This window comes from Nesoenas mayeri (assembly GCF_963082525.1).
Source record: "Nesoenas mayeri genome assembly, chromosome: 6".
Classification (NCBI taxonomy): domain Eukaryota; kingdom Metazoa; phylum Chordata; class Aves; order Columbiformes; family Columbidae; genus Nesoenas; species Nesoenas mayeri.
The window spans coordinates 6121254-6245060 of record NC_137545.1 but is presented as its reverse complement, the minus strand read 5'-3'; the positions used below and the strand labels follow the sequence as shown (position 1 = coordinate 6245060).

Below are 123807 nucleotides of genomic sequence, written 5' to 3'. Positions count from 1 at the left end.
GGCATTGACATACCCTTTCAATTTATTTTACCCTTTCTATGGATTGGACCAAAAGCCCAATTTCTTACTTTTTCTGCATTAGGGGAGGGGTGAAGATAATTTTTTGTAGTGTCTGTCCATGTGAGACATGTTTGTGCATGTATTATAAGTGTAGGTATATAATATATTGTGATATATTTCATCGCAATTATAGAAGATAACCAGAATGTTTTTGCAGAACCCTATTTATTGTTTCAGTTACTATATTATCTGGAATCGGACTCTGGAACTAGTTAAATCTTACCATGAAGATGAAGATGTAGGGGGCACTTTAAAGAAAGGAAGAAAGGAAAAAAAGCAACACACAACACACCCACAAACGTCTCGGCAGTTTGCGGTGGGTGCATGGCGTAGAGCTGAGGTGTTCTGCTACTAACTGTACATTGTCCATTGATTAAAAAGTACAGGTGCAACATACCAAAACATTCTGGTCATAATACTACTGAAAATGAGTATGTTCTGAGGAAGAAAATAGATTTTATATATAGTGGGCTGGAGTAAAATATATTTATACTATAAAGAGCCTCCCCCTCCCTTCCAAATGGTTTAAAAATATGCACTGCTACAAATTCTTTCAAAGTTATTTGTCCATGCAGTAAGTAGGATAAATATATATTATTCCAATCCATTATGCATTCTAACTTTATAGTAGGCTTGATCATTTGTTTCTATGGCTCAAAATGAATATATTTGTGTTAACCCCTTCTGAAAGCTGCCAGGACTCCTGCAGTTGATGCTGTCCCCCGTGGCTGACCCACGCCGATACACCACTCGTACATGTAATTGTTTCCCTGAACGAACAGGTAGGTTTCTGTAGAGGGTGTTACGTTCTCGCACAAACATACACAGCGTACAGTCTCACCTTGTGCCTGATAAGATGTACTATCTTTACAAAAACAAGCATCTGGAAACAGTTAAAGAAGGTATTGTTTGTAATTCATTAGAAACTGTCAGGAAACTTTCCCTTCTAGAAAGAGAGAAGAGAGTGGTAATTTCAGGCCAAGTGCAGTGGGAATTCTCTCTGGTTTCTTTGACGGGCCAGAGACTGCAACCAATGCATAAACTCGGTAATTACAAAGTTGCACTTGTAGCAGTCAGGGTGGAAGACTGGAAAAAAACCCAACCTTGAGAGGCAATAACATTTGCTAATAATTTAATTTAAGGCTCCATACAAGTAGTAAGTAGAGTTGTATTTGCTTTGGGTTTCTTGTTTGCCACCAATTTGCAGTCAATCACTAGATGAAGTAATAGAGTCCCTTTGGGTGTACTTCAGTAGCAGGATTGTACAGTCTTACCTACATATTTGGACATTGTGATAAGGTAGTGTAGTTGGTCTAAGTGGTCTTACGACTCACGCATGTCCATGGTAGGGCGGTGGTGACAGCCTTTGGAAAGTGACTGAAACACTTGGGCTGTACCTACCCCTTCTTCAGTTGTTACAACTTCCCTCATCGCCCAGGGGATACTGTCAAGGCTCAGAGAGACAATGATATTATTGTTTACCTCTTCTCCAAAATCAAATTTGAAATGCTTTTCTTCCCCCAAAGAATGAAGCAGAAGAAGTAGCTTGACCTGACAGTATCCTCAAGCGTGTAAAAAAGATGTAAACTAATCTTTCATTAGAGTAATTCAGGCTGATAGATTTTAGAAATATTATTACAGTGTCCCCCATTCCTTTTTTTTATAAAGTGTTCTAAAAAATGCAAATAATAAATGTCTTTGTGAATAATTTATGAATAGGAAAAAAGCTTTGCTAATTAGAGGGTAAAAATGACACATCTATAACTATATAGTTTTAAATAAGTGCATCATGAAGAGAGAAAATTTACGGTGCTGTCTCTGCTGACCTGTTTCATATGGTTTTTTTAAAATGTTTCAGCACCTCTGGAAATTGTTTTAATATTTCAGACTATTTTTTTTGAGCAATAAGAGTATATACCATTGTGTGCATTTTTAAAGCACTGCTATGGAAAGGCACTTTTTTGTATCTTTCAAATTGTTCACAAAGTTTTGTTTCTACTATTTTTGTGCTTATAAAGTGTCCTTAAAAGCATTTGCATTGTTGATTTTAAGCAGGCTCAGTGTAGCTGGCAAATAACTTCCCCGGAAGGTTGTTTAGCTATACTGCAGTTCATGGGTGCTGTAATTTTCAACCTTGGTCCTCCTGCTGCTCTGTACTGTATGCAGCCCCTGGGGCTCATCCCCACCAGTGGAGCAAAAGGCGCAGATGCGGTCCTAACTCCCCAGCTGTTAGTGATGATTGGTAAGTGGACACGTTCTCCTACTCCCTGGCAAGATGCATCTGGGCTGATGCAGCGTGTGCTCCCTGATGGGAGCGCTCAGGGAATCATCCTGGCCCCATCTGGTTTTCTTTTCCCCCAAGCCAGCTCCACTGGTGTGTGTGGGTCTCAGCCCTTTTTCCTTTGTTCAGTCAGCGCGGGTACCTCTGGGCTTTGAACTCAACTGAGCAATGTTTTGAGTGCAATTTCTTCAGAGGCATTTGAGCTTTGTTCTCGTTTTCCTGTGCCCATTTACCCAGTATCTCTCCCTAGACAATGGTTCTGTGCTTACATACTGCAGGCTGCTGCACAGCTTGCTGGGAGACAGAAATTTAGCTCTTGAGTTTGCAGCAAAAAGAATGCGTGTCAGCACAGGTGGCACCCTGTATTCCTCCTTGTTAGAACTTAATAGCTAAACCAGTAGTGATACAGAAATACAGTGAGTGGCTGCAGCTTGCTCTCAGCTGAGCGCTGGAATCTGGCTACAGTGTGGTTCGGACAACCTGGTTGCCTTTTCAGCTTGTTAACTTGCTTTTTCAAGTGTATTTACTGTTTTAGTGACAGTAAATGTTTATGCCTTATTTGCAAGTAAGTTATTTTTCCCTGTGTGCACTGGTCTCATAATTGCTCCATAATATTTATTTAAATCAGAAAACAAAGGGGACGGATCTCAGGCACACAGCAAGAAGTTTCCTGCTACAAACATGGGTGTTAATCCTTTTGGCACCATTAAAATGAGCACATGAGAGCTGAACTTTCATACTCAGGACACAAAGATCGCAGATGCTTTGATCCTAAAACACTAAGAGAGTACAGCTGTGCTTGTGTTACATAGTAAGTGTACGGCCTGTGACACTTAAGGTGGGCGTTGGGAAAGCACTGCCGCTGCAGGGCAGCAGAGCAGACGGCTGCCTTGGGTAATCTATTCCACAATTGCAACAGGGAATCAAAGTACCTGCATCACTTTGCTTTCAGGTCTGATGAGAGAGGGAGCAGGTTTTTTTCAACAAGTGCATTTTAAGATCAACTGTTCTGGACTTTCACATTTAAAGGTTTCCTAATTACTTCTTTCTGTGCCCTTAGCCAACCAGATAACACAAATGAGCTCAGAGATTAAGTGTGGCCAGTTTTCCCACGTAAAAATTATTTTTTTCCACAGTTAAAGGAACCAAAAGTGCTGTTTCAACAGCAGAAGGGCAAAAGAGAAATTTTCTACTTATTACAGAACAATAAATTGTTGTACTTCAGAGGTACCTTTGCAGGTAAATTTTTCTTATTAACAATAAGAGTTTAAGTGGGTCTTACTATGAGTATTACTTCAAATACAGAGTCATGTTAAAACCAGTTGCACTCCAGGAAAGCGCTATGAATTCCTGACAGAAGGTAGTGAGGATGCAGCGAGAACGTGTGAGTTTGGGTTTTTTTCTTCTTTTGTTTTCCTCCTGTTGTCAAAGTGCAGATTTCATCTGACAGTGCTTCTCATTGGAGCTGAGGGGAGTCTCACTTCTCAGGGCAGGGGTAGATGTTTTTCCCATTTGTGGACCCTGCTGTTTAGCTTTGTATCCCCTTGCAGTCAGGGCATACTCCACACCAGAGAGGATTTAACACTACAGGAAATAGTTCTCTTAGATTATTTTGTATTGTGGTGGTGGGTTTTAAGCTTTTATTTTGGAATTATGTTTGTCTAAAGTTGAGTAATTTTCCTTTCTGAATCTCCTTCAATAAGCCCATGAAGACTGGCACCACCAGTGTTGTGTTGCAGGGGTCAGAACTCACTACTACGGTGATCCAACGAGTCACAGGCTTTGTCTAGTTTTGAGAAGTTGAAGACACTAAACTGTAAGTGAGGTGAGAACATGCTTATCTCTCAGAATATCAAAGTAATTGCCACTAACATAGGAAAAATAGCAATTTGGGTTGATAGCTATTTGGTGCTCTGAGGCACTCAGCGGGTAAGGATTCAGCGCTCTCTTCATCAGAAGTGCCTGTCTTTGGTGAGGAGAGCTAGAGAAACTGGAAAAGCAGGAAGGAGAGGAAGAAGTGCTACATGCACAGTCCCCCATGGCAGGGATTTAGTGAGGGAAAGGAGGAAGAAGGATATTGAGTAACAGATTTTGGATGGACACACACAACCCCTTATTTAGTGCTTAAAGGCAACTTGTGTTTTAGGAGACTTAGGAATTGGACTAACTGTGGAAAATGGTTTCCTCCCACCTTTCCCAAGATGCCAAAGATACATTCAGAGCTTAATTCCAGGTACACAGATGTGCCTGCACCAGCCTCTCCTGAGGCTCAGTTGCCAGAGCTGAAGTGCTGCCCATCTGCAGATGTGCATCTCTTGCCTTTAACCACCACTTGGTGACTGGGTACAGAGCTGCCAGGGCTGGGGGCAAAAGACAGTTTAGCCCAAGGCCCCCTGCTGCTGATTTGGTGCAGCACTATAAAACTTGTACTTCTAAAAGGAAAACTAAATACTTTGTCACAAGTTGTAATTGCAAATCTTAGGTCTCCTTCTAGTGGACTGCAGTGGACCAGAAATTAACTGGAGCAGCCGTTTGTTTTATGTCTTACACTAACTGTTAGCAGCCACTGGTGATATTCTGTATAATACTGGGGATGCAAATGTAAGAAAAAAAGTGTCATTGCAATGATGATTTGTCTGTGCAGCAAACTTGTGCTGAGTGCTGTAAATACATTCATGTTTACTGCTTTAAAAAGAAAATTGCACATTTTATCTTTCAATGGGATTGCCTCCCCTCTTCTTCCCTTTCCAAAAAGAAAATCAAAGCTCTTTTAGACTGATAACTTCAGGTTGGGGGGAGCTTTGCCATATTATAAATATATATAAATATATGTATAAATATACTTTTTTAAGCATGGGAGAGAACAAAAGAAATACTACATTATAGAGTACCCAATATAGATCATTATACAATGGAATATGCACAATTCAATAAAGATGTAGTTAAATTTAATAACCTGTTTTAATCCTCTGTCTTGCCATTTCCCTTTTTCATGAGTTCAGAACCCACATTCTGTTCTGAGGGCAGCAGTGGTTCCTGATGGCCTACAGGTTATCATTTATATGCTCACTCTCAATCAAACTGCTTTTTATTGTTGCTTTGCACAGTTCTTTCCAGCGGGTCAGAGCTCGCTGTGCCATTTAACATGGTGCGCAGCAGTTACAGGTGTGAAGGCTCACCTTTCCATCTGCCTCCTCCTGCAGGCATGCAGGGCTCTGCTCACGCAACAGCAGCTGATGGCTGGTAAGTGTTCTGCAACACCTCTGGGCTCCACTGTAGGGAATCCAGCTCTGTTCAGCCCCTGCTGGAGTATGCTCGCAGGCCGGCCCTACATCACTCACCAGCTTGTACAGCACTGCCTGCAGCTGCTACAGTCGTGGCGATTACAGCAAGGGCGTAGTGGTGCACAAGTGGTCAGAGGCGCTGCTGAAGGCAGCAGGCTAGATGACAAAGACCGCAGCTTTGCTGTGCGACGCACTGCGCTCAGAGCGCCTGCCACAGCTGCCCATCGCGAGAGACCGTCCCTGTCCTCGCCGTCTGGAAAAGCCTGTAGCCAAAGACAAGGAACATGACACAGCAGTGGCCCGCTCACAGAACACATGGTGTGTGCTTTGTTCTTTTTATTTAGGGCTTGTAACAAGAGGGTTTAGTACACAGCAACAGTTAATTCCAAGTACAATTAAAAAAATTTAAAAATTGGGTTTTGCACTCACTGGAAGGTGGTTCAAATGGCACACACAATAAAACGTTACTGGCGGCATACAGCTCCCCAGAGTCCTGCAAGCTTGGTCATTTACAGTGGGCTCTGCACTCATCCACTGCAGTAGCAGTGCCAAAAGCAAAAGCAGAGAGTGCTTCTCCACTGACTGCAAACCAAAGGGGGGGTATCTGCTTTCAGAAAGAAGTGCATGGACAAAATCCATGTTAGACACTGACATCTCCAGCAAATTCATAGAAACTACTTGTCCATGCAAGTTGCAGAAGACACTTTTTCAAATGTGAAAAGAAGCACTTGGTCTTTACAAAAAAAAAAAAAATCTCAGACATGTCAGCACTTAGCAAGGTGCTGTAATGGAAATGAATTTGTACACAGCTCTTCCTCATTAGTCAATAGTGGTAGGATTCTTAGGAGGTGTTAAGAGAAACAGGAACAAATGTACTGCAGACATTTCAGCAGTCACCACGCTGATGTTCAGCAGGATGCTAGATGTAGGCTTACCTCTGCACAACAGGCTGCTGCTGACTGTACTGGTTTGTAATACAGCTTGTAAAGGTGCTAATAAAATAATTAGTATGTTTAGAGTACCAAAGAAAAACACTTCCTGCATGGGCAGGAGATTGCACAAAACACAGGGGTGGGTTTTGTTTGAATGAAAGCAGCAGAAACACTATGGTCTGTGAAGTATTCTTTGTAACAGCAGTTGGCAAACCTTGGCCACATCAAGCTTTCAGTAACCATCCCATGGACATGAGCTGGGAGGCCCACTGTTCCTGCAGCTTCAAAATCGAAAGTACAGCAATGGGACTGTTACTACACACTGGCTGCAGCTACTGGGAGGAGGAGAAAAAACAAAACACAGAGCAAGAAACAACCATCACAAACTGTTCCCTTCTTGCACTGTTCTGGCCTCTGTGTAAATACCATTTTATCCACAAAATGTGCCAGTGCCTAATACTGAGAGACACCAAACAGTGGGAAAGGTTAATATATCTGAATGCTCACTAAATTCCTGAAAGTGATGCCCCATAAGCTATAGTCCATCATCTAACTGTTAGGGCTCAATTTATGCCACCGTCTTCTCTAGAGAGGAGAGTTGTAAATACTTGCCTTAGTGAATGCAAAAGCTCTGCACATTTCTCACTGCTACTGTTGTCAACAGAGGAGCAGGAGTCTCTGCGCAGGTTTGTAATGCTTCCTGATAGGCTGCAGTGCTCAGCCAGTGACTCCATGCTCAATGCAAGTAGGAGCCACAGTACCATGGTCTTTCCAACAAACAGAATTCTCTAGCAGCTTCCAGCAAGTTGCCCTGCAGAGAATACAGACACCACTTGTTGCACAAGATGCCCATCCCACCACTGGGAGGAGAAGCCCTGTGAATGGTCTCCAGTTTACCAATCTATGTAAAGTCTCTACCTTTCCAGAAAGGAAAAGATGATGCAAGTTTTGCTTTTGATTTATCCCTGAAGCCCAGACACATAACTAATCAAAAGAGAGCTCACTTCTAGCAGAGGCACATCTGCAGCACTTGCTAGAAGGCAGGAGAAGTTGCTGAGAAGAGCACAGCATTAAATCAACATCAGGCACAGGTGGGAGACACCACAGAAGCACAACGGGTTGCATCACTGCACAACCATCTTCCACGTCGAGTCAACTATGTGCACATACACACCAAGCCAGCAGCCTACCTTCTGCCAATAAAGGAGCTTTTGTCTTGCTGCTTCCTCGCTTGCATTTCATGACCCAGATAAATGTGCCACTTTTCAGAAGCTGCATCATGGCCAATGTCAACTTTGCCTGTTACCAAGAACTCTCAGCAGCAAAGAAAGAACATGCCCAGGAGCTGTGAAAGGAGAACAAACTGCTCTAGCAAGAAGTAGCTGGGTCTAAGCCTGTCTGGTAAGCCACAGAGCACTGGGACTAAGGCACTGTGGTTCAAATGAAGTGCAGCCTGTCAGGAAACAACTAACCACAGGGGCAAGCTGAGTCCTAGGAACAGAGTCAGCATCCTCAGCACACACAGGAAGTTCTGCCATCTAGCCCTGGAGCCATGCTGACCTCTTGTCCTTGCGAGAGCAGAATTTGCAGCTTGCCTCTCCTGCCCCTCTCAACCCTCTGCTGCAAAAGCCAGTGAGAAAAACAAAGAAGTTGAAGGCATGGTAGAAGAAGAAAAGAAAAAAAAAAAAGAAGGAGTTGGAAGGAAAACAAACAAGAACGATGCAACCGCAGCCATCCCTGTCAAGCTGGAATGAAGGCACCAAAATAACCTGCTCTGTACCTATAATAGATGGGGACAGAGTCAGCCAGCCCTCCTCTCATGCAGGCACATAGCAGAGACGCAGCTGTAGTTAACAGCTTTGTCCCTCGTGCCAAGAGCAAGGAAAACTTTCTGCTACAGCAAACCAAAGCAAAGAACAGTGTTAGAGGATGCTCACCACTTTCTGTGCACAATGAAAACAGCTGGCTGGGCTAAGGCAGCTCTCACAAAGTGAGAAACTTACTCATTTTGGCCATACAGCACTCATTGGCCTGTTCTGGAGTGTTTCCTTCCCCCATCTCTCACGCATCCACACCGCTGATTCAACAGCCTGTGATGCTGAACACCTTCAGCTGTGGCAGCAGAACTCAGTGATGTTGTGCGCCTATTAGAAATACTGAGGTGTTGCTTCCCACCTCTCCTTCTCCGCCCCCTTTTAAAGTAAACATGTAAATTAAAAAGAGGAGAAGGTGGTTTTGGAGAGAACAAGGGACAAAACTGGAAACACAACCCTCACTGACTTTACTAGCATGCAATCTATGTAACATTAATATACAGTGCCTGTTTACCTTGGCCTGGTCTATGACCATTACATCACATCATCCCCAAACAAGCCACAGAATTTAAATCTGTACAAAATAAAAAAATGCATAAAGCTCAACAAATTATTTTACATTAGTAGTACATAATAAAGCATAAAACCAGCAGAGCGTGACCCAGAAATTCCATCCTCAGCATCTCTTGCAGGATAAACAATTCTACATGCTATCAGCAGGAACCAAACTAACTCCATCAGACCAACACCAGTTCTTTACGGAGCTTCACACATGCCACTTTCAAGGTTTTGCTTCCAGGAAGAAAACAGCATCTTGGCTACACAGCTGTGAACCAAGCGGAGAGAAATGAACCTCTATCTTTGCACCAGCTGTACCTCCTGTAGGCTTCAACCAAACTCATTCTCTCTGCACCGTCACAGGAGTCAGTGCACTCTTCCACAAGCTCACAGCAGGAGATCATGTTCATCCATATCTCACAAACACACCTCACCTGTTTGTTTCCTTGTTCCTCCCCTCGGGCAGCTATGGTCCCTTCCTGCCCAGGTGTGCACCCAACTCACACCTCCATCCTGACACGGCACTAATTATCAAGCAAGGGGATTGGCGCCAATTACCTGTATCATTGCCAATACCATCGCAAACCCAGCTCCGGTAGCAGTCTCTTGTGCACTGCTCTGTTTTACACACAGGCCAGAGCAGACAGACAGCGTTCTCTCACCTTTGACAAGCTACTGTTGGTACAGGCTGGAACTTGGCCAGGAGACACTCCAGAGCTGTCCCAGAAGATGCCCTGGCCCAGGAGGCTCTCACAACACACAGGTCAGCTCCATTTGTGGGCTAACAGGACCGCAACAGGAAGTTTAATCAGTTCACTCTGTTAATACATCACATTTACCCAAATATAAGGTTTAGTCCTTCCTAAGGGCAGACTAGAACAGCCATCACCGAGCAGCGTTTTTAACTGAGTCTAGATTATTAATAAAAAGCAAATTATCAACACAAGGGGCTACAGAGCCTTCTTCACTTGGTATTACTCCACCCCAGATCCACCAGTACAGGTCAAAATATCTATTTCTTTATAATAATCAATGGAGAGGGCTGGGGGAAGAGCTAGGACAACTACTACTAGTTACTGCTTGGATTTCCATGGGAAACCAGTACACACCAACAGCCCTTTTTACTTCCACTGAAGAGACTTTGGCATCAGACATGAAGACGACAATTGCCGTTTGTCCTGCCTCTGCACAGGGCTCTCACAGTACATATGCAAATCTAGTCATCAAGTACAAAATAGCCAATTTACAATACCTGATTGGATCTTTTTAAGATTATATTGTGCATAAGACTAAAGTTGGGAGTAAGTTCCTCTAGTGCAAGCAGGAGTGAGTAGATTTGAACCTTAGATCACAGCCCCTAGAGTTTATGCTCAGACCCCAGGAGGACCTGTAAACTTTGTTTCGCGTTCACTGTCAACAGCATCTGTGAGTTCTGTTTCAACCAGCAGCACCCATGGCCAATAGCTCACTGTGGAGAGGAGCACATTTACATCAGTGCAGAACACAAAACAAATCAGTGGCATCAACAGATGAGGAAACGGGGGTAGGGGTCCCCTGGGCTGCAGCCATCTCAATTGTCTAAACCGAAAGGTGAGTGAATGAAAGCCAGCTCTGTGTGCCTGTGTCAGCCTACATATGCTGAGCAGCTGCAGAAGTGTTTATGCTAAAGATGTATCCAGCTCTCTGGAAGTCAGTTACAGGAACGGCTCTGTGTAGCAATCCCAGCATTTGCTAGCAAATGACTGTTCTTCCAGCTGCACAGGAGCGTAGTGTAGAAACAGGAGGGATGTGCACTGGCCAGTAACCCTTCACCGCAAGCATCCAGGACATCCCAAGCGCCAGGCACTGCTGCCAAGGGTGGTACCAGGAGGGTACAGAGGATTCCTGAGACAGATCTCAAAGCCTGTCAGAAGAAGTCAGAATTTGAGTGAAGTATCAGCTACTCAATGAGTTTGTTACATCTGAATGGGTCAGCTTAATTCAACATCAGATGGCTCAGGATAGCCTCTGCTGGCAGCCGGAAGAGCCGCTTGTTCAAACAACTCAAATCACTATTGTTCTATAATGAGGAAAAAAAAAAAAAAGAGTGGTTGTTACAATTATCCTTCATTCAGTTATACTGGATGGGGCCCCAAAGGCTGGTGGAGATCTGGGAAGCCCTGACAGCTCCTGCAGCAGGAGATGCAGCGTTCTGTCCTCTGGTCTTCACTCCGAGTAATGCATGATCGACTCCACATAGTTCCCTGGGAAGAGCCCTGTCACTCCATTCATGACACCCTCATACCAGCCATCATCGTTTTTCTTGATGACATAAATGATGGCACCTTCCTGAAACGAGAGCTCGTCTTCTTTGTCCTTTGTGTAGTCATAGATCGCCACCACTAGAAAAGAACAGAGCGTGACTGTTAGGAGAGGCACAGGGAGCATGAGGAAAATCAACCTGGTACAAAGTTGTGGACATTGGAGGCAGTCAGAGAACTTGCTGCCTCATCTGTACATGAGCAGAACGACCTGCTGAGAGGGGCAGCTTCCTCCCTTTTACAAGAGCTCGTGCCTTGAAGCACATGCACCAGGACTACTTTAACCCTTTTATAAATTGTATTATTTCCAGACCTACCAGAGGAAAAGTTTAATATTCCACACTTTTGGTGTGGAATGATAGAAGGAGGTGGATGTAACTCTCCATTTTTATGAACAATCAGACCTAGTCCAAGATTCATATATTAAATATATGTGCAAAACTAGATCTCTGCACAACTAACAGCAGGAAAACACAGAAGAGGGAGAGTAATAAGACCTCTCTTCAGATCACAGTGAGAATGAGCCAAGGTGGATGTCTCAGACTTCCATCAAGCTTGGCTGCCTCCACACTTCAATCTGCAAAATACGTATGTGCACTTCCAGAAGTCACTCCCAGGGTATAGAGTGCCAAGGTGGGTAAATCCCAGTTAGGAGCCTGGAAGGAATAAGGTGGTTCTTTGAAACAACATGTATGCCTGTTGTATCAGGGCATTTTTCTAACAGCTGCAGAATATTTTACTGAAGGCACAAAAGCTCTTAGGAAAGTCAAAGAAGTTGGACAAAGCACTGGTGAATATTAAAAGAGTATTGTCCTCAAGTGGCAGAAAATAGACATCAACTTGATATGTTTTTCCATTCTCAGTCCTATCATTATGTGTTCCATAGAAAAAATAAGCTATGCCAGACTCTGAGTACCTTAACAAATACACCAGTCACCACTTTGAGCACTTGGCAATGAAACAGGCAGTGCTGCCACTGAAACAAAATGAATGTTGGACAGGGATCCTAAAATCTTGTACTGCGGATAGAAGGGAAGATACTCTAAGCCAAAGCAAGGAGAAAAAAAATGAACAGGATGTGTTCATGAGCAGTGTCCAAGCATCCTATTAAACTCATCAATCTTTTCAAAAGAAAAGAGGTCATTTCCTTTTGAAGGAGCAAAAGAATCAATACAAATATTTACTAAGGAAACCAAGATCCTGAGGAGATTATGAAGTTAAATATATAAATCAGTCCTGGTGGAGAATCAGAATATGTACAGAGATTTTTTTTTTTAATTAATAAATCTACCAAACAGGAGATTTCTATAATTTGACCAGAGCATATTTAAAAAACACATGTTGCTGGTTCTGCACTTATGCCAGCACAGCTGTTGAGTAAGGAAACAGAACACAAATGGAGAAATTAGTAAATTTTTAGCTTAAAAAACAGAAGTTACTATATGAACACTTCATACTTTCTATTAAAGTCCTTCAAAATTCCTTTTTCACTGCCTTCTATTCCTGCTTATTTTAAAACATTTCTTTCTCGGGACACTGCACTGTTATTCTTCATTCTCCTGATAATTATAAACATCCAATTCCTTTCTTTCTCATTTTTGAGTATACTCTAGTTCTTTCTTATACTGAATGGATTCATTATTTCATGTTCACAAGTAGGCAACTCTTCCCTAAGTTTGTGATGAAAGTTCCCTTCTTGTTAAGCCTCTTAGAAAATTACCCAAAGCCTAGTTTTGTCTCTACATCACCAATGCTTCCTCTTGCACGTTACTTTTGTACTAGCAACGTTCCTCTCTCTAAAAGACTGTTGAGTCCTTCTGTCTGTAGCCCCACCAGTTCAAGCTGTGAGCTTGTCACAAACCACGAGTTACCAGGAGCCCAGGCCAGTATTGCAAAAAAAGTTCCAGATGGGCCAGGAAGCAGCAAGACTGACTCAGGAGGTGGCATCCTGCCTGCTGAGACTCAGCCAGGACCTCTTTTGCTTTCTATCTGAACACGTTTCAATAGAGATATGAAAAACAGAATTACTCATTTAGGTTGATATTCTTCCAATCAGTGATCTTTGTTTTTTCAACAGTTACACAGAGTTTGGCTGAACTCTGTTGCATCAAGCCGAGCACAAAAGCAGGGCAGACTTGATTATCCAACTGAAATCTGATAGCTGTGAGCACACACTTTCTCTATGTGGTTTGAGGGCAATTTTTCCCCCTGGACACCCATTTCTCTTCATCTGATTTGCAAACTGGGACAATTTCTTGCCTTGTTGTGCCACACACCCAGACACACAGCTCAACGGAAAACTCCAGTGTGCTTTCCTGGACATGGCTGGTTGGCTGGCACCATCACAGCCATGTGGCAGCATCCTCAGGTTCAACATCCCCAGTAACTGTATCCTACCTAAGAGTTTCTCCATCTGTTCAAAATGGAGCTGCTATTCGCTTCCTTCCTCAGCTGTAGGTTACAGCAGGTCTTGGTGTTACATGTACCTCCCACACCCCTTCACAGAGCAGGATCATTCTGAATCCCAGCTCCTATTTGACACCTCCTTGGTGCCCCAGCTTCTACATTCTCACTTTTGCAAAGGTTATCTAAACTAATCCTATTCAAAACGCTTTCATATGAACTTAAATAAGCGAACAGTCATACCAAAAGAACAAGCACAACTCCTAGGAACTGCTGCTCTACTTATTGGGGGTAATGGTGTCTGAACAGCCATTTCCTTCCATCAGGTTTGTCTGCTTTGAATCATGTGACATAGAATGCTGTTTATAGGAACTTAAGGAGTTGCCACAGGAATCGTTATTTTGCAGTGGATAAAGCATTATTAGTGCACAGCAGGATAAATATACGCATTCTTTGAGTATGACAGTTGTCTTGTAGCATAGGACTTTTCATTAACTTCAAAGCTTATTTGCTACAAAACTTCTCTCCCAACTCCAGCAAAGCAGTCAAATCTCAAGACATGGGCCGGATATAAGTAGAGCTCTTCATACAACTACAACTGAATCCACACCTGTGTCAATATCTCATTTTTTCTGCCATCCTAAAACTACTGTTTAACAGTTCCTCATACATTGTAAGCACTTTAATTTATTACTTTAATGAGTGTTTTTAAGAACAGACCAACCTTTAGATGTTTTAGTCATCTAGTTTTCAAAATACCATCTCTACTAACTCTAAACCTACCCTTTTCTAAGTAGGTCCTTGGTGCCCAAGGAGGGTCCTCCTCAGCATATGGATCACTGTACTCCACCACAGCTGCCTCCTCCTCCTCGTAATCCTCGGGAGGTGGGGGTGGAGGTGGAGATTCATCAAACACCGGCTCATCCACAGGCGGTGGTGGGGGAGGAGTATCTGTAACTGAAAATAAGCAACAGTGTGACCACGAAAATGTCTCTAGAACCACAGTAACAGGTTGAAGTAATAATCTATATCCCAATTAATTGCACTGGGACTAATAGAACTTAAAGAAATACACTAGAGACAATAAAATTCTGAGAAGGAAGAATCGGGTTTCTCCAATAACATTATTCCCTTTTTCCCTCTCTCCACAATTTCAGACAAACTTTCAGAGGTAGAAGAGAAGGCAGAATTCTGGCCATATACAGACAAATCTTTCATCCACTCAAAACAAAAGCCACATCCAGAAACAAATCATAGCACAAGGAAGCAGCAAACTTACTGTTTTCTTGAACTCTGGCCACAAATCCCATTAGCGGTAACTGTGGAGTTACCTGTAGGATGGAGGGGGGAGGAGGAGCAAGGGAGGCTGCCGTAGAAATTAAAAAGAGAGAGGCATTCAGTTAGAAACACAACAAAGCAGCAAATAGGAAAGCAGACAGCGTCACCACTCAGACAGGGCAGCAGGCTGCCAGGAAGCTGAGACGAAAACGCTGACATTCAAAGAAAAATGGCTCAGGTGGTTTAAGCATATTTGAATCCTTACTTCAAGGAGATTTCTCTATTTTTAAAATTTCCAGCCCAGCTCTTTTTCATAAGATTAAGAATCTATGCTGAAGTACTTTTCTGATCTATGAGATTTCCCTTAAGCTGAAGTTCGCATTATATGAACCGACCTCACAAATACATCAAGAGGATTCTCCCCCTATAATCCTCCACCTCTCAGATCAAATTTATATTTATAGAGGTGACTTCAGTAACAGCATCCACAAATCCTTAGGAATGAAAATGTACATAATGAGTTTTCTCCAAAACATAGGCCAAAAAAACCCCCATCAAATGAGGCAGTTATTTTAGGTGAAACAGAAACCTTTGAGAACTGGGTGTATATGGAAGACACAGGACTTTGGAGCTTATTGGTAGAACAAAGTGCACTGTGGTGCTGCAGAACAACAGGGCTTGTTCCAGATGTGCTGCCACATCTCCTTTCCACCTGATTTCACAGACCACTACACTGAACTATGAACAGCCCTTTTACTGGTACCACAACAACCGTCTTCATACAATACATATGAATTCAAATTTTAAAAATACACTATCAGCCAGTTGCAAATATTATAACACTGAACTGTGGTTTAAGGCAGGAATAAAAGTTTCAGTTATCTAGTTAAGTTAAAAATGTAGTTAACTGGTATTATCTAGTTTTAGTATTACTTTGCAAGAGTGATGCAATAGCATTCTTTAAGCAAGTTGCAAGTTTATTTTTCAGAAAGCACACCTCACAAAAAGCACAACTAAATAATCTTCTTGTTAGTAGTGGCACACAAGAACATTTAGTCATGTCCAAAAGAATGAGGGAAAAAGGTCTATACTTCATGTGCCAGTACATTTATTTAGATTGCAGAACAGAACTAAATTAACTTCAGACTAATTCCAGAGCCAGTAAGAAAGCTGCCAGGTATGATGTAGTATTTTTCTGACTTGATTCACATAATCATAGCAAATGAGAAGAACTCCAGGGTATTTAAAATTCATGTCTCAAAATTTGTTCTGTTTGCTTATTTCAGTAACGATTATCTGATGTGGTTTGAATGTCTTCTGTCAATCACATTCACATTCCTTTCACAACCACACACCCCAAACACAAAAAACACAACAGAGTAACCATCCTTTCTGTTGTATAAATATCCTTGTACCTACATATAAAGCAAGCTCCTTTATCTCACCATTTCATTTATATTTCTTGAGAAAAACTGAAACACATCTCTAATTACAGCTTCATTGACTTGAATAATGTGATCTCTAAGAGTATTTACTCCTCCAAGTGTAACCACAGTAGCTGGAAAAAGATTTGGTTTTGCATTTTTTCAGAGCAGGGAAAGGGAACTTGAATGTGAAGTCTTACTGAAATGCAGTAATCTTCATGAGTTCAGCATTCTTGTGCAACTATGAAGTCGCTGCCTTTTTAATTATGTATACTATAGAAGTGTTCGGTTTCAAATGTTTCCTCTATTCAACATCATATGGATTCATACAATTCCATATAAGGCCAGCTTCAGTTTCCTAGGTCCCTTCAGTGCCCTTTGTTCGTGTGTTACGTATACTTCCTTGAAAGAAATAATGAGGCTATCCATGTAGAAAAATAAACTTAGATACTGGTATCTAAGGCTGCAAAGTCAGAACACTTGTTAGGTGGCATGGCTGACAAGAGTTGCTTTGGGACAGACACATGCTGAGATCATTTAGGGTTTGCATTTCTTAATATTTTCTTTTCAGTCATTAAAAAGGTCTCACCATGAAGTGGCGAAATTATGTTATTTTAGAAGTGGCTTTCAAAAGAATAGGACAAGACAAGTCTTTCATTTTCCTGTGGACTGAATAAACAAAAAGCACGATGCCAACATACTAAAAAATGGAAGCGGAAAAAACAGTAGCACTGTTTTATTGCCAAACAGCCTGCAAAGAAGAACAAGCCATAGCTGGCACGCTCCTCTGCTGTTGTAAGGTCTCTTTTGCACCTCTTACTTCTCTCCCTCTCTTCAGGAATGCTGAGAAGCAATTGTGGCCCCTGTCCTGTCCCCACTAACCCTGACACAGCAGCCCCTCTGTTCTGAGGGTTTTCATCTATTATGCATTATGCTTGAGAATCCTCTTCTTTCAAAGTATGGGCCAAGAGAACTCCAGTATATCTGTAAAGCTAAGAAATTCTGTATTCTGCAGGTATATTAAAAAAGTCTCTTACTACAACTGCTTATTTATGCTGTATCAAGTATGCCAGTATAATTAAAGTATTGTGATTTACAGCTCAAGTGACTAATCACCATAATTACTATCTTCTTTTTGGCTACACAGACTGAATTGTGGTTATGTAAGATTTAAAGTCTATTTGGCATCTTCTGTGATTACCTATTAACGATGCAATGGCAGCTTGGAGCGAATTATCCCTTTGCTAAAGCAGAAATGCACAGAAGTTGTCAGAAACTCCCTGGATATCCTGAAAATCCTCTTTAAGGCACAGGTAATCCTGAAAGGTTTCTTTTATTACTATTACCCTTCCCTGCTTGTCTATTCCTCTTCAGTCTTCAATATACACATAATGTGCTTAACAAATACCACAACTAGGATGCAACTAGGATGCAATTTAGTCCTATAGCCTTCTCTGCCCCCTGTCCCCAGCAGCACCATTCGTTTCCTTCTCAAGGTAAACACACAGATCTCTGCACGGTAACTTGCAAGCAGTAATATTTTAACCCGATCAAATCCCTTCAATGCAGATTGCAGCATTTGACCTCATTGCAAGTTTAGTGCTCAACTAAAAAAAGAAAATAAAACACACCAAAAACCAACACCACACCAATAACGAAACACAAATGCACTGTAGAGCTTGCAAGCTGACATGCAATCTTGCCAGTAATAGGGCATTTCCTTGACAGGGAACCTTCAGTATGTCCCCTGTATCTTTCTGTAGCTTTGTCAAAAAAGAAAGCCTCCCCTACTCTGGTATCAAAACCTTCATGTCGCATCAGAAGCACAGGGAAAAGGACTCCCTCGATAAAAAGCTACTGCATTCTGCCTGACACATGAGACACGCCACTCCTTGTTAGCATCTCATCCTACTGCACATGGTGCAGTGAAAGACTAAGGCTTGTCTAAGAGGGACCGTGAGGTCAAAAGTAACTTAGATGGCAACAAAGCCAATACTGTTTTAAGCTGCTTGCCATGACAGAAGGTGAACGCTCTGTACTTGGACTGCAGCTTTGGCATGGGCACCAGCAGTATACTGGAAGTTGCCTGAGACTAACTGCAAGATCTGGAATGGGGACATAACATAAGATTTCAGAGATCTGAAGGACACCCCATTCAGCACTGTGTTGAATTGAAAAGAGCAGAGAAACTTTCTTACCTGGGTTCTGGTTATAAAACGGCCCTCCGTTCATCTGGTTCTGAAGGCTTGTCTGTGATGTGATCGAAGGAGGACGCCGATATGGCAAGGATCCCCCTATTGTTGGGGGGGTGTGTCGAGACGCAGGCCTGTTCATGCTGTAGAACTGAACTGGGTGACCTAGGTTAGAAAGAGAATTGTTTTAGCAAAGGGAAGAGTGATGCCTGTGATTTTTATATCTGCATTCAAGATTCAAAGGCTGTGAAAGGATTTTGGTTTTGTTTTTAAGACAGTCTGCATCCTAGGAGTGGTCAGCCCGTTCAGCTGCCAGACTGGCAGGATTCTGGATGTCCCAACAGCAACACAAACACAGCTCTCCCAACTGCCTCTACTCAACACTGCTCACAAAAGCCAGTAGGAAATACAAAAGTGTCTAAGCTACAAAGCTTTAAAATAAAATAAAGTAATTCCCAGTTAACCATTTTATAATGTATTATATTAACTTCTTGCAAATTTAGTTATTTATAAAACTGAAAAAAATAACACTTCACGGTCCAGCAATTCAGCAACATAGACGTAGAAACTAACTATGTGCCCTTTCCACAATTCAAAGTTATTGCCTTATACAACTGCAAACCACAATACTAACTTAGTGCTGCTTAGGAAATATGCAGAGGATTATCTGAGGAGAAGAGAATGTTAGAAACTGCTTGAAGGATGCGATAAATGAAATCATACTCCAAGACCCTTTTTCAGGAAGCTGCCAATTGAAACAACTCCTTAAAACTCGTTCTCCATTTTAATCACTTCCTGTATCACAGTAATTGACACTGGATCCAAGCAAGACCATTAAGTTATCTTCTGTGCTCACATAAAGTTTTCTGGCCTATATTCTGTATATAAGTCGACAGTAAACTGGATTTGTTATACCCATACGGGTTACCACCCTCCCTAACTATTCCTACTCCATCATTTGCACTAGAAGTAAATTTGAGCTTTGAAGAAAAGAAGGGAAGAAGGGAAGGGCACTGTGGTTGAAGAGACATGCATGCGGGGAAGTAAACAGTGAAAGAGAACAAATGAATGTGCAATTGTTTAAAAATCTGCATTGTTCTCCACTATGTTTTGACTGTTTTGCAAAACTTCACACTAGGTCAGTAAATAAAATTCAAGCTGCTTGCTGTGTTACATGCTTCTAAAAGCAAATGCATGAACTAGAGATTCACATTCATCCTGCTTCGTACAGATACGTACATCTCAAAAAATGCACTTTTACAGATGGGGAAGAAGAACAGTTAAGAAGCAATCCACTCCGTATTTTACATTTTCCCTGATGCATCTTTCCAATGTGTCTATCTCCCTGTTACTTCAAGCACCGGTAGAAATTAGTGGTTATTGGAGAGAAGGAAGGAGAGAAGAACTCAGATAAGAGATCCTTAAAGACCAAAAACTACAATCTCAGAAACTATCCAGTCTCTTCAAATATTTTATTTCAGAGAAGGCATGCTAGCAACCTCACTAATAGCACAGGGAAACAAAAGATGTTAAAAATATTAAGTAACTCAAAATTTCTCTTATGGAATTGTGAATACAAATTGTAGCCATTAAAATACTAATCTTTTCTTGATTTTGACTTGGCAAAAATAAAGAAGCAATATGGCTTAAGAACTGGAGTACTGACATCGCATTAAAAATGGAAAATTGATTGAGGCCCCATATAGCACAGCTCATCTTCTAAACAGGAAAGTAGTTTGGACATCAGGATCCTATTCTGATACCAACATTCATCACAGTTGAAGCTTCTAATCATAGTCATGGATTCTAGTGTAAGTATTTTCTAACTTTATACAAACCGCAGCACCTTAAATTAAACACGATTTCAAGAATGCTTCTGGCACGCAATGGAATTCTTACTGAGACACCAACACAAATAAACACATTAACCAATCCACACCATTGTGATCAGCCGCCATTATAATTAAAAGTAACGAGACATGTAGGTAACTGTGTATGAATGTGGCTGTCTACAGATCTTTACAATGCAGGTGCAACTCCTCAGCAAAAGCTGACACAGTGTCAGGGTTAATAAGCACTACATGCTGCAACTTCAGCATATGGGAAAAGGAAAAATGTAGGATGATTCTATAAGCATTAAAAAAAGCGAGTTGCAACATACATCATAAGTACCACCTAATAATACAAAATGCTTTAGTACTATTCCGCATAATAAAAACTTGTATTTTACCTGACACTGAACACACTAAAATCGCCCCTTTTATCAGTTCATTGAAAGGAGAATTGTCATTTGAAGGCATTGGTGAGACAAGTCACATAGAGTATACTTTGCTGGATGCAGTTTTTTTTACTCCGCTACTGAAAGGGAATAATCAGATTCAAAACTATCAGTGCTGGTTCCCCACAAACACAATTATTCTATGAGATCTCAGTATCCAAATCACAACAAAATTATTATATAATAAATAACTATATCAATGTAAAAAATATCAAATTAGAAAATTAAATTATTGCTGTTTGTGAAAGTAGCACACCTTGAATTGTCTACTATAACCATGACTGTATAGTTGGGTATTACCAGGTATTTCCTAGGTATATTTAAAATAAAGAAGCCCACTGCTCCTGACGTGCCTGTGCAAAGCCTTGGATGATGACTGCATCTGGGCTCACCTGCCCAGCAGCTGCAGCAGACACTCACCTGCCGAGGATGTGGAGGAAGCGGTGGGGGGAGTTGGAGAGGTGAAGCCATCAGCAAGGGGCTGCGCTCCCGCAGCAGCAGCCGCAGCGTCTGGGGCAGCGCAGGAAGGGGCAGGAGCAGGAGGAGTGGGGGCAGGAGCAGAGGTAGCAGGAAGGGGAGAAGTGCCAGCCGAGCCAGCTGGGGCTACATGAAGAGAGGAGGAAGAGGTGGAGTTAATAAGGAGATCTGTTAGCGAGGATCAGAGACAGCCTTTGAGTATTCAGTGTTAGCTATTTATTAGATGCATAGTATTTGACAATGCACGAGGAAATGAGAGAAAAATGGAGCTGTTAAAGAACGACATGTTCCTATGTAGACAGTAAATTAGGGTCAAGCAAATCCACTTCTTCTTTCCACGTCTGAAGGGAACAATCCAGAATTTTTCACTGAAATCCATTACTTGTCTTTAGCTTTTGTACACATTAGAAAATATACAGAAAAGCCAAAAAAATTCCAGTTCTTTGGTTCAGAAATATCATGTATTTCAGATTGCACTGCAAGCCAGCTATATGCTCTTCTTCACTGAAAGGGCTGAGCAAAGGAAAAAGGAGAAGTAATATCCCTTCTTGGCTCTGGCAAGACTGGGGCAATTACATCCAACAAGTGTCTTTTTGTGACAAATCAGGTTACGTTTGCATTAATGTACTAAAGATTTACTCTGTGCCTGCCTCTCATTTCATCTAATTTTCTAAAAGCATGCTTCTACATATCTGCATGAATAGCCCATGAAAAAAAAATGTATTTGCTTAAAAGGATAAGATGGAAGCTTCCCCAGCCTACTGAAAAAGGTGGCGTGTCCTGCCTAGTCACATGCAGCCAGCCAGGCAAAACATTCTGACAAACAAATTCTATAAAAGAAGCATTAGACCACATCAGACACTCTCCAAAAAGATACTACTTGATTCAAACTCATACTATCAATAGCAAGCAATTTTCGAGGCTTGCATGTTTCTGGATAATGAACTTTGAGACTTCTCTTGGGGTTTCTTCAGCACTGTGTTTAGGAGACTTGCAAATGCTTAAGGTTAACGCTGAGTCAGAAAGAGGAACAGCAAGTTTGCATTTACCTGGATAGACACTGGGAGGAGATGGTGTGGGAACTGCAATAGGAACACCCACACTTCCACTGCCACTGTTCTCTCGACTGCTGCTTCGACTGCTCGGGTGGCTCCCTCCGCTACTGCCACTGCTGCTGCAAGGAACCACAACAACCAGGCCATGAACACGCTGCTGTGCATGCTGAAATCTACGATCCCTCATACAGCATTTTACTAATTCAGAAAAGTAACAGGGAACAAGAGAAACGAAACAAGGATGGTGCAAACCTATATAAAGCTTCGTTTTCCTAAGACCCTTCACTTTGTCTACAACACAACAGGTTTTTCAGTTAGTCTTAGTGAACTTGACCAAAAATGAACCACTTCTGGAACCTTGTTCATGCATGTCACTCCAATACTGTTAACCCCCCACTGAGCAAATACTGACCTTTCTCCTATAATTTATAAAATGCATAGACTGTTTAGACTCTGATTTATATGCTTTCATATGAGATTACTGAAATCTAGAAATTGTAAGACAGTAAATTCAGATTTTCTTCTATTTTAAATCCATCTGTTTTAGCCTTCCCCAAGTAATTATGATGTCTAAAAAGTAAAGATTTCAGGGGAAGTATTGAAACCTGTCACATCACAAAATTCCTTTTATCCTAGAGAAAAGGCAAGCCTTTTGCAGAACCTTTGGTAATATACTTCAGCTGTACTGTTTGAAGTACCAGTATCCTCAAAATACTATGCTTTTTCAGCTACTCAATCTATAAATATCAAAGGCTGTTCAAACAAAAATGCAAAATATAAGCATACTAAGTAGTCCTTCAACATCTAGGAGTCAAGTTGTGTACAAAGTCTTTTCCCAGTTTTCTAAGCATTTCATAAAATAGTATCACAATCTACCTACTTGAAAGACGTAATTGTAGCAATTCATTAAGCACCGTAACCAAGTGATGGCACTGAAATTAAGATCACTAGAGGATTAAGTGCAGAATCTTAACATGATTCACTATTCGGGTTTGATTTGAGTTCATTCTCATGATGCCAAGTGATGTTCTCAGTCCATATAATGAATGAGCAAGCTTCACTGAGAGGTGCAGGTGGATTTGATATTTCTCATAGCACTATTTGTCCATATGCTCATCCAATACTAACCCCACTTTGTAGAGGACTACACTGAATACCTGTATGTGCGATTCCTCTGGTTCACAGAAGCAGTTCTAACAGGGCTCTGCTGAGACGGAGCCATATTGCGCGTTGGACTAGGCACGTAGTCGTTGGGGACCACCGGAGGACGTACCGGCTCCAACGTACGGTAGGGAGAGTGACGCCTACACGAGGACAAGAACATTTCAGAAGCAAATCAAGATAATACCACATCTTCCTAAGGTCAAAGTCAAGTTCATAGACTTAATAGGAAAGTCCTTTTATCACACACAGCACAAATAATGAATAGTGCCACATACTAATTTTCCAGTGTGTGTCAAAGCCACACAGTTAATGAGTTTTTACTCTAAAGCATGTCGTTCTAAGTGTTCTGCAATGACAGAAAGGTTCCTGTTGGGAAAGGCTGAGGATGTCCACTGACTTCCAGCAAAAACGTGCTAACTGATATATTAAAGACACGACCAGTAAAAGAGGATGTGGATATAACAACGCCTGACCGTTGCAAATGGTTAAAACAAAAACAAAAAAAAAAAAACACCAAAAAACTCCACACTACAGAAAAATAAAATCTTCTCTTTTTCCCCTTCTGTTCCCCAGCGCTGTTTACACATTCAGTAACTGCACGTACCCAATGGTTCCTTTTCCTGACATGGGTGGACTTGGTGGCTTCTGGGTGGGTGGTGTTGTACGAGGCAGCCCACCCATCTTCATATTCTGTGTGCTGACCTGCAGGACAGAACGGGGAGAAGAACAGCCTTTGCTCAGCCCAGCTGCTCGGGACAGATGCTGAGGTGCCTTCAGCAATTCACTCTTAAGGAGGGGAAGCTTTCAACAAACAAAAATTTGAGAGGCCATGCATTTTATAGGCAATTTCCACTCTGCTAGAAGTCAAGAGTTGCGCTCAAAGGACTCTTTATTACACAGGGGTTTTTGAAAATTGTATAAACAAAAAGTGAATTTGCCTTTCGGCCTTCACATAAAGATGAATCACTGACAATACAGACACTATGTCTAAGTTGGTTAAACCTCCCAGTCATCTCTGGAGATAAAGGCAGTTATTTCAGATTGCACTACAGTGCTAAATTTGCAAAAATATTTTTGAACACTTCAAAAATACTAAGGTTTCTCTAACAGGCCACAATTTAATATAATTCATATAAAAAATGGAGAAGTCAAAGTAATCTTTAAATATGATCCGTTAATGTTTTAATGTTTTCACAGTATGATAATATTTATTGTAAATATTATTTATGTATATTTAAATATAGTGAGAAAGCTACATGGAGAAAAATACAAATATGTACTTTTCCCCCCACCAAATCTGTAGCAATTTAATCTCTAGGAACTGATAAAGAAATGAAATGAAATTTAGCAGTGATGTAATGTAATTGCGGTTGTCCCCTCCTCCTCTTTCAGGTTAAAATATTAACAAGGTAACTGTAATATGATTTAACTTTTTTTAAAAAAGTCATCTGCATTCCTGACTGATCAGTCTAGGAATCATAAGCACTTGTTACCAATGTCGGCACTTTGCTTATCTGTACAGTCAGCCAAGCATAACTCTCTCCATGCAGTCACCTTACAGGAACCGTGACACCGTCTTCTGACAGGTCTCTGTTAAACAGCTTTGATTTATGAATGCTCAGACTACTGCTGAGACACACAGATATTCAACAACCCTCAATAAGTGTGCTTCTGTCCCCTTTTCTGTTCCCATCATCTTCTGTTTCAGCATTTCTGTAAGTTTTGCCTACTTTACCCACCTCTCATGTAAAGAAAGCACATTGATCAAGGCAGTAAGAGTATTTGCAAACATAATTAAAGGCAAATTACTCTTTTAAAATTTGACTATACGACTCACTTAAAAGCCTGGCAATGTTTAGATTTGTGAATTGAAAAACATAGAGAACAGCATAGAGAGTAATATATTCAGTATTCTAATCCACCGAAACTTGCTTCCCCGCCTCTAAATAATCCCAGTGCTATCACATTTTCGATCTGCTGGGAGGAAAAGAAAACCAGGTGTTGGAAGGGGTATTTTGTCAGATTCAAAACCAGATGTTTGGATTTAGGGATTTAGTTGTTCAAGAGTACCTTGTAAGGTCTATTTAAGACTCTTATTTTGCACAGCATTATGAAGTCCTTTAAGCCAACTCTAAGCAACAAGAAATCTAAAGTTAATTCAAGTGAGGGACGAGGTAAGCACTGAACTACAACTACTTGAAGGGAAGAGGGAAAGTGTAAAATGAAGTATATTTTATTCTATACACGGAATGTTAAGAAATAGCACAAAATCTGGGTTTTTTTTAAAGTTGCAGCACCCCTTCTATTTCCCCTTTCATTAAAGACGTGTTTCACTCACCAACCTACTTGACTTGTCTAAAAAACCACAAACAAAAACCACCACCTTACTTAATACTTGCTGCAGTGTCACCTGCTATATTTCAAACAGCCCACTAAGCCCAGTAGGGCAGGGGTCTGGGTGTCTTTAGATGAGCAAACTCACATCAACCTGCATGTCCCTGAACAGCCCATTTAGACGTTTTAACTGACTACACTATTGTTTCTTACCAGATGACGTAATCACTTTACAGTTAACATAAATTCCATCTATTTAACCATGAAAAAGCTTATTTTTCGTATACACTGCGAATAAACACACTCTTGACATCGGATGGGAAGAAAGCTTTACAAGATGTGTCCGAAGAAAAACTGATCCTTTCTTAGCCAACAAAACTTTTGTCACAAAGAAGCCATTCTTAAAAAAGCCTAAACTGAAAGATGGGGAAATGCACTGACAGTAAGCTGAGGTTCAGGCTCTTTGAAATGACTTTTCAACATTGAAATTGAAATATTGAAAGAGCAAGCAATAAAGTTTACAGGGCTGTCTTCAAATCTGACAGGATTGATGGTTTAAGATTAGCTACTCTAAGTGAAAAAACCCGATCTGAGTAACTTCCCCTTGGACTTACGGCTAAATAATCACAGAACATAAATGAAGAATATAAAATTATTCCAATAGTTCCCATCAAAATGGACAGATCTGTGGAAATAATACCATGAAAGACACTAAAAAAGGTTACAGACTGCATTCAGGGAAATAAAAATAAATTATAAGAATAATTTGAAACTAGACAAGTTGCAACTTCAGTTGAGACACAAACATCGTAACATTTCCAACTGTGCCTTTCTATGACAACTTCCACTAGGAAGAGAGGGGAAAAGAAAAAAAAGGAAGAAAAAAGGAAAGCCATTTATGTCTCCCCTTGCAAACCTTTATTGCCTTTTCCATTTCGCACGTATGGTTGTAAAGATAGTTTCCACACACAAATCCAAATCCTCATCCACACACACATCCCTCGTACAAACATGTACAATCCGAAGCAACCACTAGAACTCAAGGTCACATGTGCATTTGTTGTCAAGTTTCAAAAATCCATTTTCTGGAGTAAGTCGGAATTTGCCAGAAGTTGAACTGTTTAGATGACGTTTCCTCGATCTCCACACAGCTGGAACTATCCAGATGCGACTGGTTTTAATTAGAGGGTGAAAGCAGCATCTGGCTGCTGGTTTGACTGCAGGACCCCACGAGCTGGGCCTGGTTTGCAGTTCAGAGTTTGAAAATGCTTTTAGGAAAACAGAGCCTGCAACCAGAAACACAAAGGAGTATCTCTGCCTTTGCTCACAACTGCCAAAACAGCTAACCAAAAGAAAAAAACTAAGAGGGGCAGTAATGATTTGGGCACAAAGATCAGAAAAACCTCCAACAGCTGCCTGTTCTGAGAGCAGGAAGCCAACCCTGTGAAGAGCCCAGTTGTGCACAGGCTCGATGCAGAATGCATGCAGGGATTTTTCCAATTCTTTTATTTGCCTCTTCCCACAGAAGCGAAATAGCACAAAATATCACCAACTGAAATTACATGGTGGAACACCAAATAATTCTAGGGAGATCTTGGATTTTTTCTTTTTTTCCTTTTACTGGATGCCTTGCAGAAGCTTTTTATATGTGAATTAGCAAGCACCTGCACTATAGAAGAAGACATCTTCTCCCGAAGCTGTAACTTGGTCAGCACTCGAGCTGGAATTTGAAGTTTTGCTGAGAGAAACTACATAAACAGAATAAGCAGATTGAGCTTTTTTAGCACTCCACCGTATAAGCAATTTGTAATGTAATAAACTGGTTGAAACTGAGAAATCCTGCAGTTCACTCAATTCAATCCTTGGGAATGTTTTCATGACCAAATAATTCTCTGGATGACAAGTGCAGAAATACACAGTTGGTCAGATAAAGGAGCTGATCATCAAACGTGCAAACACTATTTGTACCAATGCACTGTGTATTTTTGCAGCTGTAAGACACTGTCCTGGTTTTGTTAAAAACAAGTTTCTCTTTTAGTGAATTTGCCTGTCAGCTAAAGCTTCATATCAGCTGCATTTTCCTGGAGAACCAGATACGTTTTGGTAAATATAGCAATGGAATGTGAAGTTATTGGTAAGCAGGGATGGACATCTCGTGAGAGAGGCAACGAGAAACTGGTGACCAAAAACTGACCAACTGTGTATAACATCCCATTCACATGGTAATTCATATAAAAGCGAGAGATCACGAGGATCTTGTCCCTTTTCCCTGTGGCCAACGTTAGGAGAGGACCTTGTGAGTCGTCCCTGCGAACTGAGGCCTAGTGACAGACTGAATCCAGCTCCAGTTGGCTGCATAGTCCAGTCCAGGACTTCGGGTGCCGGCTCTGCAGTTGCTGGGACTTTCAAGATTGGTTTTGTATATTTTGTATTATTTTCTCTATTCTTATTAGTAGCATTAGTAAAACATTTTTAATTTTTCCAACTCTCTTCTCTCTGTCCTTCTGTCCCTCCCAATCGCCTGTCCTGAGTGGGAAGTGGGGAGAGGGAGGGGTAAAAGGGGGAAGCAGGCGGGGAGAGGAGGTTAACAATACATCTGCCAGGGTTTTATTGTGTCCCCGCAATCTAAACCCTCGACAGACACCCACCTGCAACAAAGACTTCAATCCACATTTTCACTCTTCTGAAGAACATCTCATTGTCAGTTCAATTACCAAAAGAAAAATGGGATTTTTTTTTCCCCTAAAATTCTGAATCTCAGATGTTCCACACAATCACAGCTCAGGAGGAACTACTTTCTAAAGCCAAAGTTGGACTCAGCCCAGAAATTTTTATGTGGTGCTTTATAGTCAAACTGGATTTTCTAGAACTTTCAGGATATCAAAAGAATCCTATTTTGCCAAAACTCTAATAAGAAAAAAACATGGCCCATCAGTGACTGCAACAAAGAAAACTGAGTTTGCAAGTTATGCTTTTAAGGTCACTAATAAAAACATCATCCAACATGAACAGATGCCCAGAATAAGGCATACGTGTGTGCAGACAGAAAGTGTCAGGAAGGAGAAATATTTTGCAATTCTCAAATAAAAAGTATTTAAACACTATGTGACTTGAAATAATGTACATCACACAGTCATATAAAAATAAATTTCAAATGACATGTGAGAAATTTCCCACTTACGAAACATTCTCCATTGTGATCAGATGTGCTATATACGCTTAAATACTTTCATTAAAGTATCACCTGGCCAATGTCATAGGGACATCATTGGGACATCTACAGTAGTACCTGGGTTTAGAGGCAATCTTTTCAGGAATGTGCACAATTTTCTGTTAGATTTCTCCAGCCATAGAAAATACTTAGTCATTAAAAATATTTCACATCAACTTGGAACTTCATTTAATTAATATACCCATATTACATATTAGTATTCTATGTTCTAAGATACAGTTCCCTCTTTAAAACTGTGGTGGCTGCTACTAAAAAACTTTTGTAGCCTCTTTCCCCAAATCAGTTGCACTTCAGGAGGATGATTATCTCACAATACTCAACAAAGGCTATAACTAATGTGCTATGAACTCCAACATAGTATCATATAACTTCATTTAACTGCTTGTCTAATTTATTTTATGATTTATCTTGCTCCTTCTGCAGCCACTAAGGCTACTAACATTTAAACCTCTTCAAAATCCTTGAGAATTTGACCTGCTTCAGTCTGAGTTCTTTGATGCACTATTTATTTAATATTTGACTAAATAAACCACTTAGCTTGTTGTTTAAAGGTTAATATTTTACACAGCTATCAAATTTGTGACAATTTCCATACGAGTGCCTCTCAGTATTTAAATAGCACTAGCAGTTTCTGAAAAAAATCAAGGATACTGCAACTTTAAAAAATAACATACAGATTTGAATTTGTTACACACTTTTGGAGCCCATTATCTGAGCAATCTCACACTGAAACGTTCATCTCAATTAAATAACAACTTATACCGCATATAGGATAAAAAGACTATTACACAGGGGGAGGCTCATTCAGCCACTAGCTATTCACTGTATCTTTTTGTCTACACAAGGTTAGCACAACATTTTTCCCTTGTAAATGATCTGGTAGATGTGCTGAAGGCAGTCGATATTTTGCCACAAAACTTTTAAGATGCGCTGTTTCAGCTTTGTTACATAAATACATCAATTAATATCACAAAATGTTTATCTGCAATGAAATCATTCAATGGAAGGTCTGATACACAGGAGGGAGAACAGGCATTTTGTTAAACAATCAGTAACATTCCTATTCATCATCTCCCCGTGTGTAATAGTCTCAGAAGAATAAGAATGGAAATCCAGCCCTGGGGTTTCTTACCTTAAATCTAAGCAACCACTTAATGCATAAATGGAGCAAATAAAAGAGGTAAGGAAAAAAAGCATTGAAAGGTTAGTTGGAACTTCAGGATATGAAGAGAAAGGAAAAAGAAAGAAAAAAGTTAAGCTTTCAGCATTAACAAAATAATGTATCAGTAGATCATAGAAAGAGTGATTAAGGCAGAATGTGTCATGAACAAAAGATTTTCAAGCTGAAATTTTCAACATACATTGATCACAAAGCCTTTACATTAACACCTTTAAATTAATGCTTGTATAGTGTTTACTCAAGTTCTTAGAGTGCTAACAAAAAATCAGCTTATTTTAGAATGAAACATGAGATGTAGCTGGATTAACTTCAGAGATTAATTTATTTGAGCTGTCAAGGAATAGCCTTATCAATACCCTGAGTTCATTAAAACTGCTACACGCATTAGCGCATTTACAACTAGCTGAAACAGAAGCCTCTAGAATATTAAGCTAATACAAGTTCTTTCCTAGACAGTGCTGTTAGTTAACTCTTAACCTGACGCCATGAGATCTCTCTTGAACAAAGATCAAGAGCAAATCATGACATCGTGTAAGAAGTAGAGCACTCTATATGGATACTGCACCGCACATCAGTATTTTCTAAACTATGTCTTAAGACATTAACCAACTGTGAAATCTTATTTTAAAACCTTTTTGACATTAAGTCCTACTTCTTATTGGCACAATAACGTGTACGTTCTTTCCTCCTAATATTTTTTTCAAAAATACTAGTACTTCCATTTGAATATAGTTTCATCTGTTTTCAGTTCAGCTAATCTAAATGTCATCACATTTCTTACACCTTTTGTAACACTGAACATTAAATATGCAGAACCTCAACTGTGTGATTCCAGAGTGGCTACTCTGTTTCATCCATTTAAATAAAAAATAGACCGGAAAGTATTAAAAAAGAAACATATCCTGATTTACTAGAAAATCACCTGTCTTTGAGTTTAAAGTTCCATGGAGCTATTAACCAAAATGGTCTCTGCTTCACACAGCAACGCTGGGAAACCAGGTCCCCCTGTACTGGCCAGAGTGGACAGGGTTTTTGTCATCTTGACTAAAGAACTCTTGGGAGGGATGAACAGATCTGAAGACTTGGTAACTCAGGAAACATTTGAAATGTTTTTGCAGCATTGTAGCTTCAGGGAAGGAAGATGAGGAGGCACTGTTGGAGTGATAGAGTGGCACTTAAATTCTCACCTATTAAGAAACCGTATTGCAGAGCACCTTTTCCTTAAGATGGTATCCACTGATGCTTCACATTTCTGAATGGAACAAACAGGTGCTCAGGTGCCTAAACTACTTCTCTCAACACAGCATTCTGGATTTCTTGGCCACGGACACTCGTTTTTTCTCCCGTATCATTCACTGTTCAATTCACCATCTCTCAGGTGTTACACTGAATGCTTGCTGCATTAACTCTTTGATTGCCTTGACAATGCATAACTCTGGGTTCAAGTACTAGAGGGGAAGCCGCATAGCAGAAAAAGTAGGAGGACAAAGAATGCAAACTCAGGCACCCTGATGATATCTGGAACTTTAATGCTATTTGAAGGGAAAAGTGCCACAGGTCAAGCAATAAAGAGCTATAAATAGGGAAATTTAAAGCTCCTACGCCTTTTCTTTTTTTCTTTGCTCTTCAGCAGATCTAGTAAACTAATCTGTAGTTACTCAAACAGAACATGTTCATAAAGACAATTGGTCACTTTCTCATCAGCAAGAATGGTTCATTCTTCTGTGCTGAACACAGGATTAACCTCATTGGAACTGATCTATGGATCTTAGTGTTGAGGATAGTATGATTTCAAGTTCTCTGCTTACTGTTTCACAAGTACACAATACTTATTCATATTCTAGATAAATCGAGTACATTGTAAATATCATTTGTAACATGTTGAAAGCATATCACAAGCGTAACAAATGGATGTAAATACACATTTGAGTCATCATCCATTTGATGAACTATGTTCTTTCAGAAGAACGTAATTCATTGCATCACAGTGAGTATGATTCTGCTACATTGAGGTAAGTGGGACATCAATTTTAATGGTTTAAGCCAGTACTAAATAAGATTGTGCTACAGAGCAATTACAAATGATTCTTTAATGAGTTCTAAAATAATCTTATTAAAACAAAAGTGATCATTAAAATATTAGCAACAGTAATCCTACAGGTTAATATGCTCCATCCATATCCAGAAGGAGTTCTGCTGACCTGCATAAATTCAAAATTTATAACAATTGGCAGTAGACTGGTACTAATTTACTGGTCAAATCTATAGCTATTAATGCTGAGTCTTTTTTTGCTTGGTTTAGTTTTCCAAATCAAGCTTAAAGAGTCACTTGTCTTTTTAAAATATGTTTAGGGTTACAAACTGAAACTGACTCTTTTGGTAAGAAATGCAGAAAAAATACTTTCCATTAACAAACAGGATGTTGAGAAAGCCTTGAATAAAATTGCTTGGAAAAGATATTTAAATAGGACTGTTCAGAATTTGAATTTTAAGAATTTGGTTAAACAACCTATTGCCATTTTAACAACATCGATAACCTAATCCAGTCAGGTGTCAAGCAAAAGAAATTCTGGTGTACTTTGACTGGAAGAAGCATCTTACCTTACTGCTACTTAACAAGTTCACGGATTTGTTAGTTTGTCATGTAAAAATGGCACCGCTTTGTGCTATTTACCTTTCTTCTCCTGGAACTTTAATACTGTCAGTGTTCTCATTTCCGTATTTGTTTTCCTGGCAGCACAAGTTAACAATGGGCTCAGACCTGCTGAGACTGTGTTTACATTCAGGACATGCTTTTAAAAAACGCCTAACTAATCTCACACATGATATTACTGCTGTCGTGCACACTGATCTAACACTTGCTTAAAACAGCCACCAGTTGTTTCTCAGTCTGATCTTTGCCCTGAAGTTGTAGAGAGCTCACTTTAACACAGCACATCACAGGATAGGGTACAACTGACTGACAGAAAGAAGAAGAGGGAGCAGGTAATACTCCTTTATGCAAACCCTTTATTCGGTTGAGCTTCAAAGTAAACCAGCAGCAATTACAGCTGGGTCATACTTTGTGGTGCTAATTCAGGCAGAAAAGTGATGGTCACTGGCCTTTTAGCCCCCAGGTATATCCCTGGCAACTGAGTCAAATAACAATTACAGCATCACACAAGCAGACATTCAGTAGCATTTTAAAAGGCGAGACCCGCAGTCCCGAATATCCTCAGAAATAAGATTCATTGGGTTTGCAAGGTTTAGAAACACCAGGATAAGGAAATAGAAATGGGCAATGACTCCTCTTATGTTTATAGACACACTGGCCAGGTAAGGAGAAACTGGTATAGTACCATGAAAAGCAGCAGGTTATTTTGAAAATACACAAAGACAATGTATTTGTAGTTTGGCTGTTTTAACAATATCACCTACCTTCACTCCATGTCCAATATCATCTAGAATTGTATAATCAATAGGTTTCCTGATGTAGCGAACTGGTCGCTCCAAGTTAGCTGGTGCAATGATTTTGTGAGTTCTTGAGGTGTTTTTGTTTGTAGTCAAGATACCAATTTCTCTTCTAGCAACTTTCTCTTTGTGAATGTCCACCGTCTACAAAAGACGCAGTGTATTTACTAACAGTGGTATGCATTTGAATACAGAGTCAGTATAAAAAAAAAATTGTATCAGTTCCAATGTTTCAAAGATCTCTGTGTACTCTGCTAAATATATCACTACATATATTTGATTACACTGTCTTTGTTCAATTTACTGTTGAACTTGACACCTCTAAACCCACACTAATAGCTACGGGTTCTTCAGGTTTTCTGCTATTCTCATTCTTTACAGTTCAACAAAATTCCTTCTCCTTTGCATTCCTACTAGTTCCCATTAATTTACTGACACTGTTTTATAATATTCCTTAAATTATCCCTTTCAATTTTACAGTTGCTCTCTAAGCTTGTCTTTGAAGTATTCTCCAACTACATGAAGTGGTAAGGATACCTTCCCAAACCTTAACTTTTATGGCCTGAAAACTGAACAATTAGCAGGTTTTCTTACACTGTAAATTGGTTTGCTAAACTAGGACTTATATGATAGAATAAAATTTCACTTGGACAAACCAACAAGGTGTTTCAGTCATTACAAATCACTCATCGCAAGTAATCATTACATTTTAGAAGGTGCTCAGTCCTACTTTATCCATAGTGAAGCCAATGGTTAAACCCAGAGCCTCTACCTTGAATGTAGAAAATTCCTCCCTCCACATATTACAAGTATCACAGGAGAACCTCCAGTGTAACACAAAGCCCTGCTGAAAACTCATTGCCTAAAACTACATACTTGACTCTTATTTGGTAACAAGACTAGGAAAAAAGCTACCAAAAAGTCTACTTCCCCCTTTCAGGGGGGGAAAAAAATACATAGATAGATATATCTAATCATAGTGCATGGAGTTTCTTGCATCATTTGAAACAAAAATAATTCCTTGCTCACAGAGCAGTTTTCCTTATAGGAAATTTGCCACAGTGAACAAAGCTTTTAGATGTAAGCTGAAAAAAAAAAGTAAGAAAACAGTCAGAATCACCACCATTAGTATTTCTAAACATCCATAGGATTTCTTGTTAGCACTTCAGGGATTATGAATGGTACCAGAAACACTTTTCACAGACAGGCTCTATGGCAAATAAGGAATAGGTACAAATGAGAACTAATTTTCATACCACACTTTTTAAAATTGTAGTTTTCTTTGGGTAGGGATTGGGGCAGTGGGGTTGGTTACACTGTTAACTCTTTGTTTATGCTACCGATACCAAAACAGGCAAAACAGACTCTGTATTATCTTGTGCAACCACCATAATCTTTAAAACAAAAAACTAAAAAAACGCCAAACAAACAAAAACCAAACAAACAAACAAGAAAAAACCCTACTTCTAAGAAGTCATACCTTCACGTTCTTTTCAGAGAAGAATTTCCAGAAATACCAGGGCCATTATGTGGAAGCTCAAATTACTATCTATAAAGATTACCTAGTATTTCCCAGCAACATATTTTCAAGATCTTTCAACTTTGCTGAAATTAAGCACTTAATACAGCTTTGTTGTGTACATTTCTGCCACCTCTAGTACCACCTGCCTAGAACTGTAAGGTTTCTACCAAAGCTGCACAACTATTTCTTAAAACAAAGCAACAGAAAAATTCATTAGTCAAGGTCAAAATATGTTGGCAACCCCCACTTTGGAAAGCTTCAGTTTTCTGAGCAATTATTTGAAATTTAATAGGAGTAGTTAAACTATCTAGGACACATCTGCCATCACCCTCACAAAAACCCAGTTGGATTTGCTCAGTATATGAACTCTACAGAAATTTGTAGTTCATACAAGCTTAACAGATTTTCATTTCTACGACTATTTAACAACGAAATGACTTTCCAACCAAATTTGCTGAAGTCCTTCCTGAAGCTCCCTGTGATGACCAGGTCTATATACTATCCCCCAATACAATAGTGCAGATCAGATCTTCACGGCTCTTACGATAATATTGATTGTACAAATATCAGTGCAAACAGAGCACATGAACACGTTCCAGGCCAGAGAACCAAAAGTGTACCATTCTGCATCAGGGTCATGATCAGTATTTTATCTTCCATTACAGGTTTCTATCCCTTCTCTGTGTCAGACCTTGGCTTTTGCAGCATACTGGAAAAAGTAGCTTTGGAACAAGCAGCAGTTGTATCAAAGAGATCGTCTACAGAATCCTCACCTCGTGAGGAGGAGTTAGAAAGCACGTACTTTCTTGATAAGCTAACAGCATGCGATTGCGACAGCTTGGAGCCTCATGTTTAATAGGACTGCAGCATTATCTCAGACTTCATCTGTGATCTAGACAAGTCGTTAGAGACCTGCAGAAATATTAAACTGTTCTTTGCATGCTCTTTGTCTCACAGACCTCTGATACCATTTCCTAGAATGTGAAACAAAGCTCAGCTGCCCCAGCAGCTGCTCCTCCAAACCCTATGCTACACTGTACGATGTCTCACGGGCACTGAATCACAGAATCACAGAATGTCAGGGATGGGAAGGGACCTCAAAAGCTCATCCAGTCCAATCCCCCCGCTGGAGCAGGAACACCCAGATGAGGTTACACAGGAAGGCATCCAGGCGGGTTTTGAATGTCTCCAGAGTAGGAGACTCCACAACCCCGCTGGGCAGCCTGTTCCAGTGTTCTCTCAGCCTTACTGAGAAGAAGTTTCTTCTCAAATTCAAGTGGAACCTCTTGTGTTCCAGTTTGAACCCATTAACCCCTGTCCTATCACTGGTTGTCACTGAGAAGAGCCTGGCTCCATTCTCCTGACACTCACGCTTTATAAATCTGTAAACATTAATGAGGTCACCCCTCAGACTCATCTTCCCCAGCATTTCCTCATACAGGAGATGCTCCACTCCCTTCAGCATCTTTGTTGCCCTGCGCTGGACTCCCTCCAGTAGTTCCCTGTCCTGCTGGAACTGAGGGGCCACAACTGGACACAATATTCCAGGTGTGGTCTCATCAGGGCAGAGCAGAGGGGAAGGAGAACCTCTCTGACCTACTGACCATCCCGCTTCTAATACACCCCAGGATGCCATTGGCCTTCTTGGCCACAAGGGCCCAGTGCTGGCTGGCTCATGGTCATCCTGCTGTCCACCAGGACCACCAGGTCCCTTTCTCCTGCACCGCTCTCTAGTAGGTCATTCCCCAACTTATACTGAAACCTGGGGTTGTTCCTACCCAGATACAAGGCTCTACACTTTCCCTTGTCATATTTCATTCAATTTTTTTCCTGCCCAACCCTCCAGCCTGTCCAGGTCTCTGATGGCAGCACAGCCTCTGGCGTTTCAGCCACTCCTCCCAGCTTAGTGTCATCAGCAAACTTGCTGACAGTCACTCTATTCCCTCGTCCAAGTCATTGATGAATATATTGAATAATACAGGCCCCAGTACTGACCCCTGAGGCACTGCACTAGGTACAGGCCTCCAACTGGACTCTGCCCCATTGACCACGACTCTCTGGCTTCTTCCTTTCAGCCAGTTCACAGTCCACCTCACTACCCGCTCATCCAGACCACACTTCCTCAGTTTAGCTGTGAGGATGCTGTGGAAACTGTGTCAAATGCCTTACTCAAGTCAAGGTAGATCACGTCCACTGCTCTGCCATCATCCATCCATCTTGTTATGTCCTCATAAAAGTCAATTAGGTTGGTCAAGCACGACTTCCCCTTGGTGAAGCCATGTTGACTGCCCCTAATGACCCTCTTATCCCTGAGATGCCTTGAGATGGCACCAAGGAGAAGTCGTTCCATCAGTTTCCCAGGGATGGAGGTGAGGCTGACCGGTCTATAGTTGCCTGGGTCCTCCTTCTTGACCTTTTTGAAGCCTGGAGTGACATTTGCTTTCCTCCAGTCCTCAGGCACCTCTCCAATTCCCAAGACTTGGCAAAGATGATGGAGAGTGGTCCAGCAATGACCTCAGCCAGCTCCCTCAGTATCCACAGGTGCATCCCATCTGGACCCATGGATTTATGGATATCCAGATTGCCTAACTGCTCCCTAACCCAGTCCTCATCAATCGAGGCAAACTCCTCCATTGTCCCGCCTTCCTCTGGGGCCTCAGCAGTATGGGGCTCCTCAGGCCAGCCTCCGGCAGAGTAGACAGAGACAAAGAAGGCAATTAGTAACTCTGCCTTCTCTGTATCTTCTGTCACCAGGGCACCCACCTCGTTCATCAGTGGGCCTACACTGCCTCTGATATTAGTTTTATCTGCCACATATTGGAAAAGGCTCTTCCTGTTGTCCTTTGAAACATCAAAGCCTTACAGGTCTGGATCTGGTCATTCAGAACCAGTTTATGCCTTGGACACTACGCTCTCAGTGCCTAATTTCAACCCACAAATTAGAAGGAATGTAATGAGTGCAATGTTGGGAAGATGATTTCTTCTCTCTGTATTTCAAGTGCTTGACCTCTGCAAATTTAAATATGTTATTTTAGTATTTACTTATGCAATTATTAATATCCATAAATTCTATGTGAGTGCAGATATTTAATGTGCATGTGACTGTAGTGACAGTATCTTGGCACTGTGGATATTTGTTTCCATGAATGAAAAGCATGGTTTTTTAATTATTCATAGGAGTTGTGAGTCCAACCAGTTTCCTTAAGGATTATGGTGATCGGTGAGGCTCAACTACATGAACAAACAATGAAATGCATAAAAACTTATTAAAACCTAAGTTCACCTAATGGGAATTCTCTTGCATGATGATTCATAAGAGTATAAAAGTGGCACCTAATTCTGGTACGTACTCCTAAAATAGTATTGAAAAGCATTTCGCTTTTTCAAAAATTTCATTTTCTTGCTTAGTAGACTACTGGAGTCATTAGATCTTAAGACACCTCATTAGATCTTAAGACACCTATAAAGCAGCAAAATGGAACATTTGAGGTATTTGACTAGTTAAGGAAGGAACAAAGATTAACATGCTATTAAAGAAAATGAAAACTTCCTCAAGACACAGGTAACTACTGCAGATGCGATACACTGTGCCCATCTTTAACTTAAACCACTCTTTTCTAACAAGGACTTTCAGATTCCTGACAACATTATTATGCACTTTTTTTTCACCCCATAGCTCCATGAACTTTGGCAAAAGCTTTTAAATAACAGTTTGGTAGAGGTCAGGCTCATTACTATTATCTTTTCGTACATTTTCCAAGACATCTACAATAAGGCAAAGGCTAACTTAAGGCGGGGGGGGGAAATTGTAAACAGCTGCATTTTTGCCTTTTCTTTTTCTATTAGGAATTTTCTGGCCATTTGGAAACATCAAGTTTCCATACTGAATTCAATAAAAACAGCCTCCAGATGTGTAAAGATTAAAATAGAAAAACCATTAAATAATTTCTGAGATTCCAAAGGTAACACTATTTACCACTTAAAAGTCACTGAACTCAGAGTTTTGAGAAATAGCCTCTTCTACCTGCAACTGAAATTTCTTGAAGTATTAAGTTAGCACTTGTTCAGTTAGCACTTGAAGTATTAAGTTAGTTTGAACGCCTAAACTGTAATGACATTCCAGAAATAAAAGTCTCCAGCAGCTTTGATTTCTTGCTCTTGTCAAAACATTCTAATTTAAAGTTATCAGTCTGTTATTGTCAGTCTGTTAGTGTGGATTTCTACAATTCAGTTTTAAAAAAAACATTATTAAAACCTGAAAATCTGCCAGATTGATTTAAAGAATTTGGACGTTAACCACATTTTGCAGTGCTTGCTAACCTGTAAAATTAACACCATTTTTTTAACAAGTATAAATATTTATACAGATGAACTGTATTTAGGATTTAAATTGTCTGCCAAATATGAAACCCTGTATAACATGTAGTTCTGGACAAGGTTCAAGAAGGCAAATAAGAATGGATTCATCAGCTTTTAGAACAAATTAAAGTAATTCCAAATTTAATAACTTGCATAAAAATAGTTTCAATAGTAACGATTTCCTTATTGAGGATCTATATATAATCTGAGAGACCACAAGTTATTATCAGCTTCCTTTTCAGCTCTTTGATTAAGTTGGCATTTAGAAGGAAACATAGAAAGTCATATAAGTTGGCATTCTATCAATGAACAGAGAACTAGAATGTTTTATCTTCTAATCATGTCTCTTCTAGTCTGAGCTACACTTGAACAAAACAAGCACTTTTGAAAAAAAAATTTCTTACTAAGAGCCAAATGATTTTGCTCCCTTCTTTGGAGAATATGTGGAATTCCAAATCAGAATTAAAAGCAGGATTACACACCCAGGTATCATAATTTGCATTAGTGTTTCCTAACATAAATTAATAGCTACCGACCAAAGCATCAATACAGTGAGCAGATTGTAATTACCGCCTGTTATCTGTTCGACGTTACTGACATCATTTCAGTTCAGACTGACTGAAAGGATAGTTTGGCAATGAGGTGTTACACCATGAGGCATTTTAAGTGGTACTAGAAACAGTCCACTAAACTTTACGGCCAATGTAAAAAAGACTGAAACACACAAAAAAAAGACCAAGGATGTCTTCTCATGTTAGGCTTGTACCAGAATCAGAATCAAATTTCCTGAAAACAAATTATTTATTACACAGAAAATGTGACAAAAGAAATTTATTTTTTAGAGAAAAATAACTACCAAAATCAAGACAAATGAAACAGCTACAACACTGGTATTGTAGGATGAAGCCATTTCTGAATATATTGAATTCAACTTAATAAAGTTCCTTAGATCAACACACTTAGTGTACATAAAAGCCAAAATTCAAACACCGTCTTCTCCTCTGATACAATTTCTTCCCTGAAGATTTGGAAGCGATTCTACAAAAAATCCCAACCACGAAGGAGAAAAACAACAACAAAAAACCCCTCAATTTTCAATTTTACAGCAATATTAAAAGAAAAACCCCACAACTTTTTCTTAGTTGGTCAAGGGCAGCCTACAGATTTTGGTAGATACATCTTCATTAGGTGTTGGGCGCTGGTGATTTAGTGCTCTATTTTAACAAACTAGCCATTTTGTATAAACACCAAAGACACTCTAACCTAGCACCTCAGCTTCTCAGAAGCAAAATATTTAAAACGCTATAGCTCTTTCCCCAAAAGTTCCTTTACAGAAACTGTGCGACAAAATTAACTTTCCACACCTATGAAACGTAAACTTCAGTAAACCCTGAATATTTTTATTCATATACTGTCTTTTGTGTCAGGCTTCTACATAATTGAAATAGTTGTCAGCTGGCACTAGCCTGTCTAGAAGCACATGGATACACACACAAGTGCACACACAGCCCCATATACACACACACAGCACATACACACACACAGAGAGCATATACACATGCACACACAGAGTAATTTGTGATATTTTCTGGGAAAAAAAATGAATTGACTTTTCCATAGAGAATCAAGAAACATATAATGGAAGAAATCAAACTTTTCAGCTTATTTTTGAGGATGCAGTTGCATGAGCTGAGGCAACCTAACAGCATACTGCTAGCAAAAGGGAAGTCATCCCCAGCCCTTCCTTGTCACCTGCTCCGGAATTCATCTGACCCCTCCATGAACCAATTCTGGTCACTAAACTGGCATAAAATAATTCACTTATTTTGCTGGTTCAGGCCTCTACTAGCTTAGCAATCCTTACAGCACCAGCAAGTTAAAATATCAGCTCAATCTGCTTATTTCCTACCTTATGTGGCTACTACTTCCAAATGTCTTTCTAAACACCACAATATTATTTATTTTAATTCATGATGTTACCTCATGGAGTTCAAGAAACCCTAGCAGCCAAAATGCATTGGTCAAATAAGACACAAAATACTCAGTAGGGATGCCAAAAAACTCTCCAGTAACAAAAAACAAAACAAAAAACCACCACCAAACACAAAGCACTATCTCACTGCTCTCATTTTCACTTTTAATCCATCATTAGCATGTAAGCCTCCAATAAATCTCCCATCTATCCTCAGCCCCCTCTGGCAGTCAAAATTCTCTCATCAGTGGGTTCCTGATATCAGTAGCTTAGCTTACTGCTGCCCAGAAAAACTGCAAATAACAGCAGGTGTTCTGTAGTCATACACAAACTTGAATCATTAATTTTGCCTTCTGTTCATGTCATTGCAAACTACTTTTTATTAAGAAAACCCAGGAGCAAACTATTCCTGTCATCTATGCTTTTGTTATCAGGTACCAGTATTACAGTGACAGGAAAAGCAAAAATATGACAACTATTGTTTTCTACCATCCATTTGATACTTCTTTCTTTTAATTTTAAGCACCTGTAGCAAATAAATACCAAGTACAGCGAGTCACCTAATGGGAGCTAGAAAGCTTAATATGTCCCTTAACATAATATTCTGATTTTTCCATTAGTAATTTTTCTGTGCTTTTCATTTATGCAGAATGGACCCCTCTCCAAACAATGAACTGGCCAAGAATATATTTAATCTCTTATCCTGTGCAAAATGTTCACACTAACACAGATACACAGTCACATAATGAGACCAATTCTCAGAATTAGTATGAGAAGAAATGTATCCTTCTGTTTTAAATGTGACTACTATTCACAAAATGTTCAGGTGAGAGTTTTACTTGCTGGGTAATTTCAAGAACAAAGAGAAAAAAAAAAAAAATCAGGAAAAAAGTCTCACTTGTGAAATATGGTTGATTGAAGATTCCATGCGTCGAAGCTGGGATGCCTGGATATCCAGCATCTGGAGAACATTGTTGGCCAAAGTGTTGATCAGATAGGCTACGCTTGCTAATGACTGCGTTGTGTAGGCTTTGGTTTCTTCCAGGGCTCGCTGCTTATCTGCTGACTAAAAGCAGAAATAAATGTTAGACTGTTCCTCCTTTCCATTCATTCCCCAAAATACACTAACTCTGTATTTTAAGAGTTTCTACTTTTCTAAAGGAATTAAGCTACCACACAACATGTTCATCTTTTCTGAAAATACTTACTATGAAGTGCAACTTTTTATATTGTATTTTAGCACTAAACTTGAGATACTTACTGTTTAGGTCTACTAAACTTTGTGCTTCAATTTGATCTTATAACAGCCTGCAAGGATCTGCTAAATACCAGATTCCTCATGTCTCCCAGTTTTTCAGACCTCATTATTGCCACAAATGGTCATTCACAGTGAATGAACTACAATTACTCCCTTAAAATGGCAGCTGATTTAAAATGTGAGAGGAATAATTTTTTAAAAGTACATATTTTTAAATATGTTTTGTGCTTTTTCACATTGTCAGTATTTTATTCTATGAAGAATTAGTTTGATTCATTTTTGTACTAGTAGAGCACCTAAAATATTTAGGCTATCAAGCCATAATATATCCATTAGATGTTTAAAAACATACATACATTACAAACAACATCAAAAGTAATAAGCTATGATTCTAGTTGACAGGATCTCATGTTTCTTCTTTAATAATATTCAACACCACTAAGATACAATTCAGTACAAAGAATCCAGATTAAAACACTTGTAAAACATCCAACTAAGATGCTAAGAAATTTTCCAGTTTCCAAGGCTTTGGAATACACTGAATTTCACTTTTAGGTGATCATTCGCCACCTCACAGTTTGAGGGTCGTGTTTCTAAAGCAACAGTTGACAACATTCTCTACTCTCATCTGCTATTACAATACTACAGTTCACAACGTTATTTCATGTATATATTATTCACAAAACAAGCAGCTTAAGGACTCCCAAATGAAGGAATACAGAGCTCTTTGCTTCCACTCTCACACTGCTGGCTTCTAAATGCACTATTTCTTTCCCTCTTCCTACTCATAACCTCAGCTCAGTCTGCAAATATCACTGCAGCAGTCATACATACCACAGGACACTTCCACAGCTATTCAAACCATTTCTGAATGGCAATAACAAAAATGACCAGAAGCTTGTCTGTTTTGCTCTGCAGCTGCTGACAAAGTCTATTTATAGGAGCAGAAACTGCTGATATACATGAGCACACTGTACATCCAGAATAGCTGAGTAGAAGCCAGCAAACACAATTTTTGTTATTAACAGCCAAAATGAGAACAAAAGGAAAACAATCTGTCATTTTAGAAATTATATGCCTCTGCTACGGTTTTACTGCTTAAAGAAGCACAAATATGGGTAAGTGTTCAAAGTTAGTCTTTACACTGATGTAACCTAATAGCTAAATTCAAGTCACCCCCATTCACACCAGTTCAACAAGGAACTGGTTTCTCAATGTTCAAACACGTTAAAAAATTCATATAACAATCCTATAAATACATTTGAAACTCTCATTAGCACAAAACCCCTTTTGATTGAGAGGTCGAGTTTGTGTATCTGGATGACAACCTGAACAACCATGATTTGCTCTGCGTGCCTTTATACAGAGCCCCAAATTCTCTGAAGCAAACTCCACTCATAGTTGGCACAGCAAAATTAGTTTGAACTTTCTCCCTGTATACTAAAAGTTGCAGATTGTGTTCAATTTTCAAATTAAAATGACTATTTGAATCTACTGTTGTCAAGCCACTTGGCAACAACAACAACAAAAATTAATGACAGCATTTTAGAACAATCAAGTTTACCCTAAACATTTTCAAGAGATGAAAACTTGGGTCTCACAGAGCGACTAGGAAAAGCAATCTAGAATAGTTATAGCAATTCTAAAGTTCCTCTGTGGAGATATAATAATAAATGTTAAAATTTAACTTGAAATGGGCTTGAAGCGAAATGTAACACCCTGACGTGCCAGTCGGAAAGGTCCCAGGGAGGTACCCCCCAAAAAGAGATGGACCTCCTGTCCTCTCGGACAGAGGCGGAAGTACTGAGATGGCCCCACCCTTGTTGCTGTCGGGCAGAGGTAGGGGACCTAAAAGACGACGAGGGTTGGAAGCGTATTCCGATTCGGCGTCACAGGCAGCCCCCCTCCCTGCCTGCTTTGTCTCCTCAGGTGCCTCTCCGTAATAGGTTTGAGGCCCTGGATCTTGAAGAAGACGTAGGTGAGGAGGCAGTGCCAAGCCTGCCTACAAGATCACATAGGAAGAGGCGGTTGACTCCACAACTTAAGACTGCCTCTGTTAAGAAAGAAAGAAGGGTGATAGTAATAGGAAATTCCCTTCTGAAAGGAACAGAGGGCCCAATATGCAGAGTTGACCCTCATCTTAGGGAAGTTTGTAGTCTACCTGGAGCCCGGATCAAGGATATTGCTAGAGAGCTCCCAAGACTGGTGCACCCGACAGACTACTACCTGCTGCTAGTCTTCCAGACAGATGGGGAGGAAGCTGCTTCCCGTAGTCTGAGGGCAATGAAGAATGATTTCAAGGTCTTGGGAAGGATGGTGAAAGACTCAGGGGCTCAAGTGATCTTTTCTTCACTCTTTCCATCTTCAAGTGACGATGTGGGATGGAATAGGAAAATTCATTCTCTAAATGGTTGGCTCCAAGAGTGGTGCTACAGGCAGGGCTTTGGATTTTTTGATAATGGTTGGTTCTATAAGACACCAGTCCGAACAGTGTCACGTGGGAAAGGTTTATCTCAGAGGGGCAAAAGAATGCTGGGGCAGGAATTAGCTGGGCTCATTTGGAGAGCTTTAAACTAGGCTCGAAGGGGGATGGGGTTGTAGCTGGGCTTGTCCCAGTGGGGCAGCATTCTAAAACTGATGAGGACCAGGTGGCCTCCTATGCTCCTAGGGAGAAATGGGAGTGCTCTGCTCGCTCCCTGAAATGCCTGTACACCAATGCGCGCAGCATGGGGAATAAGCAGGAGGAGTTAGAATCCTATGTTCGGCTGGGAGATTATGACCTGGTGGCAATTACAGAAACATGGTGGGACAGTTCACATGACTGGAATGTGGTCATGGATGGCTATGCCCTTTTCAGAAAAGACAGGCCAGCCAGGCGTGGTGGTGGAGTTGCTCTTTACGTGAGAGAGCAACTACAATGTACTAAATTCTGCCCAGGAGTGGATGATGAGCGAGTTGAGAGTGTATGGGTCAGGATCAAAGGGCAGGCTGGCAGGGGTGACACTGTTGTGGATGTCTGTTACAGGCCACCAGATCAGGCTGAGGAAGTTGATGAGGCCTTCCATGGGCAGCTGAGAGTGGCCTCACAGTCACAGGCCCTGGTTGTTGTGGGTGATTTTAACTTCCCTGATGTTTGCTGGAAGGACCATTCAGCCAGCCAGCCACAGTCCAGGAGGTTCCTCCAGTGCATTGATGATAACTTCCTCATGCAGATGGTGGAGGAGCCGACTAGGAGAGGTGCACTGCTGGATCTCATCCTCACTAACAAGGAGGGTCTGGTTGAAGCAGTAAAGGTTGAGGGCTGCCTGGGTTGCAGTGACCACGAGATGGTGGAGTTCAGCATCTTGTGTGGCAGGAACAGAATAGCAAGTAGAATTGCAACCCTGGACTTTAGCAGGGCTAACTTTGGCCTTTTCAAGCAATTGCTGGGGGAAATCCCATGGGCAAGACTGCTTGAAGGAAAAGGGGCCCAAGAGAGGAGGATTGCATTCAGAGATTGCTTCTTCCATGCTCAGGATCAGAGCATCCCCACACGTAGGAAGTCAAGGAAGGGAGCCAGGAGGCCTGCGTGGTTGAATAGGAATCTATTGAGTATGCTCAAGCAGAAGAGGAGAGTTTACAGGTCATGGAAGCAGGGGCTGGCCACTTGGGAAGAATATAACGCTGCTGTTAGAGGATGTAGGAAGGCAGCTAGGATAGCCAAGGCCTCCTTAGAATTACAGGTGGCGAGAGGGGTCAAGGACAGCAAAAAGAACTTTTTCAAATACATAGCGGATAAAACTAATACCAGAGGCAATGTAGGCCCACTGAGGAATGGGGTGGGTGCCCTGGTGGCAGAAGATACAGAGAAGGCAGAATTACTGAATGCCTTCTTTGTCTCTGTCTACTCTGCCGGAGGCTGTCCTGGGGAGCCCTGTACCCCTGAGACCCCAGATGAAGCCAGGTCAATGGAGGAGCTTGCTTTAGTTGATGAGGACTGGGTTAAGGAGCAATTAAATAGACTGGACATCCATAAATCCATGGGTCCAGATGGGATGCATCCGCCAGTGCTGAGGGAGCTGGCTGACGTCATTGCTGGACCGCTCTCCATCATCTTTGCCAAGTCTTGGGAAACGGGAGAGGTGCCCGAGGATTGGAGGAAAGCAAATGTCACTCCAATCTTCAAAAAGGGCAAGAAGGAGGACCCGGGTAATTATAGACCGGTCAGCCTCACCTCTGTCCCTGGGAAAGTAATGGAACAACTTATCCTTGGTGCTATCTCAAGGCATATCAAGGATAAGAAGGTTATTAGGGGCAGTCAGCATGGCTTTACCAAGGGTAAGTCATGCTTGACCAACCTCATAGCCTTTTATGAGAATGTTACAAGGTGGATGGATGATGGCAGAGCCGTGGATGTGGTCTACCTTGACTTCAGTAAAGCCTTTGACACAGTCTCCCACAGCATCCTAGTTGCTAAGTTGCAGAGGTGTGGTCTAGACAATAGAGTAGTGAGGTGGGTTACAAACTGGCTTAAGGAGAGAAGCCAGAGAGTGGTAGTCAATGGTGCGGAGTCTAGTTGGAGACCAGTATCTAGTGGAGTACCTCAGGGGTCAGTACTGGGGCCAGTATTATTCAATATATTCATTAACGACTTAGACGAGGGAATAGAGTGTACTATCAGCAAGTTTGCTGATGACACTAAGCTGGGAGGAGTGGCTGACACGCCAGAAGGCTGTGCTGCCATCCAGCGAGACCTAGACAGGCTGGAGAGTTGGGCGAGGAATAACCTAATGAAATTTAACAAGGAAAAGTGTAGAGTCCTGCATCTGGGCAGGAACAACCCCAGGTTCCAGTATCGGTTGGGAAATTACATATTAGAGAGCAGTGTAGGGGAAAGGGACCTGGGGATCCTGGTGGACAACAGGATGACCATGAGCCAGCACTGTGCCCTTGTGGCCAGGAAGGCCAATGGCATCCTGGGATGTATTAGAAGGGGGGTGGTTAGTAGATCAAGAGAGGTCCTCCTTCCCCTCTACTCTGCCCTAGTGAGACCCCATCTGGAATATTGTGTCCAGTTCTGGGCCCCTCAGTTCAAGAAGGACAGGGAACTGCTGGAGAGAGTCCAGCGTAGGGCAACCAAGATGATTAAGGGAGTGGAGCACCTCCCTTATGAGGAAAGGCTGAGGGAGCTGGGTCTCTTTAGTTTGGAGGAGACTGAGGGGTGACCTTATTAATGTTTATAAATATATAAAGGGTGAGTGCCATGAGGATGGAGCCAGGCTCTTCTCGTTGGCAAACAATGATAGGACAAGGGGCAATGGGATCAAGCTGGAACACAAGAGGTTCCACTTAAACTTGAGAAAAAACTTCTTCTCAGTAAGGGTGACAGAGCACTGGCCCAGGCTGCCCAGGGGGGTTGTGGAGTCTCCTTCTCTGGAGACATTCAAGACCCACCTGGACACGTTCCTGTGCAACCTCACCTAGGCGTTCCTGCTCCAGCAGGGAGATTGGACTAGATGATCTTTTGAGGTCCCTTCCAATCCCAAACATACTGTGATACTGTAACTTTTCACTATGGAAAGTAGATTTCCCAAGATATTATCTTATCATGTGGTCCTACGTAATGAGTTCCCCATGCACACTCCTGATAGACATCAAATGATACTGCTTACAACTGCTGCCATGCTCAAACCTAGCAACAGATTTAGACAACTAAATGGTACACTGATAACGATGTAACTATGGAACTGAAGGGATTTCTGCAAATAAGATCATGATTTCAAGTTAATCAGTAAACCAAATTCAGACATAAACCTCATCAGACTAAGATGTGATACTCTGATCTTCAGAACACCGAAATATTGGCCAATATGCTTCATATCTGACTGTAAGGCAGGCAAAAAGTTATTTCAATATCCAAGTCTATCAAAATTCTCAAGTGAAAGATAAAAATACTAATGTGGCCCTAATCAAACTGAGAGTACAGTAGGTTCAGTTACAGATGGAATACTGTTTCTATGGAGAACACTGAAAACAAGAGAAACATGTTCTGCTATGTTCATTCTCAAAAAAGGACGACTTGCTACCATGAATACTCAGGGATATTAATCGGATCCCTAGAAGCCCTTCAGTTCTCAGAAACGTTACAGTCAGCATGATCAAGAACTGGTAGCAAGTGTGTTTTCAGTGCAATGACCTAAATTAAATGGCATGAAACAGACCATTGAATATCTCTTAGTTTTAAAGTTTTCAAATATCTAGCACCCACATACATAAAATTCTGCATGCCTATGAAAAAATGGGCAGTATAACATCTACAAACACACCACTCGCAGGGAAGCAATGCTTCCACCTGTTAGATCAGCTTTATCCGTACTTTTCTAAAAATTAGATTTAAGACATCAAAGCCACTGTTTGACAAATAAGTCTTTTACAACACTGCCAACATCGGCAGGCTCTCATTCCTCATCCTAACACATCCACTCAGTTGTGACAGTACTGGATTTTCAGGGCCACATGGTGGACTGAGTACCGAATCTAGTTTACAAATAACCTAAGAAACAAATGGTCATGTTAAACTTCAGTCAATTCCACTATCTTCCCTGCCATGCAAACTTGCAAACACCTGCACTAGCAAAACAAAGTAAATGGCACAAAAGAAGAGCAGATCATGCTTGCTGAATTATGGTAGGAGCAACTAATCATATTATGGAGACTCAGGTTCCAGTTTCAGCAGCAGTACCTGCGGGAGTAGAGGTCCCCCAACTGATCACTCCCTTTGCTGTAGTGAACTAGACCAGGAGGCAAGTCCCAGATGGAAATGATCTATTCCATAAACCAAATTATGAGTTTTCCCTCATCCAAACCATTGCATGGCCACTAAAACACAGGGAAGCACACAATCAAGAATAAGGAGGGAAGAACTATAAGAGTTGTTCCGTTCGCTAAAGAAAAGGAACAAGTAATGGAAAGTAGACATCACTGCAGTTCTGTCAGCCTCCCCCTACCTACAACTTCTTTATCTTTTGCAACACCTCTGCACAGTGTCTCATGTGTTTCCCTTAATTTTTTTCCTCTTTGTTAAGACTGCTGCTGCATCTCCACCTCTTAAACTTCCAGCTTCAACTTTTCAAACAATATTAAGAAGATACTTGAGCATCACAGCTGGATCATCTTCACAGCCTTAAAAAGATAAAATGTTTGGATCATTCATGTCTTCTGTGCCCATGTTATCCGATTTCCATGCAGCAGCTTAGCATCTATTCTGTTTATCATTTTTCTCCACACAATGTACATACCCGCTGGTCCACGCTGAGTCACAAAGCAGCACCTTTTCTCCTGCTCTCAGCAGCGGGTGAGAGCACCATTTTAACTCACAGCAGAGAGTTCATCTGATGCTCCTGCCAGGCACATATGGGGCAAGGATGGTGTTGGCTGCTCCTCTGCTGCAGCGGGAAACGGTCCCCACGCTTCCAGACATGGCAGCAGCCACTGCTCTGCCTGGCTCCCCCCGGAGAACGTTTGCCATTTGCAGGAAGCACCCACTACTGAAACAGTTGGTTTGCCTCCTCCAGGAAACAAAAGGAAACTATAGACTAGATAGAAATATTGCACAGGGAGGATCCAGTCTGAGAGCTAGTCATACTACACAGACTAGTGGCTGGTATATACAAAACTGGGCTTTTAGATATAAGGAAAAGATCAAACTCATTCAAGTCAGCTACTAATGCACAGACTTCAAGTTCAGTCAGAAAAGGCATGTATTGGACACACGGTGCACTAGTGTGTGCTTGCTATCAGACACTGCAAAAATATTTAGTTTCCACTTCCCCATGACAAAAAAGCCTTACATAGATCAGCAGTGATGATATACATGTTCACCTGAAAATATTTCTCATTTTTATATTAGATTCACAGAATGTCAGGGGTTGGAACGGACCTCAAAAGTTCATCCAGTCCAATCCCCCCGCCAGAGCAGGAACACCCAGATGAGGTTACACAGAAAGGTGTCCAAGCGGGTTTTGAATGTCTCCAGAGTAGGAGACTCCACAACCCCCCCGGGCAGCCTGGGCCAGTGTTCTGTCACCCTTACTGAGAAGTTTCTTAAATTTAAGTGAAACCTTTTGTGTTCCAGTTTGAATCCATTACCCCTTGTCCTATCATTGGTTGTCACTGAGAAGAGCCTGGCTCCATCCTCCTGACACTCACCCTTCATATATCTGTAATCATTAATAAGGTCACCCCTCAGTCCCCTCCAGGCTAAAGAGCCCCAGCTCCCTCAGCCTTTCCTCACATGCAAGATGCTCCACTCCCTTCAGCATCTTGGTTGCCCTGCGCTGGACTCTCTCCAGCAGTTCCCTCTCCTGCTGGAACTGAGTGACCCAGAACTGGACACAATATTCCAGGTGTGGTCTCACCAGGGCAGAGTAGAGGGGAAGGAGAACCTCTCCGACCTACTGATCACCCCCCTTCTAATCCACCCCACATACCATTGGCTCCCTTCCTTGACTTCCTACGTGTCAGGATCTTGTGCCCGGTAGAAACAGTCCCTGAACGCTAACCAACTATCTTGGACCCCTTTACCTTCAAGCAGTCCTGCCCATGGGATTTCCCCTAGCAATTACCTGAAAAGGCCAAAGTTTGTCCTGCTGAAGTCCAGCGTTGCAATTCTGCTTGTTATCCTGCTCCTGCCACAGGAGATCCTGAACTCCACCATCTCATGGTCGCTGCAACCCAGGCAGCCCTCAACCTTTACCACTTCAACCAGACCCTCCTTGTTAGTGAGGATGAGGTCCAGCAGTGCACCTCTTCTAGTTAGCTCCTCCACGCTTTGGATCAGAAAGTTACCGTCAAGGCACTGGAGGAACCTCCTGGACTGTGGCTGGCCGGCCGAGTAGGCCTTCCAACAAACATCAGGGAAGTTAAAATGCCCCACCACAACCAAGGCCTGTGATTGTGAGGCTGCTCTCAGCTGTCTGTAGAGGCCTCATCAACTTCCTCACCCTGATCTGGTGGCCTATAATAGATGCCCACAATAGTATCACCCTTGCAATCCTGCCCCTTGACTTTTCACCCCTAGACTCTCAACTCGCTCCTCATCCGTGCCTGGACAATACTCAGTACATTGTAGTTGCTCTCTCACGTAAAGAGCAACTCCACCACCACGCCTGGCTGGCCTGTCGTTCCTAAAAAGGACACAGCCATCCATGACCACATTCCAGTCATGTGTGCTGTCCCACCATGTCTCCGTAATTGCCACTAGGTCATAATCTCCTGCCCTAACACAGGTTTCTAACTCTTCCTGCTTATTCCCCACGCTGCACACATTGGTACAGGCATTTCAGAGAGCGAGCGGAGCACACCGATTTCACCCCAGGGGTATGGGAGGTCGCCCAGCCTTCATCAACTCTAGAGTGATGCCTTACTGATGCAAGCCCAGCTACAACCCCATCCCCCTTCGAGTCTAGTTTAAAGCTCTCCAAATGAGCCCTGCTAATTCCTGTCCCAGCATCCTTTTGCCCTTGCGAGATAAACCTTTCCCACCTATCACTGTTTGGACTGGTGTCTTGTAAAACCAGCCGTTATCAAAGAACCCAAAGCCCTGCCTGTAGCACCAGTCCTGTAGCCAATTGTTTACAGACTGAATTTTTCTATTCCCTCCTATATCATCACCCAAAACTGGAAGGAGGGAAGAGAAAAATCACTTGAGCCCCAGACTCTTTCACCATCCGTCCCAAGGCCTTGAAATCTTTTTTCATTCCCGTCAGACTGCGGGATGCAGCTTCCTCCCCATCTGTCTGGAAGATCAGCAGCGGGTAGTAGTCCGTTGGGTGCACCAGGCTGGGGAGTGTCCTGGTGATGTCCCTGATCCGGGCTCCAGGTAGACTGCACACGTCCCTACGATGAGGGTCAACCGTGCAGATTGGGCCCTCCGTCCCTCTCAGAAGGGAACTGCCTACTGCTATTACCCTCCTTTCTTTTTTATTTGAGGCAGTCTTGATGCATGGGGTCAACTGCCTCTTTCCATGTGACCTCGTAGGTGGGACTTGCACCACATCCTCACCTACGTCCTCTTCAAGATCCAAGATTGTATAACCCAAATTGCTAGCATTAGAAATGATGTGGAATTCAAGCTGCGCTAAGTGCAAACACGACCACTTTTCATGTCAGGATGCAGAGCCCACCATCATTTTTTCTATCCACTCTGACAATTTCATTTACATAGCACAATTACATTACCAGATTTGAGTAAGAAATGGTTTGGACTGCTGACTATATTAGATATCCCTCTACTTTAGGAATCAAAGCCTTCAATGTTTTTTTTCTCCTGCCTAGGAAAATACAAACTTTTTCATTGATACAAGCAATAGAAAAATAAATTTCAAAGAAGAAAAAAATATATTGAATTGAAAGCGTGGGGCAGATGAGAGAATAAAATATGCAGAAAGGTATGGAAAATTTCATAATAATTTGGCTATATGAATTATAAAAGGAAATATTACGTGCATATGGAGCACAAACAACAGGGCTAGAAAGGAACTGAGGATTTAATGTATTTTCCTGCTCTCAGGTGTCTTTCCTGCTCTAGTTCTAAAAAAAAAAAAAAGTAAATAAAAAAAAAATATTTAACCACTAGTCTTCATCAACTTAGAAGTTCAAAGTCTTCAGCTGAGCTAACAAAATTTATAAAAGAATTTCTACTAAATGAGCCACAATGTCTGGACCTGGGTGGGGGAAAGAGAGCTTTTAATTTCTGAGACTACTATCACTCACAACCAACCTACACCTAAAAACCCCTTAGAAAAAAAAATAAGTGTTCTGAATGGAAAAAATCTCAATTCATATGCAAATCAACTCTTCAGTGTATAATGTGTTCATGTCGTAATATTTAGGTGTCAAAGTGGAAACTACGGTTAAATAGTCTGACATCAGACTAACTACATGGAAAGGTGTGTACAGAATCTAATAGTCACTTTTCCAGCATATACCTATCTTGCTATTGCTCAAAACTGCTGTTTAGAGTGAAGCAAAACTAATATTTAACATAAGTGACAAAAAAGTAACAGTGAAATTTTAATAATGAAACAGATTAGCTTCATTTAATCACCATAACAGGTTTTTTTTTGATTACTGGTAATACGAACTCAAGCAGGCAAGCAAAACCCCTCAGGTTTCTGTTAAGGTTGCATCAGCCTCAAGAAGCCTCAATAACAAAATCTGCAAGACACAAAGTTCAACAAGCTTGTGCTATTCAGTACCAAATGTGCACAACTGCAATACTGACAAAGCACACTTCAGGTTTCCTGTGAAAAATAGAAGATTATGCTTTTATATCATCCTTTCCATTTTTTTTGTTGCTGAATTCCTTGAAGTTACTGAAAGCCTCATACATAATTAAATATTTTACACACATTTATTCAGCTGCACAGATGGTATTTGCTTAGCCCACCCAAGTGCTTTCTGAGGTCCTTTCGTAAGCCAGAAATAATGACTGCGAAGAAAACTGAGCATCATTATCCAATAATTATGCCAAAATCATGCCAAAAAGTTATATAACTGTGAGTGAAAACTACAATAGCTTTCTGTTTTAACTAACTACCTCATTAAATACTTACTTGCTAAAGAACATCCCTTACTCCTCCTTCAGTACCAGAACCACTCATCTTCAGCATGCAATACATGTACCATACAACTCGTTAGGTAGCTGGTCTATAAATGCAGGTGAAACAAGCCTGGAAAAGTAGAAGCAATCACTGACAGAACCAAAGGAAATGAGATCTCTCGCACCTCCCAAAAAAAACAAATGCCATAGAATTACCAGAAAACTGCAAAGTTTCCCCTTTGGCTGTGCAGAAGGATGAATGTATTCTATTAGAACATTGAGTGCAAGGACAACCCCAGTCTACCTGTTCTTTAGTAGAGCCAGAGCTCCAAAGTACTTGGAGTTCATGGTAGATCTTTTTGTTCTCTGTCAACTGTAATACTATAGTCTCTAAACTATTCATCTCCACATGTAAACATTTTTTTCTAAACAAGTGTTTATTTGCGTAATTATTGCTGTTATCATTATTTTAGGAAGTGGGAGGACTAGCTTGATCACTCCATGAGCCTACTCAAGTGTAAATACATTTATTTTAACACTAAGGAGATCTGGTAGTCATCTTGCCCATTTGCATGTACTCTACACCACAAACATTATGAATTAATCAAATCTTAAGAAACATAAGCAAACAACATTTCAGACACAAATGGGAAACACTTCTTTGCACATACCCTCCCACAAACCCACTGATAAGATCTCTGACAACTTTCTGTTACTCTGCATTCAAAAGAATACACACGCAGCAAGATACACTGAGACCACACAATGGGGAAAGCAACAAGATTAATGCAATTTGGTAATTGGGCATACGACTTACTAGAAATGGTAGCAGCAGACTTCTGAGAAAGAGTATTTTTACTTCACAATAGTTTTAACACAACCTTATCTGCACAGCTAACTATAATTAGAATAACCTGCTTGACAATTCTTTGTCCCATCTGTGAAGAATGGAGCATGTTAAGTCTCCTAGCGACGTGACTCCTTTTTTATTAGTGAGCTACTCTCAGAAGCAACAATACACAATGCAGTAATCAGCACTGCGAGGAAACCTGAGTTGTGGGTGGACTGTGTAGGCACAGACAGAGGTTACGGTCAGGCACCTAAATCATCCCACCTTATAAACATCTGTCAAACTGAAAAGTACATTTCTTCACAATTGCATCAAAAGTCTCTACTCAACACCTAAATGAAAGCATTGAACTCGCTGTTCACTAAAGTGCTTTTAAAATTTAAACACTTTTAAATGTTAAATTGCTGAAGCAAACTCTTCTGAATACATCTCAGAAGAAATGAGATTAGGACTACTCTCACAGTGCTGTGAATTCTGTAGTCAAACACATCACCTTTTGAGCTGAGATGACACAGTAAGCTAAGTACAGCAATCCACAAAGGTGTATACAGAACTTTGACGTTTAGGTCAAATATAATAATTACAGAATATATCAGTTATAGAATGAAGAATGCATCAAAACTATCATTAGATTTTATACTTTGAACAACTTTCAAAGAGCAAACAATAAAGGCAATATTTAAAAAAGGAAAGCCATTTCCAAATGAAAGGTTAGTTGTATTAATCATATCCCAATGATAAATATAAATAAGCTTCTTTCCATTTTTATAATTAAATTATGATAATTTAGCTTAATTTATCTGCATACTAATAACAAACATACTAGTTGAGGAATGTGCTCTTGTTATTCATACTTTTGTAAAGTCTGACATCAGGTTGTTTTGGTTTTCAGATTACTAAAAAACTGTAAAGATGTGCTAAATGTCACTACAATTTCTTGATCCTAAGTGTGCCTTGCTGATTTTCAAGCCATCTGAAACCCGGTATCAATAATCCACTGCAGTCACCATCAGCTCATTCACATTAAATTGAAGTCTTTTGCTTTGGTTGCAGTTGATTCATTTGCTACTTTTATTTTTGTGCTGAGCCTCAAAATGTAGGTTTGATTAACAGCTAGTAAAGCTACCATTCAAAGAAAAATATACAAAGCCTAACCTCCTAAATGGAAAAGCAACTTTGTAAAATACATACTGCATTCAAGGCTGCCAGTGAGGACAAAACTAACTCACTGGTTTGAAATTGATGACAAGAATATCAGCCTACGGCACCCAAAAGAAAAAGGTAACAATGATAGCTGTGGACAAGCACAGCTTCCCTGATATCTAATCACTTGTGCCACTGTTTTCATGCTGCCAGCATCACTGCATCATCTGCTTCCCTTAACCATCACCAGGATCAAACACAGTATTTATTTCCATATATTCACAAGCACAGATGACCAGTTTTCAAATGCAGATGTCCTGCTCTCACCAAAACTGTCAAGTCCCTCTTATTTGAAAGCAGAGCCAAAGTCCTGTTTATGCAAAAAACCTCACCACCATAAACAGGGCATGCTGCATTTATATAAACCTCCCAGAAAAGGTTATAATAAGGTTTGTTTAACACATAAATTATATAGTCTAAAATGACAGATCGATCACAAGAAACCTAACAACATGACAGTATCCAAATGTGTTTGCATCTGAAATGTAGTTAACATGTAGTTATATTAATAGCTATTCATCACTGCTTTACAGCATCAGATGTAGCTCTTGTGCAAGAATCAAGCCGCAGAGACAGAAACCTATTCCCCATGTGCATTTAAGACTACTCATTGCGTTAATCAATGCAGGCTTCACCTCACTGTTACCGCTTTCCTACAATAACACAGCTCAGAGAAGGGGATCATTTGCTAGTTCATACAACAACATAGTTATTATTAGAGTTCCAAATACAAGGACAATATTGGCTTTAACACCAGTACAAAATCGACATATTCATGGCCATAAAAGACTAGGCCAATACAAACGTGCTGAATGAAGAACATTAGAAATATTAGCAAAGATCCACAGGCTTAACTCGAGCATCTCATGTAGCTGTTGTTCCACAATTCTTCATTCACTAAGGGCACTTTAGTGTGTGGAGCTTTCACTGAGTGTACAAGTAAAAATCATCGATGTATTCAATTAAACTCAAGTTTTATTTTACAGCTACTTGAAAAAAGAAGTCATTGCAAAATTTGCAAAAGTTACTTTTTGGATGCAAAGTGGCCTTCAGAAGGTAGAACAAACTGCAATCATAGAGGAATTATATTCTGCTGTACAAAAAAATGTTATTCGCACCAATTGTTTTCTCTTTAGCAATATCAGATGAACAGATTTTATCTTTCTCTCAAGAAATCTGACAAGATCTGCTGTTCCTAAGACAGGATGTCTACTTCAGCTCTCAAAACATGATCCAGTCACAGGGGTTTATACAACATCCAAGTTATTTCCCAACTTTGCCAGTTTCTTCATTCTACCACAAATTATCAATTCAATTCATTACACAGCAATGGCTGAGGCCAACTAACAGCTTTAATTCAGAATCACAGGCAGTTATCTGTGGCAGTAGAAGCAGGTTCTGCTTCCAAGTGTCCACTGCCAGCCACTACAATCCCAGAGCAAGAACAGCTAAGTAGGACATGCAGCCATGTCATCCACCATCACAGTTTATAGCCTAATGTAATTAACCAATTGGCAGGACAGCTTGTAATTACCAGAGTGCAACTGCAGCATATAGGGGGAAGATACACACCCTATTTGGCCAATAACTCCCAAAAGAGAGGGAGGCAAACGTGGAGTGACACCGGCAGTGACCACAACTACACAGGGTGCCATTGCACCAGGCACTGCACAAAGCAGGAAGGTACCCCAAGAACACAACCTGTCTGACCACAACAAATACAGTCCTGTTATCCTCAGAACTCTTCCCACGTTCACAAGTCAGCTAACACAAGTCTTTTAATTGCCATTCACAGCCCCTACTTCCTCACATGAGCACGCAACAAAATTTTATCATTCTAGAGGTTATTGTATTTTAAATCAGCTACCTTTGATTACTATGGGAAAAAAAAACCAAACAGCAGCTTTAAGAGAAATAAAGTGGCACAGCTGCCAGGTAGCAGGGGTATGACATTTCAAAGGTAGTAGATAGAAGAGAGGGCTTAAACTAACAGGGGGCAGGAGGAATCTGCATAATCATTCTTCCCTTTCTATGAAATAACCACACTCAGATTACACAAATCCCTTCACAGTGATCAGTTAACTCTAAATTTGAATTTATTCTTACTTGGTACTTTAAGCTTCTGCCAATTCAGACATACTTAAAGGAACAAACTGTCTTCAGATACATGCCCACAATCTGCCAGAATAACAAAAAAATCTTTTATTCTGTATCAAAAAGTAGAGATCAAAATAAAAGACCTGCACACAGAGTCACTACATACAGCACTCCTCTAGGAGGCAACAGAACCATTGACAGCAAACTAGAACCTAGAGATTTATGCTCAAATTAGCAGAGCCTGGGAGAGCTGCAGTGCCAGTTCATCAGCCTTAAAGCAGAGGACTTAAAAAAAAAAAAAAATAAATAAAAAATCAGAAGAGGCTTCCCTGCCTTTCCCCATTAAAGGTTCCCTAAACTCTCCTGTTGTGTTTTGTTTTTTGGTTTTGGGGTTTTTTTCTGCTTTTAAACAAACAAACGGGATAGCCTTTCTTACCTACTGTAGAGCCATCTAAAGGCCAAAGTCTCCAGCTCCTCCAATGCTACATCATCACACATGCAAAAGTCCAGAATGCATATTTGCACCCCATTACATCACCAGACACAAATACACTCTTGTCAGACTCTAAAAAATCACAACAGGCCTTTTTCCTTGCCCGCATTTGAAGGGTTTGCTGGAAAGAGAGCAGGAGCAAGGAGATGTTCTTGCTGTCCATGCTCAGCTGCCGAAAGCTGGCTCTGTTGTACCATGCATCTGCTGAAAGCAATGGGAACACTCAACAATTCCCAGCCATAACTGATTCAAAGATAAAGTCTAACTAAACAAACTAACATGATCAACAAAAAGAAGTGGATGAAAGTCAGTAAAAGTTCACGCTCAAAACTGCTAGGCAAAAGCAGCATCTTATTCAACAGATTTGTTCCCTATGTGTCCTGAGAGCTCTATCTCCTCACTTTTCTGGCACAGAATTTCCTTATAACCTTTTGCTCCTATTACCATAGCAGTGGACAAAACACAATACTGGCAGAGTGAGAATGGGATTCAGAGACTGTCAGCCAAACTCTAGATCTCTGTTCTGCACTCCCTGACTAACTAGTGAACATTTTATAAATATAAAAGTCATGTCCTCAAAAGAGCAGACCCAGCCTAATTCCCATGGGTAGACTGCTAGAAATAAGAGTTTTTCAGAAGTTTAGCAATTTTGATTATGTTTGTAATAGAGTTGCCAACACATAAAAAAATAACAGAAGGTTGCAGGAGGCTTTTCATTTTAACTAGACTAAAACTCTGCTATGCTACTACCATTTTAGAATCTCGCAAAATAAGTAGGAAAAAAAACTTTTTCTGCAGGCACTGTAATTAGTAGTTATTCTCTTTTTCCTAGTTTAACCAGCAGTTTTGATCCATTTACTTCAAAATTAGAAGTGAACCTTCAGTGAATTGCTACGTGGCTCAAGAACAGCAAGCAAAGTTGCTATATTCGAGCAGCAGCATGTAACTTAACATCACAGCATCAAGTTTTCTGTAATTATTGCCAGTGAGATCTGTATTTTACACACTCATTTTCCTAAGCATGACCTACTTTCACACTAATTGCAGTGCTTCTTGCCCAGAAAGAGACTGTTTTACGCCAGTGGTAACTCCATTTTTTAAAGCAATATAAGGACATTTTACATGCATAAAAGGATGTGTACTTAATCTCCCATACTAACTACACTGCAAGCACAATGCAATCATCTCCACACAATTTAAATCCTATTTCTTTCTGTGAATTAGCCAATTACTTATTTTAAGAATTAAAAATTATCACATTGAGATATAAAAAAAACAATATACTCGACAAACAAATCCAACTCACCCAAAGTTTTTCTCCACATACAATAATTCTTCCATTCCCCAGACTGGAAGACACTATGATTGTACTGTAGGTCACAGAGCCATTTCAGAATTCCCCTCAAGCAATCCAGAAAGTTTTCCATCTGCTAAAGAACACCCAGAACTTGAAACACATAACCTACAAGCACTAAGGGCCTTCTTGCTTAGCTACAAAAGACCATGGTTTGCAATATCAAGTCAGGATGAGCCTGCAGAGCCTATGTTTTTCTGAAAATTCCTTCAGATCAAGGATTTCATACAGTGCATGTTTAAGACTGCTGTCTTAAAGCAAAGCATTGACATTACCTGACAGCCAAAATAATGGAAATGGACACCTCGGCAGAAGTTCTATGAAGTCTACATGGCTGTTTCTACTTATTCACCCAAAGAAAATAAATTATGTACCAAATACCTTCTTTGAATCAAGAGCATATAAGGTTAATAAACTTAAATGAACATGACTAATCACATGAGAATGACAGCAATACCATACAAGAGTTTCTATCTCTAAAAAGTTAAAGTTCCTTTGTTCTAACATTGAAATGTCAGTTGAAGACAGCACTTAGCTGTAACTTGTGTGAACACCACACAAAATTACGTGCTAAGACTCTCTGAAAAAGACAATTTCAGCAATATACCAGTGTCATGGCTTAACCTGAGCCAGCAACTAAGACCACGCAGCCACTCACTCACACCCCAGCCCCCACCCAAGTGGGATGGGGGAGAGAATCAGAAAGGGAAAAAAACCTTGTGGGTTGAAATAAGAATAGTTTAATAGGACAGCAAAGGAAGAGATAATAATAATAAGGATAATGATAACGATAATAATAATAATCTAATATGCAGAACAAGACATGCACAAGGCAACTGCTCGCCATTCATGACACTGACAGCCCATTCATTCCCGAGCAGCCATATCTGCCCCCCCAGGCAGCTCCAGTTTATATACTGAGCAGGACGTCATATGGCAAGGAATAACCCTTTGGCCAGCCTGGGTGAGCTATCCTGGCTGCATCCCCTCCCAACTTCTTGTGGACCTAGCAAGTCCTTGACAACCCAGGAACAACCAAAACATCAGTGTATTATGAACATTCGTCTCATCTGAAATCCAAAACACAGAGTTAATTTCCTTTCTAGTAGCTATCTCAGCTGAAACCAGGACACCCAGTCACCATCCTGAAGCAAATCTCTGCAGGATCTTGCGGAGGCAGTAGTACACGACATAGTTCTACCCACATTGCTTGCAAAGAATCAGATAAGCCAGTCATTTGGGATCCAACACACAATAGAGCTATGTAATTTGACAGCAATTAGAAAAGATAAGCAGCACATACAATGGCACAAGAAGTTCTACCAAGCCTGTCCCAAAAAAGCTGGTTATCACAAAAGCTGAAAGGGTGTTTCAGAAAAGGAAAGATGAATTGGACAAGGCCTCTGAAAGTAGTACAGACCATCCACAACGCCCAAAAATTAGCCGCTGCCCATCTTTGATTTGTTCAGATATTGATTTCTCCACATGCTGGTGCTGTTCTGCCCAAGACCTGTATAAATATCCCTTAGTCACTCCTGTATCAACCAGGACACATTTTTTTTTAAAGCTGTGGAACACCACTTTTTTTTTTTCTCTAATCAATATTTATAGAGCAGAAAGAATCCATATTTGACAGACAAGACACCATCTGTCACAGACATGTTGGCAAAGGCTAAAAACGTACTGCTATTTTTCCCCAACAACAGCCACATCCAGAATAGCCCAATAAAACTTAAACTCTAGAACTTCCATGAAGTAAATCAATCCATTGTTATCCTCACCTAACAAAATTCCTACTAAGGCACTTTCAGATACAACAGTCATAAAAGTCTATTTTTACACACAATTTTCAAAGAAAAGTCATATACAGACTATGGTTGTCTCAAATAGGGAAAACTATCTAAATTAGGTCATAAACATTTCAGTAACTTTAATCCCACAGATGAGAATTATTATGCTGTTCCCCATATAGGCCAAATTTTGTGATATCCGACTACAGCAGCAATACAAGATCATTTTACGCACTCTGGTAACTCTCACAATGGCAAGAGCAGTCAGCCATAAAATGCATCGCTAAGGATGCAAATATTACATGCAGTTTTGAAGCCAACCTACTCAAACTGCATCAACTGTATTGTATGTAATGTAGTGGCTACTCACCTTATTACGCTTAGATGGCATAACAACGTTACACCGAAGTTACAGACATGAAAGATTATAGGGTAAAAATAGAACGTGACACTGCAAACTTGTGAAAGAACACAAGATTCCTCTCACAGCAGTTTTGTGCACTACAGGATATGAAGAATCCCCACCTTTGTGTCTACATTCACCTTAATTTTGATGCAGAATGAGAGTCTCAGGCTTTGCTTATTCACCCCATTTCAACAACATGCTTGTTCCGACAATTCTGAGCTGTTTGATGTCACAAGAATAGAAACATTAGAAAGATGTAACAATGAAATAAGAACACTTCAAAGGCGGTATGCCATTTCTATGTCACAGAAGGTTCTGTTACCTCACATTCTTTTTTTTATGCAAGTTCATTTGTTTTCAAGTTAATATACAGTTGTAACAACCTATGAGGTTAAGTTCTACTACCATCAAAAAAGGGCTTTTCTCTATACGTTAATGAATCAAAGTGTTACACAAATGACCTTTCATTTGACAAGAAATGCTTAAATAATATCACCTCTCTACCTATCTAGCTATGGCAATAAATAGAACTATCCCAGAAAGAAAGAGGAGCTTCACAAGATGAATGACAGAGGCTTTAAGACAGAGGGGCACAGAGAGACTCAAAGAAAGAAGGAATTTTCAAGCTGCTACTGAGGCAAGCAATTCTCTCCTTCATTTTGCAGATTTCCCGCCAACTGCATAATCTCTAATCCTCCACCTTCTTAGACACAGGCAATTGACTTTTTTGTAATACTCACCATCTTCCAGTCATCTGACTCAACAGCTTGCCTCTAAAACAGTAGAAATACCATCCTCCTTCCCCCCTGCATTCACCAGAAGAAACATATGCACCAATTCTTGAAGGGCTACATTCAAACACAGCCTTAAGTGCCTAAGAAATCCAGATCAAAATATCCTTGAGAAAAGGCTCCTTGCACCCTGTTTGTAAACAAAAGCAGTACTTACCCCAGTATGTGAAGTATGAGAGCTAGAGATGAAAAGCATCACATAAGAGCTGTGTTACTTCAAACCAAAACAATGAGGTAGAAGAAGCTCACTGCTCAAGTTGGGATTTGGGTTGTGCAGAGGCATGTAATGAAAAGTATGGCATCTATTTGTTTCGGGAAAAAAAGGCAGTTTGACCAAATAACACAACACACACAATACGAAAAAAAAAAAAAAATAATTCTCACATGTCAGTCTCTACAGCTTAAGACCTCCATCTCCAATAGAACCTCATCAACAAATACCACTTTCAGGATTTTGGCCTTTCAGAGATGCCCTGGGAGTTTCATTAAATAAAGTATTTATCATGGGGTAATGCCAAGAGCCTTGAGAAAAAGGTCAAATCAGTTCAAAAAATACCATAGGCAGACTATCATTTCTCTCCCTCAAAAAAAAAAAAAAAAGGGCATTTTTGGTCCACTTTATCAGAAGGGGAATTGAAGTCACACCCATAAAGTAACTCTACAGTAGATGCCCAAACCCAACCTTCAGATCTAAAATTGGTGCTTTATCTCCAGAACACCTTTCATCCTCAAATGATAAAACAGATCACACTGCTCATGAAAAATACGGGTCCACAGAAACTCCCACCGTCACCAGTATCATTAGGCAGCCTCAAGGGTGGCACAGAAAATGCAAGAAAATGCTGCTTGGTTTGGGGGGGTTTTTTGCATAACTCATTTAAAGCTAAAAAGAAAGCATTTCCTTAAATATGTTTTAATGTTTAAGACGTCACATAGAAAATCTGGTTGAGGTTATACACAGAATATTAAGAAGTTGAGCATGGTGCATATAAAAGAAGGTCAAATTAGTAAAATATAATACTTCGAACCTTCAGCGGGTACAAAGAAATCTCTCATTTTTCTCTGGATCCTTAACACAAGATACAACTTTAAAAAAACGTAAGTAAATTTCACGGAAAGTGAAATACAAGGAAAATATTAAGCTTTGTTCATTATAAGAAAACAAGCAAAGGCAGAATCTCCTTCTCTTTACAGTGCCTTTAAGCACAGCCTTTCCAGAGGACAAGCTGATTACTGGCACCGTATTCCCCATTTGTTCACTTCATGAAAAATTTCGGGTTTTGTATACGTATAACTGGCTAAATAATTTATACCTCAGCATTTATTATCTATCTGTTGATCAAGTGAGACAATTCATAAGAGCCTGTCTTGCATAATACATACAATTTCTAAACTTTACTTAAGTGAAGGATCTTAATGTTTACAACAGGCTCATTACAGTGAAAATTTTTGTTTTCAAGGATCTCTGCATTTGGTATAAATTATTATTGACTTATGTATACAAATGAGAAAACAAATATTAGACTTTTATCCCTTCCTCTTGCTCTACTCATCAAAACTGCATTCAGCCTACTGTATTTGTGTTATATATCAAATTCTTGACTAAAATAAAAGTAAATACTATGCATGTATTTTAAAATTCTAAAACTTAAATTTTAAGCAGATCACAACACCGTAACAATTTACAATAGTTCTGTTCACTCGTCCCATCGTAGTTCTAGAAGTGTCCTCAATGTGGAGACAGTTTAAATTAACTGTTATTGCCACTAGACAGCTGTAACAGAGATTCAGAGTCTACAGGTAACTTTTTACCTTCTATTATCATAACAGATTGATTTATACAGATGCACATATAGTCAGAAAGAATGTTGTCTTTATTTTAGGAAAGGACTTCTCTAATGACAGCGCATTGAGAACTTGACAAAAAAGGCTGCAAAAACAACACCCTCACTATTTTAGGCTGCCTACAGACTACTCTTGCATTCGGAGTTTGCTCCTCAGAGCCTCTGCATTCTCAGTCATTCTGCCACTCCCAGAGTCACTCCACAATCATCATTTCCTTAAGGACATGAAGTCAAACAGGCCTAAACCTTTGAAGATCATCACCAACAGCTAGATAAAGTGAGAAAACTGAGAAGTATATCAGAAAACACTGCGCACTGATTCATCATGGCTTTTGTTTTTACTATTTGTCCTTTTAGATATATTTATAAACAGTTAAAATTACTATAAATTTTCCATAATTGCTTGGTATCTGTAGTATTCTATTATATAAATTGGTTTTTTTCTCCTTTGAGCTAAATACTTTGTGTCGTCCCCATACACACTCTCCAGACAGGTAAATGTACATAAACGGATTCAAGATAGCTGTTTAATTTGGGACATTCAACGTATTTACATTCCCCACAAGTTGCAGCAGACCTGTGTTTTTCACTGTCCTGGTTTTGGCTGGGATAGAGTTAATTTCCTTTCTAGTAGCTGTGTGTTGGATTTCGTGGGAATGAGTGAGCGGCTGTGTGGCCCTGGATGCCGGCTTGGGTTAAACCATTACATTCATCCAATCAAAAAAGTAGGCAGACGAGAAACTTTTGCACCATGCAGCAAACATTCTGTCTCACTTATAAAGCTATAGATGAGTGCCACTTCTCACACCAACTTACAAACCTAGTTTAAAAATTAGAGTGAATTACACGTTTAAATATCAGTTTGCAAATTGAAAAAATTAAAATTGTTTTGATAATGATGGCATGCAGGTTGAAATAAGCACGTTCAAACAGGCAGCCCAGGCTTCACTAAAATCTAGCTAATAATATCAGCTGAAATAGCAATTTAATAGCCATGATCTGATCTTCTAAGAGTAGTTTTAAAAATTTGATATGATCTATAGTATAAAACAACTTTGACAAAACAGCAGCCTGCTCAAAAAGAGACAAAAGACCCCAAAGTTATTCCCAGGAATTCTGACAGAGTTCATGCATATTAAAGCAGTAAATTCACAACAAAGTTACAAAATACTCTAACAAAAACATGGACATTTACCTAGAAAAAAAATAGTAAACGTATGAGTTCGGCACAAAACTAACTTTGGTTATGTGTGTAACCAACACATACAGGCTACCAAAACCCCAAAACAAATACTAATTGTTCCTCACCCTGCAATTCACCCAGCATAAAAAAAGTCACTACAGTAACACTAAGCCAATAATAATAACACAAGCACATACATTTCAAACCGAAAGATCATTAAGAATAGCTATTACAATGACACCTACTGGGAAATAAACTACAGAAAAAGGGAACAGCATATACAGACTCTGTAGTTCAGAGCATATCATATAAATTTGACAGAGCAACTTGTTCGCTGCACCTGGGAACCAGAAAATCGAGATTTCTCACTGAAATAGGCACAACTCATTTGCAAGAACATGTTAGTTCATTCACTTGAAGGAAAAATTGACAACCTAACCTGTGAGAACCCTGAAAAGAGGAAATGCACCTAAATTCAGTGTGCTGTGATTATATGCTTCATCTACCGACACGCAGTTTTGCTTCATAAAGATGAGCAGCCCAATGACAGAAGTTCCAGGTATGAGAATCTAACAAAATTTACAGAATTTAGATTACTAAGCAAGGGGTTAATTGCAGGTGCACAATTAAGCGTGAAAACATAGCATTTGAAAACAAAATCCCAGAAAAATGGGCTAGCAGACTCTAGACATAGACTCTACTGAAAATGTGCTACACAACATGGTATTTAAATCACTGCTTTCTTCAATCAAATGTTCTGCTGAACGTAACAGAGTAAGATTTCACTTGCTCCAAGCACTGCCTGGAGAAGCTTGATCTCAGATGGTGCACCACGGTGGTGCACCGCTTCCTGCCTGAAAACTCACAGCACTCAGCCACAAAGATTAATGACTGCACACACAAGGAGAACAAGAGCGACAGACAATACATTTTAGAGAACTTATTAACTGTAGGATGCAGAAGCTTGCTACCCTGAATTACAATTCTTGATCAATATTATTCAATAACCACAATCTGAAAATAAACCATAGAAGGGAACAACTAGAATGCTGCTAACACTCAGGGTTACGACATTTACTTTATATTTGAAACATGCATATTTACAAATTTTCTTTTCACACCTACACATATAATACTACCACCAGTAACTCCCATTACCACTAACAAAACGGCTCGTGGTATTTCCACATCCACTCGATAGAGAATCAATCCTTCTCTTCCTGAACTCCAGGTTGAACTTTTGACACTATTAAATGCATTAAATTAGTTTCCTGGCAAAACACAGCACGGCTAACGCAAAGAAAAAGTAGACTGCTTGAGTGATAAATACTTCAGCAACTTTGCCAGCTATATTGACTCATTTAAAAAGAAACAAACAAGATGGTTATGAATCTAGATTATCACTGGTTTACTAGTTTCCTAGTATTTTTAAAGAGTTTTAACTTGTCAGCATCTTCCTGACATTCTGGACTAATATTCACTGGAGCTAATCAATACCCACTTTCATGCCTGCAGAACAAGTGTTCCATCAATACTAAGCTTAATCACCTCTTCACCAAAGCTGGATTATAACAGCAGCAAGTTTAAGGAACGGAAATGCTGAAAACAGCTTTCCTCGGATACTCACATTTTTGATGATTAAATAAACATTACAGACCTAACTCAGTTGCCTTTGTTAAGGTGATACACATCTCATCTTCAGTAAGAGGATAGAGATCTTTCCTGAACTTGTTTATACACCATAATACCTGCATTTCCTTTACACTTACACAAGTTGTATACTGGTACCAGTCGTTACCAGCAGCTTCACGGAAATTTCACATTACATTACTAAAGCTGTAACCACTAAGTTAGTATTTGCAAAGGACCACCACTGTTGTAATTTAAAACAAGTATGCTAACAGATGCTTTATTCTCTTGTTCAGCCTACTGGAAGATGCTTCCAAATCTACAGCTTTTACAGGTTTTACTTGGATGGTCTAAGTAAAATTGTCAGATATGTAGAAAACAACAATGAAGCTCATCGATCTATGCACTGCAGTAAGGTTACTGAGAAACAAGTAGGTTTTACTTCTATGTCTATTTAAATAAAGCTATCTGCAGGAGTTGAAAGCAGGTACTTCTACTAACCAGAAGGATGGCATATTAAGTACAGGAATAAAAATCCCCTTTCCATCCTCCACAAACACCAGAAGGCTGTTTCTATACATAAAACGCAACACAGTCATGGCTGTTTCTGTATATAAAACACAATACAGTCATGGCACTCTGAAGACTGAAGGGAGGAAAATCAGAAGGTCACTTTTCAGTCTCTAGAGCTGACAATCATAATAATCTTGAAAAACTAAGAAATACAGAAGCTTTTTAGAAGAATCTGGACAACACAGCACACACAAAGCCTGCGCTCATGCAAGCTGAGCAGAGCACAGACGCTTTGCTTTTCACTCAGTTCTGCATGCTCATTTTGGTGATGGGACTTCCCCCCAACCCAAATCTGTTCCGGACAGATACTACTGCCTGAAACGCCTCCATCTGGTAACTTTTTCCGACTCTTTCAATAAAAAGTTAACAGAGACAAGCATTCAGTTACTCTAGAAGCCTCCATGCACTGCACACAATGAAAAGCTGATTTTTTAAAAGAGCGATGATCACGAGAAACCAAAGATTGTTCCAGAATCGACGTACAGGACAAGATAAAAGAAACTGGACAGGCCAAGATGGTATTGGAATTTATGCTAGTATACCAGTAACAAGACGTGAAAATGGCGCAATTGCTTGGTTTTGTTACTTACACCATCATAACTAGATATTTTCTTTAGGATACTCCTGAACAAAAATAATGCAGGAATACGAAAATTTTATTAACATGGCACACTATCCAGCATAACTATTTTCTGCTTTTTATGAAAGACACAGATAAATCAATGTAGACTGAAAATAACATATTATAATATCAAGTACATTAGATAATCAAATTTTATATAATTATTACAAAGTTTAGACGGAGACTGAACTTGGTAATAGAGGGCACATCACTAGTACATAAAGCATTGGACAGCAGAAAATTTAACCTGTGAATGACACTGCATCAGATACCACAAAAACATCCACCTGAATAAAAATGTGTATCTTCCCCTTCTCTTTAAGAAATATGACATAGAAATAACTGTATGATTTCTCCAAGTTATTAGAAGAATAAGACCTTTTTAGCAAGAAAAGTTATTTGATTTCAGCAGCAATACAAGCAGATTAAAGTGAGCAATTGAGGCATTTGTGCTTAAAACTGGATTATTATTATTAAACTAGAATCATAATCACAAAAACCAAATCATTTTAAGCTCATGTCCTCTGCTATAATACTGTATCACAGGATCAAGGGAAAGGTGACAATTTATGTAACACTCCCTGTTGCTAAAGTAATTGAGCTCACCAAGTATCAACCATACTTTGGATAAACACTGCCAAAACTTTTAAAAATGGCTTTTTCATTTCATAAGGAGAAGTAAAATGAGTTGCAATCACCACAACCCTCCTACTATGAACTAGCAATTTCCCCATGTCAGAGATTACATGTTAAATTATTTTGAAGCTGCTATGATATTGCTAATGGGGAGAAAGAGAAAAAACACATTAGCACCAAACTTCAAATTCTCTGTTAAACTGACATGTGCCTCCACTTACTTTTGCAACAATTTTTGTACTTGACAATAGAAGCTCAACACACCAACCAGCACGTAAAGGAGACAAATACAGGCCAGCGTAATGCTTTTGATGTCCCCATGACCGCACTATTGCCCTGCAGGTCAAGTTCAGATCTCAGTCACATTCTGAGCCTCCTCTAGGAGATCTCAGGAATATCTGCGACAAAACCTTCTGTCAACAACTAAACACTCAAGGATTACAGTAGAATTAGTCTATCTTCACTATATGACTTTCCGGATGATTACTCTTTCACACACTTGGGAGCAATCACAAGCCCATCTTTGCCACAAAATATAAGGCTACAGTTATTTAATATAATTTGGACTTAATTTGACATAACAACTTTTGAATAATAATTAGCATTAGAAGCAAAATCACTAATATCCAACTAACCAATAGTTACATCCATTTACCTATTCCCACTCTTGCAGAGAAGAAAAAAAAATCACGTCTGTAAAAAGAACACGTGCAGCAGTTTATGTAGCTCCGGCACCACGAAGGCAGGTGGGTTCACTGACAGATTTGTTACTAGGACAATCGCATCACTAAATCCAGAATCCCCTCACACTGGACCTCTTCTCAACAACAATCCTACTCCGTGGTCTCTCAGCCAACTCCAAAGGCTGGAGCCTGTCGCCTGGCTGATGAGCTCCATTCCCCACTTGTTTAAAATTTAAACATGTTCATGCTGTGACCCATACTGCACTTCGCACCCAACACTCACAACACAATTTCATTCTTTCCTTCTCACCTCCCCCTTAAAGCTCTCTCTTGTCACGATGCTTGGATAAATTGCCAGCAGTCGGTCTATTGCTGTGTGGTGGCCAGAATCCATCAGGCTGACCGGAGTGCCTCATTCTTTTCCTTCCCTCACCATCTGTCTGTATCCATCTCCTATTATTTCAGACTGTCCGTAAGGACTGTATGCAGTCTGGGGCAATAACCATCTTTTTTCATTCCCTATTTGTACAGAACAGCATGGGGTCCTCCTTTGTAGTTTTTATCAAAACAATAAAAGTGGAGCTGCTCAATACAGATTTTATGAAGTTTGGTTTATACTAAGAAGAGAAAAAAGGTCAGAGAAAGAACAAAAAAAGCAAACCACATCCACTTCTTTCTATTCTAGCCTTACAAGACTCCTCTCCCCTATTTCAGAAAAATCAGTTTCCCAGTTTTCAAGAAAGCATAAATTTAAATAGATAGAATCATAGCATCATTTTAGTTGGAAGAGACCCTCAAGATCATCGGCTCCAATCAGTAACCTAACACTGGCACTAAACCACGTCCCTAAAAACCTCACCTACGTATCTTTTAAACCCCTCCAGGGACAGTGACTCCCCCACTTCCCTGGGCAGCCTGTTCCAATGTCTAACAACCTTTTCTGGTAAGAAATTTTTCTTAATATCCAATCTAAACCTCTCCTGGCACAATCTGAGTTCGTTTCCTCTCATCCTGTTGCGTGGTACTTGGAAGAAGAGACCAACCCCCCCCCACCTCGCTATAACCTACTTCCAGGTAGTTGTAGAGAACAAGAAGGTCTCCCCTCTGCCTCCTGTTCTGCATGTCAACTTACGGCTGTAAGAAAATATTTCAATATATTTCTCTTAAAGAACACAGGTCACATTAACTTTACATAGGAAAAGTTATTACATAATAAAATACATCTATATAATTTCACTGTAATTGACGTATTTTGTAAATGACCCAAAATATGCAAAGTCTTTTCTCTAAACGACAGTTGGCCATCCAACAATTCGATAAGAATAGTCAGAGACTTTTTACAGGGACATTTTATGTATTCTCTGTCGCTGGTTAAGTATTCTCTCCCATTTTCACTGTCAGAATGATCTTGCCACAGACCTCATCCCTGTTTGTCCTCTGGAAACACACAAGCACTCTCCACTTCGGTGACTGGAAGCAAAAATAAAACTGGGACCCCTTGTATTTCTCTCAACATTGACACCACAAACCCATGCTCTCAGACCATTCTTAGAAACGACCCACAACTAATGTGGTTTGGGTTTTTTTTCATTTTTGTGGATTTTTTTTGAGGGAAACTCTTTCCTTTGGCCCTACAATCACTACCAAGGTGAACTGACTATATTTTGCTTTTCTTCCTAGTAAATAAAGAAAGGAAAAACACTACAGTCCTAACGCCAACCTGGCTTCAGAGGGGTCATGGCAAAAATCACACGCTGCGGTAGCAACTTGTGCTTGATCTCCTTCTCCCTTATTCTGTATCATCTCTACATCATGCTCTCATCCTGCACCTACCATTCAGGAGCTGCCCATCCTACTGAATACTGCAGACCTGCTGGGGAAGGGAAATATAAGCCAACAGGCATATTGCAATTAAAACATAGGTGGTTGTGCTCTAAATTAACAAGCACAAATACCACATTTACAGGAGCCAGATTCCTCCTCAGTTTTTCACATCATCTCAGTGCTGTCAGCAAAAGGAGAGCGGAAGGTGGGAAGGGAACAAAAAGGAGCGACAGAGCCGCAATCCACAGTAAATATTCAACGCGCTCACAAAGTATAATTTAATTTAGAAATCAATCAAATATTTAAATGCCTCGTCACACCGGGGTAGTTCATTCTGGAAGTTGAACCACCTTTCCTCCTCCGGCTGCAGCAGCCGCTGCCACCCGCCCCCCACCGCCAAGGGGACGGGGGCGGCAGGACGCGCTCCCCTCGCCTGCCCGCAAATGGCGACGGAGGGAGGACGCGACCCTGGCCCGCCGGGGCTGCCCCGCGCCCGTCCCCCGCCGCCGCCGCCTCAGGACGCGGGGACCGCGACCGTGAGGGGAGGACGGCGACCCTTAGGCGGGGACGGCGACCGTGAGGTGAAGACGGCGACCGTTATCCAGCGCGCGGCCCGCCCCGCCCGCCGCACCTGGATGTAGTTGGTCTCGCAGTACTCGGCCACCCGCTCGAGGTTCGTGTAGCTGTCGAACAGGGCCCGGCGCCCCCCCGGGATCTCCTCCTCCAGCAGCATCTGCAGCTCCGCCATCTTCACATCCTCTCACTCCGTCCGTCTGTCTGTCTGTCTGTCTGTCCGTCCGGGCTCCTCACACCTGGGGGTACGGTCCGCAACCCACCCGCCCACCCCCCCCCCAGCCCCAGGGCGCTTCTCGCCGCACGGGCCGGGCCTCGCGCCGCGGGCAGGCAGCGCGCGGGACCCCCACCGCGGCGGGGGCGGGGCGATCCGCGCCGCGTCTCCTGCGCATGCGCACCCACCCCCTCCCTCCGCGCCCCCTCTCCGCCCCCCCCGCGCCCACTTCCGGCCCGGCGATATCCGGGCGGAGCGGGGCCACCGGGTGCTCCCGCTCCTCAGCATCGCGTAGGAAAAGCCGCTGAAGCGAGAGTTTCCTGCGTTGTTTTGGGGTTTTTGCGTCCGCGTTAAATACGCCAAATATCGTATTTTCATTTTAGGAAGTGTCGGCGCTTTTTTTTTTTGGTCATTTTGCGTTAATTTACTCAATGGCAGCTTGCTAGCGGCGCTCGTTTAGAGCGCGGGTCTAAGGCCGCATCGCTGGCAGCTTTGTCCTTGAATACAATGGGCTGGGGTCAGAGCCCCGGGCTCAGTAGAGCGGCTGCTCTGCTCTTCTGGTCAGCAGAGGAGGGAGAAAATGTTTCTTTTGTGCAGGTTCTGTCTGAGAAGCTGTTGTACAGGGGTGCGAAGAAGGGTAAATTCTCAGCTGCTTTTCAACTTTAACAGAGAAAAGTGTGTAGTTAAGAGTCAGCAGAAACAGAGGCAGGACAGCACTGAAGCCATGAGTCTGGAGGTCTGCTGGTGTGCTCCTGGCTTTAATACTGACTTTCTTATGTCCCGGGCACATCACTCAGCATCTCTACAATTGTGATGAAAGTGCCTGCCCTTAGAGAAATATAGAAGGCTTTTCCACTGAGTTCTTTCACCTGAACCTGAAAGTAGCCCTTTGTTCTACCATAAAAAAAATCAGTCTTCTCAGCAGAAGTGTCCCAGGTTTCTCCAGGGGAGCTCATTTGTCTCTTTGAAATGAATTGCAGCTGTGATTACTCACCTCATGTTCCCGTGAGGCTCCACAGAGCTCCTGCTGCCTCTGCAGTGCAGCCCTGGGTTATCTGACATTCCTTATGGGCTCTGATATGACAGCCTGGTATTTCCCCAGCCTTCATGTTACGGACACTTTTGTGGTAGTTGCCAGCTCAGGTAGATCCAGTTCTGCAGTCCTTGTACACCAACCCATAGGAGCATTGGTTCTCATGCCTGGAAAGCTGTTGCAAAGGCATCTAGCTGGATATGCCTGGCCTCCAGGTGACTTCTAGAATTACAGATTGCAAACACCTGGTGGGGTCACACTACAAACATGTAGTCTTTGGGCCAGTGCTTTTAAGTTTCTTCCCTTAAAAGAAAAATGAGAGAGAAATCCCTGCCCTGAGGGATGTCTGCCTGGAGACATTTCCTCTTCGCTTGCTTAGCTCTCCCACATGAAGGATGAGTCATGCAGTGTTCATTATACTGCTTTAAAAACCCTCATGTGCAAAGCATTGTCGTCGGATTTTTAAATGTGGGTTAAAATTCACAACTTCAGCTACTCGATGGTGTGCTTAATTTTTGTACAGGCAATTGAAGTGCCAAGGGTAATTCATATTTTACAACTGCAGTAGTCTTAATCTCACAAAAAGGTTAAAGAATCACAAAACACCCTGCTGGAGACACCCCACCACAATGTGTGTGGGAGAAGGTGGGTGACAGCTCAGGAGCACCTGGACCGTGTCACCCAGTGTGGTGCCAGGTGCCCTAAAATGACAAGGACTCCAGAAATGAGTGTCGAGCAGCCTCGCTCTTGTTGCCGTCTACCCCCAAAGATTGTAAACCATGAGCTATACTTCCAAAAATTTTGCTGTTGCTAATAAACCCTGGTTGTCAGCCCCCCTGCTGATTGTTACTGTGCCTTTTGAGAGCACTGATCTGAGCCTTTGCCCCAAGGGCTCCATGAAGAAAAGCCAACCAAACCAGCTCACAAAGGGGTGCTGTACAGTGTGGAGCTCCAAGCCTGCCCTGCACCTCCAAGAATCAGCCGTGGCCAGGTCCCTGTCTCACCCTGGGGCCTGCAGCTGGCAAATAACAGCTTCGCACTTTGGTGATGTGCCCCCTGCACCCTCCTCCGCATCTGGACTCTGCTCATGTCACGTATGCTGCTCCTGCAGCTCCAGGGGTTGGTCATGCCCGCACACCCAGGACTCTTGGCGTTCGTGCCAGGCTGAGACTTTCCTTCTCTCTTCATTCATCTGCTTCTCAGGTGCAAAGTCAAGCTGTCATTTGGCAGCTCCCCAGTAAACCTGCACCATCTTTCTCTTGGCAAAAGGAGAAAGCTGTCAAGATGTAAAGAGGAAGGTTCTCCAAAGATGCTGGTGGGAGTTTTAACTTGGATTAGCAGCACCAGACTGTAGGGAGGGGGAACTGTTAACTGCGTCATCTTCTCTCTGTGCTTTTGGGTGCCATCGGGGCCTGATTTCAGTGGGAACCTGCAAGAGCCCGCCTGCTCTCCAATCCACGCTCAGCATCACCAGCCTTTGGACAGGGAGCTCCCACCTGTGCATCCAGCACCTCTTGACCTCTTGGTGGCCCTGCTGGAGGCTTTTAGGGCATAAGAAGCAGCATTATCTGAAATAAGTGCACACAGCTGTTCACCAGGGTAGCTGAACTAACCTGTCTGTGTTATTAGGTGCTTGTTATCACAGCATGTTTGTATTTTAATAGGGTACTCTTTTGTGGATTTAAAGTTAAATATGAAGAGCCCTCCTGTCAGAATAATAGCCATCCTATAATCCTCTGTACACATACAAAAATAATTAGAAATATTGTTTAAATTAGACCAACTGAATCCAACTACCACTTCCCTAAATTTACATAAATGCCTTCCCATCTGTCAAGTGATGTTTTAAACTAATTTTAAGCTTTTATACTCCCTCAGCCCTAATTACAGTATTACATGCTGCAAATTTTCCAATTTTTTTTCTTAATCCTTTTGTGCAAGATTTTCCCTTAGATCAATATCTTCAAGACTGGGAAGCAAATATACTTTTGACCTAAATATGCTGTTCAAACAGTCATCAGAAAATAGCAAGGCGAGCACCTAGCTGGAGATCCCACATTGGACATTAGATCCAAAAGCACAGGGAGGCGGCTGTTCTTACAAGTTCTCTTGCATGCATTCGGTTTGTACCTCTGCCGGTCACCCAAGGGAGCCACAACAACTCGCACAGACAAGCACATCCTTTGGTCATTGCAGCTGGGCACTCTCTGTGAGTGTCCCACATAACACAGGTTGAATTACTCATTCTTAATTAGACAAAAGTAATAATGGGCTAGCTCAAAGGTCACCTATTTTGGGGATCACAGTAAGAAATCACAATCAAAAGCCTCTTACATTTTCTTCGCTATATGGAAAACTGAACAGCACAATGACCACATTGGGGTGTGTGAGTAAACATCCAGTTTAGACAGATGACCAGGTCAGATCTCTGACAGATCCTGCCACAGGTTTTCAGTTCACTTATGTAAATAACTCTGCTCTAGTTATTTGAGGTTCTAATTTCTGAGCATTTTTGCCTTAATCTTTTTTTTTTTTTCTTTTTCACATTTTGTAAACAGCAGAAACAAAAGCTGAAAATCCTTGTGCTTGCTGCATCACATGGAGCTGAGCAGATTTGCAGCTGGATGAAGGACAGAGGGACTCTGACACCAAACGTGTGTACTGATCATGTACATAGGCCCATGCCCTTTAGCCAGCAGGTAACATTTACTGGAGAGGTGGGGGGAAATGAGGGATTGAAGACAATAGTCTGTAACTGAAGTACCTCCACTCCTTCAACAAAGACATAGTCATGCCATCCTGCTTGCTTCACAGTGTCTGGTGTGCCTCTGGCTGGGTGATGGGTCTTTGCCAGTCTCATCATCCAAAGCACCTGCAGCCAACAGCAGTTTATTTAACTCCCACCGCTCCTGCGGAACGCCAGGGGTGGCCTCCTGGCACAGAACACAGCTCATACACACCCAGTGCTGCAACAAATGGTGTCAGGATCTTGAGGCATCTTAAACACTCAACCTCCAGTCCTCGCTGTAGAACAGAATGAAATACCCACACACCCTCCAGCTGCACATTCTCCTCCTGCTTCCTTGGGCATTCAGCAATTTGCTGGGCAATCAAGATTGTATCCACAGATAACATCTCTGCTTAGGAGAGACTGCAGCTGGGTAAAGCCTGGCTGAACAAAGCCTGGCTGAACAAAGGGTAGGACAAGTGACCCGTGGGGTAGTTTACATCTCATGCAAGTTTTTGCCCTAACATTGCTGTTTCAGAACCATCTCAGAGGCAGTGCCTGACTGACATCTCACAACACTTCCAGAGAGGAACAGGACATGTTGCGGAGATTCAGACTGTCTGTTCTAGGATGTCTCATTCGAAATACCAAGCTTTTGTTCTAGGAATCCAAGTTTTCTCTTGAACTTTATTTCAACAGAGCACTGTGTGAGAAGAACAGAGTCACACAAAAGGAGAAACTCTGCAAGGGAGAAGAGGTCAAACTAAATAGGAAAAATAATGATCTCTTTCTAACATTTCAGACTTTAAAAGAAAACAGGCAACAAATGGTCTCAAAGAGAAGCCAGCACAAAGCATAGTTGCTCATCAGTTTCCCTCCACGGGTTCAAAGGACAAAGCACTTGAGGGGAAAGGGGGAGGAAAGAAACACTCTAATTTATTTTTCTTTCCTGCCAATATTCCTTCTCAAAGATGCCAACCCAGACCAACTGCCAGGCCTTCCCCACCCTGTCCTGACCCTCATGGCATCCTCCAGGTAAGGTCTGATACGGCTGCTGAGGATACAGATCCTGAAGTGGAGTCACTGTTCCATTACAGCATGTCCCTTCTCAGCTATTGATTCCGGCTCATTACACACCGGAAGACATGTTGCAGGCCTACCTGTCCTTTTTTCATATTTGCAAGTTTGCTCTGCAGCTACTACAGTTAGAATGATTCTCTGAGGTCTTTGTTTCTTCTGTATGTAAATAAAGTTCAGATTTTTAGGTACTCGCGTAACTCCAGGAACCTGCCCCCTGGAGCTTTTTTAATCCTGTCCTGTTTGTAATCATACTTTTACCACACAAACCACTTCAAAAAGTTTGCATATTCTTAGGAGCCACCAAACAAATGTGTGTTGTTCCTGGAATTAGCATAACTCCCTTGCATGACATCTGTGAAGTCATCTTTCCTCCTTCCATCACACATCTGGTCAAGTAATCCCCTTTCATGAGGCTGCAAAGGCTGCTCCTCTTTGCACAGCTTTTGTTCACTATCGCAGTTTGCATCTCTCTCCTTCTAACTGCTCTGTCCCCCCACTTGGCTAACACATGGGAGCATTTCAGCCCTTTCTCTCCCCCACAGCTATTTTTGACAGTATGGTACCAGCACAAATCTCAGCGATGCAGTACTGCCCAACAGGAGATGGAGGCTGATGGTCACATCAGTCACAGCAGCTTGACCCACCTCAGCCTGAGTCTGGTTTGACTGAACATTTATGCGCGGCCAGGCCTCCTGCACTGTCTCCTCTGAGATGGAGCTGAAAGGTCTCATTTATTTCAAAGGCAAAGACATCTCTGAACCCTATGAGTGAGCTTTTAGTGGGAAAGAAAGCCTAAGCTGTACCCATCCTGCTACAAACCAAAGTCACAACCTCTACACCCTGGAATATAAGACAGGACCTAAATGACCAACTACTATGTCAGCAAACGAGGTTTGATCTGTCTCATACAGGCATCAGGATTTATTTTTCCATCTTTGTCTCGTTAGGACTGGGCTTTTGAGGGAACATGACAGAGCGAGCTGTTCACAGCCCTGAATTCAACTGGGGCAGGATATTTAACCTACAAGGTGTTTCAAAAAGATGGAACCAATTTGAAATCACTATATCGCTGCAACCACGAACTGCCTGTGAACAAGGGAACATAGAGCATTTCTAAAAAGATTACTAAAACTTGATAACATTAAACCGTTTGTAATTTTTTGTGTAATTGTAATATGTTGCAATCATTAAATATACTGCTTTGAAATTGTGTTGATATTTGAAGTTGTGTCAATATTTGAAATTGGGTCCATCTTTGAAATTGGGTTCATCTTTGAAACTGGGTCCATTTTTTTGAAACACCCTGTATTTTGCAGATGCCAACCCGAACTAACAAGCTTCTGGTGGGTTGGGGCTCAGCTGGGTGTACAAGCTTGTGACACAGGTTTCAAAAGCCCCTGTCAGACTTTTGCTTCCCCAGCTGGGGAATGGGATTGCTGTGGGAGACAACGGTGCAAGACATCGGTCACCCTTCACTGAATGGGGGCTGAGGTTGGGCCATTACCGATAGATTAATAAAACGGAGCTCTGCTGTTCAAAGTAATCATACAAGTCTGTGCAGATCTCTGGCCTCACATAGTAATTTATTTGACTCATACACCACGGCAATTCATCCTCTCTGAAGGGCCTCATTCCCTGCTCTGTGTGCTCACTACCCATGGAGCCCAGCTACGCATTAGTTTCCTTCCTTCCCTCTCTGTGCTTCTCTGCAGCATGTATTCGCTAAATATAACCTGACAGCTTACTTTCTCAGGTCCACAGCCTCAACACCCATGCATTTCTTCTCTGTGCCGAAGCTCTGTTTTACAAGTCAAGCTGTAGTCTCCCTCCCAGCTCATCTTGCATGAGGGATGAGCACATCCTTGTGTCTTCTCCTTTCTCACATCCATCACTGTTGCTGGAAGGGGCTCGCACAGCCAAAATCTAGCAGCCTCAGAGCCAGGCAACCAAGAGTTAACTGTTGTGGTTGTTTTGCAGATGCCAGCTAGCCCTCAGCTCTCATCAGTTTGTCCGCTTCCACTACTTCCAGTTTTGGCTTAATTCTAAGTCTCTTTGAAGCCATCATACATGTATGATTTCATTGCACAAGGAAGTTCTCACATCCAAATAGTATCTTACCGCTCCTCAATAACTTTTGGCATTACCAACTTCAAAAAGTGCCGTATGTGCACTCCCTGAAATGTCATTGAAATCCGCCTTCTAATTGTATTGCCTGACCTATTGCACACCAAATCTCAAGGGCCGATTATTTATTCCAGAAAAATCTGGTCCTTGTCAGTATACGGGACACTTCCAACCCAAGGGCTCATTTGGCCACTTGCTAGCTGTACCCCTTGATTCAGGAATCCGGAGTTCACTGGGCTACTGAGCGTTGTCTAAGTATATACATCACTAGGATAAAGAGATTATTTCAGGGCACAGACTGGCTGTCATCTCTAATATGTAGGAAGAGGAGCAAATATATACAGCTGGTGTGCTTTTGTTCTTCTACCGCCAATCTGATTTTCCAAACTGTTTTTATACAAATGAAAAAGGAGAATGGATAAATCCTTATTTAAAAAAATGGCTGGGAGCTCAGCAAATACAGCATCTCTAAGGATAAAATATCCGCAGTAGCCTTCCCCCTCCCCTGCCTCCTCAGGAACCTGCAGTATTTCTCCCAGCTTTCCATTAACTACTTTTTTATTATCTGAATGTCTGCCCACATGAGTAATTGAGTGAGTCACATCAGCAAAAGATTTGGTGGAGTTTTATGGGGAAGCTGCACTGTAAAATTTTTTTAAATCACAGTTTAATTGACAGAATGAGGATTTTTTCACTATGGTGACAATTTAAAGACCAGTGCAGCAGTAGTGGGAGAAAGAAACACAGAGGCGATAAGGATTTCCAGTTCTTGAGGGTAACTGAGAAAATGTGATTACTCAGCTCAGTTTACCACGCTGGAACAGTAAGGCTACAAAATATATAAAGGCTAATGCAGGATGTATGTTGGCAGTATTTTTACCTTTACTGTGTAAAAGTTGCCATCAAGCTTTCTCAGGCACAAAAGAGGTTCACTACGAACTACGGTGTATATATAGCAACAAGCCCTAGCTAGTTATCACTGCTGGGATATGAAACTGGAGGCCTGATCCGGCAAACCCTCTACATCATTTTCTATCTCTTTGCATTATGGCAACACTAGACTTAGAAAGACATCTAGGCATTTGAATAGTCAAGTAGGTGCCTAATGCAATAGTCAAATTCCAAACACCCAAACAGCTTCAAAAATTTGGTTTCTAATGGCTGAAAGCCACAATCAAGATTTATGTGCAACTGTGCCGGGCCAGTCTATGAAAGTCAGTGGTATTCAAAACAATCACACAGCATAAATAATAGTCAGAGTTATACAAAGGTTTGCAGTCCCAGGCCCACGCCTGAGGTTAATTTAGAGCAGTATGTTAGCAAGCAATCAATTTGCTCCTTCTGTTTACAAGAACAATACCATCAAATCGAGGCACAGGCTCTAGCAAGTTTAATACACATTCCACACAGTGGAAGGACTAAGTGCTTCACACACCCTCTGTTCCTGACTATCTTGCTCGCCAGTGAATGTGGGGCGGCTGCAACCATTCCTCCAGTTGGTTTTCCATCATATGTGATGGTGTATTCTTGCAGGCATGCTTGTCAAGTCCCATTAGCTCACAGCTCGCTCTCTTCTCCCAAGGCACCTTTCCCCCATTCAGACTCCTGGAATAGCGTGCAAAAGCAGGATTGCCAGCTCAGAGATAGGGCATGCTCAGAAACTAATCTGCCACACAGTGGGCAACCTCCTTTCTCCCCACAGTGGACAGTGGCAGGTGGCTGCCAGAAGCTTTTTGGCCAGAAAACTATTTGTGGAAGCTTAGAGCTGTGTGAGAATGCTCATACATGTTGCAGCAAGACAGCAGTTCTTCACTCCCCCGCACAGCAGCACTCCAGTTACTGCTAACACCCATGGTGCCCCGAATCCCGTCCTTGTGCCAGGCTGACTCACAAGAACCTGAGGACGCAGCAGGAATCAGTTTGTGACATATTGGATACTGAAGGCTGCTGAGCAGAGGTTGAAGTTGCTGCATTTCTGTTATTTAGGTGTTGTGGAGTTCCTGCATCTCCAGCTGTAAGGCAAATGCATGGAGTTACAGCATCAGCGCGCAGCACAATATCATCAATAACTCACAGCTAACAAGTCCTGCATGAGTAAGTCAGTTGCTTTTCAGTCCAAGAGACTACAAAGCCGGAGTACGCATTTTCATGTTAGTGCTGACATCAGGGCATGAGTATTATTCCCAGAATTAAAAATAAAATATCCAACAACAGTGAATTCCAATGGAGGATCCAACAGTGCCAGGAAAAGTGCAGGTTTTTTCCCTGCTGCCAGTAGGCTTTATCAATGAAGATGCAGGGAAGTTGCCAAGGGTAATGAAGTCACCTTAGCTAGAACTGAGCTTTGCTTATTCTGTTTCAGTGTCTCGACCAATTTAAAACAATGCTACCAAGTGCCAATTTCCACACTCTGACAATATGAACTTTGCTTTTTTAGACACCCTTATTTGATTACATTCCTTTACCTCAAGAGATAAATTGCCAAATATGACTTAATGTTTTTCTCTTACTGTTCCAGTAGATTTTTGTTTCTTTCCTGGATTCACAGCCTAGGGAGATGTGGTCAGGGCAAGAGCCTTAATGGGTGAATAGCACATGGTTTAGTGCCAGGGTTAGGTTAATGGTTGGACTCAATGATCTTGAGGGTCTTTTCCAACCAAAATGATTCTATGATTCTATATATGACTATTAATTCCCTTCCAGCCTCCCATCCCCAATGCTTCTGAACACAAAGTACTTGTAGGGATCATTTAGTGTATCGCTGAAACACAGCCCATAAGCCAGCAGGTATACAGCACTGCTGGAGCATCTCCCTCCATCAGATAAATTAAAGAACTCAATCCAACTGATGACTGGGGCCAGCAAGCTCTCTTTTAGAGAGGACACCCAGGGCCTTCAGCTGTAAAGCTCTGAAGGGGAAGATGATCACTTTACCCTTGCTGCAGTGTCTGAGTCATTACTGAGCTGGAAGCGACTATTAAAAAAAACCCAACACAACCTTTTTTGGTGAGACTAGAAAGTTGGCAGCCAAGCAGGCACAGCATTGGATGTCTCAGTGCCAGGCTGGTGACAGAGCTGACCTGCCTGGGTGCCAGCAGGGATGGGGAGCAGAGCAGAGCGTGCCAGCGCCCAGGAGCTGCTCAGCACTGCAGAGGCTGGAGCAGAGCAGCTTCAGAGAGGTTCAGAGGTGGCCCCAGCACTGACAGCCTCCATAAAGAGCAAATATTTCCTGCCTAATAGTAATCCCTGGAGCATCACTTCACCACCTGCAGTAATCCTTCAGTGTCGTTGAGGTATCTGAGACACTCGCCAGGGACGTATTTTACCTGGTTCCTCTGCCCTTGCAGTTCTGCATCCTCTCCTCTTTGGACAAGGCAAAAGGTCTCAGCTACCCTACCACCACTACTATCACTTATCTGTATGTCAATTATAATTAAGATTTTGGTCCAAGTTACATTGGTTTTAATCTGGAATCCTGCAAGATTTGTCCTTGTGACTTCTTACTGGCCTGGTATTGATCTATTTAAACTATTTTTCCCATTAGAGAGATAATCAAGTGCTTGTGCCAAAGATGCTGGTGCAGATACAGAACTATGACTGATGCTTTTTGCCTCCTGGAAGGAAGGCTTTTCTTTACAGGAGCACGAACACCAGAGCAATTGCACGTACTTCATTTATCTTGGGCTCAGGCTCCTCTGTAAAAAAAATAAGAATGACCTGAAAAGTAGGGGAAAAATTCTTTCCACTCCAGCCCTCCCTCAAATCTTTTTGTGGAAAACACAACTGTGTTTTGAATGCTAAAATTCACACAGATTTAAAAATACTTATCTTCAAGGAATGTTGCTATGGAAACCCCTATCTTCTCTCCTTCCCCACACTCCATATGTGAGGAACATTTTCTTCATCTTTTTTTTTTTTCCCCTGCATGTGGTAGTTCCTCTTCCCCGTCTGCTACCGCCAAAAACCTGGCACTGAATTCTAAGAGATGTCAAACACGCCTTTTGTTTAGTTGAAAAGTAATTGCTAAAAACCAGTCCTGAGCTCAACTAGAGAGGGATGCCAAGATGGGTATATACTCTCAGGCTCCAGAGAAAGATGTCTGGAATATTTTCCAGCAATTCCTGCTTCGGACAGGTGGAAAGAAGCAGCAAGAGTTGCCACAGTGATTACAACAGTTCCGCTTCTTGGTGGCATAACTCACAAGTGATGAAGATTTTCCTTCTCATTAGAAGCCTTTTTTCTCCCTACCTGTCGCTTTTGATAAAAAGGGCAGGGAAATGGGTGAAGTCCCATATGCTCAAAGAGCTTTCCTGAAGGTACTGCTCCACCCCATCATTTTGCCCCACAGTTACAAGAGGATCTGAGCACAAAAAGGAAGCCAATAAACTGTAGACATCACTCTGCTGATCAGGATATAACTACATCCAAGGGCCAGCGTCAGGGTGCCCCTTCTGTAGCATTAGCAGAAACCTTGGGAAGGGCATATACGGCCCTGCTGAGCGGTGAGACTCCACAGGTATCTCCTGCTGTCAATGAGAAATGTGCACACCATATGGAGACAGAGTGAGAAGGCAATGCTACTTACCTGTGAGCTGAGCGGTACCAAAATGTTCAGAAGCTACGCAGGTGAGACAGATACGGTTTTCCCAGTTGGATTGCCAGCAGCCCTATAGGACTGTACAGCTAATGGGGAGCTGGCACAAGAGCTGCCCAAGGTATTTTAAATCAGCGAGCGTCCACTCTGCTCAACAACCAACATTTGCATTTGCAACAAGCAGGACAGAACTTGCCAAGATCATCCTTTCCATTTAATGATGGAAAATAAAACCTATAGCCCTCAACTCTTGTGCTGCATGCCACAGCCATTACCAGCAAGTCTGCTGGGAACAGAAGGATATTACTAATTTGCAATAAAGGCCCTATGTGCAGCCGAGGTTAATTAAAATCTAGAGGCAACACCATTCACAGATATTTTGGAGGTAGTGGGGGGTTGGCTCAATAAGCTGTCTGCTGTGCTCGAAGTTTTGTTAACAACTGTCTCACTAGTTGCGACCAGTTCAAGAGGCAAAAGCAAAAGGCTTTGTCAGCCAGAAACAGCCGTGACAATCAATTAGCGATGGCCTGACCACTGCCAGCACCTGTGCTGGCTGCCTGCTTGGAGAGCAGCAGGTTGCATAGGCACAGAAATAGATGTAGCCGCTCATATTCCAGGAGTTTATAGCCCACTGTAGAAGCTTGTCCTACAGTAAGAGTCCAAGAAATGAAACGACTGCTTTTCTGTGTGCTTTTCAAAACCTTCTTGTGGAATTTGTGAAGCAGCCTTCTGGTGTAGCGCAGGAATACAAGCACAAAAGCAATAATGCCCTATAACACAGAAGCAACCTCCGCCTCTTGGCTTTGTTTCTAGACTAAGGTATTTTTCTCCACAGGTTGCAATGCTTGTCTGCACCCCCATGTTACAGGCAGAAGGGATATTTGGGCTTTAGCTGTGTCCTCAGTGCGTGGGGCTGAGCGGCAGCACTAACAAAACTGTTCTCTATTGAGAATTGAGATTTCAAACCCCAACCCCTGTCAATGCAGCTGATTTGGCCCAAGGGCTCAGAAGTTTCTTCTTGTGAGAAGGGGAAGAAAGGGAAAATAGCCGAACGCAAGTGGGGAGTGGGGCATGCTCTACCAACACAAGTCTCTGCCTTAGGAAGTCAGGCCAAACAAGAACCAGCTGACAGTGAGGGGAGAAATGGGACAAAGCTGGTATTTCAAGCTTCCAATTCAAATAGATGAAAACTTCACCAGAAAGCTCCGACCCATGAATATTCCCATACAAAACGGGGGTTTGGTGCACAAGAAAAGGATCCACAGCTGGGCTGGTGAGTGCTGCGCTGAATCTTGCTGGTTAGGCTGCGTGAAATGTCCGATACACATCGAGTGCGGAATGGAAAACTACAGACTTCAGCAAACAATGTGGCTGTGACCTCAGTGTCACTCCAAGCAGCACAGAACAAATGCTTGAGAGCACCTTGCCCCCCTCCTTCCCCTCCATGCTCAACACATTTCCTTAACTGATGAGTCAGGGTGTTTTCTTGACAGCAGTTTTGAGCAAACACAAAGTAATTGTTGACTTTCTCCAGCACTTTGGGCCACATTCTTCTCCCGTTTCAGTCACAAGTTCCTGTAGCATGCTTGGTTACTGGCCCGGACTGAGAGCACATTCTTACGGGATGCAATACCTGCGTGGGCTGACAGAAAATTTGTAACAAATTCTATGGAATTATTCCGATTTTTGTTTCCTGTAACTGGGGAAGTGCTGTTGTGAGGCAGTTGGCCTGTACAGCTCCAGCAAGGCAGAGAAAAGCTGTAAGAGAAGTTTGGACGATGACACTTGGGAAGCTTTTCTGGTGTCTGAAAGCTTCTCTCCTATATGGCTACTAGAAAGCAGATCTTCACCACTCAATTATATGACAGTGAGCTATTCTTTGTCCAGTTCCTAGTGTGGACAGTGATATCCTACCATTTTTCCCCAAGAAGGCAATAACTTAGCCTCCATTTTGCCTCCTCTGCACACCAGGGATCTTTAAACTAAAATCCTTTACCACACTGCTTTGTTCAGTTTGAGGAAAGGTCTACAACCTTCAAGAAAAACAAGCCTTTTTGCATAAGCAGCGAAGCAAAGCCCAACATGAATTGCCATCTGGGGACACGACTAACCTTCAGTTAAATGGAGGTGAGATTAGCAAGAGCTTTCTTGCAGTTCATTATAAAAATCAATGCAGGAGGGGCAGCAGGCTGAACTGCACAACCCTCCTTTTTCTGCCCAGCAGACAAGAAACAGTAGAACAGCATTTCTGTCTCACCTCTTCCCCAACACAAACTGCACTGGGGGATGATCTGGATCTCTACAGCTCCACCAAAAGCAGAGCTGACACATTAAACCCAAGAGCAGAATTTTCGTTGTCTCCTGCCCGCAAAGGCAGGCATCCATTGTTAACTCCATAGGAGCTGACAGGACTGTGTTCAGGCTGGAACTCGGCAGCAATACAAGAGTCAAAACATTTTTATGAGAGCAGCAGATTTTCTGACCTGGAAGGTGCCAACGAAAGGAATGATGACTCCAGAAATGGAGCTGCAGAAATTGCAGCTACCAGGTAAGTGTCCCCTATGTGAAGTGTGCCCTGTATGCAGAGGCAATCAAAACTAGCCCTGTTGAGAGGGCTTGCAAGCCCTTCAGTGGGACTCTGAAAAATCTTTCAGGAGCTGGCCTATGATGGTCAAAAGAGAAAGAAAGAAGCAGGTGAAAAGCATGTGAACATGTGGCATGCAGTGCTGCCTTGGCTGGCACCCGTTTTGGAGAAGGAAAAGGACTCTTTGAAAGGCTTTTAAGTTCTTAAGTACAACATTAATCCCTATAAAATCAGCACTCTCTTTCCAGTATTTGAATGACCAGTCTCAGGCTGCCCCAGTGCTGAATGAATCACATCTGTCCATTGCTGATGCTGATTAGATTAGACACTGCCCTCAGAACTGCCAGCATAGAGTATCCCCTTCTCAGGGCTTTGTTCTGTGGTTTTATTTCATTTCATTATATTATTCCTGATGCTTCTGTTTTCTCAGGGGCCAAATCAATGTTATTGCTCTTGGTTTACTAGCATTTCTCAGTCATCCTCCTCTTGCAACCCCACAGCATGGCAAGATTACACAGCAAGAGAACCAGTGCTGTAATTCCCAACCCACTTTTATTTCTCTCTTTCTTTCACACACACTCACACATACTTCACACCAGATATATCTGCTCTTCTTGACAGTTATAGCTATAGCTGAAGGGAAGGAAAGACTTTGAATAAAAATATCTATATATAAAGGCTTTGTCCTTGAGTCTCCAAGGTCTTATCTAGCTAGGATCCATGAAGAGGCATTCCACTGGATAAGAGAGTGTTAGAGCGAGATAAGGACTAAGCAAAACAAGTCAATTCAATGTGAATCACGCTAAGCCATTTATTACAGAAACAAGTCCCCTTATATACGTAACTATATTCTAATCATGCGTCCACGCTCCAAGCATGGATTCGTTAAATGAGTATCGTGGGCTGTCCGTGCTTTGGAGTCTCACTGATGATACGTCCGATGATTCACGTCACGCCAGGAGCCCGGTGATTGAGGAACGCCCCACTTTCTCACAGCAGACTCTGTTCTCGAAGCGGCCTTGAGGTCCTTTGAGCCTGACTAATTCAGCAACAGATCTTTATCTATCAAAACCCCTCCACAAGAGAGGTGCTTTGATCCAGCTCTGGCTGCTGTTGGAAAGGGGTTGGATTAACCAGAGCTGTGGTCTTTGACTAGCCGGCACCCAACCGTTGATACATACATCACTGAAAGGCTTTTTGCTTCCTTTGCAATTATTTGGCTAGAGGTCCAAAAGCCAATGTAAAAAAGGCATACAGATTAAATCTACTTTAATAAGACTACTGGTTGAGTTAGAAAAAGTACCCAAGAGAGGTATGTGGTTAAGAACGTGGAAGGTAACAAAATTGAGATGTAAAATTCCTTGGCTGAGTCAGTGTGGCACCAGTATGGTTCCCCCTAAGACTCTTGCTCAGAACTTCACTGCTGGCACATTCAGTGCCTTGTTTTGCTCGCTCTTAGCTTCTCTTAGATACCGTTATCCAGGCTTCTTCCTTTGGTGAGGTTACCAGCTCATATTTGGTCTCCATGACTTGTCCTTTCACTGGGTGGAGATATAGTTTCCTTACCAGGACGCTCAGCAGAATTGTAGCCACCATATAGGCAAACCTGAGGGAAGAGATAGGAGAAAAGAATAAAACCTTGCTGTGATGTAAATCTGCCAAAGGACAACTGCCAGCTTGGACAGATTGTCCCAGCAGTAATAGGAAAGGGCTGAAACCACCTTCTCTTCTGTCTGCCACAGAGACACACAAAGACCTTCCCTATGCTCACCTCAACTCTGGGCGCTCCTGGCTCCCCGAAAAACCCAACAGGGAGAGGTTTTTCATGGCAGATTCCTCACTGAATCTCTCTGGGTCAAACCTGTGAAAGACAAAATACACTGAGCCTTTCTGTGTGAGCACAGGATCCTTTCCCCAGACATGTGTGCGCACACACGAGTAAGAAACTGGCAACAAAATACAGAATTTCACTAATTTGCTGTCTATAAATCATGCTGAGTAATTCCACACAGATACGTGATGGCAGTTGTGCATCCACTCCATCTATGTTCCCAAGTGGTCAGCTGTGTCTAGGCTTGGTCAAAATGCTGATAAATCAAGTTAGTGTGACACAGGGCTGGAACTAATGTGCATTACCTCTGAGCAGTACACAGCTGAGCTAGTGCTGCTACCTGCCCTCTGTTCCTCTCCAGGGCACACACCATCTGTTGTGTCTCCCCCTCTCTGCCCGTGTCCCTTCCTCTCTCACTTCCAAAGATATTTCCCTTTTCTCCTCACACCTCATCCTTTTCTTCAAGCAGCTGGTGTGTGTATGTGAGGGGGAGGGAAGCTGGTGACTCATTCGAGTGAGAAAAGTGGTTTCCAGCATTAGGATGGTGGAGGCTGTGAGAAAACTATCATCCAGGACTGGCATGAGTTAAAACAAGATTCCCATAATCAACTAGCCACAGGGACACTAATAAAATATCATCCAATTTAAGTATAAAAAAATAAACAGGAAATTTGATGAATGGAAGGCAGTTCTCTTTCACTTGCTACTAAAGATTTCTGCTTATACTTCAAAACTTTGGCTCCCTGCCTAAACATGCAAGCTCTGTGTCTACCAAGGTGAAAAAGCATGTGGGTGCTGACCCTCAGTAAAAGCAGCATCAAACATGCATTCCTCCTGAAGCGGCAAATTACAGATGTTGGAATAGGAAAGAAAATGCAGCTGCGCAGCAAAACAATAGGGAGGGAAAACAGCTGCGCACAGTGTTTTTGTACAGTGTGCAGGTGAAAGGATCACAAAGAGCTGATCCTCTGTCTCCATCACTGAAATACATATCCACCTTGGGCTAATTCTCAACCTCCTTCTTCTTGGAATAAAGACAATGTGTTCATAGCAGTCCTCCCTGTCCCTCCCACGAGGCCTCAGCAAACCCTTCCCAAACAGTGCGTGTCCTCCCCTGGTTGGCAATCCCTGCCAAGATGCTTGTAGATCAGTGCATCAATGCCTGACACTTTTGTAAGAGCTACACCTGCGGAAGAGGGCAAATGCTGTTCTAAAGGCACTGTTCTTTCTCCTAAATCTCAGCTGCTTTTTCTGTCTGTCCAGAATAACTGACCCAGATGTTTTCCCAGCCCAAGTGAAGTAAGTCAGATACATGTTAGCATTTGCCACCTGGAGGCCACAGGAAGCTACAGCAATTTTTTTTTCTTTATCCTCTGAAACACTGGCTTGGATCCAGTTTTGTTTTCACAGATAGAAGTAATTAGGTATTAATTTCCTTCCCCCTGAGAAAAACCAAAACTTCAGACTGACATTTCCTCCTTTGCATCATTGTTTCATGATGACTAGCAGTGATTCCAAAGCCATTCAAATCACTGTTTCTCTCTCACAGAAAACCTCAAAAAGAACTTACCATCATTTGCCAGGGAAGCCCTGTGTGTGCACAATAAAAATTATTATTAAGCTCTAACACATATGCACAGACTGGAGCAGGGGAGGATCGTGACTGGATTTGCCCCAAAATCCTACCCATGGAGACAAACAACCCAAGACCTTCATAAACTGCCTGTCTTATAGACTCCCTTTCATCTCCAAAATCTGCTTAAAGCAGGCCTTGCAGCCAAACAGGCTGTGCTGTATGTAAGATCTAAAGAATATTAATTTAAAAAAAGGAAAGGAATTCATTGCAATAAAAGTCTTGATTCTACATACTTGTATGGTGATGGCCATGATGAACTATCCTGCAGCATCACACCAAGAGCATAAAGCACAAGTGTCTGCAAAGAAAATTAGGAGATATATGTCAGAGCAGAAAGAAATATACAATTAAAGACATCTCTGGACAGCCGTGCTGGATGATGATTATTCTGTAGACTACTCATCTTCATTAGGTGGATTAAAAAGATAATATGCTATATTCATCTACAGATTTCCATAATCCATGCCCAGATGTTAGGATTTTAACTTCTAAGGCCAACACCACAACTGCTGGTAGTTAGAGAGGGCCTGATCCTGCTCCTTTCCTCTTGCTGGCATACATGTATGGACTATTCGTTCTCTGCAATGGAAGGTACCATTCTGGGAAATTTGGGTGATATGATCAGGCCTGAAATCATGCTCTGTTATGCACAACTGAACCCGTAACCCCCTTCAAAAGACGATTCACCCCTGGTGGACCCAGAACTGGAAGCAAATCTGCTCAGGAAGAGACCATGAATTCCCAGAGCCTCTGCCACAGAGGAACTACAGGGCGAACTTCAAGCTAAGCTGTACTTTGAGATGCCAGAGCAGCTGCTCGGGTTCAACAGCGTCAGAAGAAATGGTCTTCCTGCCTCACCACCCTGTAGGAAGAAGAGGAAACAGCAAATTCCCCTCTAGGAAAGGAACGTGCTCTGGTGCTCCCAGTACTGCCCTACCTCTTTGGGGATGGTATGTTGGTCGACTCTTCCCTCCAGCTCCTGCAGCTGTGCAGCAATGGGAGTGAGCTTTGCCGTTCGCACTGTCTCACACAGGACTTGCCGACAGTACCTGCAACCATAAGACTTGGTCAGTTTAACCTTCCCAGAGAGAAGTTTGTCCATGTCCGTGTGGTGGCACCTGCTGCATTGGGGCCACAGTCTGCTCCTGGAGTTCTCTCTAGCTACACGGAGGCACTTCATTGTCTTTTATCTGGCAAAGAATCCCAGCAGCTTCGCAAGAAGCATTGAATCTCATTATCAGCTTTTAGGAAAGGTGTCCTGGTTTTGTTAAAAACAAGTTTGCTTTCACCTGGAGAGGCATCCAGTACACGTGGAATCGCTTGCCCCAGGGGTGGAAACACAGTCCTACCATCTGCCATGGACTGATCCAGACCACACTGGAGCAAGGTAAAGCTCCAGAACACTTGCAATATATTGATGACATCATCGTATGGGGCGACACAGCGAAAGAAGTCTTTGAGAAAGGTGAGAGAATAATTCAGATTCTTTTGGATGCTGGTTTTGCCATAAAACGAAGCAAGGTCAAGGGACCTGCACGAGAGATCCAGTTTTTAGGAATAAAATGGCAAGATGGCCGTCGTCAGATCCCAATGGATGTGATCAACAAAATTGCTGCAATGTCTCCACCTACTAATAAAAAGGAGACACAGACTTTCTTGGGCGTTGTAGGTTTTTGGAGAATGCATATTCCTGACTACAGCCAGATTGTGAGCCCTCTCTATCGAGTGACTCGTAAAAAGAACCAATTTGAGTGGGGCCCTGAACAACGACAAGCCTTTGAACAAATTAAGCGTGAGATAACTCATGCGGTGGCCCTTGGACCAGTTCGGACTGGACTAGATGTTAAAAACGTGCTCTACACTGCAGCCGGAGATAATGGACTTAGCTGGAGCCTCTGGCAGAAAGCACCAGGAGAAACCCGAGGTCGACCCTTAGGTTTTTGGAGTCGAGGATACAAAGGATCTGAGGCCAACTATACTCCAACTGAAAAAGAGATACTAGCAGCATATGAAGGAGTTCGAGCTGCTTCAGAAGTGATCGGTACTGAAGCACAGCTCCTCCTAGCACCTCGACTGCCGGTGCTGAGCTGGATGTTCAAAGGGACGGTTCCCTCTCCACATCATGCAACCGAAGTTACGTGGAGTAAATGGATTGCACTGATCACGCAACGAGCTCAAATTGGAAGTCCCAATCGCCCAGGGATCTTAGAAGTGATTACAGACTGGCCAGAAAGCAAAGACTTTGGGACGTCTCCAGATGAGGAGGAAGTAAAACGTGCTGAAGAAGCACCACCATATAATACACTTTCAGAGACTGATAAGCAGTATGCACTGTTCACAGATGGATCCTGTCGTATTGTAGGAAAACATCGAAGGTGGAAAGCTGCTGTGTGGAGTCCCACACGACAAGTTACAGAAGCCACTGAAGGACAAGGTGAGTCTAGCCAGTTTGCAGAAGTGAAAGCCATCCAGCTGGCTTTGGACATTGCTGAACGAGAGAAGTGGCCAATACTTTATCTCTATACTGACTCATGGATGGTAGCAAATGCCTTGTGGAGGTGGCTACAGCAATGGAAGAAGAACAACTGGCAGCGCAGAGGTAAACCCATTTGGGCTGCCACACTGTGGCAAGACATTGCTGCTCGGCTAGAGAGCCTGCCTGTGAAAGTTCGTCATGTAGATGCTCATGTGCCTAGAAGTCGAGCCACCGAGGAACATCTAAACAACCAACAAGCAGATCAAGCTGCTAAGATTAAAGTAGCTGAGGTGGACTTGGACTGGCAACATAAAGGTGAACTTTTCCTAGCTCGGTGGGCCCATGATGCTTCAGGGCATCAAGGTAGAGATGCAACATATAAATGGGCTCGCGATCGAGGGGTGGATTTAACTATGGACACTATTTCACAGGTTATTCATGAATGTGAAACTTGCGCCGAAATCAAACAAGCAAAATGGTTAAAGCCTGTATGGTATGGGGGGCGATGGTTAAAGTATAAGTATGGAGAAGCTTGGCAGATTGATTATATTACACTTCCATAAACACGTCAAGGTAAGCGTTATGTACTTACAATGGTGGAAGCAACCACTGGATGGTTGGAAACATATGCTGTACCTCATGCTACAGCCCGAAATACTATCTTGGGCCTTGAAAAGCAAGTCCTTTGGCGACATGGTACGCCAGAAAGAATTGAATCAGACAATGGTACTCATTTCAAAAACAGTATTATAGATAATTGGGCCAAAGAACATGGTATTGAGTGGGTATATCATATTCCATATCATGCACCAGCCTCTGGGAAAATTGAAAGGTACAATGGTTTGCTAAAAACTACACTAAAGGCACTTGGTGGTGGAACCTTTAAAAACTGGGATTCACATTTAGCAAAAGCCACTTGGTTGGTCAACACCAGGGGATCAACCAATCGAGCCGGGCCTGCCCAATCAGAAATTCTACGGACTGTAGAAGGAGATAAAGTCCCTGTAGTACACATGAAAAATATGTTAGGAAAGGCAGTCTGGGTTATTCCTGCCTCAGGCAAAGGCAAGCCCATTCGTGGGATTGTTTTTGCCCAGGGACCTGGCAGCACCTGGTGGGTGATGCTTAAGGATGGAGAAGTTCGGTGTGTACCTCAAGGGGATTTGAGCTTAGGTGAAAATATTCAATACTGAACTGCATTATGTGAATTGTCATACTAACAGTATTTAATAAGTGTCTTCCAGATCAAGACAGTGATGATGAAACAAGAGCTAGCCTTCTTCGAGTGGCGCCTGACAACTTCTTCGAAGTTGATGTCTTTAACCCACAAACAGTGGTCATGAAATGCACTTGTACCATTTTTCCTGCCCTGGGAGACTGTTGTGACAAAATGAACTTAATGAACTTTTCAAAGGATGGTCCACTGATTAAGATTAATTACTCCTGGGTATATATGTACATATGTGTATATATATATAGTAGTAGTGATTAATTAGATTGTGTTGATAGATTGTATTGATAAGGTTTAAGCATTCAGTGAATGGCATATTATAAGGGGTGGAATGTCCTGGTTTTGTTAAAAACAAGTTTCTCTTTCAGTGAATTTTGCCTGTCAGCTACAGACTTCGTATTAACTGCATTTTCCTGGAGAACCAGACACATGTTTTGGTAAAACCTAGCAATGGAATGCAAACTTATTGATAAGCATGGACGGACATCTCGCGAGAGGGGCGACGAGGAACAACTGACCAACTGTGTATAACATTCCATTCACGTGAATACTTCATATAAAATGGGAGATCACGAGGATCTCGCTCTCTTGTTCTTATGGCCGACATTAGGAGAGGGCCTTGCTAGTCATCCCTGCGAACTGAGGCCTAGTGACAGACTGAATCCAGCTCTGGTTGGCTGTGGAGTCTAATCCAGGACTTTGGGTGCTGGCTCTGCAGTTGCTGAGACTTTCAAGATTGGTTTTGTATATTTTGTATTATTTTCTCTATTCTTATTAGTAGCATTAGTAAAACATCTTTAATTTTTCCCAACTCTCTTCTCTCTGTCCTTCTTTTTTTCTCCCAATCGCCTCTCCTGAGTGGAAGTGGGCAGAGGGAGGGGAAAAAGGGGGAAGTGGGGGGGAGAGGGGGTTAACAATACATCTGCCAGGGTTTTATTGTCACCCCGCAATCTTAACCCTCCACAAAAGGTTACTGAAATCTCTCTTCACCACACTTTTTTCTGATTTTAAACCAAACTGACTCTGCTTAAAAGCATAAACACACCAGTCCTTATCCTGAACCTCTCACCCATACAAGAAGGGGCAAGAAACCCACACACTCAATACTCCCTTACTGAAACTCTGACATTAGTCCAAATACAAAACGTACCCAGTTGCACCAACAGATGCATGAAAAATAAAGGCACACTGTTGACCAGTCATCATCCTAGTTCTGTGGCCCTTTTGAAAGAAGATTACTCCATGCTTTCTCTCTAGGTATGTCTAAAATGAATCCAACCATTAAAATGACTGATAACTTTTGGAAAACCAGGAGAGAAACCAAACAAAACAATAAGCAAAAAAATTTTGGCCTAGCAGGCCGGGCACTGATTCTGTGCTCTGCCAATGAACCTAAAGGGTTTCTTATAGACACCCTGAAGACAGCAGCTTGGTCCCCATGTCTGGAGCCCTACGGCAGATTCTGTCTGTGCTGCAAGTCATCCTGTGGCTTGATCACTTCCAGAAAAAAGAACAGAGTAACTCTGGGATGCCTTATCCTGTCCCAGTGTAGGCTGGGCACCAGGTCCAGCACATGAAGCCCCTGTCCCCACACAACCTTCCTCCGCAGTTCCTTCCATAGGACCCACCTGAGCTGCTCGATTTTCTCATGTGTAATTGGTCCCTTTCCCAGAACACCGTCCATCTCCTTGTAGAGATTCTGCTGAACATCTTCGGAGGTTGTCAGGAAATAGACTGCCCAGGTACACACTGGGGAAGAAATCAATATAAGACTGGACCCAGAAAATTCAATCCTTTACAAACTGAATTCAGTTTTCTTACTTCTTGTATTTGCAACATTACTTTTTGGCACAGAAAAGGATGACCCTCTGGTCACAGCAGGTTGGGGAAGGGACCACACAGCCCAGCAAACCATGGGGAATCAGGGTTTTAGGCCAGCCACATAAATGAAAGGCTGGTTTGTCCAAAGCATCAGAAAATTCCTTTATTTAGGGGGCTTCCCCAGCACATCTCAGGTGGGTACTCCAGACAGCCAATGTCTGGGGCTCCTGACTGGGAACAAGAAGAGCAGCAGAGCTCCCTGCAGCAGGCTGGCCAGCACTTGTCTCCCTCACATCTACAGCTATTTTGTGAGGTATTCAAGAGATATTTTCAATAGCAGAGTGAAACAGAAACCTTGCATAAGAAATAACTGTGTAGGATACAGTTTTCCTAAAGCTACAAGTAAATGTTCCTACCACTCCAACCTGTCTATTCATTAGAACTATCTGGAATCCCTGAGTCAAGCCCCTTAAAATTGGAGAAGATATTCTCTGGGAGGAGCATTATCATATTTGCCCAATTTACTTTCCACATTCTTTAACACCCAGCTGCACCTGGGAAGTTTTCTTTGGAGTTCCAGCCCATTGGCTGAGATACAGGGCCTGATAACCATCCCCCATCACAGAAGATTTTACACAGCTCCAGCTTATTTATATCCATTTTTTTTTTTCCATAATCTTTGCACAAATGACAAAGTAGCTTATTTGAAAGCCTTCCATACATGGAGCACACCTATCCTCCAGAAATTCAAAGCAGCCAGACAAATTCCAGCACTCTGCTCTAATTTCCTTCCCACGTGCCAGAGCCTATTTTACAACATGATCTTTGTAGCTGACATCTTTTGGTGCTTTTTCATGAAATTTAGCATCACTTGGCTGAGTTGAGAGTGCAAGCAAAAAACAATGGGAAGAGAATCTAAAGTTCACCAAAAGACTGGGAAGGTTGTCAAACACAGCTTAGTTTCAAACCACTAGCTGTGAGGCTGTGTCAAGAGTCCACTGTAAAATTAGCATGTCCTACACATCTGTAGCTCAGAAGAAACAGAATGATAGCTATAATTTTTTGTTAGCCTAGAATAAGCCTCATGTCATCACATAGAGCTTCAGACAGCTGAATCTGAGGATGGAAAGTTACTTACAATCTGTACTTACAGTTAGCAGTGATTATGCATCCTGCCAAGGAGAAAATCATGGTATCTTCCAGAATCTAGGAAATAAAATCTACTTCAGAGAATGAAGCTCATGAGACTGTAAAGATAAAAAAGAAGTGGCACATTCTCCATTCAAGCGCATGAAATCCCTTTAGTGCAGAGAGCAGGAAAGACATGGAGTGAACTCTCCACAGACCTTGCACTGGGACGGCACGAGCCATGCATAATGCTAACATACTTCTGGCTTATAAAAATAGCAATGAAGCGGTGGCAAGGAAGCTACTGAAGCCTAATGCAATTAAACATTGTGGGGACGGAAAAAGAACAAGAAACTCTCTTTAGTAAGGAATCTGAACTAAGATGCAAAAGCTTAAATTAATCAAAGGCTACAATGTAATGAGCAAGTCCATTAGTGTGTAATGACTTAGCTTCACAGACCTGCTGGTCACTCAGGCTCCCCTGCAGCAAGGTGTCTATAAAGACGTGTCTGTTGAATGATCTCCCTCGGCGCTCCTTTGTAACTTTCCTTAAGGTGGATTCCATCTCCATCAGAGCTTTGGAAGCAAAAAAAACATGTTTATTTTAAAACCTGGTCATTCTGAGTGCTGCAGAGAAGCAAATCCATCTCCCCAAGCAGATTTTCAGACCAGCTGTCCCTGCTGGGCTTACTTACAGAAGCAGCCTCTGTTACATGTTGCTGTCAATTTGGAAGGCAATATCTCCAATTTAGTTGAAAAGGTAGGAACGAAGCAAGACAGGTTGCCTATAAAAAGCCAACCTTACAGGTATAACTGAGACACGTACTCTATGAGCTGAAATCAGCAACATCTAAACACCAACCTGCACTACCTGGTGTTTGTGAAATTGTGTCCTAATGCATCATACTGCTACAACTCAGCAACAGGCCTGAACAAGTGCCCATAAGAAAAGCCCATTTTAATGGGACAGTAGTTGTCCTCGGGTTCTGAAACCCAAAGAACTAACAACAAAAAGATGGAAACACTGGGTTTGGAGGACTAACAAGCAAATCCTTGGTTCTGAATACAAACTACTTTTAACATCTTCTCAATCAATACTGAAAGGCTTTGACTATTCTTGACAAAAAAGACAGGACAACTGAGAAATAAAGTAACTTACTGTGAAATATATGAGAAATAAAAGCACTGCCATAACAGGCTTGAAAATCAGTATCAATCAGAGTGGAAGGAAGACTCCGATTTTGGGAGGTACCTACCATCTTTGTAAAGCTTCTTCCTGGTCATGTTTTTGTCAAGAGACCCATCCAAGAAACCTTTCCCAATCTCTGACCAGATCTGAAAGGACAGAGAGAAGAGCATCATCACTCACCGCAAGCTGAGACCCTTTTATTCTTCCCCTATTCAGTAATACGAAAACACCAAATCAAATGAAGACTTCCCGTGAATACAAGACTGGTCTCCTCTCTAGGACAGCCTGTCCCATTCCAGATATTATGATAGCTGAAACTGAGTTGAAATGAAACAACTGTAATTACAACTGTAGGAAAAAAAGCATGGGAATCTTTAATGGGAGATTAACTATTTCTTTCCTACTCTATCACCAGCAGATTTAACATCCCCAGATGAGGACACAGCTTGGGACCTTCTCCGATTTTCCTGTCTCCACAACGTCCCAGAGCCTTCAGAAGATCTTTGAAAAGCGGAAGTGCCATTAGCATTCCCCGTGGAGTTTAACTCACTTATGTACCAAACACCTTTCAATTGCCATTGGATCTGGGCTCCTGATCCCCATAGATCCTCTAGAAACGTCTTAGACTAATGACAGCAGGATGAGCAGTAGGATCTTTCTGACAGTTTCAGCTTGGGATAACTGAGGCAGAGCCCTCAGGCTCTTAAATGTAATGTTAACTTAATGTTCAAGTCTCAGCAGTAGCTTGTACTAAACTGTACACATACACAAGCTGTGTGCTGCTGGTGTGGAAAAAGATAATAGGAGATTTCCTGGCTCTTTGTGACACTTACTGCATCGTGGTGCCTGCGGAATCGGATAACTTCCTGGTCATCTTCAAAGCTGCTGCCCATAGCTGTCTGCGTGACAGACTTCATGGCAAAGCCCAGCATGTGCTGGCAGAGGGGCACGTGTTGCGCCTCAGGCAGAGACAGCCATTTGGCTAGCAACTCTTCTGACAGCTGGAGAGGGAAGGAACCATTAGTTGGCAGTAATATCAGGAGCCTATTTACCAAACATACCCTGGAGACATTCCCACCCAGTTCCTAGGGCAGACCACATTTTCATGGCTATGACATGAAGCTACACTCTTTCCAGGGTTTCCTTCCATTAACTTACAAACAGTAACATTTTAGCCTCAAATCTTGTGCCCCTTCCCAAGGTTGCCCCCCAACAAGGTAGACCTGTCCTCCTCTCCTGCTCCCTCTATCACAACAGAAGCCTTACAACCTTTAATGCTAGTAGCTTCAGACTGAGAAGACACAGATCAAATTCTGGCTGCTGGACTGAGTCAACAGAACAGTTCTTCACCTGTTTGTGATCCCAAGAGCTGGTTCCTTGCTCCCCCCTCCTGTCCTGGGAAATAAATCTAGAATCCAGATGTTCCAGTATGTTTAACTGCATCTGGTATCTTGGCATAAAAAGCCATCAAGCTGAGCCTTCCCCCTAACCCACTGGAGCTAAGAGAAACCAAATATTCACACCGTGTTTGAATGGGCAGAGACTGTTTGCTGTCTCGGATGCTTATAGTTCCAGCACTAATGTGAACACAGCTCCTTTATCCTAGTGATCATTCTCACTAAACATTCCCCTGTGAGCCACACAGGGCTTCTCTGCTGTACAAAGGCAGTTACGCACTTTCTGGATGAGAGCAAAGTTACTTTGCAAGGCCTTGTTGACACCATTTTCATACAGCTTTCTCCTCATGTGGCTCTCTCCTGTATCCGCATTCAGGCTGGACTGGTACCTCAAGAGGGACTTCAGCATTGTCTCAAAAGGATCCGCTGAAAGCAAAAAAGGAAACGCCATTCAAAAGTCAGGCAGTCATACCACACAGAGATGATGAAAACAGTAACCTCTTTCGTCAGGCACTGTTACTTGTGCACCTCTTTGGGCTGTCCATCTTCTCTTGCTCAGTGGGCTGGGACCTCATAAGGACTCTTCTCGGGCAGAGCACCATCCTGTGATCAGCAACCCCTGCAGAGGGGGCCTGTTGGCTCTGCCAAGGAACTCTTCAGCAGTAACACCTCAGAAGCTTGTTTCCAGCTTTCCAGTTCCCAGCTGGTGGTGTCACTGACATGGTGACACCAGTGAGCGTGGTGTGCTCCTCTCCCTCCTCCTCCAGCCTGACCTGCAGCCCCTCTAGCACATTCCCTCTTGACACCTGGTGTGCTCTCCTGCCCTTACCATGGCTGTGTGCCCAACACAGATCAGCTCCCATCAGAGACTGGGCCAAAGGTTGCTCTGTGTGCTCCTCACCTTGCTTCACGGCCCAGCAAACCTCAGCTGACACCCTACTGCTCCTGCATGATTTGTCTTGCATTTACCAAGTTTCCTGCTGATGAGCTCTTCCCAAACTAACACCCACCTTTCTCAGTCAAGGGCTGCCTCCAGCAGAGCTCAGACAGAAAACAGTGCCCCACGAAGCTACAGAATACTTTGTACTTCTAATTGCCTTACTTCCCATCTTCCTTCTGCACAGACGCTTGCAATGGTGTAGAAACTAGACAAAAACACACATCCTCCTTCCTTCATATCCACAGCTCACTTCAGTTAGATTTTTAACTCTGAATTTCACCACCAGGGGCCTTTACTTAATAAAGTTGCTAAGGTACATTAGATGTCAAGGAAAAACTATGCAATAAAGAATGGCATATACTTTTCCCTTTCTGTAAACTTTTCTGCGGGTCTTGCAAAACTGGCAGAATCTTTAAGGAACTACTTAGAAGCAGCAATCAGGGGGTTTTCAACAGGGATATTTTATCAGAGTTTGTTATTTCTCCCAGATGGAAAATGAAACCTCTGAGGCATCAGAAAACATCAAGGCTGAGCTAGACACATATGACTTTACCAATTGTGGCTGTATTTAGGATTCCCAGCAGAGATCAGGGCCTCATTGCGCTACTAGACAAACATACCGAGACAATTCCCACCTGCAGAGGTCTTACTACCTAATGACATGGAGGTAGCTGATATGGCCATGAATATGGTAAACTTTCCTAAATACTTTTCTCTCATATCATTTCCCTTCCAATGTTTTTAAGCTCTGCATCTCACCCCCTTTCCCACTTTGAATGACAAGGAGTATGTGTGTGTGTCTTTCAGCAGAGCAGATGGTACCGGTGGCTCTCCACGTGGAGCAGGCTGTTATGTGACTCTAGCTGCTGCTGCCAATTCCTCCTCCGAGCTACTTTGCCACGGATGGGCTGCTGCTATTTGTGCCACAATCGCCCACTAACTGGTCCTGGCAGAGCGAGGTACAGTGCTGGGGTAGCCAGAAAGACACATGGTTGGTGGTGAAGCCCACACGGCAAATCTGGCAAGCAGATGCATTTGGAGAGGCCAGAGGATGCTTAGCACCATCACCTGCACAAACTGCAAAATTCTCCTGGTGCTGATGAAAGAAAACTGCTGGATCAAGCAGGGGCTGTTTTTGTCTCCCCTGTCTCTGGTGCAAAATGACAGCGCCATGCCACTGACCCACCCTGTGCTGTGCGCTCAGGACTGCAGAGCCCAGGCTGCCCTTTGCTGAGGGCTGGCCCTGCCTCGCAGCATTTGGGAAATGGCTGTTTCTCCACGGGGACTCCACAAGGCACAAACGGTCTCTCAGAGACAGAGCTCTGTCCTGCGTCAGCTTTCACGGACTTCTTCCTTTGTCCTTGTCTTGAAAACATCTTAAGGCTACATTTTCAGTCCTCTCAGTGAAGCATATAAAAATTTCAAATGTTCCTTCCACTTACAAGGAAATCTCCCTTATTCCATGAGCCTCAGAGTGTTGTCCTGGACATCATTATAAGTGAATGTGGGGAAAAGATCTAACTCTAGGCAGTCGAAACAAATGCCAAGCAGAACTGAGTATCACAAATGGAAAGGACCTCTGAACCTGCAGAGAACAAATGCACACAGAACAGCAATAAAGTGGTCCCTAAAGCGGTCCTGCTCAAACAAGCCAGGACCCATAGCTCCATCTCCAGCACTCGATGTGCATCAGGTTCATTGTCCCAACCCAAAAGGTGACATCAGCTCATGGAAGTTTTCCAAGTGGGTCTCTGAACACACTGGTCCTGGCAATCCTGAGCTAGTCCACCTTTTTTACACCTACACCCTTTGCAGTCCTGCTTCCCCAGAACATCTCACAGGAACTGCCAGTCCCAGCAGCAAAGTTTTACTTCCTTTGAATTCTCCTTGCAAACTAATTTCAACAAAGCTCTAAGAGGCCACGAAAATGTACCAACTTCAAACACTGCCTTAAACATAAGGAAAAATAATCTCCTGGCACTAGGAACCTATTAATAACTGTGAATGCAATTAGTCCAACTTCAAGGCTAGCAGCCTGCCTTTGCACTTTCTTTATTCAAAATCATGCTGAGTGCAGGGGCCAGAGCCATACACAGGATTCCAGGTCTGGCTCATGTTTCATCATCCTTTCCTCTCTCTACAGAAAATACATGCACTCTTTTCTTTTTTTCTGTGGCCATGTCATCCTGTAGGCCATTAATCCAGCTCTTGTTCCTCCCTTTCCTGTTGCTGCTGCCCCAGCCCCAGGGCTACACGTCTCCTTGCTCTGACACTCTGCTTCCCTGTGCTGGCAAGGGGTCCCAGTGTGATGCCATCAGGACAGGCTGCCACCCTAACTGGGAGTATTTAACCTCCCCAACCCAGCGTTTCGCTTTCTCAACAAAATCCAGCCTTGCTCCCACTTTCACTTTTCATATCCCTTTGCCTCCACCTTCAGTGATAATCCAAGCGGTGTCCAAGCAAATTCTGAACTGAAATTCTGACAGAAACACAGTTCTATCACTTTCCTTGTCTAGAAGTCCAATTATCAAAGGAGTACAGAATGCATTTCCTATTTATCCCCATCCTTAACAAACCTGTTTAGCCCTTGGGCACAGCAGGATGCCAGGCTAGTCTGTAGCTGCCTGGGTCACTTCATTACCTGTATTTTAAGTCCAGGCACTGTATTTGGTTTTTTTCCAGTATTTGGGTGCTCCAAAATTCAGTACATTTCTGAGAACTTCCCTGCTCAAGTGCCTGTCACCACTTCTCTGAGTATGGAGAAAGTGACTGTCTGCTCAATTTCCCAAAGACACACAAGTGCATTCAGCTCCTTCAGAGTGGGTTTCCACCTTCTGGAGTGTCACTGCTATCTACTGTCTTGCTGATCTTTGCTAACTCCCACACCTTCCCCAGATTGTCACCGTTTTTTTTTGAGTCCATCATGCAATGGCACAAAAAGCTTACCCATCACGACCCCAGCACAAAGCGATGCTGAGATATGTGCCTGTGCCTATAGACAGCTTACAGTGTCAGGTCAGAGCTGTGCAACCAGCACCTTATTCAACCTTATAGGATGAAAACTGGAAAAACAAGAGGTTAAAGCCAAATGTCAACTGAGTTAACTTATTATCTGGCATCACCTTAGGAAGAAAAGCACCCACCTAAGAGGCTTACACCGTAAGTTCAAATACCCTCCCAGGACTAAGATGGTGAACTCAGCTACCAGCACCACTGATCACTTCCAAGTCTGGAAGATCATTTGAAGCTTTCAGCACAAAGTTCCACACACCAAAGAAAAATGGAAGTTAAAGCACTTCAAATACTACTTTAAAAACCTCCATACTGAACCACACAAGCAAGCTATCACAATCTAGCACAGCTGTTTTCAGACTTAATTTAGCAAAGTTCCTTCTCTTATATTGTATTTCAAGCTGTTTTAAAAATGTTTGCCAAATGGCTCCAGGATCTTCACCTTGCAGTTTCAAGTTACTAATGAGCATTATGTTTTCCATCAACATTTGCTTGTAGGGAGATGGTAAAAGACACAAGCATGCTAATTACTTGATGGCCATTGGACAGCAGCAACTCTTGGTCACTGATGCTCAATTCCAATAAGAAGGACCAAAGACATACCTGACCCACCATGACAGCTACAAACTAAGTCTCATTTTCTTTCTACTTAGAATGAAGCCCCAGCTTCCTTTGACATAGGATGCCAAGCAAGGCCAGAAGGAACAAATGGACTCAAAGACAAAGCAAAGGACACTTACACAACCGGTTGGGGTTGATATGTTGTTTCAGGAGATCAATGGAGCCAAGGCTGACAACAAGACGCCTTCCAAACCAGAAAGAGACCAGTGGGCCATATTTTTCATGAAGGTTCACCAGGAACTCATGCAAACTGCTGCTGGCAATGATGTCTGGCAAGTTGCCATCCCTGAGGAACACAAAGAGGGTGTCTGGTCATGAGCAGCATCCTCTGCCAATGCTGAACTTGATCGATACGAAGACAAAAAGCACTTACTTTTCATCAGTTGGAGCCAGCCCAGGGATACCTGATGCTTGCCTAGATGCCTAGAGAGTAAAAGGAAATGGATCAACCTCCTTGAATTTAAGATTTTAAGATTAAGCTCTCCGGCAGGAGAGCTGGATTTTCCACATCAATACCGCTGCATAACTTACAAACATTAAACAAAAGCTGGATAAGCCACATCTTCATGCCTCAAACCTACTAAGGCTTCTGAAGCAAATCAATTCCGTGTGCCTGGTCTCACTGGCTAAACCATGATTATAGACCTAGTTGAAAGATCGCTGCGTAAAAATTTTAACGTTCAGGTTTGTGATGTAGATCTTACACCTGGGTTTTGCCCTGGACAGCAGCATACGTGCAAAACTCCAAGGTGTGCAGACAACGGCTTTGCAAGCGGGTGAACACGCGGTGTGCCGCAGCCTGCGGCCGGGAACACCCTGCGCAACAAGCGTTCCCGGGGCGCCGGCCACGTCCCGCCGGCCCCGGGGCAGCGAGCCCGGCACCGCCCGAGCGCAGGGGCCGCGGGAAGGGAAGGGCCGGGGCCGCACGGGGCGACTCAGCCCCGCGGCCGCTCGCTCCCTGCGCGCCGGGCCGGGCCGTGCGCCCCCTTTCCCCGCCACCGGCAGCATTACCGGGTAGAGGTAGAGCACGGCGCCCACCAGGATGAACAGGAAAGTGACGGCGAAGATGGCGAAGTCCAGCATGGCCGGACCGGGGGGAGCGGCGGCGGCGGCTCGGCCCCACCCCGGCGGGGCAGGAAGGGGCGGGCCGGGCCGGCATGGGGGGCCCGCGGCGCCTGCTGCTGGTGTCCAACTCCACCCTGCACGGAGGGGGGTACCTGGGACACTGCCAGCAGCACATCAAGAGCTTCCTGGGCGAGTAAGCGCTGCGGAGGGGCTGCGGGACCCTGCCCGGGCCCTCCCCCGCCGCGCTAAGCGCTCTCTCCCCTCTCTTCTCCCAGGAAGGTGAAGCGGGTGCTGTTCGTTCCCTACGCCCTGCACGACCGAGATGTCTACGCCCGGACCGCCAGGGAGAAGTTTGAAAGCCTGGGTAAGGCTGGAGCGCCCCGGCGCAGAGTCCCGCGGGCAGCTGGCGCGGAAACGGCGCCTTATGCCGAGGGAGCGGCCGTGTCGGGCTCCGGCCGTGCCCGGGACCGGCCTCGCCAGCCGCTCCTGTAAGAGGAGCCGAGGTGGTGAACGCCCCTGGGCATCAACGCTGCCACAGTCCGTTTTCCTGGGGTCCGAACGGGGGTGGTGCTGCAGAGAGGGGAAGAGGGGTTTGGCCGGCTCTGCTGTAACTGGAGGGACTGCAGCGCGCAGCTGGTTGCTGACTTGTGCCTAGAAGTCCATGCTTTAGAAGCCTCCGGAAGAAATCTTGTTGCAAACACTTTGTAACTACTTCAGGGAGGAAGTTTTGGTTCCTGAATACTAAGTGGCATCTTTTTATCCTCCTTAGTCACATAAGGGAATGTTTCTTCCCATGCATCTTAAACCTCTGCTCAAGCCGTGCAGCTACTGGGGTTAAGTGAAGACTATAATGCATTTCAACCAGCCAGATATTTCCATGATGAACAGCAACTGAGCTTTGCTTCGAGCAAAGATCTTTTCAGAGCAGCCTGCAGCAACACCGCCATCTAATATCTATCACCTTTCAGTAACCTGTTACTGTAGTAATAAGCAGTACTCACTTCCTTGGGCAGCACACCTTGCTCCTTATCTTGCAGAGGTTGCTGCTATCAGATGTCCCATGTTCTTCTGGCTCTCCTGGTACTTCCTGTACTTAGTGAACCCCAGCAAGGCAAATCTGTCAAAGCCAGACATTTTAACTGTTACCAAAAAACAAATTACAAAGATCAGATATTTGTAGTAATGCTAGACCAATGATGGCACATCACAGACTCAGAATCAAGCTGAACACTGACAGCTTTTTCCTTCTCATTTTCTAGTGAGCCGGTAATGCTCAGGGGGACTTTGTGCCTCAGGTGGCACCTGCTGAGTGAAGTGCTCTGCTCTTAGACACTGAGCATGTGTATCCATAAAGCAAAGGTTTGCTTCATAAGCCCTGCACTAACATAGGACATATACAGTTTTGTGGTGTAGAGTTCTCCAAAGTTTCCCTGGTTGTCTGGTGAGACATTTGTCTTGAGTGGGGTGTGGGGAGAAGGCAGAAGGGGTCTGAACATATCACATTCTTCTTCCAAGCTGGAGTGGCAAAAGTGAATACTTTTTCATTTAAGGTTATGGGCTGGACAGCATTCATGAATCCTGTGATCCAGTGGAAGCTGTAAGAAAATCTGAAGCAATATTTATTGGTAAGTTTTACTTTTTGCTCCCTGATGAGGGTTTATAAAGGGCACTGGATTAGTCCTGCTCAGAGCTGGCACTGTAGAGACAACAATGAAAAAGCTGGGCCTAGTGATTACTAGAAACTACAGAAAACAGTGCTTTAATTGGGAACAGTAAGACCCTGAATTTAGTGGTGGGGAGGGAAGCAGGAGAAATTTATCAATGGAACTTCATCTCCATTAAGTTTCAAGTTATTAATTGGAACAGTACTTGAGGGTTTAAAACATGATCATAGCAGCTGTATGAGCCTTATGAAGTTTGGAAGATGCAGGGCCACTGTGCTTAAACTGAGCAGAGTCCCAATGCCACGCTCCTTGTATTAGAACAGTATCTGCTGCCAAATAGCCAGCGTTGGTGTTACAAGGACAACTCAGGGCATGAGCCCATGGCCTGCTCAGTGACCATTTGTCTGAAGCTTCTGGTTTTAGTGCTGCTCAAATCAGGATAATAGCCTGAACAGAGCATAGAAGTCACTGGGTCTGCCTAGTTCGTAAAGGCTTCAATTAAAACTGTTGGTGAAAGCATGTTAAATAAGCTGGACTCTCTTTTCTGCAGGAGGTGGGAACACATTCCGTCTCCTGAAAGCTCTCTATGACCACAGCCTGATACAGGAGATCAGGAAAAGAGTTCTTGAGGTAAAAACTACAGGGTTTGGGCCAAGTCTGAAAGGCAGGATCTCATGTACAAGCTCTTGTTCAGACAAATCCGAGTTGATTCCACATATTTATTTTTAATATACTTCAAATATTGAGCCATCTCATGCAGCCTGACGACCTGAAATCTGTTGGCCAAATAAGGCTGTCATTAATCCTTGAAGCCTGAAAAGAAGGTCAGCAATCTATCTGTTTAGAGCAGTTTCCCACATGTGGAACTGTAAAACCTTAGGATCAACAATGCTGCACAGCACCTTAGAAGGAAGCCCATCAACTTTAAATACTAACGAAGGATTTAATCTATGTCCAGAAACTCTGGTTTTCAGCTTGAGATATCCACTTTGTATCTTGTTAATAGATACAGATGTGTTCAAGTTGCAGGTTGTCTGCTAATAAACCAGCAATAAAGCTGGATCCATACCTGCCTTCTAGACAACACCCTGTTGATGTTGAAAGTGGTGTAATTACCTTGAGTACCTCTTTGACCTGGAATTGAGAGGTACGAGTGCCATTGAGCCCTTCTGGTCAGCAGCCCCGTTCTGGCTGGTGAATCTCATAAGGCACAGCAAAAAGATGCCGTCCATGGAGGAGAACAGAAGCAAGGTGTTCCTCTAGCACTGTGGAACAGCAAATTACTTCAGGCAGATTTATGCAAGTGCAGTATCTGAAAAGGCCAGCTGCCAAGAAGAAAGGTTAGCCAGGCTGTCTTAATATACAGAAGCTCAGTGCCTGTTGTGGGCAGAAAAACCATAAAATGTTCGGCCCCCAGTGAAATCTAGATAGGTATTTGGTTATATTCACACCAGTTCTCCCCAGGTAGCTTATTCTTACAAATTGTTTAGCATTATCCATACGCTTGTATGTTTGTGTGGAATCCTTCCAGGTACAGCATAGTACATACTACTATGTACATAGTGCTATGTACATAATAGTAATACCTAAAGCGGTCATAGTACCGGTAAGTTGATGCCGTGGCAACATTGTACTCAGCTTCAGGTGGCCCAGCCTCCTCAGAAGGTAGTTAAAAGCTAGTTCAGATATTTCCTCTAACTGCAATGTAGACAAGTTTCTACTCTCTTAATAGCAAAGTCTAATATATGCACTGACTACCTTATAAGTTCTCTCTTGTGATGGAGTCACAGAGCTGCAAGTGCAGGACATTCAATAGCTAATTCTCCAGCAATCACGACATATACAAACTATTGCACACTTCAAAAATCTGAATTCTTGTTTGTCTGCTTTTCACTTATGAAGTCAGCAGTGAAGTGAGCTAGAAGTACTAAATCTGATCTGATCGCTGAGTCTCTGAGATTGATGGATGCTATAAAACGTAATTCCTAGTTGCGATACTGCATACTAATCATTGCTTTTGTCTTCCAGGATGGGATTCCTTACGTGGGATCCAGTGCAGGAACCAACGTTGCTACGATCAGCATCAATACTACCAATGACATGCCAATTGTTTATCCACCTTCCCTGCAGGCCCTAGGCTTAGTGCCCTTTAATATTAACCCCCACTACCTGGACCCAGATGTGAAGAGCACTCACATGGGTGTAAGTAAATCATGCCAGAGCTAATGCAGTAACCAGGGTGCAGTGGTGTAACAACAGTCCGAATTTGTGAGGCCTTACAAAGCTATATAACTCTAACAGCTGCTCTCTAGAGCAGCTGGAAATGTGAGTGGGGCAATGCCAGTGAGGCAGTAACATTTTACTCCTTCCTAAAGCTTTCCAGTGTGTGGGAAGAGGAGTTGGCAACAGTATCAGCGAGGTGGAACAGAGTGTTTCTCACTGATACTTTGCAATGTCTGAAATACTGTTGCTTCATACCTGGTGTGGAATTTGGGGCAGGGCAGGGAGAGAGAAATTTGAAATGTTAAGGTGCAATGCATAGTGTTTCTGCAAAGTTCTGCCATAGTCTGTCTTACCTGCTGCTTCAGAAGACATAACTTAAACACATATTAAAAGGCTTAAATATCTGAAGGACCCATCAGAACAGGGAGATCTTGAGATTGCATGCAAACCTGTTGTGTGAGAAAATACCCAGGTGCCAGTGTCCCTGCAGAGAGCACCCCCTGTCATGTCCATCACTGAGCATGCATGTGTACTGGTGTGGCTGAAAGAAAAACACTTTAACCATCAAGTACAAAGACTGACATCTCCACTCTATGGAGGAGCCGATTATTGAGGAGCCTGCCAGGAGCTAATTCCTCAGGGAAGTTTCTATGGTGTGTCTTTTAACAGGCCAAATGCTTATAATCAAATTTCTTCATGAGTAGAGGAAGTATTAAGAATTAAGGGACACTAAAGAGACGGAGGATCAGGGTGTGCTTCTAGAATTTAGATTAAGTTATAGGTACTCATTTAATTATCTTAGCTTGTCACTAGATGAGCAGGCAGTCTTTTCCCTATAAAAAGCTTTTGCTGTTTCTCCCAGAGGAGGCTAGAAGCTCTATGCTGTACCAAGTCCCTGCTGTGTTCCTGTGTTTCCTTACCAACAAATCCTTCTGGTTTGATTTAACTACTGTTGCTCAGTTCAGCAGCAAACCCTCAGAAAACACGGCAGAGCTGTTCACAGCAGGAAATTCCTCAGTGCATTACCTGCTTGAGGACAAAACAAGCAGATATGTAATCAGTGGAAATCCATGGGTCACTACCCTCTTTCACGAAGGTGGCATCACAGGCGTTTGCTTCCACCACTGTCCTCAGTGCTCTTGTTCTGAGAGTGATCATGAAGAGATAGCATTAAAAAAAATAGAGCTGGATGAATTGAGTGGAAGTAAAATTTAAGGCTTTTCAGGCTAGGGATTGTGTTAGTTCTGTTTAATCAATCTACAGCAATTGCTGCTAGTGAAGAAGGGTAAAATATGTATCTATTAAAGTAAATCCTGCCACTACCTTCAATACATTAGTCTAATGAAAGCATTCTGCTTGAGGGCAAGTGCCTGATTTGTTTAATGTTATGAAATTGCTTCGTGTCATGCTACTTGGATAGCTCCAAGTCCTACCTTACTGCCTGGGCAGCTAATCTACACTCATTGCAGGAGACAAGAGAGGAAAGAATTCGCCAGTATCATGAAGAACCAAACACCCCTCCAGTTCTGGTGAGTAGTAGTTCCAAATCCGGAAGTTCATAGCTGTAGCACAGTAAATATTTTAAATGCGTTCTTGCTAGCTTGCAGTGGAGATTTCCCTGCCTGACAAGCCTTACAGAACTGGGGCATGGAAAGCTAAGAGCTTCAACCTTGGGTTTTGCTTACTTACAGAAGATGTGTTAGAACAAATGAAATGCATTCTGCTGATTAAATGTGTGGAGTCCTGTTGCCAAACACGTTAGGCAGCTCTGATCTTTCCAGTCATTGGCCAGTCATACGGTGTATGTTGGGGGTGATGTGCATACAGATTGTAAGATACCTCCCCTGAATCTTTTTGCAGATATTCTTAACTTTATATGATGTTTTATTCTCTGTAGGTTCTGAATTTGCTCATTCAGTAGTAATTACAGTACATCTGTCTGGGGAAGTGGGACCTCTGGGTTTCCTGTCCCTGTGCTTCAGCTTGGAGTATAAAGTTTGTGCTCTAACAAACCCAGCTGGCTGGTGCTTGGCCCAAAGTGCATCTAAGAAAGGTGGCAGCACAAGTTCAGAGTGTTTTAAAAAGATGGACCCCATCTGAAATCACAACACAAGGTGTTTTGGGGTCTGTCGTTCTGAAACACCCTGTAACTGGTGTAAAAAAAAGATATAATAACTGTTCCGTCCCAACAGATGGGATGAGGGATGAGTTAACTCTAGACGCGACACACGCCCTGACTCAACAGATGAGAACAGGTGTGAGTTAACTCTGGGTTAATTCTGTGAAGTTATGCGAAGTGAATGACAGACGATCACCTCCAGGGTACAATTCAATTGTGAGTTTTAGTAAAAGTTCTTGTTGGAATATTGGTTACAGCGAATGGTGACTTGGAAAAAGTATAATGGAACTTATCAACACATTAACAGCGAAAATCCTACTGCAAGCGATATGTTGGCAACCATCAGTAGCTATAATATGAAATTTAACCAAAAATCAACAGCAGAGCTTAAAGATGGTGTTATCCTTATATGTTCAAAAGGGAAAGGGAGAAAGAGAGTACTGAAGGAGAGACAAAGAAATGGGGGTATAGAAAAAAGGAGAGAAGGAAAGAGCAGAGAGAAAGGAAGAAAGAAAAGAGTGAGTGATCCAGTCTCTTATGGCCCCACAGTGTGGATGACAGGACTTGTACGATGATGTGTAGCCTTGGTGTTCCGCGGCGAGGATGCTGGGGTCAGGAGCACAGCATCCTCCAATGTCTGGTTCAGAGTGAGGGTCCTCAGCATGCTGGTATTGGTGAGGCCAAGCTGGTATTCCCTTCGCTGAGACTGGTAGACTGGTATTCCCTTGGCAAGGCCGAGCTGGTATTCCCCAAACCGTGCTGGTTTAGGTGAACTTTTTGTAGCTCACAGAGTAGAGGAAAGTCTTGGCGGGGCGGTGGGGGGAAGTGGTGATTGTGAAAGAGGGACAAGTCTGGACAAATCCTGGGCCACACTGAGGGTCTACGGCTTGCCCCTTTTGTGTCATGCAGAAATCAGGGGGAAGTGGTGATTGCAAAAGATGAACAAGCTTCGACAAGCCCTGGGCCATGTTAAAGGATCTCAACTTTTCACTTTTTTTTGCCAAGCTGGACATATAACGAGATGGGGCTATGTGCCCCCCAGCACATCCTCCATCTCTGGTCGGTCAACCGGCCTGATCTGTGGCTCCTTAGCTCGTCATCGATGTGTAGATCACAGTTCCCCCTGCTCTGAATGTGTCTTCTGGCTGAACTAGTTTTGTCACAATGTTTTCAGCCATGATCCTTATCAATGCTCAACAACTGGAAAAACACATTTTCTTTTTCTCCTTAATGGTTTGTCCTTCTTTAAAAGGGAAAAATAAGCAAGAAAAGCAGCTTCTAAAACAAGATAACTCACCTAAATTTGTCTTGACAACTTTGTTAGAAATAAATGAGTGAGAAAGTCTTATTGGTAGTCATGGCGAGCTGCACTAAGGCTGCTTGTGACAAGCATTCTAGCCTTTCAAATAGCTTGAAAATAATATTAAATGTTTACACCTACATTAGGGCTTGCGGGAAGGTGCGATGCTGCTAGTGGAAGGAGACAAAGCCACCTTGCAAGGAGTGACAGGAGCACGTCTGTTTTTGAGGTAAATGCTTCATTTGAATTGAAATGGATATTCTCCTTCTGATAGATAGGAAGAGAGACTTCTGTTAGACTCCTTGTCCACGCTGCGTGTTCCTCACATCAGAAATTAATCCCTTGTTTCCCTTTCCCTTTCCCATTCTCTTTTTGAAGGCCAGAGGAATGCCAGTTTGGACCTAACGTGTTCAACTCTAGAACACAGGAACTCATGTCTTTAGTCATATTAGATTTCTTGGTAAACGTTCATATGTCTTTCCCACGACGCAGGCAAGGAAGAGAGTCAAAACTCTGCTTGTTATGAATAAGGATGCTTTGTTCTATCTCTCGTAACAGATGGAAGCACAGTTGTCCTAGCTCCTGTTAAAGCTCACAACATGTTTTGTCTCATTTACAGGGGTAAGAAACCAACTGAACATGAGCCTGGAACAGATTTCAGTTTCCTCCTGATTGACAGTAATCTCCAGAATCTGTAGCCTTGTATATTCTGCAGCAAAAGTCACTTTATGGGAATGCAATGAGGAGGAAGCAGAGAGATGCTTCTAGTTCCAGGGTGGGTGGAGAACCTTATCTTCATAAATAAAGATAAATATGCATTAGTGGGCTCTTCTCCCCAACCTAACTCATGTCTTGGACACCTCTACCAGCAAAAAGTCGAATTTTATTGCAATACTTGAGTAATCATAGCTATTCTTAGTCTGAAAGTGTCTGTATATTCATGTATCCACTTTGATTACTTCCCCACCAGAAGAAAGTTATTTCAACACAACCAAGACTGGATAGCAAGTCAGCTCTTCCTGCTGCCCAGCTTTACCTGCCAAATGAAATAATTGTTCCTTTAGTGTACTCCACACCATTGGTTTAATTTTGGGGCTGTTAATAAAGGGAGAAGTTATGCATTGAATTGCTTTTATTTGCTTCAGACTCATGTTAAATAGATACAATACTAATTATGTACAAAAGTGTGCATGTTAAAAATTGTCAGGTTACAAACTTGCAAATCCTAGAAAAGTGCAAAATTTTGAAACATCTTCCACCATGCTGTACAGAAAGAAAATCCATCGTTAGCCAATATACACACTCTTAAAACATACTGATCGAAACAAAATAAGACATATAGTATACTCTTAAAGCACCCAGAAGGGAAAAAGATATTGCACAGAAGACTGTCAGCAAGCTCATTACAGTGCCTGAAGGCTGATTTTGAAAGTAGATATTTACAACACTCCCCACTACCTAACATTTAACTCTTAAAAAAGGCATTTTTTGGCATTTAAAAATCCATTTATAATTGCACAATCTGTAAGAGTTATCAGAAAATATGGTTAACTGCTGCTGTAAGGCCTTTGTTTCCACTCTCTCATTAGCTTTAGTAAAAATCCATCAAGCAAGCTGAGCAGCATCATGGCTTCCACCAAAACAGACTGAAGGGACGCAAATCTTAATGAGCACCGTTTCTCTAATCTTAGATTAAGCTGCTTCTGTGAAGAGTTGAATTGGAACACGTATCGCAAGTTTTCCTTGATGATTTTTTTCCCCTCATGGCCTTCTTCAAGCAATAGCTCACAGCTACGTATGACTAAAGCAGCACTGTCAGGTGCAACACTAAGTTTATTTTTAAAAGTTACTACTTCAAGGCAAAAAATATGGCTCACCCAAGAGGAAAATACTGACTGAGACAGGAAGCTAAATAAACAAGTGGCCTGTAAATTCAGTTAGGTCTCTGATATATATATGGCTGGGTTTTTTATATTTCAATCTCAAAACACCTTAGCAGCTTTAAACCATAATCTTTACTGACAATCATGCTTTAAAACTGTGTCTGTGCTGAGTATAATCACAGACCTAAGCTCTTGCCAAACTTCCCAGCCCAGCAGATGAAAATAAAAAGAATACACAACTGGAGGAACGCTCTCCTGAAGAAAAGCAGTGCAACATCTATTTTATGTGTGCTATTTGGGTAAATGGTAACTAAAAGAAACACACACCAGTTTTCTTCCACAGATATACAGTGAAAAGGTGAATTAAAACCAAAGGGTACCTTTGAATTAACGCTACAAGCAGTTCCTCACATCTGGGGTGTTCAAGCCTGCCGTAAGATGAACAGCACTCAGCTCAGGCTCTGCACAACATGCTGTGCTGCCTTCGGAGGTGTTTCTGCATTCAGGCATCTGATGGTTATTTTAAACCGTAGCTTTTCAGAAAACCCTTGCTTCCTATGACAGTATGTGCTAACAATGGCAATCAGTAATAATAAGGAGAATTTGGCTCCTTGGGATGGAAGGAAAGACATCTTCCCAATGCTTCAGTTGAGTCTAACGTTGGTGTACAGTGAACCCAGATGCATATGACTGCGCAAAAACTATTTCCGCCAAAGGAGACCTCTAACAAGTGTCTCTACAGCTGGAACTGACAGTGTCTTTTAAACCAAAAAGCATGAAAAGCTCATTCTAGAAAGCACTGAAGCACATGCTTGAATTTCCACCCAATTAAATATAACCCTATGTTGTGCTTTTGTTAGCAAACAGGACACATAACTACGGACGTAGTTATATGCGGTGCTTTTATTTCAGTGCTGGGAAACCAGGGGTTCGCACCCAAAGCTGGCTTCGACCACTGATTCGAACTCCACTACATTTATACAATTTGGTTACATACATATTCATTAGGGTTGCAACGTATGTATTGCATATTCATCAGATTACATCATTATTTCACAATATCAGTTGCAACCCCTTGGAACTACTCTAAGCATGCGCAGTGTCCTCTGGTGGTCGTTCAGGGGGTCTTCAGGATGAAGTAAGGAGTCTTCTTCACTCCTGAACTTTTCACCTTTTGTCACTGCACATGCGCACTATTCCTATACTCATTATAAAATCATGTAAAATAATCAGGTTTCTTAGATGTGCATCCTCAGCACATTCTATCCGTTCAAGATAAGATAAGCACTTATTGAGAACTAACAGAACTAATTTTCAGTTTTCTGCTCTCAAACTAAGAGATAAAAACTTGTATACCACCTGTGAAATTTCAAGACAAGGTGAGAATCTTGGATACAGTTTACAAAAGCAAAATACAGCTAACTATAACACTTTCATCTAACAGTATTTAATATATCAGGCCTTAGGTTCACATTAGGATATGCATTCATATGGTTTTTTTTTAAAACAGATTCCTTGACAGGAAATAAAGTATTCACAGCACGTAGCCTCAGCATCTAAGCTAGCTATCAAGGTGCCGCTAGCGGTGGAACAGAGGAGTCCCTTCAGGTGACAACACAGAGCATGTGTCTACATAGACTCAATGCAGGAGCAGAAGGGCTGACATCTCCTCTACTGCCCTCCCCAGCTCTAAAGCTCCCTACCATACCATAATTCCTATAGAGATACACATTTTCAACTAAATACAGATACACAGTAAAAGCTCGGTGAAGCATCTGGCTGCTGTGCATGTATTTTGTAATGATTTTGTTAATTGAGATTGGGAAGGACAGAGGAAACAGGGAGGAGGGAGCCATGGTGTAGGGAAGTGAGCCTTACAGCTCTCATTGATTAGGGCACGAGTTAAAAGACCTACCTAATTATTGTGTATTACAAATAAATTCATAATTCCTGCAGACTACCTTAAAGCAGACTGATGTAGGACTGTTATCAGTTCCATATAGAATTTTTACAGTGCAGAAACTCAGTTCTTTGCATTTAAAGGACACAGAAATACAACTTTAAAGAGGATCCTTATGAAGCAGCCAATTGACTAGACTATTTAAAGCCTGTAAAGACTTTGATAAACCTCTTTTGTGATAACATTCATGATCTAAGGTATAACAGCAGGAAAAATGTTTCTTTATATCAATGTTGCAGATTAGCAAAGCAACTGTAATGTGTATGTGTTAGTGCCTTTTCTTCTTTTCTCTTTAAAACAAAACAGGCTTCCTAAAACCTGATTTCCACAATGTGTATTAACCATGAAGAGAAGTGCAGTTAGTTTAAGATTGGGAATATTATTTTTTTGTTGGTGTTGGTAAAGTACATGGATAATAGAAAAGCTGGTTTTTAGATATCCTATTAGTGAGTATTAGATAACAAGTAAATTGATATAGGATAATTCGCTTAAGTCAGATGCTAACGTGAACAGCAAATATTCTGCTTTCTGAATGCTCCTATAGTAGAAAAACTGCACAGACTAGATAAGATTCTTCACTATAGATGAAAAGACAACTAAAATACAACCAAGAATTACAAGTGAATTGATAAAGAGAAATTTAACAACATTTTACTTGAAATAAAGGAGAGATGTCTTCTAAATATCATCCTTTGGTATGCAAGTTCAGAACTGTGCTAGGGAGAAGTGACTCAATGCTGCAAGCTACTTGTTCTCATCTATACGCAGCTATGAAAAGAGTCAGTTTGCAGTTTCTTTTAGATATCCATATTTACACTCCTACTTGCTCAGCTTTGAATGTAAGCATATCTTAAGCCTTTATAAATATCATTAGGGTTGTTCCAAAAAGTAAAAGAAAGAAGATACCACCAAGAAGATCTTGACAAGTGTAGTGTTAGGAAACAACTGTCGCTTCAGACTATTTTATTCTGAATTCCTAATCAGAATGCTCTCATCTTACAGCTTTAATTTTTACAATTAAATAAATCTTGTTTCAAAAGCAAAGGAAAATCTTATTTCACCAATCCTACATGAAAAACAAAATGTGATCCTAAGTTTTTCTGACTTGAGGAAATCAAAGAATTATGAAAGTCAGTTCACTAATTCACAGTGCACTGCATAACAGACTGCAATTCAACCAACGTGAACAGCTGATCGGAAAAAATCACTTCCTACTTTTAAAAAGACTTACACAAATACGTTAAAACCGAAAGAAACAACATATCAGCTCATGCTCACATTTACCACCTATATCTTTCCATTAGAGCTGGGTTTAGATAAAAGCAAAGTGCAGACCTTCAAACCTACAGGGGTCTTTCCAGAGAGGCTCTGGCAAGAGCTGGTGTGCACCTCCCATCCTCGAGGACCAGATAACAGATCAAAAGGTGATGGCTGTTGCTGTTGTGCGTAGAGCACGAGGCAGCTCTGAGCTCACTCGTCCCCCTCTTCGTTCCGCTGCTTCGTGCAGAGCACAAACCAGGCTCAAGTCTGAGCCTGAGAACTCTCCACATTCAAACCCATCCCAGATATTTGTGAAGACCACCTAATGCTTGTGATGCACTAAAATGACGGTATTCCAATGTCAAAGCTCTTCACCATTAACTCTTTCATCCCCAATTATTGCAACTACATGATATTTTACTTAAACTGACAGAGTGTATTCAGTATTCTTTAATATTAAACTACTAACAACATTAATTCAACTGTTGTATAAACATACCTAAACCACTGTAGGACGTTTTCAAACTCTCTCTGTGCAAGTCACAAAAAACCCCTGATGCTCTCACCAAACCTGTCTCCTCAGTTTTTCCACTTGATTCTACCAGCCTGAAACATCATAATTTCCTGCCCCCTTCCCCTGCAAGTAAACACTTAAACTCACCTACGTGTTTAAACAGAACATATATGCATTCTTCTAAAAACCACCAACTCAATGCCCCAAATGAGTTGCTTTCAGCTTCCCATAATACAGGAAAATCTCAGAGCTGAACTGAAATTCTTCTCAACTGCTCCCGAAAGAGCTTCCCTGAAATTCTTTCTTCATGAAATCAAAATGAACAAACATACGTCACATTCTCATATACACACTTAATCCTTTCATAGTATCCTTAGTATTCTTACTGGATAGGTAATTGATTAAAAATAGTATTTTTCACTTCTCTATAGCTTATTTGAAAATAGGGGATGTGGGGTTTTTTACGTACATCGAGCCTCAAAATAACCACAGCACTCTATTTCTTGAAACTTAATGCTCTCTTGTCAAGTGACTCAGGGAAATAATTCTTATTTTCTCCTAACTTTCCAGACAATCCAGTCTCTCACAGTGATTAATCAGAATATTGCAACTATGCATAGACCCCACTTGCTCACTAGTCTGATGTATTATCTCGTTTAGAAAAGTTAAGAAGCAGCAACGCAACTTTCTTTACACAGCACAGTAATCAGTCATTAAGAGGGATTTATTTTTTCCAGTAAAGAAATTGAGGAGAAGAAAACAGTTTGAATGAGACTAACAGAACTTGTGAAGGTTCTCCTTTTGCTGGGTAAGGAGGTATTACTATTTCTACAAAGTTAATAAATATTGTGCTAAAAGTTAATGAAATGAGATTATACCCTATGGAGTTCCTCAGGTAGTTTAACAGCTCCCCAGACACAGGGAGTATCTGGTAACATTTATAGGAGATACAACAAACATTCATTTCCATAAATAAATAAAAATGACAAGAAAAGTGATGGTAGGGGGAAGAAAGCAATAGCCAAAAGGGAACATACTAGCCAACAATCACTTATAGTTTTGTCTTATATCTATATGCCCCTTACCCCATGATATTTTCTCCTTTTAACAGACATACATACATGTATATACATATATACACACAAACATACACACATCTATATACATGCACACATACTTTCGTACGCCGATCCAAAAATTCCTATTTTTCCCTCAGTACTAGGGTTTTCTAACAGTCTGGGGTTTATCATTGTAATCAACATTATAAAAATGTCAGAACGACAAGGAAATACACACCCTTCTATCACGATGTATTGCTAAACCAAAAAACCCACCAGTAATGGCTTCTCCAAAATACAGCATAAAATCCATAGCTATTTTGTTGGATATAGTGCACATAAGGATCTGATATTTTCTCTTCACATGTCTTAAACACATCTTGAAAATGGATATGTTATCTGTTGCCCTGCTTTGTTTTACAGAAAAAAAAATATGGCTAACAACTAGTTTGCTGAACATCAGGTCAAGAAACAAAAAGGTGCCATTTAACTAAATTGTGCTGCAATGTTGTCGAAAGGATTTTGCAATGGAAATTCATCTTTTGTTGGTACGAGTTGCCTTACTAATGAAGCAGATTGATCTTTGACCAATATAGATACTGATTATTTCTCTGTATTTTTTCAAGATATTACATATATTACGGTATTTATTGGTGTATTTCTTAGTCTAGTTAACAATATAAATAATTTTCAGCAGCAAGTATTTCCTACCTCCTTTAGCTCCTTCACCACCTTCAACTCATTTGAAGTTATTCATGTCTGTGCTTTAACCACTTTCTGATAATCAAGTAGTGCAACACAGGTGTTCCTTGCAGAACAGCCTAAGACTGGAGCTACATAAAAGATAGCAATAGCCATTTACAGGAACAAATTGCAATACATTGTTCATTGGGCTAAAAACATTGAAAAGGTTGTAACTGTCACCCATCTCAATTCTGAATCTGACCACTGCAACTGCCAGAATTTTAATTTACCACTGGGAAATTACAATGCTGTCAAAGCAAAGCCAAATACCCTCTTTGTGATCAAGTAACATCTGGCCCTATGCAGCTTTACATCAAATGCTACTTATCTTAAATTCAATTAGCAAGCTTGGTTTGGAGGTTTGGGTGTCTTTGTTTTTGTTTTATTTTCTTTCATTTTTTTTCTGAAACACAGTTATAGCAGCCATTTAGAGAGGGATTGTGCTGTAAGCAAGTCAACACCGTTAAGGAAAAATATGCAAGCAAGCTAACTTGCATGAGTACATATGCTTATTACTGTACCTCTACCATTGGTTCATCTTCAACAGATTTAAGAATCAAGCCCCTGAAAGTTGAGATACACATTTAAAGTGACCAAAAGATTAGACATGTTTCTGGAATCCACAAGAGAAGGTAGCAGCAATCACTTGCAATCTTGAGTGTTACATTCAGTCTCTCCTGATGAAATCTGGCTGAGCCGTTTGCTTGATCCTCACAGCTTTCGGGAAAGCTGACCTGAGCGCATCTGTTTAAAAGTAATTCAGAGAAACAATAGGAGGGGGAAGGGATAAGGTGGATAAATTAAAAAGGAATTCAGACACTGATTCTGGTGAAATGCAGACACTACAATGTACTGCATAAACAAAATTAGACCAACAAAAATTATTTGAAAACAACCCAAAAGTTACACTTAGGGATGATTCTTGGGACTGACAAAAAACAACAGACAAAACACTGATCAAAGTCTTCTCTGGTTTTGAACGGTTAAAGGGTTATTAACAAGTAATGCAGACTTACTACTTATCCTACTTCAAATGGCTTAGAAACAGTGTTTTGATTGCTATTTTGATAGGAAGGAAAAGAGGTGAATGTGAAGCAAAAAAGAACCAAAGTAGAAGAATGGACGTTTTATTTTAGAGATTTCAAACAGAAATTGCTAGAAGTGAAAAGGAAAAGATAAGCAAAATGCAAGGCAGTGACAGCAGAATGAAGGAAAGAGAGAAAGGTTATCTCCTGGTGTCAGATTTATACAGTCTTCCAAAGATCCTTGGTGAAGTGCCCAGAGTAAAATTTAAACCAGAAGTAATTCATATTGAGTAAGTATACAGAAGTATAGACAGATAACAAGCAACCAGAGGCCACGTTAAATCCAACATCTGGTAGGTTTGCCATCTGACAACAATTTGTAAGAAACTGTTTTAATTTCTTTCTTAAATATAAGGCTTAAGATTGGCCAGTAGCAATCAGCCTGGCAGCTAATTAGGTTGCAAAATCCCTCACAGTTCAACAAACAAGGTGCGTGTCTGAAGAGCACAGCTTTGAGAACAGCTCCCAGCACTCGGAACTACAAGTTAAGCTTGCTCAACAACGGTGTCATTGCAGCAGCAGCCTGCTAGAAAAGGCACAGGGATCGGCATGGATGGGTGAGCATCCCCCAGACTGCTGCAGCATCCCAAACAGCCAAGTCATTGTTAAAAATACAGTAACATTTGTTATACTTCACTTCGTACTGGATACTGTCAATGCAGAAACACTAAAGACCAATCTTAATACCAAGCAGCATTTCACCATATGCACAATAAAGTTGGTCTCTCCCTTTATCCCAAGGATCAGTACCACCACTAAAAGCCAGAACTACAACACTGTCTTCTGTATAAGGATAAAATTCTAGTAATTAATATATTCCTTCCAAACTACAAATAATTCAAAGAAATACCCCACATACATATGCTTTTCAAATATACTGATTGATGGCATTATAGAAAACTAGAAAATCTGGGACATAATGTTGTTCCTTAAAAAAAAAAAAAAAAAAAAAAATCTATTCACATAGATATTAAGCTTGCAGATCATCTGAATTATAAACAGATTATCCTGAAAAAAAATTCATATAAGGAATCCAGTCTTTGGAACAACACTTTCTCCATAGTTAGAAAAATACATGTGATTAACAGCTGAAAGAAAAAAAGCCTTCAGTCTAATGATATACATACATTTCAGCCTACAAAAGATCTTTGCTAAGGAACAGGATGCTGAGAAATGACAGTGACATTAAAACTGTCATTACAAACATATGTTTAACCCCATCAGAAGCACCTCTCTGTCAATTGTGCAGTAGGACAAAGTCCAGCTGCAGGTCAGTGGGAACCTCCCTCCCCATCCGCTGCAAACAAAGTCAGGCTAACACTGTGGGAAGCCTGGTTCAAATATAAAACCATGTATCTCCTAGCTAAAACACTTTAAACTACCAGCAAATAAAGTCGCTCTCTTTTCACAATTAAAATATAAATTAAGACACTTTTCTGGCATTTACTAAAGGTCATGCAAAAGTGGTAATCACATGTTCAAATAAATACACTGCAGCACAATGCAGATCGGGTTATAAAGAGAAGCAGGTTTAAACTAACCCAAGTACTTTGAAAATCATGACAAGAAGTACTTAAAGCAAAATCGTTCTGCACAAGCAAAATTGGGCACAGCTATTTGACAGATGGATGCTCTGTATTTGATATTGCATACGCAGTACCAACAAGTTTATATTCACCATATGGAGCACAGAGCATATTGGAAACCTACACAAGTGATTCTTTGTGCACTGTAATTAGAGACTCTGAACAGAAAGCAGTAATATTTTTTTCCCCAGTGTCAATCAATGCGTATCAAAAGATCTGACAGAAAGCATGAGAAATAAAGTAGCTTGCTCTCTTTCGCTTCCAATTTTCTTCTGGAAAATTATTTCATCAAGAAGTGGCTGACAACACTATTACGTTCAGAAAAAGTTAGTTACTATGACTTTGCTTATTCAGATGCGAGTGATAAAGTTTGCAAGTTAGTCCAGCTGAGCTTCCCATCTGTGACCCCTATAAACCTTTGATTCTTAATGAGAAATTTCAGTAGAGCAGTCTCAAAAGTTATTTTTTTCCCCACTGAAGTTATAATTGAACTAAAGTCAGCACATTAAACCAGTACAGTGGCGTGTAACTGCATGTCTTTTTGTGGAAGCCGTCTTTTTGGTGGGAACATTTAGAATTCTTTCAAGAAGTAGTTTGTACCAATAGTGTTTGGTCAAAAAGATGAGACCTTAGTGCTCACAACAGTATTTTTTTGTCTCAAGTGAGGATAAATGTTGAGCATTTTTTAGTTTATCTTAGCATGAGTTAAATAAGTCATCCTTTGGAGATGATATTTGTTTAGAATTGCTTTTTCTTAAGACTTCTCAT

General features: G+C 41.9%; 3 protein-coding genes across 48 annotated transcripts; 1 reads left to right on the top strand and 2 right to left on the bottom strand.

The window, feature by feature from the left end:
• Window positions 1-10770: 10770 nt before the first annotated feature.
• On the bottom strand, window positions 10771-73134 carry ABI2 (abl interactor 2). 46 transcript variants are annotated; one of them, XM_080346448.1, is made up of 12 exons: window positions 72998-73134; window positions 42448-42615; window positions 33664-33840; window positions 30199-30216; window positions 24105-24202; window positions 23494-23640; window positions 22331-22455; window positions 21225-21407; window positions 18533-18691; window positions 14912-14998; window positions 14416-14589; window positions 10771-11310 (listed from the first exon to the last, which is right to left on the bottom strand). In XM_080346448.1, exons 1-12 carry the CDS (start codon window positions 73112-73114, stop codon window positions 11135-11137), a joined length of 1629 nt encoding a protein of 542 aa, XP_080202574.1. In that variant the 5' UTR covers window positions 73115-73134; the 3' UTR covers window positions 10771-11134. The 46 variants fall into 46 exon arrangements, with proteins under 46 accessions (XP_080202574.1, XP_080202596.1, XP_080202585.1 ...); XM_080346470.1 differs by having other exon boundaries at window positions 14416-14583; XM_080346459.1 differs by having other exon boundaries at window positions 22331-22452.
• A 15617-nt stretch (window positions 73135-88751) lies between these two features.
• CYP20A1 (cytochrome P450 family 20 subfamily A member 1) lies at window positions 88752-105661 on the bottom strand (the record flags this gene model as incomplete). The annotated part of the gene is made up of 13 exons (XM_080346907.1): window positions 88752-88902; window positions 89068-89157; window positions 90997-91061; window positions 91701-91812; window positions 96099-96219; window positions 97443-97497; window positions 97880-97995; window positions 98676-98754; window positions 99442-99609; window positions 100286-100431; window positions 104698-104864; window positions 104952-105001; window positions 105590-105661. 13 exons carry the CDS (start codon window positions 105659-105661, stop codon window positions 88752-88754), a joined length of 1392 nt encoding a protein of 463 aa, XP_080203033.1.
• A 74-nt stretch (window positions 105662-105735) lies between these two features.
• Window positions 105736-113647, top strand: LOC308041898 (alpha-aspartyl dipeptidase-like; the record flags this gene model as incomplete). Its single annotated transcript, XM_080346876.1, has 8 exons — window positions 105736-105836; window positions 105919-106007; window positions 107194-107268; window positions 107858-107937; window positions 109336-109509; window positions 111000-111059; window positions 113096-113178; window positions 113569-113647. 8 exons carry the CDS (start codon window positions 105736-105738, stop codon window positions 113645-113647), a joined length of 741 nt encoding a protein of 246 aa, XP_080203002.1.
• Between the last annotated feature and the right edge of the window lie 10160 nt (window positions 113648-123807).

Coding starts and splice junctions, on each gene's coding strand:
- ABI2 (XM_080346448.1), bottom strand. CDS start 73,114: ATGGCGGAGCTGCAGATGCTGCTGGAGGAGGAGATCCCGGGGGGGCGC. Junction 23,641..24,104: donor TCAGGAAAAGGAACCATTGG/GTACGTGCAGTT, acceptor GTCCTCGTGTAG/GCGTCACTCTCCCTACCGTA. Junction 11,311..14,415: donor AAGGACCTACTTAGAAAAGG/GTAGGTTTAGAG, acceptor GTTCTTTTCTAG/TGGTGGCGATCTATGACTAC.